Source organism: Rattus norvegicus, chromosome 3 (assembly GCF_021556685.1).
Source record: "Rattus norvegicus strain SHRSP/BbbUtx chromosome 3, alternate assembly SHRSP_T2T, whole genome shotgun sequence".
NCBI classification, from domain to species: domain Eukaryota; kingdom Metazoa; phylum Chordata; class Mammalia; order Rodentia; family Muridae; genus Rattus; species Rattus norvegicus.
The window spans coordinates 56,885,064-57,006,959 of NC_141536.1; the positions used below are offsets into that span (position 1 = coordinate 56,885,064).

The following is a 121,896-nucleotide window of genomic DNA, read 5'->3' on the forward strand; positions in this document are numbered from 1 at the left end:
TTCTCTTAAGCACAAATTCCAATTAACATTTAAAGAACACTCCAGCACAATCCTTCCTAAACCAAACCCGGAGAGACAGCCCAAAGCGGCAAGAGATATATACCCATTGCCGGTCCAAAAGGGATTAGAAACAAACTCGGGAAAAATCTCTGTGGTGACAGACTGCACCAGCGCTTCACCTTTAAGGCCCAGTGAGATACTCCTGGCTAAAAAAAAAAAAAAAAAATGGCTGTGTTGTAAGACGGACACCGTCTGAACGACAGTAAAACATCCCTCCCCCTTCTCCCTAAATGTCTCAAGGTACCACTTGTGCACACATAACCTCGATACCGGCCCCGGGTCTCAGGTTTAAGGATGCCTGATATTATCTTAGAACGCGTTTCTGCTCTGATATTCTGTGATGCTCGGGGACCTGCGGCGCATCTGCATAAATCAGCGGAGAAAGGATTCCATTACCGGCAACCGCCGCATCCCATTCAGTGATTGAAAACCCGCAACTATGTTTTCCAATCTGCTACCCGAGATGGAAGTGTCATCGTGTGGAATGAAATGGCCTGGATTACGGTCCTATATGCTTATGAGGCCCTGTTTGCGGCGAGTCCGACTCTGCCCTGATTTCTAAATTGGTTTTTCAACTCCTGGCTGTGAAACTGAAAGGTACAATGTATTCCTTCAAGGAGAGCGCCACAGAGGGGAAGCAGGTGACCCACAGACTCCGCCATAACTTTCCCCAAACTGCTGTTCATTAAGCAGGTTCCGTCTCATGAACCATGAATCATTTCAGTTTTAAGTACTCTTTTATTTCCTTTAAATTTATCTAAAACTTTATTAGATTCCCCAGCACAGTCCTGACAGACAGCCCGCACACATTTTAAACCTTCCCAGTGGAGAAGCATAAAACATTTAAAATCTATATTTGAACTGACAACAGCAGCCGCGTGTTTGAATTAGAAACAGATTAGACATAATTGAAGATAAAGAGCGGGTGCAAGCAGCACACCCACTTCGCTGAAGTGGGCTTTAAATTATCAGATTCACCCAGAGTACATTACCAAGAAACATTGAATTGTTATCTTTAGACAGCCTTTTCTAAGAATTTACAATTTCTCAGTTCAGTGAAGCCTAGCACCAGCTTGTTATCAGAACAAAAAACGAAAAATCACTCGGTTCAGGGCACAGAACCGACCTCACCTCAAAAAGTATACGTTTCCCTCTGATAACAGACACCTCATCGGACAGCCAGTGAGGGGGTCACTTCTTGGACAGCCATTTCAGGAGCTCCCTTGTTCCGGGTAATTCCCAGGCTGGCTACTGACTTGTATACCAATAAGGTTCCCTGCCAAGCCCCACCGCCATCGCTTAATTAAATACCACACACACACACACACACACACACACACACACACACACCCCACAGAGACGACGCGCACTCATATACCACGAGTGCAGCACGTGTGTGCATCTTTTCTGATTTGCCAGAGTCCTTCTCATTAGGAATGTAGCTGAAATCATTATGCAAAGCAAATTGACAAAATTTAATTAATGAAAGTTAAATAAATTAAGTTTGGATATAACAGCATATTGTGTTATTTTGTTTGGGCTTGTTTGTTTTTATACAAAAATATCAGACTTTTGAAAACACAGATTTTAACCCGACAGGAAAAATACTTCTTAAGAATCAAGCTACGGAGGGCTAGCAAGACGGCTCATTAGATTACTTGCCACCCAGCCTCACCTCCTGAAGTGGATACCATGAGGACCTACTCAGGAGGAAAAAGAAGGAACCCGTAATGCTGTCCTCTGACCTTCACACGCATGCACTGACACACGTGAGCACACACGTACAAATGTTTTTTTACATGAATGGCTTTTATTTTTTAAGTTACAGATAATCTCATGAAACATCAAATCTCCAACTTTCTGAATAAAAAGAAAAACAAGGAAAGACAAAGCTGAGGACCTGTCTGAGTAGAAAAGTGTTTATCTAGAACCAATAAAGCCCCAGGTTCTGTCTCAAGCACCAGCCATCTATCAAATAAAGGAAAATATTGGGAGTCCAGGTTGATCACAAAAACCTCAGAAATCTTTCATCTAAACCAAAGTTTGGATTACAGCTTTCAACCTAAAGGTTTGTAGTGTGGGAATGCAATGTTTACAAGCAGCTAATGATGCGTTGTTACTCCCCCTCCCTTCTCTCTCTCTCCTGTCTTTGTCTCTCTCTGTGTCTCTCTCTGTGTCTCTGTCTCTGTCTCTCTGTCTCTCTCTGTCTCTCTGTGTCTGTCTCTCTGTCTCTCTGTCTCTGTCTCTGTCTCTCTGTCTCTCTCTGTCTCTCTGTCTCTGTCTCTCTCTGTCTCTCTGTCTCTGTCTCTCTGTCTCTGTCTCTCTCTGTCTCTCTGTGTCTCTGTCTCTCTGTCTCTCTGTCTCTGTGTCTCTGTCTCTCTCTGTCTCTCTGTCTCTGTGTCTCTGTCTCTCTCTGTGTCTCTGTCTCTCTCTGTCTCTGTCTCTCTGTGTCTGTCTCTCTGTCTCTCTGTCTCTGTCTCTGTCTCTCTGTGTCTCTGTCTCTGTCTCTCTGTCTCTCTCTGTCTCTCTGTCTCTGTCTCTCTGTCTCTGTCTCTCTCTGTCTCTCTGTCTCTGTCTCTCTGTCTCTGTGTCTCTGTCTCTCTGTCTCTGACTCTCTCTCTCTCTCTTTCTCTCTCTCTCTCTCCCTCCTTCCCTCCCTCCCTCCCTCTCATCTTGCCAGAGTTAAGAGTAACCTAAGACATTTTGGAAAACTGTTTCTTGGCAAACATGAACCTAGCACACAGTAGGCATGTAAATGCTGGCATTGTGGACTAACCTGATGATTGCTGACTTTCTGGAACCTTCTCCCATTCCATGTTAATGTACCCAGCTCTTCGACTAATGGACATTTTATCTTGTTTTCTGTTTTGTTTTCAATTACTTTTGTTCTTTGACAGTATTTTTTTAAATTGGAAAAGGCTTTGGAATTAAGTAATAAGATTTAAATCTGGGAAGACCGTCAAGATGTAAAGACTAGGCAATAACTGTGCCATGGGCCACCTCATGTAAACAAGTCCTGTACATTGAGAGGAAAATGCTTTTTAATCCTGTAGTTTTGTTGTTTTTATTTTGCTCTTCAGGGACAAGTTTTTTTGTGTAGCACTAGCTGTCCTGCAACTCGACCTGTAGATCAGGCGGGCCTCCAACTCACAGCGAACTGTTGCCCCTTGTATTCTCATGCTAATTATGTTCCCCCAAAAACCTGTTTCGGTGTCCCACAGAGGGGACTGAGGGATCCTGCTCCCACTTGGTTCTAATTGGTAAATAAAGATGCCAACAGCCAATAGCTGGGCAGGGCAGACAGAGGCGGAACTTTTATGATTCCTGGGCAATGAACCCAGGGAGGAGAAAGGAAGGAGATCCACCATGGCGGGAGAAAGTGAAAAAGAAGAAAGACACCATGCCCGAGAAAGTGCAGGACAGAGAGCACAGCCGCCATGTAGGATTCAGGGAAAAGCTGCCCCAAGAGGGCCTCCCGACTGGGTCTAGGGCAGCAAAAATGGAATATAGATTTTAGTAAGTAGTAACAGGAATATCGGAAGGAGGATCAGTCACTTGGAACCATTCAATTGTTTTAGGCATATCACAATATAAAGGGTGTGTGTGTGTGTGTGTGTGTGTGTATGTGTGTGTGTGTTTGTGTTTCATTAGAGAACCCAGAATATTGGGGCAGGTAGCAAGGAATGCGCCACCACTGGAATCAATCTGAGTAGCTTAATTGAGGATTGCTTCAGAGATCCACCTACCTCTGCCTCCCAAGTGCTGGGGCCAAAGGCATGCCGCACTGCCATCACCACCACCACCCTGCCAATCATGTCATTCTTAGAAGGCAGCCTCTTAGGGTAAAAAAGAACACAAAATTTAGGAGCCAAAAAGACCTACGCTGAAATATTTTTTTTAATTTTTTTTTTTTGGCTCTTTTTTTTTTCGGAGCTGGGGACTGAACCCAGGGCCTTGCGCTTCCTAGGCAAGCGCTCTACCACTGAGCTAAATCCCCAACCCTGAGATATTTTATTATATTTCATTTTATATGCATGGATGGTTTACCTGTCTGTTTGTGCACTGCCAGGTTCCACAGAGGCCAGAAGAGGGCATCAGGTGCCCTGGAACTGGAGTTACAGACTGTTGTAAACCACTGTATGAGCGTGGGAATAGAACCCAGGTCCTTCAGAAGAGCAGCCACTGCTCTTCATCTCTGAACCATCTCTCCAGCCCCTTCACGAAAATATTACTGTTCAGCCTTTGACTAGCTGGAGGACCGACGGCAAATTATAGACTTCATAGTCTCCTGTCCTAGGAACTTGCCTCCTAGCAGAGCTGTCTTAAATGTTTAATCTATATATTTATTTAATGTGGATGAATGTATTGTCTGAATGCACATATATACCCTGTGTGTCTGGTGCCATAGAGGTTGGACGAGGGCATCAGCTCTACCTGATGCTAGAGTGGTTCTGAGCCACCATGCGAGTACTGGGAACCCAACCTGCATCCTCTACAAGAGTAGTTAGTGTCCCTAACCACTGAGCCATTGTCTCTCTCCGGTCCTTGAACCAAACATTTAAAGTAGGTCACTTACATTAAAATCTCAGCACTGTATAAACACAAACTGCCCAGATAGATCAGCTGCAAACCTTCATGAATTGACATCATTCAGACAAGTTAGGCTGTCCAAGGAGTGGCAGGAGAAACTTCCTGGGAAGCACTGTTCCTCACATGTATTTGACCAGCTTGACCAGAGGAGGCCACAGTGGACGTCAGGGGTCTAGGGATTATCAGGAAGGAATCACAGCTTTTCCTACAACCCAGGACCACACAGGACACAGGAGCAGCAGAGACTAGGGGTTTCCACTTGTTCTTCCTCCGCACAAGCGTCGGGGCCCTGCTAGTGCCAGAGGCATCTGAGACTATCACCTTTTAACTCAGTGCAGCTGTGCCAGCATTCGTCTGTAAATATTCTTCTGCTTTCTAATTTACTGTTATTTAATCTCCATCCTTGTGTGTGTGTGTGTGTGTGTGTGTGTGTGTGTTATGATGGTTTTGTTTGCTGTTGGTTTATGGATTAGGCCCCATGTATGTTTCTTCACCTAATCTACCACAAGGCATTGTTTCCAAACCCTTCACCTGTGTTTCATATATTCCCTCTCTCATTTCTATGCCTCTGTCTTTCATCCTTCTCCCCCTCCTCTTTCGACCTCTTCGCTATAACCTTCCATAGCTTTAACAATCTCTAAACTCCATAGACTCTAACACAATCCCCCCTCCCCTGCCCCACTACTTTACTCCCTTCAACTTTTTCTTTTTGAAGTTTATCTAATCCTTATCCATAACCCCCCCTATCTCCTCCCACCCCTGATCTTACTAAAATCTGAATATGCTCCATACTATCTGTATTTGATTATCTTCCAATAGTTATTGATGTCAAGGAGCCACTGTTGTTAATTGGCTACTGCGACATTTGCATAATGGGAATATCCAGCAGCTGTGGTTGTTCTCACACTTGATAGTCTACAGAGCGGCTCAAACAGAGTCCTCGTCAGTCGCCCTGAGTTCTCAAGAGTTATTTTCTGAACTACTCACCTCAACCCCACCACATCTAAGTCCCAGCTGACCACTGTAAATACTTCAACTGAAATAGTACAGTTGATAATAAAAAAAAAAAACCCTGAAGCAATGAATTCCCAACACAATACCATAAGAAACACGAAAAACCAAAGTACTGTAACTCCTGTAGGAATGACTAACCCAAATGAATGGCATTTACTGTGAGTGTATTAGATGAAACACAAGGCAGAGAACTCAAAAGAGCAATTATAAACATGCTTGAAGAACTGAGGGAGAAAATAAGTTCCTGAAAGAAATAGTAACAGCTGCTCCCCCTCCAAAAAAAAAAAAAAAAAAAAAAAAAAACCAGCCAGAAAGAGGAATTCCACAAAGAAATACTGAAAAAAAATTGAATGTAAATGTTGCTTCTATTTCCTCTGATGATGGAATGGGATGAGAGAGAGCCGTACCCAAGCTGTGCAAACACGCAGCTTCGGCCGAGCCCAGAGCTTCTAGCTACCAAACAATCAGTCTTCAAAGCAGACTGATTCAATCTGGCTTCTCTCCACTTCTGATTGAATTGTTCTGCTTGGCTTCATACTAACCTTGGCAATACATTCTACTCTTCTGGCTCTAACTGTCTTCACCTGTGTCTAGTTTGTTCCCTCTGCAACCTATCTCTGTAAAACTGTCCCAGTAAAACTCCTGTACACCCCCCCCATCTCTGTCTTTCAGTAACCTCTTTCCTGTGCTGTTCTCGTGTGAGTTGGGCGTATCCTATCTCAGACTCATTCTGTCAAATCTTTCTCTGATTCATCAATTTGTCTGCCCCTCAATCAGATGTCACTTTCAAATATGGCTGCTTCCTTCTACAAACTAACCTTATCTTCATTGCTAGGGACTAAAGGTGTATACTAAGGGTATGTCTGTATTCCAGCAAGACCATTCTGTAACCCAGTGGGTGTCTGTATTCCAACCAGATCATATCTTTGGATGTGACCCCTTTCAAAAGCAGCTATGTTACGTGTTTAAAATTCCTCTACATTTGAAATGCTGGAAATAAAAAATATAGTACCCCACGTTAAAAACCTTTACAGAAAGTCTCATTGGTCAAACAGATCAAAAACAGGACAGACTACTAGAGCTAAAAGACAAGATGGAGGAAGTAGAACGGCCCAACAGAAACAAAGAGAGAATTATAAGAAGGTACCAGTAGGCATTTCACGATACACATGACAGTCTGTAAACACTAAGTCTACGGGTTACAGAACTAAAGCAACAGGAAGAATCTCATTCTAAAAGCATAGAAAACATATCCAAATGAATGCTAACAGAAACTTATTTTCCCAGAGTCAGGAAGGTAAGTGCCAAACAAGATACAAGAGACATTTAGGACACCAACTAGACAAGACCAGAAGACAAACTCCCTTTGTCATGTAGAGCAAGGAAAGTATATGAAAATCAGCAAGAGAGGGACACCAAGTCACATGTAAAGCAGGCCCATAAGAGTAACTGCAGACACTTCCACTGACATTACAAGCCAAGGGGGCTTGGAATGATTTCTTCTTGCCAACCCAAACTACTAAACTGGTTGTTACATTAGGCACAAAGCAAGTTTCAACAGATAGAAGAAAGTGAAACAATTATGTGACTGTATCTGATCCCCATAGAAGAAGAGTACAGATCAACAAGAGACACCTTGGAAAACAGGTGTGATCCCCATAGAAGAGTACAGATCAACAAGAGACACCTTGGAAAACAGACAAACTCATGGAGATTAAGCACACACAACTGAAGGATGAATGAGTCCTTGAGTAAATCAAGAAGGAAGTCTTAGTTTATAGAATCAACAGAAAATGAAAACACAACATGCCAAAAACCTACAGGATATAATGAAAACTGTCTAAGAGAAACATTTTAGCTCTCTAAATGCCTACATTAAGAAATAAGAAAGACCTCAAATAACTTAATGATATGCCTTAGGGCCCCCCCCAAAAGGAGAAAAAGTCAAACTCTAAATCAGTACCTAGAAAGAAAGTATTAAGATTAGAACATAAAATAATAAAATAGAAACAGCTGTGATATACACATATATACACACGTGCACACACATACACATATACACATACACACACATACACATACTCACACACACATATACATGTTCACACACATAAACACACACATGCTCACACACACATACACATGCTCACACACATACACATACATATATAAAAGAATCAACAAAATGAAGTGTTGGTTCTTTGAAAAGATAAGATTGACAGAGTCTTAGCCAAATGAACTGAAAGAGAGAAAAATCCAAATTAATAAAATAAAGATAAAATGGGAGCTGTTATAACAGATACCAATGAAATGTAGAACATTTTACCTTGAAAAATATATTCCTATAATTTAGAAATATATTTTTAAAAAAAAGAATGGATTTCCAGGTACATATAGCCCACCAAAATTAAACTGAGACGAGATTTAAATAAATAAATCTATAACAAGTGGTGAGATTGAATCAGTAATTTAAAATCTTCCAACTTAAAGAAAATCCAGATTCAGGTTTCACTAGTGAATTTTAACAGACTTTCAAAGAAGAATTAACAGCAATGTTCCCTATTCTACTCATGAAAATAGCAAGGAAAGGGACATTTCAAACTTTCTTATGAGATTGGTATTACCTTGATACCAAAAGCAGATAAAAATACATGAAAGGAAAGAAAGAAGAAGCAGTCTCCATCTGAACCCAGAGCTAGGGGCTGTTTCACAGCCCTCAGACACAAAACCTGCCTGCAGAAAACTGGTCTGCCAGGAACGGCTCTCCCTCCTAAGTCCTCAGCCCACAGGTAGGACCCCATTTTCTCCCCACTGACTATCCAAGGAGATACATACCTACAGCACGCAGGGCTCAGGAGCCTCATGGTGGCCTAGGACAGGACCCTTTGAGTCTCCATCTGCCCCACAGTTATTGGAGCCAAAATCCTGCCATCAGAGAGCTGGTCTACCAAGACTACTTGGCATCATCAGAACACAGTTCTCCCGCCACAGCAAATACTGGATATCCCAACCTACCATAAGAGCAAGATTTGGATTTAAAAATCATATCTCATGATGATGATAGAGGACTTTAAGGACATAAATAACTCCCTTGAAGAAATACAGGAGAACACAGATAAACAAGTAGAAGCTCTTAAAGAGAAAACACAAAAATCCTTTAAAGAACATTTCATCCTAAAACAAAAGAACATACCTTCTTCTCAGCACCTCATGGTACCTTCTCAAAAACTGACCATATATTTGGTCACAAAACAGGCCTCAATAGATACGAGGAGATTGAAATAATGCCATGCATCCTATCAGATCATCATGGACTAAGGCTGGTCTTCAATAACAACAAAAACATCAGAAAACCCACATATGGAAGCTGAACAACACTCTACTCAATGATAACATGGTCAAGGAAGAAATAAAGAAAAGAATTAAAGATGTTTTAGAATTTAATGAAAATGAAGGCACAACAACAAATTTATGAGATACAATGAAAGCAGTGCTAAGAGGAAAACTCATAGCTCTGAGTGCCTCCAAAAAGAAATTGGAGAGAGCATACACTAATGGCTTGACAGCACACCTGAATGCTCTAGAACAAAAAGAAGAAAATTCACCAAAGAGGAGTAGAAGGCAGGAAATAAATTCAGAGCTGAAATCAACCAAGTAGAAACAAAAGGAACTATTCAAAGAATCAACAAAACCAGGAGCTGGTTCTTTGAAAAAATCAACAAGATAGATACACCCTTAGCCAGCCTAACCAGAGGGCAGAGAGAGAGTATCCAAATTTAAAAAAAAATAAATCTGAAATGAAAAGGGAGACAAAAGAACAGAAACTAAGGAAATTTTAAAAAATTATCAGATCCTATACTCAGCAAAACTGGAAAATCTGGAGGAATGAACAATTTTCTTGACAGATACCAGGTACCAAATTTAATCAGGATCAGATAAACCATCTAAACAGTCCCATAATGCCTAAAGAAATAGAAGCAGTTATTAAAAGTCTCCCAACCAAAACAAGCCCAGGACCAGATGGGTTTAGTGCAGAATTCTATCAGACCTGCAAAGAAGACCTAATACCAATACTGTTCAAACTATTCCACAAAAGAGAAACAGGAGGAACACTACCCAATTAGTTCTTTGAAGCCACAATTACACTTATACCTAAAACACAAAGACCCTACAAAGAAAGAGAACATCAGACCAATTTCCCTCATGAATATCTATGCAAAAATACTCAATAAAATTCTTGCAAACCGAATCCAAGAGCACATCAAATGGATCATTCACCATGATCAAGTAGACTTCAGCCCAGGAATACAAGGATGGTTCAATATATGGAAAGCCATCAATGTAATCCACTAAATAAACAAATTCAAGGAAAAAAAATCACATGATCATTTCATTAGATGCTGAGGAATCATTTAACAAGATTCAATACACCCTTTCATGATAAAAGTCTTGGAAAGATTAGAAATTCAAGGCCCATACCTAAACATAGTAAAAGCAATATACAGCAAACCAGTAGCCAGCATCAAACTAAATGGAGAGAAACTTGAAGCAATTTGACAAAAATGAGGAACTAGATAAGGCTGACCACTCTCTCCCTACCTATTTAATATAGTACTTGAAGTCCTAGCCAGAGTAATTAGACAACAAAAAGAGGTCAAAGGGATACAAATTGGATAGGAAGAAATTAAAATATCACTGTTTGCAGATGATATGATAGTATACCTAAGTGACCCAAAAATTCCACCAGTGAACTCCTATAGGTGATAAACAAGTTCAGCAAAGTGGCTGGATATAAAATTAACTCAAACAAATCAGTACCCTTCCTCTACTCAAACAATAAACAAGCTGAGAAAGAAATTAGGGAAATGACACTTTTCACAATAGTCACAAATAATAAAAGATCTTGGTGTGACTCTAACCTAGCAAGTGAAAGATTTGTATAAGAACTTCAAGTCTCTGAAAAAAAGAAATTAAAGATCTCAGAAGATGGAAAGACCTCTCATGCTTATGAATTGGCAAGATTAATATAGTAAAAATGGCTATCTTGCTGAAAGCAATCTATAGGTTCAATGCAATCCCCATCAAAATCCCAACTCAATTCTTCATAGAATTAGAAAGAGCAATTTACAAATTCATTTGGAAAAGAAAAAAACCCAGGATAGTGAAAACTATTCTCAAAAATAAAAGAACTTCTTGGGGAATCACCATCCTTAACCTCAAGCTGTACAACAGAGCACTCATGATTTAAAAAACAAGACAAAACAAAACTGCATGGTATTGGTACTGAGATTGGGAGGTAGACCATTGGAATAGAATTGGACACCCTGAAATGAACCCACTCACCTATGGTCACTTGATCTTTGACAAAGGAACTAAAACCATCCAGTGGGGGGAAAAACAGCATTTTCAACAAATGGTGCTGGTACAACTTAAGGTCAGCATATAGAAGAATGCAAATTGACCCATTCTTATCTCCTTATACAAAGCTTAAGTCCAGTAGATCAAAGACTTACACATAAAACCAGATACACTGAACTAATAGAAGAGAAAGTGAGGAAGAGCCTTAAACATAGGCACAGGGGAAATTTTCCTGAACAAAACACCAATGGCTTATGCTCTAAGATCAAGAATTGACAAATGGGACCTCACAGAATTACAAAGTTTCTGTAAGGCAAAGGACACTGTTAATAGGCCAAAATGGCAACCAACAGATTGGGAAAAGGTAGTTATCAATCCTACATCTGATAGAGGACTAATATCCAATATATACAAAGAACTCAATAGAATTTGACTCCAGAGAGTCAAATAATCCTATTAAAAAATGGGGTACAGAGCTAAACAAAGAAATCTCAACTGAAGAATACTGAATGGCTGAGAAGCACCTAAAGAAATGTTCAACATCTTTAGTCATCAGGGAAATGCAAATCAAAACAACCCTGAGACTCCACCTCACACCAGTCAGAATGGCTAAGATCAAAAACTCAGATTAGGGCTGGAGAGATGACTCAGCGGTTAAGAGCACTGACTGCTCTTCCAGAGGTCCTGAGTTCAATTCCCAGCAACCACATGGTGGTTCACAACCATCTGTAAAGAGATCTGATGCTCTCTTGTGGTGTGTCTGAAGACAGCTACAGTGTACTTATATATAATAAATGAATAAATCTTTTTTAAAAAAAAACTCAGATTAAAGTAGATGCTGGTGTGGATGTGAAGAAAGAGGAACACTCCTCCTTTGTTGGTGGGATTGCAAGCTGCTACAACCACTCAGGAAATCAGTCTGGCAGTTCCTCAGAAAATTGGACATAGTACTACCTGAGGACCCAGGTATCATGGACATACACCCAAATGATGCCCCAATATATCACAAGGACACATACTCCACTATGTTCATAGCTACCTTATTTATAATAGCCAGAATCTGGAAAGAACCCAGATGTCCTTCTACAGAGGAATAGATACTGAAAATGTGGTACATCTACACAATGGAGTGCTACTCAGCTATTAAAAACAATGACTACATGAAATTCTTAGGCAAATGGATGAAACTAGAAAATATCATACTGAGTGAGGTAACCCAATCACAAAAGAACACACATGATATGCATTCACTGATAAGTGGATATTAGCCCAAAAGCTTGGAATACAGATCACATGAAGCCCAAGAAGAATGAAGACTAAAATGTAGATGCTTTATTCCTTCTTAGAAGGGAGAACAAAATATGGGAGGAAATACAGGGACAAAGAGAGGAGCAGGGACTGAAGAAAAGGTCATCCAGAGACTTCCCTACCTGGGGATCAATCCCATATGCTGCCACCAAACCCTGTCATTTCTTGATGTCAAGAAGTTCTTGCTGGCAGGAGCCAGAAATGGGTATCTCCTGAAAGGCTCTGCCAGAGCCCTACTGATACAGATGAGGATGCTTGCAGCTAACCATTGGACTGAACAAAGGGACCCCAATGCAGAAGTTAGAGAAAAGACTGAAGGAGCTGAAGGGGCTTGCAACACCATAGGAAGAACAATAATATCAACAACAAAACCCCACCACAGCTCCCAGGGACTAAACCTCCAACCAATGAGTACACATGGAGGGACCCATGACTCTGGCCATATATGTAGCAGAGGATGGCATTGTCCTGCATCAATAGGAGGAAAAGTCCTTGGTCCTGTGAAGGCTTGTTTCCCCAGTGTAGGGTAATGCTAGTGTGCTTAGGTTAGAGTGGGTGGGTGGAGTGGGAGCAACCTCAGAGAAGCAAGGGGAAGGGAGATGGGAGATGGGAGAAAGGGGATGGCATTTGAAATGCAAATACATAAAATTTCCAAGAAAAATAAAATAGAAAGAAAGAAAAGAGAGGAAAGAAGGAAAGAAAGAAAGAAAGAAAGAAAGAAAGAAAGAAAGAAAGAAAGAAGGAAAGAAAGAAAGAAAGAAAGAGAGAAAGAAAAATTATAGGCCAAATTCCCCTAATGAATATGGATGAGAAAATTCTCAGCAAAATACTGCAACTGAGTACAAGAACACATCAAAACTATCATTCAGCATTATCAACTTAGGTTTATTCTGTAGAGACAGCAATGGTTCAATATACACAAATCAGTATTACAAATTTGATAAGTAGATTCAAGGACAGAAACCATATGGCCATCTTGATACATACAGAAAGGCTTCTGGAACACATTCCTCCATGTTAAAAGCCCTGATGAAGCTCACAATACATGAAATATAAATAAATATAATAGGGGAGAGAGAGAGAGAGAGAGAGAGAGAGAGAGAGAGAGAGAGAGAGAGAGAGGATAAATAGATGGATGGATAGATGGCAAACCTACAACTAACATTATCTTAAGGGGATAAAATCATGGAAGGAGGGGCAGAAAATTGTAGGAGCCAGAGGTTTAGGGAGCAGCACTGTGCTGCTGTCTTTAAGACATGACGTGGCCATTGCACTCCCATGAGCCCACAGCAGCTGTGGTCCCCTGCACAGAACTTTCAAGAGTTCAAGCCAGCCAGCATCCCATCGTGAATGGGAGAGGGGTAGGGAGCTCTTGACCTTGCTGAAGAGCTACTGACAACTGATGGCTACTGGGAAAGGAGAATCATGTTCTGGTGGTTGGTTCCACACCCATGGACATACAAGCAGCACTGAGTGAGGTGAGCTCACTGGGTTATATGAGAAAGGAGACATTTAGGGGAGAGGGGGACTTGCTGCAGGAGCATCTGAAGGAGTAGGTATAAACAAGATACATCATATATATATATATATATACATATATATGCATGTATATATGTATGTATACATGCATGTATGTATTATGATATTGGTCAAACATAAAAGTGTTTTAAAATGATTCATTTTTGCTATTTTTAATTGTGGTGTGTGTGTGTGTGTGTGTGTGTGTGTGTGTGTGTGTGTGTGTGTGTGCGCGCACATACATGAGTGCACATTTCTTCTGGCGGATGGAGACATCAGATGTCCTGGAACTGGAGTTTCAAGCAGTTGAGAAGCCCGACATGGCTTCTGGGTCTGAACTCAGGTCGTCTAGAATGTATTTGATTATGATGTATATGTTCCTAACCATGGGGCCATCTATCTCTCCAGTCAAAAATATCCTAGAGAAAGAGAGGGAGAGAGAGAGGGATAAGAGAGAGAGAGAGAGAGAGAGAGAGAGAGAGAGAGAGAGCGCAGAAAGGGCTCAGTAGTTAAAAGCACTGGCTGCCCTTCCAGAGGGCGCAGGTTTGATTCCTAGTACCCACACTTGCCTTACATCTATCTCTAACCCCAGTCCCCAGGAAGCCAATGCCCTCTTCTGACCTGTTCAGGCACGAGACATAAAGTTGGTACACGGATATAAACAGAGGCAAAACACCCATACGCATAAAATAAAAGGAAAAAATAAACCAGCCAAAGAAGTCTTCCCCAGGAGTTGGGGATTTAGCTCAGTGGTAGAGCGCTTGCCTAGGAAATGCAAGGCCCTGGGTTCAGTCCCCAGCTCCGAAAAAAAAAAAAAAAAAGAACCAAAAAAAAAAATTAAAAAAAAAAAAAAAGAAGTCTTCCCCAAAATAGGAAAAGAGAAATAAAACTCGTACTTTCACTCGAATCTTTCACTGTTCATAAAGACAGAAGTCGAGGTTATAGTCTCAGATTCCTTTGCATAACATCGAAGTGATTGTGAAACAAAGAGAAAGCATTGTGAAATAATTATTTATTATAATATAATATTAAAATATATTTTTTTACAATACAGTGATTTTGCAAACACTACATAAAATGTGGTGAAAGCTGACATATGCTACTCTCAGAAGCTTACTTCTCGGGGAGTTTTCCAGATAAACTGACCAGGTGGGCTTTGTACAGTGCAATCAGGTTGAAAACAGTGACCTTCTTCCACTCCTGGTAAGACTTTCAAGTGATCTAGTTTTGACTACACTGCTCTATGCTCCTGGCTGGTTGCACTCCCAGCCACCTGTTCAGGAGCTCTTTGGAGTCAAGAATGAAAGACAGACAGACAGACAGACAGACAGACAGACACACACACACACCAGCTCATTTTTGACATGCCATGACTACCTCAAAGGCTGGGCACGCCAAGATTTACAGTTTGCCCTCCCTGGGGTTTTTCTTTCAAATTCTAACAAAATTGTCATTAAGTTTTAAAACAATTTTTGCCTTCTATCATTAATGACTTAGATTTCAAAGAGGGAACCACAATTTGCACAGTTTCAACATGTGGCAACTCTGGTGAGACTCTCTAAAAATTTTAGTAATATTAGGAGACTGACTTAGGGTTTCTCTTGTAGAGATGAAACACAATGACCAAAAAGCAAATTGGGGAGAAAGGGTTTCTTTGGCTTACCCTTCTGTTATCACTGTTCATCACTGAAGGAAGTCAGGACAGGAACACAAGTCGGGCAGGAACCTGAAGGCAGGAGCTGATGCAGAGGCCATGGAGGGATGACCACTACCACAGATTTTTAGCCAAATTTGAAGCAAATTTTATTAAATACTGACACTGGCTACAGTCCATACCAGAGATTCCCAGAGTGAGGCCACAAATTACATTAATCTGGGGCTTGTAAAGGAAAAACCCACAAGACTATACACTTCTTGCCTTTGTCCTCTCAGGGTAAAGCATACATCCTCACGTACTTCCTGCTTACAGAGCTCCCACCTATGTGTGGGCAGTTGGGGCAACCAAGCTTGTTTACAGAAGTGAAAGCACGTGGCTTATTATCTTACATGAACAACAGACCCCAGCATTCCAGGAAGTTACCTGTCCTTGGGAACTTACTAGTTAGAGGCATTTTTGTTTCATAGATGTCTTAATCATAGTAATTTAAACTTAAAACATAACTTTAGTCAGCATACTATTTACTGGCTTGCTCACGTGGCTTACTCACCCTGCTTTCTTATAAAAGCCATCGCAGGGGTGGCACCACCCACAATGGTTTGAGCCTTCCCACATCCATCACTGATGAAGAAAACATCCTGTAGGCTTGTCTGAAGCCAGATCTTATGGAGGCATTTTCCCAATTGAGATTTCCATCTTTCAAATGACTACAGCCTATGTCAGATTGACATAAAACTAGCCAGCACAGACATTTTCTTTTGATGTAAACGAAGTGTATGGTTTTGTTTGTATGATTCCCAGAAAAAAAAATCACAGAAATTACATCTGAAAAGAAACAAGTACACATAGATCATATATATGGAGACCTTACACAGGGAATTTTTTAACGTTCTTATTGATAACATGGAGAAGCAGATAAAGGAGTTTGCTTGACTGTGACAGCGCCTTTCTCGCCTCAGGTGAGCAATATCAGGAGTAAGAGTGCTGATCAATGTGTCAATCAATGGCTACTAAAATCACTCCAACCAGTGACTTCTTCTTCGGTTATCTCATGACTGCATTTCATGGGCCACAGAAAGGGAAGCTTCAGGAAGCATTTTATTCCAAGTGAGCAGTTAAGAGAAATTCCCAAGGAGTTGTCACTCTAGGAGTTAAGCAGACGTCACTGGGTTGAGGCATGGGGTTGGGGAGCTAGTCGGTGAGTTCTCATGCACCTTGCATCATCATCAGGACCCGAGTTCCGGACACATCTTCCAGAGGTCTGATCATCCAGAGCTTCCAAGCAGCTGCTTGCTAATGCTGCTACGTAGAGTACCCAGGAACCCTCGGGGCAGAGTCGTCACCCGCATCCTTCGGAGCAGAACGAATATGGCGTCCACTACTCGCACTATCCAAAAGCTGCTGAACTGGGCGTCTGGGCAAGACCGGCAGGAGAAGTTGCAGCTGCGCTACCTGGAGATCACCAAGTGGACCCAGCCACCTCCGAAGCTTCCTGTGGGCCCCAGTCACAAGCTGCCCAACAATTACTACTGTACTCATGATGGCCGCCGGGAAGTTGTGCCTCCCTCTATCATCATGTCCTCACAAAATGCCCTAGTGTTGGGCAAGACAGCTGAGAGTTCTGCTGTAGCAGCCATTGAGAAGAGGGCAATGACACCTGCTCCTCCCATGGAGAGGTGGGAGCTGTCCAGGGACCAGCCATACCTGTGACCCTGACTTGACTACCTTCCTATGTTTCCAGGGCCACATGACTGCTTTTCCTCCTTGTATTCCCTTAGGAGAAAGTGTGAGCTCATTTATAACAAATACATAGAGTGTCACATTATTTTTTTTAAAAAAATGCTGCTATGTAAAGGAGAACGATAAAAACAAAAAACCAGAAGGCGAACCAGTGTCTCTTAATATTTTGGTCTAGCAGGCCTCCAGCCAGGACATAGTTGCCAACAGAACTGAGGACATATGTGGCTTCCAGCCAAGACAGGACTAGTTGTGAAAGAGAAGAAACAGAATTGCTAGTTTTCAAGGTCCCAGTCCCTGAACTCCCTCAGCTGTTCTTTCTCTGTTCATATAAGTTTGAAATGTCTCTCTATAACAGGGATAATGCCTCTATGCGGGCAAACTTCAGGGTGAATTTTCTAATTGTACTGTAAGTTTTGTCTCTCTGCCGCTCAGACCTCTGTCAGACTCCAGAGCAGAGTTTTCTTTCCCTCCCCATGTCCCCTTAGTTTTCCCTAACTTTCTGTCACCAGGATGCTTGAAGCTTCATAAAGTGCAGTTCCTAGAGGAACCAATAATGAAGACATATTATTTTAATGACTTCTCTCGACCCAGGAACAATGCATATGAACCCACTAACCACACTCTTTAGCTCTTCAGACAAGCAGGCTGTGTGTTTAACCACACACCATGCAAACAAGTTTTTGCACTTTTGCAGGCCATCCTGTCACATTTTCTTTGTATCGCGTAGATCCCTCCTAACTCCCTCCAAACATTTACCCATCTCAATGAATGGGAGGCAAAGGCAGCCACTTCAAATTCTAAGTGAGCGTCTTCACTTTCATAGCTGACTCCAAGTGACCGTAATAAGGAAAGACTCTGTCTTCTTCGTATCATATTTTCCCTTTTGAAATAACAAAACGGTTTCAAAATCTAAAGCGAAGAGTGTGTGCATATGTGTGTGTATGTGTGTGTGTGCATGTGCGTGGGCATGTGTGTTTAATGAGGGAATGGAGAAGGACAGGAGGAGAGGGGAAGAGGAATAAGGAGAACAAGGAGAGGGAGAGATCCACCCTTGAAGACAATCTGAGCCCCCAGAATCCCAAGGGCTGGCTGGTTAGCCAGTCTAGCATATCAATAAACTCCAGGCCAGTGGGAGAGTCTGTTTCAAAAAAAAATAGGGTGGAGAGCAATAGGATAGATACACAATGTCCACTTCTAGCCTCCAAAGTCACCCCTCCACACACAGACACACACACACACACACACACACACACACACACACACACAAAGTTTGTGAGCATGGTGGTACACACCTATATTCCCACAACCTGAAGGAGACAGAGGCAGGAGTTTGAGGCCAGTGTGGACTTCATAGGGAGATCCTGTCTCAAATGATTTAATGACTTTCCTAAAGAGCCAGTCTGGTTCCACTTTGGTTTTTGTCTATTAACTGTATTGCTTTAATACAATTTATTTGTATTGTATTGACCTGCAATAGGCAGCACTTGTTTAAACATGCAATTCACGTTTTTACGAATGTATATATCCAAGGCTCTGTCAACACAATCAAAGATACAGACAAGTCTACTGCCCCCTAAATTTCCTCATGCCTCTTTCTTTGACCGAATTTTAATCCAAGGAGAATGAATGAAGCAGCCAGCTCTTTGCTGCCTTCCCCTGCATCAGAAAGTCAAATTGCTGAGAAATCTATTTCTGAGCCTTATTGGGCTTTTATTTGGACAAGTTGAATAAACGTGTGTGATTTGTTGACAATGCATTCATAAATGAGGGCACGAGAAATTCGTCTTCAAATTGCATCTTCAAAGAAAATATTTCTATAGTAAACTGTCTTTGTCCCAGGAAGTATTAGACTACTTGGAAGATTGAAATTGGGAAGTAAGCAATCATACTTTGAAAGGTCCCTAGTTTTTCACCTCTTTCAGGTTTACAGATTTCTCTAAAGCTAAACAACAGATTCCCGACATAAATACCACAGCTTCTTGCCGTCTGCCAGCATGGGTGGTGTGAACAAAACCCTGATGTCACTTCTTCATCCCACCATATCTTAGAATCAGTCAGCAATTGAATCTTACTTAGGAATTGCTTCATGCCAATCTTGATGTTCTGGATAAAGCAATGTCAGTGGAGTTCCGAATACGTAGATCAGAGGCCTTCCATTCTGGAGGCCCTTAGCTGGAATCCTGGGGCTGTGGAGCTGCTGCTGACTTACCCTGAGCTACTCACACTCAGTATCCCCACTGAGAAAGTGGAATTCAGAAAAAGCGGACCCCCATGAAGATAGCAGTTGTCCCTTGGTGATAGCTGCCATTGTGACATGTGACTTGTTGCTTCTGGTCATGCCACAGGCTAGAAGCGAGAGAGAAAAGCTTTGATCTCGGTGATGCTGAAGGACGTCTCCAGCATGGCTGTCCAGTGAAGCTGGTCATCAATTTGGGATGTTTGGATATCACGGGTCAACAAACAGCTCTTGCCTCAGAAAAGAAGAAAGTGGTACTCACCTGCCAGCATCAGATGTTCCTTCAACAACTCGGCTTTCTAGGGCTGGTGACACAGTTCAGTTCATACATATTTAACATACATGAGGCCCTCGGTTCGATCCTCAGCACCACAGAGATGGGCTATGGTAACACATGCTCATAATCCCTGCATTTGGAAAATGGAGGACCTGAAATTCAAAGTCGGTGACTTACTGAGTTCAAGGCCAGGCTGGGATGCATGAGACTATGCCTTGAAAACAATGAATGCTCAGCTCCTTGAGGGTTTCAGAAGCCAACTGTAGCTGTGACCGCCTACCATAGGAGGCCCGTGCAGTCCTCCCACAAGCTAAGGAGCAGATACAGCCAAGTTTCCAGTGTTCCCAATGGAGTCTGGGACAGACAAGCCCAAGAAAACAGGTTTCCTTTGAAATAGCTCTCTTGAAATGCTCTTACCTTGTATAACTATAGGCCTAAAAAAACAAAGTGCCCACCTAGGTTTAGGGGGTTTATCCTAATGAAACCATCCAAAAGGCGATAGAAAACCAGCATATATGGGAAGGTAACTGCATCTTAACTACCCTCAGGGATTCACAGAGAGTCATCCAGAGGTCTCACTTCCGATAATACTGACTGTGGTCTCTTCTACTCTCGTCCCAATCCCTCACACCTAGCCCCCTGAAAAATATGTTTACGATCCTATCATTTTGTTAAATTGGGACATTGTCAGGTGGAAACCCTAACACCTGATTAACATGTTAACTGCATTCGTTGCATGCCTTCGATAAGGGATTTGATAACAGCACATGTCATAATTATATTGTGGAATGCAATAGCATGTTCCAGTGAGCTACACATAATTATATTAAAGCAGTATTTATGGCAATTATGTCATTTGTTGGATTGTTATAATTTCATTAAGTATAGGAGCCTGTAATGGATTAAATTCAGAGATGCTGAAGTTTTACAGTGGCTCCCTGTGAAAAGTATTGAAGAGATATGGGGCCCGTGTTGTTCTGCTGAGTCCCAATTAGGGACTAAACACAATAGGGAATTAGATCCCATTCTCTTTGCAAATTCTCTTGGATTCTTCTCTCGCCTCACTCCAACCCCTATCTCACCCCAAGCCCCACCTCCAACCCAACTCAGATTGAGAGCCTTTCCTTTTGACAAGCATGGCTCACTCACTCCCATCTCCCTGGGCCTGGACCCCCATCTCCCAAGCACCCTCACGGCCCCTCTGCTGTGATCGCCATTGAAAAGAATTCCATCTCACTCTCTCGGAGCCTGCTGGATTGAGCAGGAGGGTTTTGTTGTTGCTTTGCTTTGCTTTGTAAAGTTCCATGATTCTCTAAAGAATGATACCTCAGACTCAGTATGTAAAAGCAAAGAGTGTTTTATTCTGCAGAAGTCCAGCATGCTGGGGTCTCCCATTCCAAGATGGAGACCCCAACATGAGCTTACAGGCTCAATTTAAAGCACATTATGGGAATTCCAGAGAGAGGTAGGTGACCTCTATTGTTGGCTTTATCTCTAGGGACATTCCAGAACCATTGCTGGGGAGGTCTGGAAACTGTTGCCGAGGAAGTCTGGAAACTGCTGCTGACCCATTGTCCTTGTCTCAGGCCAGGTGGTAGGGCAGCTTCTGAAGCCTGAGCTTGCCTGGAATTGCTCAGTTCTTAGAACAGATTTAGGCCTAGTCTCCTGAACTGCCAATGTGAAGCCTGTCTCATTAGTTTGTCTGTTGTTATTGTTTGAGACAATGTCTTGCTATGTATCTCTAGCTGGCCTGGTACTAGATATGTGGCCCAGGCTAGCCCCAAACCCCTGGTGATCCTGTATGTCAGTGTCACATGTGCTGGGATTACAGGCGTGAGTCACTGTGTCCAGTATAAATTGTTCATTTTTTTTAAACATTTATTTATTATGTATACATCATACAGCTTTCTGCCTGCATGTATGCACCTGCAGGCCAGAAGAGGGCACCAGACCTGATTATAGATGGTTGTGAGCCACCATGTGGTTGCTGGGAATTGAACTCAGGACCTCTGGAAGAGCAGACAGTGCTCTTAACCTCTGAGCCATCTCTCCAGCCCAATTGTTCATTTTTTAATGTAGAATCTTAGAAGGGAATAGAAAGTTATGGCCCTTGAACAAGCAAGGGCCAGTACTAATCCATCCCCACTGCACACCTACTAAGCCAGAAGCTGCCTTTGAACCAGATCCTCAAGTGATTAAATGAAAGCTTCAGGTGAGTACCCATGGCAAGCAAGTTTGGGATGCCCAGAGGCCAACCTGGTCTCTACCCTGGCTTGTTTGTCTTCTGAAGAAACTAAACACCTAAGATTGCACACTGGTGGGTTAGCTCAGGGCAAAGTCAAGAAGCTTTCATTCCACTGCTAACTATTATGGTCAACCAAGAGCTATGATTAAACCCAAAACCGCTCTAACAGCCCACCTGTGCAGTTATAAAACAGCACAGCAATGCCTTTTAATTTGTGTATTTGTCTGGTTTTAAGCAAAGTCTCACTCTAATTCTGGCTAGCATGATACTCAAGGCATCCTCCTGCCTCAGTCTTCTGAATGCCGGCATTATAGATGTGCACCATTAGGCCCATCAGGAAACAAGCAGTCAGTACACATGATATGAAAGGGGGCAGGGGGCAGGGGACACTGGGGACTAGAGGTTGAGTAGCAGAAATGGGACTGAGAGGACAGAGGGGAAGATGGGCTGAGAGTGAGTTAGCCAAACTAAAGCCATGTGAGAAACATATACAGGAACTCACTACTTTTAAAGCTAATTGAAAACTGTAATTATTTCTAAAAGGAATTTGAACAGGGGTATCCCACATGGGTACACAATGTTCTCGAAGAAGACATGGGTTATTAACAAAAAAATCTCAGTGCGAGACAGTTGATACCCGAGTATAAGTCAGTGTCTTAGTTGGGGTTTTACTGCTGTGAACAGACACCATAACCAAGGCAAGTCTTATAAACAACAACATGTAATTGGGGCTGGCTTACAGGTTCAGAGACTCAGTCCATTATCCTCAAAGTGGGAGCACGGCAGCATCCAGGTAGACATGGTACAGGAGGAGCTGAGAGTTCTACATTTTCATCTGAAGAAAGCCAGGAACAGACTGGGCATCCTCAGGCAGCTAGGAGAAGGGTCTCCAAGCTCACCTCCACAGTGACACACTTCCTCCAACAAGGCCACACCTTCTAATAGTGCCACTTCCTTGGCTGAGGATATGTAAACCATCCCAGTCAGGGTGGCCCAAGAGTCCTCAGAACAACACAGACTACTGACTATTGGTCTTGTTTTCCCACTCGGATGCTAAGAGTTTTATGGTAAGGCCTTATGGCAGAAGGTGCAATATACTTAGGTTACAGGACAAAAAGAAACCAAGCTGAAACTGACCTGAAGACTTGCTCCCTGCTGGCTAGCTTTCATAGTGCTATAACAGGCTATGAAGGCACTAGAGGACAAAAGCCACCAACGGTATTAGCTGTCATCAAACCCTGAGATCTATAACTAACCTTCCAGGCGGGATGCGCCCATGGTGTGATTACTGTACAACCCTTACTGGAGTGACGAACTACTTTACGTGTCATAGGAAGGAATTCGTGCCTCCTGTGGTAAACCTGAGCAAAAGCACACGAGTCCTCATGGGGTGCATGATACTGGTATCTTACTAAGTGCACAGCTGTCAGACTGCCTCCTAGATAGTCAGGTTTATACCCTTAGATTAGTGTCGTTCTCAGCCCTGAACAGAGATGCTCCCGTCTGCAGTGGGCAACAGTTAATGCAGAAACTCTTGACTGGTTAAGTACTGAGGATTGATGACTACTGAATGTTCAGCCCTAAATTGGACAACTGTATCAACCGCGCATCTGTGAAATATGGGGCAGGAGAGTGTGAGGGATAGAGGCTGGGGAGGAGGGCATTGTGTCAGATCCCAGCTCTGAAGCCAAAGAAGGAGGGTTGTGATGGTCCAGGGATTTACATAAGGAATGGGGAGTACACGCAGATGGAAATACTTTATTCACTCCAGATAAAAGGTTGACGCAAGGATATATGTATGCAGAATCATGCAAAAGCAGCATTTTATCAGAGATGATTCTATAACAAATTACATCATAGTCATATTTATGGCTAACTCGTGGTTCCCCAAATATCCAGTAGCTGTGATCTTAGCTCTCTTGTTTTAGAAATCTACATCGGCACCATGTTGCCTCAACCTTTCTATGGCTTTTTGTTTAATAACCCACGTCTTCTGGGGTAACATTGTCTACATATGTTTGGGAATGTAGGGGAACCCTGAGATCCCCATGGAGTCCTGTAGAGGACACATAAGACATTCAGCTCACATCATTGGCCCCTCAAACTCCTGCCTTATTTTCCCATTTTATTTGTTGTCAACAACTGTCCCCATACATGATATTCAATTAAATATTTACTCAGAGAATGACCGAGTATGGGGCAGCGGGGAGAGTTGGTGGTAGACAGAGAATGCTGGAAGCTCATGGATTATTTAGGAACTTTTTCTGAATGTACCCTGTATTTTATTTAAAAAAAAATCTTTGTCACATTTATTTATCGAGCATACTTGTATGTACATGACACATGCCACAGCATACATGTAGCTCCCCTTCATCTCATGAGCCATCTCGCAGGTCCAAGGAACTTGATTCTTGAATATAAAAATTGATGGTAAAAGCTCAGTTTATTTTTCCTGTTATTATTCACATTTTCTTCTAAAGTAGATCTTTGCTTTCCCTCCGGAGTCCAAATGCTCTATGCCACAGCTCAGATGCGAATTTTTAAACTGTGCTCTTAGATTCTGCATTCTAATTGATCTTGAACATAAGGAAAGATTCTTCGTTGGGATGTGATTGCAGAAAGGAACCCACCACACAGATAAACCATGACATAGTCAAGCAGAGCGTTTAGAATCCTGGACACCCACAGCGTCTACTTAGTGGAGTTAAACATGATCTGTGTGGGACACACACACACAGTGAAGCTTTCTGGGGCAGAGTTGAGGCCATGTGGCAGGTCAGTGTGTTTACCATTGACCTGTCATGAGTAGTACCCACTGCTCCTCCCACAGCAGTTCTTCTCCAAAGAAACCCCGCTTCAGACAGCAAATCTCACCTATTCCAGTTGGGACTCAAATGTGTTTACTGTTCAAAAATCTGGGCTCAATCATATCCTATCTGTAATACTTCCCTGCAGCGGCTCTTGAACAGGCCCAGGTCCCTACCAGGTGAGACTTCCTCAAGCACAGCAGCCCTGGGAACTACTCATCTGCATGCATGAGAGTTGAGAGATCTTTAAATGTATCACCTACTGATCACTTCCAAAAGAAAGTTATGCATTTAGAAGGGAAGGGAGGTGGCTCAGAGTTTAAGAGCACTGACTGCTCTTCTAGAAGACCTGGGTTCATTTCCCAGAACCCACAAGGCTGCTCACAACTATCTGTAACTCCAGTCCCAGGGGATCTGACATCTTCTTCTGGCCTCCTGAGCACTACATGCACATGGTACACAAACATACATGCAGAAAAAAACACCCATACACATGAAAATTGAAACTACTACAATAACAGTAATAATAATAATAATTAATAATAATAGTTGGGATGGGGATGCAACTATTATCAGAAAGGAATGCCAACCAAATCATTTTCATTTAATTGCATTTACATTTTTTATTTTAAAGATTTATTTTTATTTTATATATGTGAGTACACTGTCGCTGTCTTCAGACACACCAGAAGAGGGCATCAGAATCCATTAGGGATGGTTGTGAGCCACCATGTGGTTGCTGGGAATTGAACTCAGGACCTCTGGAAGAGCAGTGAGTGCTCTTAACCACCATCTCTCCAACCCGCTTAAAATTTTTTGAACGACGTTTTATCTGGGACTGGTGGCACACATCTCTAATTTCGGCACTTAGAAGGCTGAGTCAAGAAGGTTATGAGTTCCAAGACCTGAACACATAATAAGAACCTAACTCAAAAAAAGGTTTTAAATGAAAAGTTTTTAAGGTCCATGAGCTTATCTCGTTGGATATACATATAAACCCTATCAGACAGGGAATGAGGATACACAAAGCAAATGCAAAGTGATTCTTTCCACTCGTTAATCCATAAAAACAAAAATAGGATTTCAAACATTTTGTTTAACTTGACAAGTTTTCTCTCTTTTACTGACTACTAGCCCTGTGCACTTATTTCTAACTTCTGATTTTTTTTTAAGCCTTGTAAGCATATCCTGATTGGCTGCAAAGACAGACTGCATAATTATTAGACTTAAGCCCTTTGAGGAAATACCCTCTGATTAATTCACTCATATCAGATGACAGGGACTAAGAAAAATAAGAAGCCATTTCCTTATTGTAGACCTTTCTACCACAACATCACTGACAGACCTTAAAAGTACACTGGAAATATCCAGACCACGTTTAAGTGCCCAAGAGTCTCTTTGCTTTATAGTTTGGGGACCAGTTACGAAGAGAGATGTCTATTGTTTCTTGTAGAAGAAACCTCTTTCTGAAGGAATATGACTGATGCCTGCATAAATCTCTTTGGACATTTTAGTTCAGTAGCTCAAGCAGCAGACGCAGAGGGCTCCTGCCTACAGCGTCCGGGCTCTCCATTCAGCCCACTTGAAACTGAACAGACCCCGCCCCCCTCGGAACCAAGTAAGCAGAAATCCCTCTTCCCTTCCTCTGTGTAACTTTTTCTGTGTAACTAACTAGCCCTGGCTGGCTGTCCTGATATGGGATGTGAGAACATGCCAACCGCTAATTAGGAACAAGCCTGTAAAAACTTGGGGGATGCTACACATTTCGATACATTAATGAACGCGCAAATGCAATCAAAGCAGAGGGGCGAGCATCGTGTCACGTTTGTACAGGGAGAGAATTGCATTCCACATGCATGAAAGCAACTCCCTGTTAGCTTACAGAATATGAGGCTAAAAATAAGCACACAAGAAATGCGTTAGAATACTTATTATTTGAGTTACACTAGAATTCTAGGAGGATGCTCTCATCAAACAATTTGTGTTATCCCAACCCTCCTTCATCAGATTCAAATTACTCTACCTATAGGCTACCTGGTTAATTTAAGCAAATGTTCCTTAAATATCAAACTCCACTTTTATTACATTTTTCTTTGTTTTTTTTTTTAAGATTTATTTATTATATATAAGTACACTGTAGCTGTCTTCAGACACACCAGAAGAGGGCATAAGCTCTCATAACAGATGGTTGTGAGCCACCATGTGGTTGCTGGGATTTGAACTCAAGACCTCTGGAAGGGCAATCAGTGCTCTTAACCACTGAGCCATCTCTCCAGCCCTTCTTTGTTTTTTAAAAAGGCCAACTAGAAGTTATCTACTAAATGTCTTCCCATTTTTAAAGTAGTCAATTCATTCACATGATATTTCATAGACAATGACTCTAGAAGAGGGGGGAAATATCTCCTAATGCAAGAGCTTTGTATCTCAAAATATTTTATAGTTTAACATCTGTCTGTCTAGTTGAAAACAATGGTGCCAGATTCAGCTAAAATCCAATACCTGTTCTTTAAAGTGTGCTAACTGTGGAGGGGAAGCCTGACACTCACAGCCAGCGTGCAATTCTGGGGCTTCAGCTCCGAGAAATCGCCCATGGAGAAGGCACTGCTTCATGAATTCAATTTTACCGTCCGTCCATAAGTGGCTGTATTTCTTCAAGTAGCTTTCATCCTTCCGAGCATTAATGGTGACTGATTGCGCCCTGCTTGGGATTTCCTGGTGCATTTCCTCCCGCACATTCATCCGAGCCGTCTTCTTTCCTAATGGGAAAATAAAATTGAGAGAAGTAAGCGGGGGCCAATGATTTCATTTAAACCCGCAAAGAAAAGGAGAAGAGGTGTACACCCGGCCTGTCCACTTGCTAAGAACAAGAGTGTGTAATGTGCAAAAGCCTTCAGATGCCACATATTAACTGAGTCTCCGCACAGAGGATAAACACACTGAGCACAGTATGGGTTCCTGTGAAGAGAACTATTTATAAATCAATTATTGGCAGAGAATTCTTTTGGGAGGATAAAATCAGAGCCGGATTGATCTGACACTTCTTGTTATTTGCCTGGTTTTTGTTTCTCTCTTTCTCTTGGCACTGAACCCTGTACATGAGCCATCACCGGAGAATTTTTCTTTCACATCGATACAGGAAAACCCTGAGTTCACTGGAACTTGGTTTTCTTGAGACTAGAACAACAGTGGATTTTCCCACCATGAGCATTCATGAGCTAGACACGTCAATCTAGGAAAAGTGCAGGTTTCCCTCCAGCTCTGCCCCATTCCCACTTAAAGAGCTCACCTTGGTGGAAGAACCCCAAAGCTGCCGTGCCCAAGGGTTTCTCTGTAAGCACTGCAGGCCTTCCTCAGACTCCGGAAGCCACACTCCTAAAGGCTGAGAGGACATCACCTCCAGTGACCCTGACTGTCTTTGTCTTACCAACTCTGCCCTCAGTGTTGGCTAGATAAACATGGAGCTGACAAGTGTCTCTCACCTTGTGTAGCTGCGTTTTCCATTTTCTTGCTTGATTCAACATCATATAATTATTATGCAAACTGAGAAAGGTGATAAGAGACAAACACGTTTGAGGAAAACATTCCGTTTGTTTTAGGCATTTTTTTTTTTTTTTTGTTTCTCTTTTTATCTCAATTGTATCAGTCAGGGCTCTCCTGAGATGGATAGGTGGATAGATAGATAGATAGATAGATAGATAGATAGATAGATAGATAGATAGATAGCCAGGGCTACATAGTGAGACCTTGTCTCAAAATAATTAATTACAGTTATCTGTCTATTTATTTATGTGTTCATGTGTCATGTTATGTGCCATAATATGTTTGAGTAGAACAGGAGACAATGTGTGAGAGTTGGTTCTCTCTTTCCACCACATGGGCCCTGGACATAGCTCTCAGAGCATCAACCTTGACTGTAGGCACCTGATTGACTTAGTACCTGCTAAGCCATCTTTATATATTTTTATATAATTATAAACTTATTTATATGTTATATAATATATAACATTATATATTATATTTATATATGGTTTGGGTTATATATTATTCATACACATTTATATATTTACATGTATTATATATGTTATATATTATGTATATATTTATATATAATACATTATATATAACATTGCATATTATATAATATGTTTATATTATATATTTAAATATGTAAATATTATATGTTTGAATATGTAAATATTATATATTGTATGTTTATATTATAATATTATATAATAAATATATGGATATAATTGTTTATACATAATATATTATATTAGTTATATTTATGTATACTTTTATATGTTTTGCTTATAATTTTCTTTTTCTTTTTTTTTTTTTTCGGAGCTGGGGACCGAACCCAGGGCCTTGCGCTTGCTAGGCAAGCGCTCTACCGCTGAGCTAAATCCCCAACCCCTTGCTTATAATTTTCTATGAATTACATATATAATTTATAAAATTTAATTATATAAATAAACATAATAATATAATTTATTAAATTAGCTTACGTTAAAGTAGTAACAATAGTTGTCTCAGATCTGAGAGGCTCAGTCCTCACGGCTAGGTGCCTCAGTCGTCCCGACCTGGCACCGAGAACCTGTGAGGTTCTTAGAGAGCTGCAGGTCTTTACGTCCAAGATTAAAGCCTGGCAACACTAGTTCTAACGTCAGCCAAAGAATCACAGCAGCAACAACAGGCTGAACCTACTCTGATGCAGGAAGCAAGCCACGTGGGCAAAGCAGACCGCCCTCCTTCCAGCAAGCCCACAGAAGGCACCGCCCACCGGGAGGCGGTCTTCCCACATGAAGGCAATCAGGACTCCTCTTCAGTTGGCTCCTTACTCGGGTGACTTTAGCTTATGACCATGTCGCCGATATATTAATCACATATTCCATTCTTGTATGCTGTACATGCATGGCTGTGCCAAGCTCTGTAGATCTAAGAGATGTATGAAGCAGGTTAGAGAGGTTCAAATAGCATAGGGGCATGTTGGAATAAAGACAGCTTTCGGCAACTTGCTACAAGAAGAGAGTACGGAGGAGGAATGCAAGAAAGCGTCAAGAAGTTACGCCTGGAAAGTGGTTGGGATTTGGCCATGGGGCATGAAAGAGCTGTTACAGTGCTGTGAGACGTCTCATTTTCTGAAAGGCTCACCACCATGAAGCCGCGAGTGGCTAGATGCTTTGAATTTCAAGTTTTTCTCGCACATGGTTGGCTTGGAGCCAGGATGAGTGCTCACTGGAAAAGGGGCGGTAGTGGAAGATCCTAGATTCAGGCCTGGTCACCAAATGCCACATCATCCTCCTGTCCTCTCATTACTGTATCAGCAGCGTGGTGCAAACACTCCAGCAGAGAGCTGAAGGTAAGCTCTGGGTAGTGCGGCTCCATACATGAAAGGTGTGCAAGAATCTCAGGCCCTGAGCCGGAGAGACTGCTCAGCGGTTAACAGCAGTTAATCCCTGCTAGTTTAGAACTGTCTGTAATTCTAATCCCAGGGGATCCAGTGATGCCCCCTGGCCTCTAAGGACACTGAGCAGACATACAGGCAGACAAAAAAACACCCACACATGTTTTGGTCTTGGGTTTTGTTATTTTTTTTTTTTTGAAGTAAAGAAATTTTTCCGGGTCAGGGCGGGGCGTGTTTCAAGACAGAGCCTCCCTGTATAACTCAGGCTGTCCTGGGTCACTTCTGCTCACGTTCCCACCTCCTGGAATTCCTTCCCTCTTTCCCATTCTATGTCTTTCAATAGCTACTAATCCACCAAAGCCTAGAGGAAGTCATCTCATTAGTTCACGTCCACGGCGCCCTCCTTATTGCAGTATGAAGTAGCAGAAATGGTGAATGGCCAAGACTAGAGAAGAATGCCATAGATTTGGGGCTTCCCTTTCACCATGCTAACCCTAACCAAATGTCCTAGACTTTCTGAACCACTCCCTCCTTTTCTAAGACGGTGTTAAGCAATACTGACCGCCATTATTTCACAGGACCACCGTGAAGGCAAGGTGAGATGATGAGGAAGGGTCCCTGAATAGTGAGATGTGAGGTGGACATTTGTCCCATCTTGTCAGTATCCCTTTGTAAAGGAATTACTCTTAATATAAACTATAAACCGTGAATTAATCAAGTGGATAGGCTGTATTTATTTACCTCATGCTAATCCCCAATAACTTCACAGAGAATCCAAGATTTATTTAAAACTGTACCTCAATAGCTGAGCAGTTAAATTTTGTATCTGAAACTTCTATGCTAATCTGGCTACCTCCCAGCCCCATTATTATTGACCTGGCTCTTCAGACCCTTCTTTTTTTTTTTTTTTTTTTTTTGGTTCTTTTTTTCGGAGCTGGGGACCGAACCCAGGGCCTTGTGCTTCCTAGGTAAGCGCTCTACCACTGAGCTAAATCCCCAGCCCCCAGACCCTTCTTTCATGGCTCTAATTCCTCCATCCTCCCATCTCATCCCCCTCTCCCTCTCTCCTTCCTCTCACTAGTGGACACCCCAACCTACTCGCTATTCTGTCCAGCCATTGAGTGATCAGCATTGGCAAGGCAGAGAATAAATGGTAAGAACTATTTACACATACTTGAGACAGGAGGTTCTTGGTAAAAACATTACAATACTGTGGCTTGTCTGAAACAAGACAAGAGGACAGAGAAATCGGCATTTGAATAACCCAAGGGCAAACTTTACTCGGCATACGAAACATTTTGCCCATATCCCTTCGTTATTCTTTTCACCCAATCTTCCTCAGGACTAAGAGCTGAAGGGAACAGGAAGGACTATGTTTTGTCTGCCTTATCATCGGTACCAATGCACACACTGGAGGAATGGAAAGTTAACTAATACTATGTTTGACCAAGACCAAACTAACCAAGACAACCTCGAGTCCTCAACATTCTTTCGCTCATATGAAAACACCCAGAAAACAGAATCCAGGACTGTGAAGGCAGTGCCCAGGGTCTGCCGTTCTTCTCTCTTGATGCATCCCAACCTAAGAACAGAGACCTCATTAATACAGGATAAGATGGAGGATTTGGGCCCTAGTCAGCATATTTATGCTCCAGGTACTATGAACAGAAGAAGTACCTAGAAGGTACTCCGTGGCTTCTATTTAAGCGGTGTGAGCATGTAACTTAGCTGTGTGACTCCACCCAGCTACATGGAAGCTAGACCATGTCTTTCATCTGTACTCACGGACACCAACTCAAGAAACAAAGTTTCCAAACTTGCAGGAGACAGTGTTTGATATTGAAGGGACCACTGCTTAACAGTATCCGCCATATATATCCCTATTGATTGATTCATGCGGTGATGCGGGGAGTGGAATCGAGGGATTGATATAGGCTGTGAATAACAGTTGGACTTGCTTCGTGTTTATTGCGTGTGCAGCCCAGCACTAACAAACTCTTCATCCGCATGGGCTCACTTGCCGCTTCAATGTCTCAGAGCAGAGTGAGAGTTCAGACCCTAACAAAACTACAGCTCTTCCCTGGAGGCTTAGGCACTGAAGGCAGTCACCAGTACACCTCGTAAGTTTTGAGTTAAAAATTGGAGTTGAGCTTGGCAGAATGAATCTTCTGACCATATAGTGATGGTACTTGGCTTTGGGGGGAGGGGTGCTTCCAGAGCATTCTAGATGGCTTTTTTCATGAGTCCAGTCTCTTTAGGGAATGGCTGTGTTCTTCTGGGGCTGTGGTACACGGTGGCTGCCCATAGCCTCACTCCAGCGTGGTGATCATCAGAGTTGACCTTCCCATACGGCATCCCAGACCTCCCACTCAGTGCCTTGTGAGAAAGGAGTAGAAGGCTTAGTTGTTTGAGGACCCTAAGTCAGCACAGCAACATTTAGTCTATTGATCAAGGCATTTCCCAAATCACTCTATATTCAAGAGCAGGGGCAAAGAGGCAGTGTCTCAGTGGAAAGAATATCAAAATATTTGAAGCCATTTTTAATCCTCTACAGGGCTTTGCGTTTCAGTGCCCAAGTAAATAGATTGGATTCAGTTTTATCCCATGAAAAATATCAGAATTGGAACCAATACGGAGTGAAGGAGTATAAACGTGAGTACCTAGAGTCCAGACCCGGCATCTGATTCCACAGGAGGAAAATCAAAGTGGTGATAAGCAGGGCATAGCTGTGCAAGCCTTTGACCCTAGCATTTGGGAAGCAGAGCCAAGCAGATCTCTGTGAGTTCAAGGCCAGCCTGGTGTATACAGTGAGTTTCAGGACACCCAGGGCTATGTAAAGAGATTCTGCCTAAACCAAAGAAGCAAGCAAGCAAAACAAAATAAAACAAGAAAAAAAAACCCTCCCTCCATTTTTGTTTTACTTTGTTGCAGACATTTTGTTTGGATTTGACAGTTTTTATTCTATAGGGTTTGGGGTGGGGGTTGGTTTTGGTTTTTGGGGTTTTGGGATTTTGGTTTTTTTTGCTTGTTTTGACTTTCTGTTTTTGTTTTGTTTTGTTTGTTTTGAGAGGGGGAGGGAGAGAGAGATAACATGAAGTTCAGTGGGTGGGTAAGGGGTAAGGAGGTAGGAGGGATCTAGGAGAACTAGAAAAGACGAAAACATGATCAAAATACATTGTATGAGAAAATAAATTTAAAAAGGTTTGGAAGAATACAGCAGTAAGTTAAAAGAAACATACGGTGCTTACGGTGTGTCAGCCATGCTGCAGGGGAGGGCCACATGTCCAGGAACATAAGGCCAGAAAAATTGGACTGGGAGAATGTGAGAGAAAAGAACACAAAGTTGGCAGGGTAAAGATGATTTGAGAGGAGTCGGGGGAGCCTCGAATCTGATCAAAACCCAATTGTACACAACTTCGCAAAGACCTGACTTTAAAATGAGCAGCTAATTAACTGAAATGACCAGTTTCCCTGAGTGCTTCGCTCAGTAACTCATCAGTTTCACGGCATTATGGGGACAAGCAGGACTCACATCGCATATGGTCATCTGGGGATTGTCGAGGCGATTACTTGTCTGTGCATGCTTGTCCATGATGCTTAGAACTCTATGAGGAAAAGGAGGCAGAAAGGATCTAAGAGCCAGAGGGGAAGGATGGCTCCAAGAAAACCGTCTTCCAGACACAACAGGAACAACATTGTGTCACGATCGCTGTCATAAGTGCAGCTGCCCACACTGCTTCCCTCTATTCATCCATCACCTCTGCCTCTTACAGTGTTGATGAAGGAAAAATGTGGCTATTTACACAGTGGAATAGTATTCAGCAGTTAAAAAAGATGAAATTAGGAAGCTCGCAGGTAAAGGGTACAGCTGAAGATATCATTCCGAGTTAAGTATCCCTGACAAACGACCCATGTTTTCTTTCATTTGTTAGCTTTGAATCCTCAGATATATACATTTCTTTTGGAATACCCACAGAGGTCAGGAAACCAGAAAGAGATGTGGGGGTGGGGCAGCCTTCAAGGGAGGAGAGATAGATAGCTACTTTGTTTTTAAAGAGAGGTTCCGTTTCCTTTCTCACTCTTTTTTACTTCAGTGGTTACAAGCAAGACTCTACTTAACCCAGCCAGGTAATCTTAATCCTGGGTACAGTTAGATGCCAGCAGTGTGGAGACTGATCCTTCCCTCACGTTTCACACACCTTCCCTTTGCTACCCTGCAAGTGCTTTAAAGACCATGAAAATCAAACACTAAACAAATCCAATCCAGTGGCCGGAATAAAAGCATGCTTAAAGGAATTCAGGCTGTGTGTGTAATAAAAATCAGTGGAGCCCTTTCCAGAAGTATGATAGATTGGATAATACTTCCACTGGCTTCACTCGAAACCTTAAGGGAAGTTTCTTTGGTGCATTCACTGAAGAAAAATCCATACTTAACGGCTTTTGCTTAGCAAGGAGGAAAAACACACCAAGTTGCCTATGCTTACAGGAAACAAGAGGTGCTGTGGGCAAATGTGGGAAGGCCCAATGCAAATTTAGCAGGCCAAATAATAACCGGGTAAGTCTGACTTTTACCAGCACAGCCTCGTGGTCTGAGGATGTGGCAGGCCCTGATTGGCTGACCTATGAATGACCTTCTTAGACTGTAAACAAGGTCAAAAGTGACTTCACTGGGCTGAATGAATGAGTCATTAAAAGTAGTTATCCCGCCCACACTTAGAATTGAACAACTTCTTAGGGGCAATTAAATCTCTCTCTCTCTGTCTCTCTATCTGTCTATCTGTCTCTCTGCCTGTCTCTCTGTCTCTCTCTGTCTCTCTCTCTCTTTCTGAGTTTCCTTGTTCTAACTCCTGTCACTGTGACAAGGACTTAGAATTTAAGAGACAATGACCTGAACCGGCTGAAAGCCACTTAATCTTAAAGAACCCAGACCAAGCCTTCTGACTCCAAGGCAAACAGGTACTGCCTTGAAGAAAATGGTAAAGCTTGAATGGCTTTGAACCACATCCAAGCTTACAATGGTTTTCTCTAGTGTCTAGCAAAACCTGAACAACAAAATCGGGCTGTGTGTAATAGCTCAACAGTTAAGGACATGGATTTGGCACTCACTTGCAGGAAGGTGGGCTCAGCTCTGCTACTCTCTGGTCTTGTAACTCAGGCAAGGTTTGTGTGCATCTTTCCTGTCTTGCTCCTACTCTGCCAAACAAGGCTATGGTAGTTTGAATGAGATTTACCTCTATAGGTTCATACATTTAAATACTTAGTCTGCATTGGTGGGCCTATTTGGGAAGGATTAGGAAGTTTAGTCCAGATTGAGGAGTTGTGTTACTGGGGACAGACTTCAAGGTTTCAAAACACAGCATTCCCAGAGTTCCCTCCCTGCCCCTTACTTGTGGATCAAGTCATGAACTTGCTCCCACGTCTTTACTCCATCATCATGGACTTTAACCTGTTGCAAGATATTTGATCACATTATGAACCCCAAGATTGTGTTATTTACTGAAAAAAAAAAAAAGCTGTTTCTTGTTGTGGTGTGGCTTAGCCTTAGCACACACCTTTAATCCCTCTGGCTGGAATAAAAACACACCCTTGGTACACCCCTTTAATGCCAAACAATGAAGGCTAAGTTAGTTTGTAGAAGGAAGTACCCATGTCTGAAAGTGATGTCTAATTGAGTGGCAGACAAATCAGCGAAAGATTTGACAGAGTAGGATATGCCGAACTCTCACAAAGAGAGGAAAGGGAGGCCACTTAAGAGAGCAGTGCATTTACCTGGATAGTTATAGAGATAGGTTGCAGAGAAATGAGCCGGAGAATGAGAAGGAACCAGAAGATTAGAACAGATTGCTAGAGTCGGTCTGAGGCCAAGCAGAGCAGTTCAGGAGAGGCCGGTAGAGAAAAGCCAGATGGAATCAGTCAGCTTGGAGAGGCGTTTGAGCCAGAAGGGCTCAGCTGACTTGCCAGTCACAGCTCAGAAAGAACTAGGAAAGCAGGAATGGGCGTATTCAGTAGCAAGTCTCAGAGGCTGAAACCATTCTAGGTCTAGATTCGATTGTACAGGGAGGGAGGATGGAAGCTTCCAGGACTAGGCCTAGGTTAGCAGACAGAGGCAGTTAAGTCTTCCAAGGCAACAATTTCATCTGAGGAAATAAATGTTACTTCTACACTAACCCTCTGGAACTGCAAGGGATCCTTTTATAAAGGTTGCTTTGGTCCTGGTGTTTTGTCTCAGCAATAGAAAAGTAAGACAAAGGAATATGAGAGTTATGCAGGTTAAGGTGAAGTAACATAGCATGTAAATTGTTACACTGAGTCTGCGTAGGACTAAGGCTCAGGAAATATGAGCCATCATCATCATTATTGTTTCAACTGCCAAATAGTAGTTTTCATTTAGATTTCTGAAATCTTTGGGACTGAGGGAATCTTGAATGTGAGCTGCTCCTCCACAGCCTAATTCAACTTAGTGACTTAATCCATACCCTGATGTTTAAAAATGTTTTTATGAATAATAGAATACACATTATTTTATTATTCATGTGTTTACTCACTGAAGTGGAAAGCCACTTCTCACACAAAGAACTTAGCTTTTTAAGTGAACACTAAACTCTAGTCATAGCATAGGGATGTAGGCTGTTGAGGGTATTTAGCGTGCATGGAACCTTGGGTTCTGCACCAGAGGTTGGAATGAAGTAGCTATAATCTGGTCACAGTTATAACCCATGCACGCTAAATACATATCTTCATACATAGTAAGGAAAAGAACAAAACCAAAGCCAGACAAAGTATACATCTGAGGCCGTGGCTATTATGATGATTAGTGTTAACTGTCAGTCTGAGGAGGCTTCTCTGTGAGGGGTTATTCATGCCTTCAAAGGATTAGGTTAACTGAGATAGAAAGACTGACACTAAAAGTGGACCATGCCATTCTCTGAGCTTGAGCTCAGATAGGGAAAAGCTGGCTGAACAGAGGTGTTCCAATCCCTCAACTTCCTGATTATGGATGCGAGGTAGCCAGCTGCTTCAAGTTCCTAACCTTGACTTGCTGACATAGCAGACCATGCCCTGGAGCTGTGAACTAAAATATACCCTCCTCCCTTAAGTCATTTTTGTCAAGGTATTTTATCACAACAACAGAAAAAGAAGCCAGGATGACCTCATAAGCCATGAATGGTATGTGTTTTCCATAGTCTGTGTCTGGAACAAGCAACTGAGGCCAGTTTCCATCCTGCTGGCAGACAATGAACCAGGTCTTAATTAATTTACACTCTTTGATTAGAACTTAGACATTGCTATAAAATTATAAAAAAGGCTGTCTTTTATTCCGCACTAGATCCGGCACCATAGTGCCCCAAGATGTCTGGTAGAAATCTTCATCTCAGTCAGCAAAGCCTCTCACTAACTTTGCTCCATCCCATATCACACTGTTGATGGCTACTCTCCGAGCCTGGCAACAATCTCTCTACCCGTCTAGTTCCCAAGGCAGGTTGCCACCATGCCAGACATACACATCCCAATTCCGTGGCAGGCTAGCATGTCTAGCCACTACATACTCTCTTGAACTTAAATTACCACATGAAACAACACACAACACAGTAACCTCTGATCCAATTGATAATATATAATTTGCTCATCTAGACATGCAAAGCCCTGTACACATCCATCCCTTAAGAATATTCATAACAACCTGTAAATGTGCAGAGAGGAATCCTAACATCTGCCTCCATGTCCTCTCGGTTGCTTCTCCTTCTCTTGTTCCAGTCTTCTCCCCTCTCTAAAACTTTTCTCCCGCCCATCCTTCCTTCTCATCCAATGACAGGCCTCGTTCTATCTTGTACCTGCCTTTACCTGTATAATGACATCATCCTACACTTAGACATAGTCCTGATTGCTCAGGCTTCTTTGACTCTCTCACAGCCTTCCATCCTCACCACATCTGTCAGAGAACATGGTCTGTATTCTCCTCCAGGAGGACTATCTCTTTTAGGACGTAGGCACGTCAAAACTTCGGGTATGTCAGAATCTTTCGAAAGCTGTAGGCATCGAACAGCTGGGGACTACCCACACCCACAGTCTGACTGCTTTCAACCCTTCACAGTAGGGAGGTCATGTCTCTGTAAATCAGGAGAGATTTCCACCCACTGCCTCACAGCCCATGAGAAATATTTCCCATCACATCAGCTGGCCTTTGAGCTGCTCTGTGCGCAGAATAAAGAGGGAAGCCAGGGGAACAGAAATTTAGCTGCCAACCTCTGTTGCAGACAAGATTTATCCCTTGGAAACTGTAGGCTATCGCTGCAGAGATCCACCTCTTAATGGTTTTCCGCTCAGCAGAAACTGTTGTCAGGGAGACTGAAGCTGTGCCTGTCTTGCAGAGCTATCTTGCTGCTTTCTCACTTAGACGCCAGAGAGACTTGTAGTAGGTGACTTGTTTCCACATCCTATTTACCCAGCTCTATGCCACTAATATGCCACCAAGCATAAAATGCTCTGATCTGATTCACTAATGGTAGATTCACATAGTGGACTGACTGACTCTCAAGGGGAAGGCAGACGCGGCTCCCTGGAAGCTGATTGTTGTCCAAAATGCTGAGCTGTATCACGGTCCTCTGCCTTCTTCTCTGAATCCACGTGGTACTCATTGTCCCCCCTGCCCCCTACTTAGTCGGCCCTGGATTATGGATGGCCTCATATTGTTCCCTAATTGTTCCTCCACCAGAGAAGTGATGGAGTTTCCTGAAGATGGAGTTCTTTTTCCTCACGTAACTTCTAGCATTGTAACCACTCCCCACAAAGCCTCTAGCTAGTAATTTCCCTTTCTTCATGGAGTGAACTTCAAATCAACTAGATAAAGAGTAAAAAAGAATTCCACCCTGCCCCCAGTGAAACACTAACAGAAAAAGAAATATCATCTGGACATGAAATTGAGCCTTGCCAGTTGGAGATTAGGAAAAGGTATCCCCAGAGCTGAGGGATTCCTTCAAACCCTTCACCAATCATCAAATGAGTCCTCACTCCGGAGGATCTCCTCTATTCTGTTCAACAGAAACAGGAAATCTTTGGTATACTAAAAACAAAAATGTTCTTTAATTCTTAAAGTCAGCATCAGGAAAATCCCAACTATAATGAAAACCAGTTGCTTGAAATAAAATCTAGACATCAGCTAGGACCATATTCTCCTCATCATAGTAAATAACCATCTTGAAATATTTACAGAAAGCCATATATGAAAAAGAAAAGAGGGAGAGGAAGAAAAAGGAGGAGGAGGAAAAGGAGAAGGAAGAGGAGGAAGATGAGGAAGAGGAGGAAGAGGAAGAGGAGCAGGAAAAGGAAAGAGGGAAAGAGGAAGGAAGGAAGGAAGGAAGGAAGGAAGGAAGGAAGGAAGGAAGGAAGGAAGGGAACAGCCAAACATTTTGAAAAGAGCAAAAGCTATCCCACCATGAATGTCTCCTCGAGCAAACTGTGTGAGCCCTTCTTCAGACAAGCTACATCCCCAACAGCCCTGACTTGATATTCCCTAAAGATGAAGACAACTCTGTGTCTCTTGTGACTATGTCAAGTTCTCACTGACAAGATTTTAATGTTCAGTGCACCCTTTGAAAATAGGGGGAAATGGTTTCTTTGGGAAACTTATGACAAACAGAAAAGACAAAATCTACCACCACATGAACATCCTGAGCCTCCTTTAAGTACTCTATGTTCACACAGGATTCATGGACAGACAGGCCACCAGGAATGCCACCCCTGGGCCTGCCTTCAGGTAGAACCAGGGTCAAGAGAGTGAGGTTCTGTACTATTTATTTTTAGTCTTCAGAGAAGAATTCTATCACCACCTCTTTGTTCATGTTTTATCAACGACTTCCTTACACAATTACTCTACCTACCGAATGATTTGTGCTTCAGCAAGCTAGGCCCCTATCATTCTGGCCCATTTCCCCTCACTTCTCAGGCAGGCCCTTGGCTGCTTGACTGGCCTGGGAAGACTATGGATCATCCGCCAGGCATGGCCATCCCATCATGGCCAGTGCAGTCCATTACATGACCCTATTCCGTTTCTTTACAGCATGCACTGTGCAGTTTTGTTGATTCATTTCCAATCTTTGAATGAGACTGTAAGCCCCATAGATCATGTCTCTCTTTCCCAGCATCCTGTCTACAGCGTCTGTGTGGACATATAGCCAGCAGCATTCAACTCAGCAAGAGAAGGCAGGAGTAAGAAGGGACAGATGGAAGAGAAAATGTGGAAAAAGCAGGAAGTCTCGAAGACAGAAGGAGGAGCCACCAAGAGTGCCCATCCTCAGTCTGTCCCTGCTCTTGGCTGCCTTCCTTCCCCTCTATATCCTTGGTTCCAGTCCCACCATGAGGCGCAGACTCACAGAACAACCTGGGAAAACATAGCTAACATAACTGACCTCTTGCTTTAATGCAGAGCTTCCTTTGCTTCTGCTAAAATCCTCAGTTAAATGAAGAAAGGGCCCTGTGTGGTCCCTTAGGAAAGAGGGAGACTTCACTCTGGGACTTGGATGGGGCCAGTGTCCTGCTTCAGCTCCATTCCCAGTTTTCCTCCAGCTAAAGCTCTGTTCATTGAGCAGGACTAAAATCTTCCTGATTGCTTCAACCTAGAACTTCAGCCCTGACTTTCCTCTGGACCCTGATTGTATCTCATGGTTCTTCGGGGGAAATCCCACAGGCAGCTTATTTGGGGTGTTCTTTGGTCCAAATTGAGTTGGTCCCCACCTTCTCCCTACACCAATTTACACAGGCCATATCTAGGAATTGGCTGCCCTTGTGTCAAGGCTCCTCTTGCTAAGGCTAGCATTATTTTGAGGAGAGGTGGATCAAGTCATGTGTCATACGAATTGACTTTTCATTGAATAACTCTGGTAGGAAGGCAGCTTAACATTCATTGTTACAAGCATAAAGTCCTGTAAGCTCGCCCAGTGGGGTGAGCACTGTTATTCCCATTCTGTGGGCATGTTACTTGTTTCCTTCTGCAGATGATAAGGATTAGAAGTTAGGCGTGGCTCCAACCACAAAATTCCTACTGGGAATTTGCCACCGAGACAGAGAGAAATCAAGTGGAAGGAACTCAAATGTTTATCATCCTGTCAAAAACAAGAACTGTTCCTCCATGAACAAATCACAAACTCTCCAGCCTACTAGTGAGTGTAGTAGGACCATTGTAGCAAGATTGGGTGGCTTAAACCCAGAGACAGTCTCACAGTTATGGAGGGTCAAAGTCCAAAATCAGTTTATCTGTGTTTAGGCTCCTTCTGAGAGCTGCAAGGGAAAGATTTACTTCAGACCTTTCTCCTTGGTTTATAGGTGACCATCTCCAAGGTCACATCATGCCTACTTGTCTATGTCTATACTTCCCTTTTTTTAACTAAAGGTCAGCATTTCCAGGAAAATTGAGCACTCCAGAGGCAGAGGCAGAGGAGACATTTTTCTGAGTTTGAGGCCAGCCTGGTCTATGTAATAAGTTCTAGGCCAGCCAAGCTTTCTTTTCCTTGTCAAAAGAAAGTTTGCTCAAGGACATTTTTAAGAGAGTTTAAAAGAAAAACCTCACGGCAGCTGTATGTCAGGTGCTGTCTAGAAAAGAGAGAAGAGAAAGAGAAAGGGCCAGCCCCATTTGAGTTAAGCTACTATAGAGGGCAGCCAACTGATTAGAAGAAAGAGAACTGAGAGAAAGAGTTCAGATAAAGTATTAGGAAACCATGCTTAGAACAAAGAAGAAGAAAGGGAAACATACTTTTCTGAGTAATTAAAACAGTAAGTAGACCTTGCTGCCTGAGGTAGGCAGGAGAGCTATCCCTGCCCCTCACCCGGGCAGCACAGTAGAGCTGACTGTTGTGGTGGGGTTGCAGGTGAGCTAGCGAAAGGGTATGAGCATGGGAGAGCTATGGCCCTCTCATCAGCCAAGATGTGGCACGGGTGAGGAAGAGATGCTCCCTCTCTCCTCACTGCCCTGGCAGTGTGAGAGCTGGCCATGCCCCCTGCCAGCTGCAGCACTGGGTGAGCTAGCCAGGGTGCTGCTGGAGAGCTCACCATGATGCTGTGGGCACAGAAAGCTGCTGGGCTGACCAACTCAGCTACCTCGCAGGCCTTTGGGCTTTGAGTTGGCCCACCTCAACATCTACCCCATCTGTGATCTCTTGGAGTGTGTGAAAGAGCTGGTAGATAAATGCTACAGGATCTCATGACACAGGGCAACAACAGGATACCTGAGAAGAGTCTCCATGAAGAGCCAGTATTGATAGAGTAGCAGAAACCAGAGGCCTCAAACCAGACCAATGGTGACTCATTGCAATGAACATTTGCAAGTAGGGATGCATGGACAAAAGGGTACACTGTGTGACACACCATAGCTTCCACAACAAGATTTTTTTTTTGTTGCTGTTTTATTTTTATTCTGGGGGAGATGAATGGGATTGGGGTACATGATGTAAAATTCACAAAGAATCAATAAAAAGTTTAAGAGAATTATGCACCTCATTCCATTTTTTTTCTTTTACGTTTTCCTAGTTTGGAAATATATATTCAGAAAAATACGTAGACTATACAACTAATATCTAGAAAGGAAAATCCAACATTCATACTTGAGTGGAGACGTGTGCACCTGTGCAGTTCCCCTCATAAACTTATCCTTCCCAGAATTCCATACTCCTGAATTAACACTTCATTGCCAGTATTTCTACTTGTAAAGAGTGTGAGTTGGCTTCATGTGACTATTGAAATCTGTGTCCTTGTGTTGAAAATCCCAAAGCTACCGAAAAGTAGCCTGGTGGTACAATGACCTTTTCCACACTCTTCGACTAGATTCCCAATTTTAGTGTTTTACTGTGTTTTCTTTGTGTCTTAATCTCTGCATATGTATATGTGAAATGTATGTACATGTACATATGTGTGCAAATGTTTGCTGAATTGTTGAAATAAATGTGAAGCCCTGGGGGGTGGGGGAGAAGAAGTGGGCAGACATATGAAGCCCCTGTTAAAGTTCCCTAAGTGACTGCTCTAGAGAGACAGGCGTCACCCCCAAAGATGTGAGAAGAAAGACCCCCAACCCAAATCATCATGGCCAATTTAATTGAAGCTAGCAATTAATTAGAGTAAGTTTTTTTTATTCATGTACAGGAGCTGTCTCTCCCTAAAATTGGGATTAAAGAGATCAGCACTGGATGTGAGGAAGACAAGGTTTTTATAGCTCAGGGATAGGGGACTTCCGAATGGGGGATTTGGCAGGCAAAATAGGCAGGGTTACAGGAGCAGACCATAAGCATAGCAAGAGAGTCCTAAAGACCTTCTGAAACATGGTTGCAAGGTTGTAACAAGGGAGTTGTAATTAAGTAGTTGTAAAAACCTTTTAAAACAAAGGAAGGATTGTAACATTCTTATGATGGTTGTAGTAATTTTTTTGAAACAAAGACATAGTTGCCTCTCCTGGTACAGGCAGTACAAAACCATTTGTAATTACAGTTACAGATGGGGCTTAGCCCAATTCCTGAGAACAGAGGTTTAATCATCAGTGGGACAGAGCCTAGGCTGTCTTTACTGTATGATGGCTTTTAAGCCCATGATGGAGGCAGGCTGGTTTATTATACAAACGGTGGGAAAGAAGAGCATCTTTCTCATTAAAGGGATAATTATTTCTCCTATCTCTGAAACCGGCTTAAGCAGATCTGACTACCTGAAGGGCCATTCTTTAGCCTAACTGAAATGTTAGGTCTCTCCTAGGCCATAAATTTCATTTTCTGACCAAAAGGAAATAGAGTTCCCTTGGCGGGCCTTTCCTGTGAGTTTGACATCAGTCAATGATAATTAAATTAAAGAGCAGTGAGAAGAGTTTAGCACTCACCCTCATCTTATCTGAACCCGATTACCTCTGAGTGAGCTCATATGACAGGTACTCAGTGTCAACATACCAGTCGTGTTCCGACACAGACGAACTCCAACTCTATGTCCAAGCTGCAGCAGTCCGCACATGGGTCCTCCTCAGTGCACCTCCTCACATTCTTAGACTCAGGGACAGAGAGTCAAGAAGCAAAAAGGTGTGGGAATCCACCCTCCCTGCTGCTTCCCTGGACTGGTTATAGGGTTCACAGAGAGGTCTGCTGCCTTCTACAGCACTGTGGGGGGTGGGGGTGGGGAGAGCTACTGTCCTCTCCCCTTTCCATCTCTCCACCAAGTTCTCCTGCCATCCAGTCACCCCTACCTCCTGCCTTACTGCCCCAGCCTGACCAGTCTTCACAGAGTAGCCTGCTGAAGGCAGAATCCTAGCGGCTGGGTCAGCCTCTTTATGCTGCTATGGAGCCTCCACATGCTTTCCTGTGCCCTGTTCTGCGAGCTAAACTTAAACATGGTTCAGGAAATCACTCCCCACCAGGTATGAACAGGAGGAATATCAACAAGGAGGCTACAGCATACCAATTAGGGGATCTTGATTTTTGATCTCTATAACTGATAAACAAATTTCAATACTTCGTCAAAGGCCTAATCTGCGACACAGAGAAAGATGGCTGATGCCAGCTTCCATAGTTATCATGTGTTTTACACTGTGAGTGGGTCAATGTCTTCTTCTATCACTGATTATATGCCTTTGTGGATAGAATTTTTAACCTCTCTGAACTTTAGCATCTTTGAATTTAAAATATTCAAAGTTACAGACACTCTCTCAATTCATAATTATGGTAATAGGCATTAAAAAGTAAGGTAATGATGGCCAGTATGGTAGCTCACACCTTTAGGCCCAGCACTTGAGAGACAGAAATCATAAGATTCCTGTGAGTTCCTGGACAACCAGGGATAGACCCTGTGTCAGAAAACAAATGCAAAAGGAAAAAAAAGAAGCAAGATGGTTAATAAAGTTATATGCAGAAGAAAACAATTAGCAAGCATTCCAAATGCCGTAGTTAAAAATACATTAAACAAAGCAGGTCGTTGCTGTCCTCACCATAACTTTCGCATGGAACTTACCAGAATAGCAAAGCTATCTCCTGCTGCTCGCTAACTTGCTCCAGTTGTGTTGAGAATAGCAATTATACTTTTTTGTTTACACATTTTGTTTGGAAATGTTTACATCCGTGCAGTGAAACTAACTTTTAGAGAAAAGGAGTGTCATTTGGTTTCGATGACACCATAAAGGGGAAGCATGGAAATCTGTTGATGAAATCTTCAGAATGTTAGCAGAATGGGCAGCTTCCGGTGATACCATCCCAACAGTGACTCCAGGCTATGTACTGTATAGAAATGCCACCTTCTCTGATTAGAAATGGCCCTTGTCCTAGACCCGTGTGTAGAGCCACTTCTTGTCTAGAGCTACATAGACGCCTCCGTGTGTGACAGAGGGCTTCTGTCTCTATCTTTTCCCTCACAGCAGATCCCACAGCTCCTCTTTGTTGATCACAATTCTCATCCTGCAGGCCCTCTCTGGGGTCCTGTTAGAAGTGAGGCTGGGATCCCAAAAAGGACCCCAGAATCCGGTGTCTTGGGCAAGAAAGTTTTATTTAATTCTGCAGAAGTTTTCAAAGCCCTAACAAGTTCTGGGAAGCAAGCACACCAGCGGGGAGTCCCTCAGAGGGTTACTCCCAACATGAGGGTTCTGGGCTTACTCTACTGGTCAAAATTTGGTCTCAGATTCTCATACAGTTGGCGAATTCACATGGAGAAATGTGGTCTGGTAATAATGTACTTACTGAGGTTTGGAGACGTTTGGTGTTTTGGAAGGACGTCAAAACTCGGGAGAATCAGATTTCATGTGACGGGAACTAGAAACTTATGTGGGGCAGTCACCAAACGGCATTTCCTCAAAGCAGAGTCATCCGGGCTCTGCTAATCTTTGTGTTTCTCCCAGGTCTTAGGCTCGTTAATAAAAGGATTTAGAAATGGATTCAGCAGAAAGCGCAAGAACAACTTTGTTAGAGTTTGCAAAACAACAGGGCACAGAAGCTGCCAGGAGTCGGGGCAGGAAGCTGGAGAGAGGAAGACGTGGAGCTGGAAGGGACAGGGGGCAACGGAGATCAGCGAAGCAGCCACATGACAGACAAACAGCAGCTGGGTGGGAATACGACTGGGGAATTTTCGAGTATCAGGGAAGGCCTACCCAGACTTTGGTCAGAGATAAGAGAAGAAAAAGTTATGTGTTACTGACTGAGAAGAGCAGACCAGCTCTGCGGTGTTACATTATGGAAGATCTGCCAGCAATTGCGTGGATTTGGGGGTAAGAGTAAACTCATCATCTCATTAGAGGATAATTACTCCTCCCCTCTCCTTAGCCTGTCTTCAGGAGAATTGGCCTTACTGGAGGAAAGGGGGTAGGGCTTGTCCCCACACCTGTGATTGACAGGCTCAGCTGGATTAATTCTCAAGGGAAGAGAGACACTAGTATGTAATGCTGTGATGTTTGGAGTAGGTCAGAATGCCATGTCTCCACCCAGGGCCAAAGGTAAACTGCTTCTTTGGATCAGGAAGAAGCACTTCTCCCCTGTTGGATTCAACAACGCCCTGGTAACTCCACCTTTGTACATGGGATTTAAAGGCCTAAGGTGGAGCAAAGCTAATGCTTACATTTCCAGGATTGCTAGGGGACTGGAGTGTGAGGTTCAAACCCTACTTTGAGGCAAAAGTCCATCCAAGTCTCTTGGATGTTTCTAGAAACATTGTGACCAAAAAACAAATTGGGGAGGAAAGGGTTTTCTGGGCTCACACTTCCACACCGTAGTCCATCACTGAAGGAAACTGGAACAGGAACTCAAACAGCACAGGAACCTGGAGGGAGGAGATGAGACAGAGGCCATGGCGGTGGGGGGAGGGAGAGGTGCTGCCTAACGACTTGCTCCCAATGGCTTGCTTGGCCTGCTTTCTTGTAGAGCCCCGGACTACAAACCCAGAGGTGGCACCACCTACAATGGGCTGGGCCCTCCCCCATCAGTCACTAATGAAGAAACTGCTCTACAAGGCTGGGCCACAGCTTGACCTTCAGAAGCATTTTCTCAGTTGAAAGTCCCTCCTTTCAGATAACTATAGTTTGTGTCAAGCCAATGTAAATCTAGCCTGCACACCTCCTTTGGTTACAGGTTTGGGGACACCATTCCTTTGAGCCAATATGCTGTCAAACAGCAGAAGAAATATTTCACATGGTTGTCCTGGCACGGCTCTCCCCCACTGTTTAGACTCACTGTCACCGTGCAGAAAATGAAAATGTCAACTAAATTGGAACCAGACATCCCATGGCTAGATTTATAAGTCAATAGATACTTGTGAGCATATTAAACAAAAAATAATACATTTATCAGCCTATTAAACAAAAACAATAATTCAGGTTTGGCAAGTAATTATTAAGTATCTACCATATACTTGGGATATTTTAAGATGTGTGTGTGTGTGTGTGTGTGTGTGTGTGTGTGTGTGTGTGTGTGTTGGGGATTTGAGGCTGTTGTTGTTGTTGTTGTTGTTGTTGTTGTTGTTGTTGGAGATAGTCTCATGTTGTAGGATTACAGACATAAGCCACCACACCCAGCAACAGTTCTTTTTCTATAAGTGAATAATATTTGTGTACATCTATGTGCATTCATATGTATATTTCTTTATACATTTAGCCATTGATGTATATTTAGGTTGTTTTTATACACTTACTGTACAAAAGGTTTCCACATTTACCGTGATGGTTTAAAAGAGAAAAGACCCATAGGCTCATATATTTGAATGCTCAGTCACCAGGAAGTGGAACGGTTTTGGGAAGGAGTAGGACGTGTGGCCTTGTTGGAAGAGGTGTGTTGCTGGGGGTGGGCTTCGAGGTTCCGAAAGGCCTTACCAGGCCCAGGCTCTGTCTGTCTCTCTGTTTCTTTCTGTCTTCCTCTGTCTCTCTGTCTCTATCTTTCTCTTGGTCACTCTGTCTGCTGCATATAAATCAAGATGGAAAGCTTTCAGCTACTTCCCCAGTGCCATGCCTGTCTTCTTCCTACCGTGATGATTATGGACCAATCCCCTAAAACTGTAAGCAATTTAATGCTTTCTTTTGCAAGTTGCATTGGTCATGGTATCTCTTCACAGTAACATTACCGTAAAAATAAGATGGTTGAGAAAATATCAGTGGTTATCATATGAAGTTTTAAGATACTAAAAGAATATCGCCCAAAGGATATTGGCACCTATTCTGAACTATATAGTGCACCTGCAGTTGTACATGGGATAGCTATGTCAAATTAGGCGTGATTATAACCTGGTTCATGTTTTCCTTTGAAAATTAAGTGTGATATGGAGATAGGATTATGTGTCAACTTGGCAAGGGGTGGTCTTGTGATGGCTATTCTTCCTTGTCAACTTGACTACATCTGGAATTAACTAAAAACCCAATATTGGGCTAACCTGTGAGGAATACTTAGTTAAATGGACTTTTCAGGTAGGAAGGCCACCTTAAACCCATCTTGCCTAAGGTTAGACTTACCTTTAATCTGGCCATGCCAGAGTAAGGAAACCTTCTAATAAAGGAAGACAAAAAAGCAAAAACAAAACTGATTTGAAAAACAAGGTTCTTTAAATATAGGAATTTCTGAAATTAAACATTTAAAATACCTTTTACATGCCTTTGATGCAAACCTGCAAATTCCTAAACCTTTAGAAACATCTGTTGTCTACTCTAAAATTCTTTTGAGCGTGGGTTTCAGCAAAATCTAGAGAGAAGATTCCTTCCACTTTGGGAGGAAAAGGAGCTTGAAAAGAGACATGGATCTAGGAAGGAGGTGACCCCCACACAAACAACTCAGTGGGCCAGAGATAACAAGGAGAGAAACCATTACCCAGAAGCCCAGAGACAGGGTCAGGGGAAGAGTGGGGCAAGCCAGTCAACCCAGTGCCACTGGAGTTTCAGAGGACAGGGATTCTCTGACATCTGTATTACCAAATAATTGGATAGTTTGAGGGAAAAGAAGGTACAAATATCTTTTTACTCCTCTTTGATGTGATTCACACATAGCTATGCTAGCATTTTAAGACTACATGCTTATTTTATTGTTATTTATGGAAAGTTTTCAGTTTGGTTGTTTAGTTTGTTTATTTATTTATTTACATCCCAAACACTGCCCCCTCTCCTGGTCCCCCTCACATAGTCACTCCCCCCATTCCCTCTCCCCTTTACCTCTAAAAGGATGGGGCCCCTTGGGTATCTACCCCAAACCCTGTCACATTGGCCAAGCATGGAATAAGTAATCGCAGAACAGAGTCACCGCTGCCTATACCCACAAAGGACCTTTCCTGGAAAGGCCAGGCCAGTGGTGACCAAGATAATCTTGAGCCATGCTCAAGGGACTACAAAAGCCTGCTCTGGGGGAAGAAATGGGGCTAGAAATACCAAGTCCCGTATTAAACCCTGGAAATGCTGTAGAAGCCTGAAACAAGGTGGAGAGGGGAGGGCAAATCAAAGAGCAGTGTAGGGGCAGAGTGAGTGTGGCACCGTGGTGATGGGGCGTGTGCCTGCTGTGCCAACAGACAAGACGACGACTCCAAAGCACTTCTGTACATCCATACGCAGAAAACAAGGCTGGCTTATGAGTGTTGGTGGGAATTGAGTAGGAAGAGGCAAAAAGGAACTTTCTGGACTGATGGTAAAATTCTGCCTCAATAGGGGTGTGGGTTACATCTGTCAAAAAGCAGCCAATGTGTACTTCAGATGTGCGTCTGGGTGAGGTAAATGTTGTATTCAGTGGGAAGAAAGTCATAAACAGATATTAAACTCTAGCTTATAATATGCATGTTGGAGTGCTTAAAGGGGAGTCTGCAAGATGTCTGCAACTTACTCTGAAATGCATTTTTCAAACCAGGAGGGCTGATGGATGGATGAACAGATGGGCGTCTGCACAACAAAGCAGTACAACCAACTGCGTGCACGGCTTCCAACTTGGCTGCAGGCTTCCAATTTCCCCTAATAAAATGTTAGAGGAAGGATTCTTATCTCTTAGGGATGCATATTGAAATACTTAATGGGTAAAAATGTACAATGATTGGAATCTTCTTCACAGTAATGTGGAGGGCACCGGCATGAGAAAAAAAAAAAGAACAGAAAAGATGACCAAGAGTTTACAGCTACTGAAGGCGGTGATGAGTCCACGGGGGTCCGTTTGACTATCCCGTCTCTGTGGACATGTTACATTCCCGTATCAAACCAAAGGCTGAGAATGAATTAGCAAAAGAAGTGTCACGAGTGGAAATAACACTGCGTTAGCTTTTTGAAAGGTCTTGCCCTGATTTCTGCTTGCAACTATGATTAGATACACTTGAAAGGTTGGTTTTTTGTTGGTGGTGGTGTTGTTTTTTAAGGAATAAACTCCAATTGTCCCCTTTTGCTCACTGTAGTAATGGCATCACATTTAGAAAGCTGACGTGGGAGAGACGACTGTAGGGGTTAAGAACACTCGCTGCTCTGCACAGGACTGGGGTTCAATTCCCAGCACCCACATGGTGGCTCGAAACCATGTGGAACTCCAGTTCCTGTAACCTCCTCAGGCACCAGACGGGCATACGTGTGTGTGTGTGTGTATTACATATATATATATGTATATATATATATATATATATATATATATGTATGTATGTATATATATATACATATATATATAAACATCCATTCATACACATAAATAAACAATACACATAAATAAAGCTAAAACAAAACATTGAAGTAGACAGGCATGGTAGCACTCACTCTCAGGAGGCTGAAGCAGGAAGATTGCTAGTTAGAGGCTAGCTTAGCCGCATGAGACCCTGTATCAAATGTAAGGGAAGGAAGGAAGGAAGGAAGGAAGGAAGGAAGGAAGGAAGGAAGGAAGGAAGGAAAGAAGGAAGGAAGGAAGGAAGGAAGGAAGGAAGGAAGCTGTTATCTTATCAAAAGTATTTCTCTAAAGCCATGACTAAAACAATGGTCTGGTTTCCACTCTGAAAATCTCTCGCAGTGGGAAGCATCCAGAGAGAACTACAGGTCATGCCCAGTACTGGCTTTTGACTAGGTGCTCTGAATCAAGGTACTATGAAGTCTACTGCCGTATATAGGGAGTATTTCCCCTGGCCCCTGCTCCCAGTTTGTTAAAATCCCTACATGGCTCAGAGATGTTCTCTGCCTATACCAAGCTGTCTGCATCCAAGACAAGACGCTGCTCCTGCTAGAACTCTTGAGTCAAAAGGAAAAGAGATAAGGGCCATCTAGGTGGTTTCCTGTGAGTGGAAGTACTCAGTGTGCGTGCCACAACGTGAGTGTGATGCCTGGAACCCACATAAAAGTGGAAGGAGAGAATGATTCTAACAAAGTTATCCTCTGACACGTGCCACACACGCACACACACACGCACACGCACACGCACACACACACGCACACGCACACACACACGCACACGCACACACGCACACACGCACGCACACACATGCACACACACGCACACACTTTTTAAAAAGAAAAGAAAAAAGGAGATAACACTTTCAAAATTCATAATAGAATGCCTCCTATATGTTTTCTGTGCAATAAAACTTAATTCAAAGAAACGCCCCCACATTTTGATGTTTAGCCAAACTGCCTTAGGCTTTACAATGGGCCAGAAATATGACAGCCCCGGCTCCTTTCCAAGAGCTTCATCTCCCCACTGGCTTCAAAAAGAAAGGCTCCCTCTGCACTATTCCTCCCTCACTGTTCTTGCCCCCCAACCCAGACTTTCTTGTGGTATTTCAAAAATATTTCCTTATGAACATCAGTTAAACCTGAACAATAGACACTGTGCAAAATGGAGTGTTGCTCTCGAACAATTCAAAGTCTAAAAATAAGTTAATGCCTGTGTGTTTGGGTTGTTTTGGAAGCAAGCCCAAATGACTTTCTTTATTCCCGTACCTTTGCCCATACCTGTAGAGGTCCCACCTTTTCCCTCTGCAGACATGGCGTTTATTGTTCTTCGAGTAGCAAGCTTTGCCGGTTTTATTGGTGAGCTCACCCTCCCCCCCAGGGCAAGACCTGTGCCTGGGTGATGGATCACTGAGAACAAAGGAAACAAAACTGATCAAGGACCTGATGGTTCATGGGCACTGGTTAGCTAGGGTGAGCGGCTGGGCACCAGCCTCTCTCCAAAGCCAAGAACACGTGAAAGGCAAGAACTGCCCAAGGGCCGTCAGGCTGTCAGTGACCCTGTGACTGCAGCATGGCCCATGGCGATGATGGAGTGGGCCAGCATCTGGCACTGCCCTTAGCCACTTTGGCTTGGCTTTGCAACTCAGCTCTGCTTTGCAGTGGGTTGGCCCTGGGTAAGGAAACTGACTTTTCTTGGCCTCAGTTTTACAGTCCTGTGGGTAAGCGCAGCTCACCTTAACCAAGAACTTTCCACAAGCCAGGCCCTGCTTTAATACTGTACCTGCTCTTCCTGTCAGCAGTGTGGAGTACTGCTGCCTCAGCAGGGTGGGGGTGGAGCTGAGTAAATGTCACTCTCCTGTGGTGGAACTGAGACACAGGCCAAGTAACAGGTCACACCCTGCTTATATGGCTGTTCTGCCCTTTGTGGGTTGAAACCCTGTGTGAGCCAGTAGGTGGGAAGCACAACTTATTCACTTAAAATTGAAACAGGCACGAACTAACCCGGAATTAAGTATCCAAGACCATTTTTGTTGTTGTTGTTGCTATAGTAGCTTTTCATTGGTAGTGGCTGGTTGGTTTCTTTTGTGTTTTGAGACAAGGGTCTCTTTATTATACTGTCCTGAAACTCACTATGCAGACTCAAACTCATAGAGATCCACCTGCCTCCACCTGCCGAATACTAAGATTAAAAGCAATCTGCAGCCATGACCAGCTAAGTTTTGTTTCTTATTTTTATGTTTTGAAAGAGGGTTACATCATGTAGCCCTAGCTGGCCTCAAACTTGCAGTAATCTCTCTGTCTCTGTCTTCTGAGGGCTGGGACTATGAAAATATACTATAATCCCTGATACAAAATTCCTTGCTGGTTAACTAAAGTGAGTTCTACAAGCTACATGTCCTAGTTGGATTCGGGACCTTGTTTTGTGGGATTGGACAGTGTCTTACTTAGGGTTTTACTGCTGTGAACAGACACCATGACCAAGACAACTCTTATAAGGACAATATTTAATTGGGGCTGGCTTACAGGTTCAGAGGTTCAGTCCATTATCAAGGCAAGAGCATGGCAGCATCCAGGCAGGCATGGTGCAGGAGGAGCTGAGAGTTCTACATCTTCATCTGAAGGCCACTAGGAGAATACTAGGTTCCCACATGGCTAGGAGGAGGGTCTCATTGCCTACCCACACGGTGACACACTTCCTCCAACAAGGCCACACCCCCTAATAGTGCCACTACCTGGGTCAAGCATAATTCAAACCATCACAGTTTCTCCAGGAAGATAGATTGGTTGGTTAGTTGGTTGGTTGGTTGGTTAGTTGGTTGGTTAGTTGGTTGGTTGGTTGGTTGGTTGGTTGGTTGGTTGGTTGGTTAGTTGGATGGATGGATGGATGGATGGATGGATGGATGGATGGATGGATGGATGGTTGGTTGGTTTCATCAGCTTGACACAATCTGGGAAGAAGATTCTCAACTGAGAAAATGCCTGCATTAAATTGCCTGTAGGCAAGTCTACATGGCATTTTCTTAATTAGTAATTACTGTGGGAAGGCCCAGCCCACTGCGGGCAGAGCCATCCCTATAAAGGTGACTCTGGCTTGTATAAAAAGCAAGCTGAGCAAGCTATGGGGGCAAGCCAGTAAGCACTACTCCTCTGTGGTCTCTGCTTCAGTTCCTGCCTCCAGGTTCCTGCCCTGATTTCCTTCCTTGACATCTTTCCACAGTACACCATAGGGTATGGAGAAATGGCTCAGGGATTAAGAACACCGACTGCTCTTCCAAAGGTGCTGAGCTCAATTCCCAGAAACCACGTGGTGACTCACAACCATCTGTAGTGGGATCTGATGCCCTCTTCTGGTGTGTCTGAAGAGACAGACAGTGTATACACATACAATAAATAAAAAAACAAACAAACAAACAAACAAATAATAAACTCACATAGTACACCATTAAGATGAAATAAACCCTTTCTTCCCCAAGTTACTTTTTGGTAATGGTGTTTTATCACAACAGTAGAAACCTAACCAGGACACCGCTCTGCCAAGTCAATTGAACCCTACAAACAGGTCTTAGAAATCTGATTTATTGCAGGTCAGTCCAGCTCATAATTCATTACTTGACTGGCATTTGAAAGGGAGGCAGTTTTAAGTACCGAGGCCTTGCCTAGTGGGATTGGACAGTTTCTCCTCCAGACAGATAGTGTCTGGCCTGAATTACATTAGAGGATATCCTGCTAATGTCTGATGGAGAATTCCTTAGAGTGAGGAAGACCACACACGTATGCTGCCCGCTATGTCCACTGTGTCTGGGAAGGAGCAGGATGGGTGAAATCACCCTTTTGTTTTGTTTGTTGTCTCTACTCTCCAGAAGTTCCCAATCCAGAAAGGCCTGCAAAGAGCAAACGCTACCGGAACAGCCAACATGCCACCTAGAAGAAGGGTTTAAAGCAATGATTCTCAACCTATGGGCCGTGACCCCTGCGAGGGTCACATATCAGATATCCTGCATATCATACATTTACATTCAGATTCATAACAGTGTCAAAACGAGTTTTACTTTATACTTGGCAATCACCACAATGCCATGAGCTGTGTTAAAGGGACTCAGTGTTGGGAAGGCTGAGAAGTTCTGGTTTAGAGAAAGAGGGGTTAAGAGAAGCCTATATTTACTTGCAAGTTGGGGTAAAATTCAGGACAGTATTAACTGCTATTTCTTTTTGTTGTTATTTTTGACTTTTTGAGACATAGCTTTATTATACAGCCCTGGGTGGCCTTGAACTCAAAGTCCTTCTCCTGGTTCACAGGTGTGCCCCACCATGTCTGGCTAAAGGGCTGGTTTTGATGTCCTTTTTCATATTTGCTACTTGTACTGTGGCCCTGGAAAGGTTAACACCACAAAGCCTTATAAAATGGAGAACATTTTGCTCTTTCTTTAATCAAAGCAAGAAAGCAGAGCCACTGTGAAGAAATGTGGCCTACTTTGAATACCATCCCAGAACCAAACCTGTCTTTAGAGAGACAGTGGGCCAAACCCCCTAGTGTGTAAGACAAGAAAGAAATCAGTGGGAGCTTGTCCGAGGCCCACTAAGGAGGAGTCAGAGGGAGGCCTATGTACTCTGACTCTCTGGGAAACTCCACAAGGACTGGGTGTGTCCAGATGTTCGGCCTAAAGAACACCCCCAGGCTGACCACACAAAGGTACTACTGGCCATGTGAAGGCCTCAACCAGTAGTCTTCTAATCATCCTCCAGTCCATGAAGGCCTCTGAAGAGCCGCCTTCCTCTTTCTCTGTTTCCTCTGAGGGAGACTAAAAGAAAAGGCGAGAACTTCTGGACTACTTTGAGACAAAGATGGTACAACTGGAGGCCATTAAGAGGAAAGGTTGAGCCTGGTAGAGCTTACCACGAAAGGCAAGAGTACACGGGGAATGGAACTCTAGTCGATGATTCGATCCAACCTCCCTCCCTTCAACACCTAGAACTCACTCCAAATGCCATCACATCAGTGAGCAGGAACTTGAGCAGTCCACACCCTTGGTCCCCTCAGCAGGCAGACTCAATGCCCAAGTTTGTTCAGGCTCATCTGTTAATCTTCATGGACATAACGGGGAAACTGTTAGCTCAAAGAAGGGCATGGGAGAGAGAGAAAAGGAGGGAGGGAGGGAGAGAGAAAGAGAGAGAGAGAGAGAAAGAGAGAGAGAGAGAGAGAGAGAGAGAGAGAGAGAGAGAGAGAGAGAGTCCTTGGGGGATAAAGGGAAACCAGTTCAAGACCTCTGTGATGATAGCCAGAGGTCTCCCTGGTACACTTAGCAGCAGGATGAGGACTTTGACAGTCTTGTCAGTGTGGAGCTATAAGACAAACTCACCTTTTGCTAAAGTTGATCATCATGTATAGCTGAGCTGCAGTACCAATCGTTAGAAGACTACTTCGACCAGGCCAGGAAGATTCCAGACAAAAGGGAAAAGGTACATCAGAAAAGTCTGTAAACTCATTAAAACGTTTTTGCTTTATGCTGAGGGGGTGGGTCAAAAATAGTGTTGTGCAAAGAATGGCAATTATACTCAATCAAAGGGGTACATTAGGCAGTTTCATGGCTGTGCAAACATTGTAGCAGCTTATGTTAGCCTAGATACTAGCCTACCATACACTTAGGCTGTGAGAAGTATATGTGTATGTGTGGCTGGGGTACACCAGTGTTAGAGAGGTTTGTGAAACTCATGTGGAAACCTACTGCTTTTTAAGATAACTAAAAAGATACACAACTAAAACATCAAAAGGATCTTGGACTGTGCATGGCTGGTTAACGTTCCCAGGTGTCATACTTTGTTTTTTATGTTTTGGTTGCTTTGGTTTTGGTTTTTTGAGACTGGGTTTCTCTATGTTGTCTTGGCTGTTCTGGAACTCATTCTGTAAACCAGGCTGGCCTCAAACTCACAGATCTGACTGCCTCTGTTGGGACTGAAGGCATGTGCCATCCCTGCCCAGTTTTTTTAATCCAAAACTCTAGTACCTTGTATGGGATGCCTGCCTCCTTATGAGTTGTTGAAGAGAGGACTCCCAGAAGTTTTGTAAAGAATATAGGCTATTGTTACAGATCTTGGTTGCTCACCAGAACTAGATGGTAAAGCCCAATTGTTTTTTGTTTAAAGATTGATTGATTGATTGATTGATTGATTATAAGTACACTGTAGCTGTCTTCAGACACACCATAAGAGGGCATTGGATCACACTACAGATGGTTGTTATCCACTATGTGGGTGCTGGGATTTGAACTCAGGACCTCTGGAAGAGCAGTCAGTCCTCTTAACCACTGAGACATCTCTCCAGCCCAAAACCCAATTATTAAAGACACTACACAAAAAGAAATCAAGCTGGAATGAGCTGTAATCTTCCTCCATGGTGGCTAGCTTTAATGGTGCCAGAAGATGCTATACAGACTGCTGGAGGAGAAAGGCCACTAGTAAATGTACCCACCTATAGATCTTAGCTGCTAGAGTCCAATTTTCCAGGCAAGGTGGGCCCACTGGTGCAATGATGGCCTGACTCTTCTGAGAGAGACCAACGGCTTTCTGATTGGATGGAGGAATACTCTGTGGAAAGAAGTACATGCCCAGTACCATAAACCTGACTAAAAGCCTATGAAGAGTGCAGAGCCTCTATAAGACATCTACTACTGATACTTGCTAAATTGATATATAACCAAACTCCCATCTAAATGTTTGTCATAGACTAGTCCAGGGCTTGGGCTTGGTCGGAGAAACCTCTTAGGCCAATAGATGTCAGCTAAAGCAGTAGCTTATAGTTGGTCAGTGTTCTGAGAGCAAGCAACTATTACATGCTCAACCCTGAGGGATGTGTATGTCACCCATGGAAGAGAGTAGACGCATGGGGGAGTGCTATAAAAGGCTGTCTGTCTGTTGGAAATGACTCAGCCCCTGCAAACAAGGACACACAGCACCTGTGACCACTGACACCAGACCTGTAATCCCCCAGAAAAGAGTGAGGAGACTGGTTGGAAAGAGGGGGATGGGCAGGAGGGAAGTGAAATAAGAGGGTGACAGGGTGATTACAAGCATAGTACATTCTGCACAAGTATGGAATCGTAGAAAATGAAATCATAAATCCCATTACATATCGAGAGCAGAGGAAAAAGAAGTGCCCCAGGGGTCGGCGTGAACAATGTCAGATCAAGCACAGGAGGAGATGACTTACTCTTGAGACTTTATAACAGAAAGCTCCGAGTCTTCTGCCCAGTAAGGCCCACATGGGATTTTTGTTGTCATTGCTGATTTCGGTTGTTTTGGGGGAGAGGGTGGTTGTGGGTTTTGTAGTGTTGGGGATCAAACCTGGAGCCTTGTGCATGCTGGGAAACTTTCTCCCGCTGAGTGGCCCAGCCAGCCAAGCACAGGTTTTTACCTCAGAATGTTGTTTTATAACTTGACAAACACTTTCGATAAAAATAAAAATACAGTGTGGTGATCCCGCAACCCATGTGCTGCTGTCAGTTATTACCAAAGACCGTGGACTGCACAGGATCAATGTCTTCCGAACCCCCTCGACTGGCACTCTAGGAGGTTTGCTGACAACAGTGTCACACAAACACAAGGGCCCTGCTTCGCTATGACCTCATGACAGACACCGTGTCACCAAGCAATAGTATTTTTCAGATCACTGTAATCCTGTGGGACCACTGTGCTACGCACAGTCTGCTACTGACTGGGATGCCATTCTTCCGGGAATGAACATACTCCAACTTCCGAAATGCAGATAGAGAAATGAGCTAAATTAGATGAAATACAAAACGTGTGCTTTCTGAGGTGCACATTTTATTTAACCAACACCAGCCATTTGAAACTGACTTGCCAGTGACTTTAAATAGTTTCACATTCGTAAAAAGTCTGAGGTGGGATGGAAACATAAAAGAAATCACTAATTTCTTTGTTAATAAAGACTTACTTTGGACCAACTTGTGAATCAAAACATTTTTGTGCTTTATTCTTTGTTGGTGTAGTGTGAGATGTGGGGAAGGTTATAGAGGTCAGAGAGCAACATCTACCTTAACATGGCCCCAGGGGTCAACTTCACTGTCAGTTTGCCAGGCTTTTGCAGCAACATTTTTACCTGCTGGGCCATCTCACAGGCCCTTTACCAAATACTGACAGAAGCACAAGTGTAGATTTAGGTGATAGTTTTATATGGTTTATTTTAGAAGCGAAGCAAAGATTGATCCGGGGAACTTAGTGTTCTTCCAGTCAGTGGTGGCACAGACTTTTAACTCCAGCACCCGAGAGGCAGAGGCAGGCAGATTGCTTGAGTTCAAGGCCAGCCTGATCTACATGGTGAGTTCCAGGACAGCTAGGGCTACACAGAGAAACCCTGCCTTTGAAAACAGAAGGAAGGGGTGAGGGGAAGGAAAGGAAGAAAAGGAAAAGAAAACCTAGTGGTCAAACATCAAGACGCATGCACAGGACAGCCAGGCAAAGCAAGCCCAACAAATATCGAATATTTGCTTGGCCTGAAGCACAAAGCATTGCCCATAGTAACCCCTGTGTTGAAGAAAAGGCTCTGTGTTAGCCCAGAAAATTCCCTTAATGACATGTATTTTCCCAACAGTTTCCACATTAAAACTGCAGTTCAAATGAACAAATTAATATAAAAATTTTACATGTCTAATTCTGGAGGGTTGACTGCGTTTTCTCCCGGAGATGAACAAAGTTCCATGACCACTCCTTCCTGAAAAGAATGGTGTATTATTTTCTAAGTAATAACGTAAGTTCTTAAGCTAAGCTGAAAACAAGCTGAACTCCATGGTAATCGAAGGGAATCTAACATAAAATGCAAAGTCCAGACTTTGATAGCCCTGCCTGCGCCTCCTATTCTCCCACACATGAGACCTTATCGATTTCTTTTTCCGGCAAAAGATTTCACCTCATAGAACGGCTATGAGATGCCAGAGACTTTCTCAGAGCTGGCGTTTCGAGATTTCCAGCGTGGACTTGTGTGATGGTTTGTACAGCGCAAGTTCCAGGACAGTCAAGCTGGAAAACAGAAAGCCGGTGATAATGTAATAGAAAGAGGGGGCCATGTTCCAGCCCCAGCAAGCTGCAGAATTCAGTAACTTTAGCCATGTGGCTCTGGCTTTAGAGTCCAGAATAGAAGGGATGACTGGGACAACTGATGCTGGTTATCCGGAGCTAAGGAATTAGTGGTGATTAAGAGGAGCCCAGCATCACTGAGGTGAAATCTTCTGGAAAGTGTTTTCTGAGAACACCAAGAAGCTGTGTTCCAGAGATAGTCAAGGTTGTACCTCGTGTGGCAGCTGGACTTGGTAATGTGTCATCGTTTTGAAGGCATGAAGCGGTCATGAAGAGAAGTTGACACTTGGCACTGTGAGAGGTCATGGAAAGCCATTGGTGAAGGTACAGCCCCAGGTGCAGTTGACAGCCCAGAACTGATGGGATCATGCAAAGGAGTTGAGGATTGGCACCATGAAGAGAGCCTATGAGAGGCTATTGGTGAAGCCTAGCTGTAGTGGAAGATCCCAGTGTTTTGGAGATGCCACTACCGTGGGATACCACCAAGAACAGCAGCAGCAGTGGAGTGGATCAACCTGAGCTTAGAGTGCTACAGAAGGCAGAGCTGGAGAAGTGACAACAGCCCTTTGGAGGAGCCTAGAAGATCATGGGTGGATCCTAGACATTGTAACAAGAAACTGTAACATCAAAGTTGCCTTGGAGACCCCAAGATGCCAGAGCTGTGGGCTGAGGAAAGCTGCTAACAGGGAGTGGAATCAGCCCAAGAGGAAAAAGTTTGTTGCAGTCAACAAAGATGAAAAAGGACTCGGAGATGTGAAAACTGCTTTGCCATCAGCCATGGAGATGCAGAGTTCAGAGTTTGCCCAGCTGGTTTCCAGTCTTGATTTGGGGATTGCAGTTAAGTGATTGGATGAATCCCAGAAGAGACTTTGAAGTTTGGACTGTTAACATTGTTGAGACTGCTATAGATTATAGGGGCTTTAGAAGTGGGACTAGGGGTTGGGGATTTAGCTCAGTGGTAGAGCGCTTGCCTAGGAAGCACAAGGCCCTGGGTTCGGTCCCCAGCTCCGAAAAAAAAGAACCAAAAAAAAAAAAAAAAGTGGGACTAAATGTACTTTGCAATTTTTTTGCATTTTTCTATGTGTGGCCCCCATAGAATCATATGCTTGAACAAGTTTATGGGAGCCAGGGAGTAGAATGTGATGGTTTGTATATGCTTGGCCCAGGGAGTGTCACTATTAGAAGGTGTGGCCCTGTTAGAGTAGGTATGGCCTTGTTGGAGTAGCTGCGTCACTGGATGTGGGCTTTAAGACCCTCATTCGAGCTGCCTGGAAGCCAGTATTCTGCTAGCAGCCTTCAGATGAAGATGTAGAACTCTCAGCCCCTCCTGCACCATGCCTGCCTGGATGATGCTCTGTTTCCACCTTGATGATAATGGACTGAACCTCTGAACCTAAAAGCCAGCCCCAATTAAATGTTGTCCTTATAAGAGTTTCCTTGGTCATGGTGTCTCTTCACAGCAGTAAGACCCTATGCATCAATTCACATTCACTTTCCCCTTCTAGAAGAAAGAAAGTCAACAGAAATTCAGGATGGGGGGAGGATGAGGAGAGACAAGAATGGAGGCAGTACGGACATACAGGGAGAGAAGTGGGTAGGAGAATGGTGAGCATGCAGAGGTAAGGTGGAGAGCGGGTGGCCTGGGGAAACACACTGGCTTACTTCTACAGAACCCAGGAAGACCTGGGACCAAAGCCTGGAGGGCCCGGAAGGTTCAGGGCAACACGAGAGAAAGGAATGCTAAGTGGAGGCCTGCGAGCCACCTCAGCTCCGAGCCCGTGTCCTGGGTCTCCTGCAGTACTTAAGACTGCACACTGCCAGTCTCAAAGCTGCTACCTGAAAAAAAACAAAAACACTACTTGTCAGAGGGAGAATAAGAGAGCAGGTCCATTCTGCAGGGCCTCAGCCAGTGTTTGCTCTGGCCTCTGCAGCCAGCCAGGGCTCCATCAATTCAAAGCTGAACAAATGGCTCATGAATTCTAATCCATTCTTCTAGTCTCAGCCTTCTTCTTCATGCTGGGAGGCCAAATTATAGTATTTTATTATTTTGTATCTTTACTGTGTATTTTATTTATCTCTGTTTGTGCAGCCTAGTTTTGGAGCATTTTTTTTCAAAAGCTCCACTAGTTCCGATCGCTATTTTTATTCATGGTGAAAACCACCAGTGGCTGTAACGCACCTCTCCCAACCTTCAGGATTTCTGGCGTATCCCTGCCATCCCACCAGCTTCGTTAAGCTGGAGCCGAATGCTGGAACGACACACAGTGAGTAGGTCTCAGTGCTCCCCCAAGCACATTAATCCTTTTCTAGAATCAGAGGATCTACTCCCGGTTGCTTCATGTAGTGCCCAGCAGTCAACTTCCAGGAACAAGAGAGCAGGTCAAATGGATAACGCACTTCTGATCTCCCTACTAGTGTGCTGCCACCCACCCTCTCTGTATGGAGTCTCTCAGACACAGCGTCCATGGCACCAGGACTACAATGCAGCACAGTGGTTGGCACATAGTAGGTGTTCAATAAATACTGAGTGAGTAAATGGGTTGCTCCAAGTGTGTATGTGTGTGTGTGTGTGCGTGCGTGCGTGCGTGCGTGCGTGCGTGCGTGCGTGCGTGTGTGTGTGTCTGTCTGTCTGGCTGTGGCTGTGGCTGTGGCTGTGGCTGTGGCTGTGGCTGTGGCAGGGTTTTACTCTGTAGCAGCCCAGGCTGGTCTTGAACTCTCAAGACATCCACCAGCCTCTGACTCAGCATCCCGGGCCATTGGTAGATGTTTGTCTACCGTATAAAGACACCTCTATTTTATGCTGATGTTAACTTGTGTTAGGAATTCCAGGCAGCACCTTCTACCTCATGGGATCCTAGAAAGGAAGAGAGGAAGCCCACGATGAATGTTATTAACGGTATCCTCTCCTGAGCCAGCTTGAGGACTCAGCAATTAGCAACACCTGTCACCCAGCCTGACAAAGGGCCCAGCTCAAGAAAGCCATACCTCCCCTCCATATCCTTCCTGGCCTGGCCCTGCCCCAGCACGGAGACACATCTTTCCCATTACACATTCTAAGAGCTTCTCGTTTATCTGTAAACCTCAAGCTTCAATGGCCAATGGGGCTGCCCTGATGGTAGGGCATGCTCTCTAACGACATGTGAGACACCATATTCCTCTCTCTTGTAACCCACCCCTGTATGGTGTCACGTTTGGTGCCTTTGTGCCTTCTCTTCCCAGACTTGCCACACATTCCTCGAGCAGAGGCTACGGCTCATGGTTCTTGTTTTTCTCTATCCCAGCTAAGGTACACAGAACGCTCTTTCTAAACTCATCCTCATCGAACCTCAAATCCCAATCTCTCCATCACTCCACTGAAAAAGATGGGAAGACAAGACAAGGCCAAGAACACGAGATGATAAAAGTAGAAAGTGCCCAGTCATGAGGGTTGAGTTCCTCTGAAATGCTGAATGACTGGAAAACACAGTAAGGCCGAGGGAAAGCAAAGGCTTGCACAACACGTTCACACACCAGGCTTCCTTTCTCACATCCTTCCACGACTGGCTAGCAGACTCCTTTCCACACAGCCCCCAACAGTTCTAACAGAACCTTGTGAGGCCGCAGCGTGGTTCCGTCCAATAGTTGAGGAATGCAGACACTTAACCACCTCCGTCTTGGAGCTGGGTTTTTCAAGGTCTGTGTTGGGGGCAGGGGTGGGGCTAAGAAATCAAGTTTAAGTTTTAATTCCCCAACCTAAAAGTCCATCATCTCCTTGCAAAATATGCATGAATCTGTGGAAGTAGCAAGAGCAACCTAGTCAAAGCTTGTGTCAACTTTTTTGGAAAGAGGATTTATAAGTTTGTCAGGGGCTTAAAGGGGTCATGCTGTCAAAATGTTACAGATCAGCACTGAATTAAGTCTTTGGTGCCACAGACCAAATAGCCTGACCCAGATGCTCAGGATGGGTGCCCAAGGAGACGCAGCCATTGGTAAGACAGCCTGGTATGACCCGTTTTCCCTGACTCCTGGCTGCCATCTTTCCTCCCACCCTTCCACCTCATTCCTTTTTTGTTAAAAAGAAATTTTCTTTGCGGCACCATTTGCTCCTCTGAGATTTGACCCGTGGCGGTTCTGATGTTTTGCTCCCTTACTTTTAAGCGCCTTCCATTTGCCTGCTTTCCTTCACCCTAATGATGCCCACAGAGATGTAATTTTCTCGCTTCTCTTTTTCTATTACCACCTCACCTGGCCTTTGCTCGCTCCCTTTTCTGCTACGCGTAGCGTGGCTCTGGGCACCCTTTTGTCCTCCGGTTCTGATTTTATGAGAAGTGTTTATTTCCATGTTTTCGGTATTTGGCTGGATGTATTCTTACCGAGCTGATGGTAAAGCCCTTCTCTCTCAGCAGGAAGCTGTTGTTCACAGCAATTACGCCCGCTGTCTTCCTTTTCATTTTCCTTCGACTCTTGATGAAATTGTGCTTCCAGAAACCCCATGAATTCTTTCTGAAACTCTTACGTAACTCAGCGTATTCGGCCATTTCTTTTCCATCCGTATATTTTTTTATGTTTGGTTGGGCATTTGGGCTCATTTTCCCTCCAAATAATTTGGTGGTGATTTGATCTAAAGTTTCTCTCAGACTGCTGATGATCTCTGACATCCCCGTGGGTGGCTTCCATGTCCGTCCAATCATCCGATACTTGTGTCATTTGCTGCAGAGAGACTCTGCCCTGCGGTTTGGTTCTTTGTGCATCCTTTTCGCTGATTTTGTTCGTTTGGGGGAAATTTTGGCTGCCATCGTGTACTTCTGAGAGGGAGGAGGGATGCAAACTGTTGGACCACTCTTTGGGCTGAGGTCTGAGCCCTTACATCCCTGGACTGCATCCTTGAATGTCAGGTTGAATCCACTCTATCCTTAAAGAGTACGAGACCTCACGTGTGCTGTGTTTCTGGGATTGACTCTAAAGGGTCAGACCGTCATCACCCAGCTTTCCATTAGAGCAAATACCTGGCATGAGACCTTGCATAAAAAGGATGGTTCCATTTCGTCTCACGGTCTGGCAGTCCATGAAGATGGACGGCTGCTGGTTGCCCCTGGGTCTGTGGCATCGAGGCAGTGAGCACTTGGTGGAGGAAATGGCTCGCCTCCCGAGAGTGGGAAATAAAAGAGAGGAGAAGGGTGTTCAGGGTCCAAATGGCCCCTTCAAGGACACGCCTCCATTATTGTGTCCCGCCCCTTGAGGGTTCTGTCACCTAATTGTGGGCTGGGAGCCAGGCTTTTAAAACATGGCACATTGAAGGTGACTAATCCAAGCCGTAGCAGGGAGAGCATTTCACTGGAACTGATATGGAGGTTTCAATATCTCCATCAGTAAGCCAGCACTTTGACCAGGCCGCTCCCTTCACCTACACAGTACCAGCCCTTTGCCCTGCTCTGTTATGGGCATTAGTGTTTCCTTACTAGAGAGGAGCATGGAAAAAACGAAGGCAGTAGTTGGGTCCTTACAATAGCAAGCTCAGAAAGGGCCCCGAAGTCGAGGGAAAGGACTGGGGATGCTCAGGTCCTGTCGCCCTTTCTTTGAACTGTGACCCGATAGTCAATGTGCCTCAGGAGTCAATGAGAGACTGATCAGTGGAAGCTGCGCCTTGGGAAATAGAAAGGACAAATTCATTCTAAAAGCTACTACAGAGAGAGGTAACACAGGCCTCTCACACTTCCTGGTCAGCTCAGCTACAAGGCAGGAAAGACACCACAGAGTTCATAAGGGAGTCCTTCGGAGGCAATGAGGCAAGGCCTGAGATCCACAAACCAGTCATTATGGCCTTGACCTGCACCCTTCCCATTTACCTCAGGGTGCGAATGCATTCTTGTGAACCTTGAACCCATTCAAAGTGCAGGCAGGGCAGATCCCGGATAGGCCTGGGGGTGTGGCTCAATAGTAGAGCACTTGCCTTGCAGGTGTGACAGCCTGTGGATTTCCCTGGAACAGGTCCAGATTCGCTATGCTAATGAGCTGTCGCTGTCCTCGTTTTTTTTCCCAGCACCCACACCTGGAGGTTCACCACTGTCTCTGAACTCCAGCCACAGGGGGGCACAACCCTTCCCCACCACAGGCACCTGCACACCTGTGTGTCTAGCACACTTGCGTTTACAGCACACCTGTGTGTATGCTCGCACAGATACACACAAACACATGCACATGTAAATAAAACAAGATAAGTCTTTAAAAAAAAAAAAGAAACACTTGCTGAGTGTAAGTGGAATATCCAGGAGAAATACCCACGATCATCCTTCTGTCTCAGTTGAGTATGTGGAGATGGATTTTTTTTTTCTAGATTCTTCACCCAAAATCTATCCCAGCTCCTCAGGTACAGAGGCAGACATGAGGATGCAGATCTGGTTGAACAACCTAAGCCATGAATGGTCAAACAATACTACTCTTTACACTGGTGTCATTCATAAAACTCTGAAACATGTTAATATGCTATGGCAAAGGGTTTATGGATATTTCTAGATAACATATCTAAATAAAATGGACTAACATTTATTATAAAATAATCTTTCCAAATTTTAATTTCTAACAGTAATGCTGAAGATATCGCTATCTATACTTATCTATCCACACATATATGGTTGTATCTGTGAAGATATTTCTAGACAAAATCTCTTTGGAGTTCACAACTTAAAAAATATTCACATGTGTGTGTGTGTGCAGATGTGTGTTCTTTTTTTAATATGTACACATGGAAAACACAAGAAAAGTATAAAGGCCACATGAAGGCTTCTGGTAATTTTAAAAGAATGTATAACTTTAATTTTTTTCAAACTTTATTTTTAATGCTGGTTCTTAGACACTTTAACCACCCGTGTAACCTATCACCCACCAGAGGCAGTGGAAAAGAAAGGATATGGGGGAAGTGGACCCGTTTAGAAAGCTTCTTTGGAGCAACTGCCATCTGTGTGTCTGGAAATCAGCAGTTCAGTTCACAGGTTAGCAGGTAGTGGCAGCTCGATCCACTCACAAACATCCACTCGCAAATACCTCGTGGATACACCCGCAGTCCAGTTCGGTAGAGTCCGGTTAGCAACAGCAGTGACATGACCTAGCAGACACCCAGACCTCAGCTTCTCCTCAAGTCAACAGGAGGGAGCAACAGGGACACCAGGAGAAGTTCTCAGCTGTGCTTCTCTCTCAGGGAAGGGAAGATCAGCAAAAAATGAGAGATTCACAGGCAGTGCACAGCTAGCTGTACCAGCAAGCCAAGCTCTGTCTCCATCATGCCTTGGAGTCCTATTTACACCCTCCAAACATCACGTGTCCTCCACGTGCCCTGCCTCAGCACAGGTCTTACCTCAGCACGTGCATCCAATCAGCCTGAGTCTGCAGAAACCACAAGAAACTGCAGGACACCACCACAAGTTTTTGGTGCATTTCTCTCTATGGAGTCCTGACAAATGCAGCTCAGCTACATAATGTAAGGCAGACAAATACATGCACATCATTCACAAAGAATCCTTCATCATGTGTCCCTCCATTGCTTGCTTTAGCAGAACGTCCTCTCTCCCGTGTCTGCCTCCTTCACGAGTGTGCCCTAGCCTTTCACCTGTGTCCACTTTAACAAAACACCATCCAACCAACTTTCCAAAGAGCCCTTAAGCTTCTACTTCAAGGATGCTAAGTTACATGAAGGGGAAATTAACAGTCAAAGCGACAGACACTGTCCTGTGACACGGTTCTTCCAGGATAGTATTTGACTTTGAGTCTGTTCTCCGGCAGGCTAAACCTGGGTGATCAGATGTTAACTGTATTTCTGGGAGGAGACATCCGAGTCAGATAAGGGAATTTCAGGGCAATCCTCTCCCGCTGCTTAGGAGAAGCTCAAGGGCCATGCTTTGAACAAGAGACCCACGTGCGAACAGTGGACAGTCCCTCAGTATGGGAAGGTGTCACAGCTCAGATATGGCTCTCACATCCCAAAGTCTACACACAGATGAGTTTAGGAAGACACTCAAGGGGTTGGGGATTTGGCTCAGTGGTAGAGCGCTTGCCTAGCAAGCGCAAGGCCCTGGGTTAGGTCCCCAGCTCTGAAAAAAAAGAAAAAGAAAAGAAAGGGAAAGGAAGACACTTAATAAGGAATGGGCTTGCAAGGGATCTGGACAAATAGGGACCATGACAGGTGACCTCCAGAATGGCCACATAGCTGTGAACAGTGATGTGCCAGAGAAGCCAGCTCTGGGCTCCTAGGCTCAGGGATTGCAGACCTTGGCAAAAAGCCATTGGAAGGAGCTAAGTGAGGATGACTTCAGACCCTGACCCTCCTAGGGCCGTCCAGTCTTTCCAGCATCCCCCATTGGCAGATCCCAGGGACCCCCTGAGAGAGCCCACCCAGGCAGCTTCCTGAAGCAGCTCATAAGTGAGACAACTTGAGGATGGCTCAGAAAATGACAAGCAGATAAGGAGGAGCTAAAGATTGATAAAATACCAACAGATAAGACTAGAAGCCCAGATCCAAAAATTAAGGAACCCAAGTCGTTCCAAAGCACACACAGGAAACATGTTCAAAATTCTGACCACCATTGTAAGCCAGTAGGTTTATGGACAAACCTTTGAAGCCTTAGTATCAAAAAATAACCTGGTGTCTGATCACAAAACAGTTCAGTGGTGCGAGACGGGATGTCAGTGGCAAAAAGGTAGGAAGAGAAAAATCCTACTTGGAAATTTTAGGAATAAACTTCTGAGGGGTGGGGTATAGTTCATTACAGCATGCTTATACACAAGGCACTGGAGTCAGTTCCCAACAGCACATCTCAAAAAGAGCAGACTTCTAATTACTCCAAAGGAAGAAAATCATATAAATCTACATGTCTGCACAGAGTGAAGACAATGAAAACCCAGCATCTCAAACTTCGCAGATGTAGCAAACACAGAGGGGCATACATCCTCCAGTGCCTAACCTCGGGGACCTCAAACCTCAGAATTCATAAGCTAAGCATCTCAACTGGACACTGAATGAAGAGCAACAGTGATCAAAGTGCAAAATTGAAAGAAAGAGAAAAGATAAAGTCAACCAAGCGTCGCATTGTCCTATGCTATGTCTAAAGTCAACTCCTTATGAGGTGATGGGAGAGAAGAGAGGGATTTAGATTTCATGGAGTCCACTCAAACATGTGGTCCACAGCCTCTCCCGCCCAGCCATTACTTTTGGGCTGTGGCCTCAGACGTGTGTGTGTGTGTGTGTGTGTGTGTGTGTGTGTGTGTGTGTGTGTGTATAAAAACAGCAGACGGGGGCTGAGTGTCTGGAGTACAGGAAGGCGCAAAGCTCCTGCAAAAATCCAGAACCTATACTGGGCTATTCATGAGGTGGGGAACCACCATTCAAGAGGGATTTAGGGTACTGAAGGCCTCTCCATGGCTACAGAAAATCTTTTCGTTGTGCTGTTTGGGGAATTTTTTTCCAAGTTTTTTGTATTTTCCATTTTTCTTCCTCTGCTTTATAATACCTTTTCTACAGGGACCACAAATCCCTTCACAGTGTTCAGTCAGCTTTGTAAAATGGAGACCCATTGACACGCACTACCTCTGAAAGAACCTAGCTTAGCAGCAGTAACGCCATTTTGTAAGGCTGTACTTAAGATGACTGGTTCAGAGAAAGGTTAGAACACTGAGTACACAGCGGCTGCCAAGCAGGATGTGTTTGGTTGAAGGCCTGGCAACAGGACGACTTCGGTTGAGCACCTGACAATGAAAAAAAGCCCCGGGAGAGGTCCCACACCCTGGTGGGGGGCCGAGTCAGTCGTTATGTTCCAAGAAGGTAGCTAAGAAACTTGCCCCCAGGCTGAACCCTTGGGGGGCCGAGTCAGCCGTTATGTTTCAGGAAGGTAGCTAGGAAACTTGCCCCCGGGCTAAACCCTTGCCATATTAGAATCCACCAATTATATCCCTGTAACCATGCATCTGCTTCTGTATGCTTGCTTCTGCTCCCCAAAATCCTATAAAAGCCCATCCTTGGTTCCGTGGGGTGCGCCAGTCCCCCGAGTGACTGAAGCGCCTGCAGGTGCCTGTGCCTGTGTATCCCGACAATAAACCAAATCCTCTTGCTGATTGCATCCTGTGGTGTCTCGGTCTGGTCTTTGGAGTTAGAGGGTCTCCATCCCGAGGGAAAGTTCTCCCTGAGAGCTTTTCACCTCAGGATGTGCGGACCAGAAAAAAAACACTCACCCAACTCATTCAAACCCCAGGGTGTTGTATTCATGCAACATCATGAGCAGTGAAAGGCACTGTGAACCAGGGGCAAAGAGTCGTTTCTAGTTTCATAATTACTGAAGGGAAACACATTTCAAAACCAGAGGTGTGGAACTAAGGCTTGCTTGTGACGGTGGTCCTACAAGACATACTAAATCACTGCCAACCACGCCACTCTCATGAATTATTACCCTCATAATATTACTCCAACTTTAGAATCCACCTATGTCTCTCTTGTGTATCACAAATCACAGGTAAGCCAACTTTTTTAGACGAAAATACTTTCTCTCACAGAAAGGAACTGAGAATCTTTTTGTTTAGATTTTTGTATTTTACGTATGAATGATTTGCTCGAATAGATTTCTGTAACATATGCATCCTGTAACTAAGGTTTGGACAGTTGTGACCCAACATGTGGGTGCTGGAGCCAGACCCAGGTCTTCTACAAGTACAAGAGCCCTTAACTGACGAGACACCTGTGCAGCCCGGGAAAGACGTCCTGATATAAACGATGCCGTCTGTGATGTTATAAACGATGCCGTCTGTGCAGTTGGAGGAAGTTATCTTTATTCCAGATTTTGGAGACTCAACTCAGCCTGCAACTTGAATCTACATGCTTCCTTCCCCAAACAATTTTTTCACTTCTTATTCTAACTAAAAATTAAAACAGTCTAAAATCCCAAGTTCTGTTACTTTACACACCACTGAAATAAAAATGCCTAAGTCTGAATGTCGTGGCATTCTCATGAAATCCCAGCAGTCTGGGGGGTAAAGGAAGAAGGACCTGGATTGGAGTTCAAGACCAGTGTGGGCTACATGGGGACCATGTCTGAAAAAGAAGAGAGACTAATATTATCCTTGTCGCAGTGATTTTTAAATTCTCACTCTATCTGTACTGACCGCAAGTGAAATGTATTTACAAAGGAAGAATTTCCTTATTCTCCAGTTATTTCTTTGACATATCAGAACTTTGTGTGTGTGTTTGGGGGGGTTATTTTGTTGGTTTTTGTTTTGTTTTGCTTTGCTTTGTTTGTTTCAGTTTCTCTGTGCAGCCCTGGATGCCCTGGAATTTGCTTTGTAAACCAAGCTGGTCTCAACTCAGGGCTCTGCCCGTTTCTGCTAGGATTAAAGGTGTGTTGCCACCACATCCAGTGAGAATGTCAATTTTAAAAAGAATTTTCCTATGCTTTAATATTTCGTTGTGATGAGATCTTCTAGGCTATTACTAGTCCTTTCTGGCTTTTTGTTTTGAGTCTTTGTCTTAAATTTGGGATATATATATGTATTTATATATATATATATATATATGTGTGTGTGTGTGTGTGTGTGTGTGTGTGTGTGTGTATGTGTGTATCACCAACTCTTATGTTTTAGCTCAATGACACATAAATCAGAAACAGTATTCATAGATAATCTCTGAAATTACTGAATAAAAAGGAAGTACAACGGCCTGATGGACAGCTCCAGGTTTGGTCTTCGCCTGACATTAGTGTTCTTACGACCAGAACTAAGACTGTTCTTGAAAACAGTGCACTGTGGTTCCATGATAAATCATACTGCACACGGTTTAGAGACGAGTGCACAGGCCCATCTGCACAGTGTAAGGAAGTCATTTAAATGGAAGCGGAACTCTTACGTAAGAGCCATTCCTAATTCCCACGCACAACTGCAGGAGCCCAGCATGTAAATGCACTGCTCCCTGAACAGGCACTACATGGACGTGTCCAGGGAGGATGGCCACAGTCTATCATTTCAATGGTCCTAGTCCAAAGATCTTGACTCACTTCGACACAGCAGACTGTGACAGTTCCATAGGCCCTGTTTTGGGTTACTGGGTCCATGCCCAGTAGAAGAGAGAGAGGAAAAGTGACCAGATGAGTCACTAGTGGCTGCGGCCCAAGCCCTTCGCCCCAGCTGGCACAGCAGTGGCTTTTCCACATCGGGTTCATCCACTGGACCCACACAAGGGAGGGTTTTATGTGGTTTGGCTTTAAGAGGCTAAAATTCAGCCCATGGGGAAAGACGCCAACCAGTTAACATGATGAACAAGTCTAAACCCTGGACAAAGCTCTGGGGTGTTCGCAGAACAGATAGCCACCACCCTGGAACATCGTGGAATAACAGTTTTTGGGGAATTATTCCTCCAAGCTTTACCTCATATTTGAAGGATAGGATGGCTGCTTAGTGGTTCACTTTTTTTCCCTGTAGGGATCAGGTGAAAAAGCATCCTATTTTGTACCAACCCAGCACTAATATCTATATATGCACCCCCCCTCCCAAGATCCTCATGGCATAGTCTAGTGTCAATAATAATTTGTTCATGGAGGAAAAGAGGAGCAATGCTGCTGTGGCAGAGACAGCTTGCCTGCCAAGCCTGGATGTTACTGGTGCTTGACTGATGTCATACAAGCCAATCTTGACATGATGTCATACAAGCCAATCTTGACATGATGTCATACAAGCCAATCTTGACATGATGTCATGCAAGCCAATCTTGGGCATTTCTTAGCTAGAGATTGGACCTGTACCATCCATCCTTAAACCTTCATCCTCTCTGGGAGACTGCACCTGCCAGAGGTGGGGGTGACTCCTACAACCCTGAGCAAACTTCATCACAGAATTATTTAGGAGAAATATGGCCGCGATTTGGCCTGACTAATATCATTCCTTCCTGATACCATTAAGCCATGGAAAATTTTACTTCCCAGCTATATCATTGAAAGGGTGTGTTTTAAATATAATGACAAGAATCTACAAATTAACATCAAATGATGTATTTCCAAGAAATAAGCATTCACATAGGCATAAGTACATAAGCGTTATGATTAAAGGCTTATATATTTATTTTCCAAGTAGCTTTCCAGTGAATCTTGATTTTTTGGTCCTTTTTTGGTAACATTTACTTTTAAATATCTGAGTAGCAATAATGTAACTTAACCTTATAACCTTAGACATGTGATGCTCTTGGGTCTGTTAATACACATAGAGTTACATGTTGCTGTTTCTTTGAAAGACATTAGTTCAGGGGAACTTGTTTTTCCTGCATCCTTGATTGCTTTAGGAAAGATGACCACTGTCCATGCTGTCATATGGGAGTTGGGATTCTCCAGAGGACCAGAACCAACAGAATCCACCCTAGTAAGCTGCAATTTGCCACACATGATCAGAAGCTGAGGAAGCGCCCACAATAACTCTCTGTAGGCTGGAGCAGAGCCAGAAAAAATGAGTGAGTGCTCAGTGGAAAAAGTCAGCAGGGCTGGAGAGATGGCTCAGTGGTTAAGAGCGTTGATTGCTCTTCCAGAGGTCCTGAGTTCAAATCCCAGGAACCACATGGTGGCTCACAACCGTCTGTAATGAGAGCTGAGGCCCTCTTCTGGTGTGTCTGAAGACAGCTACAGTGTACTCATAATAAATAAATAAATAAATAAATAAATAAATAAATAAATAAATAAATAAATAAATAAATAAATGTTAAAAAAAAAAGCCAGCAGCCCCAAACAAGAGGAGGCAAAGAAGTATGAGCCCAGCTGGAGGCTGGAGGTGGAGGACCCTGGTGAGCCACCTGTACAGCCTTGTGAGAGGCTGAAGAGCTTGGAGAGTTGTGTTTGTGCAACAGTAGCAGACCTGCACTCAGGTCCCTTCTCAGTCATCATTCTCTTCAGTCCCCCAACCCACTGGACGGTGCTACCCCATTCAGTGACCTCACTTCACTGCCTACATTCCCATTGTCCCAAGAAAACCCCTCTCTGATCCATCTAGGAAGATGCTCTACCCACTTTCTACAGTGTCCTTGGTCCTGTAGCATTGATAACCAAAACTAACCTCACAGCCTCTAACACTGTTTCCCCTCTCCTCCTAATTCCTAGTACGTCAGTGGAGCTTCTGCTTCTAAAGTGCTTGTTACAAGTAGACCTTGGTTCATTTCTTCATTCTACAAATATTTAATGAGCCCTTACTATATGCCTGTACTGTGCTGACAAGGGCACAGGCCCCTCTCTTATGGATGCTATGAGTGGATGGATTCGTCAACCAATGAATTACACAGAGTAATGGAACTACGCACCTGGGGGATGGGTATAGAGCAGTAAAGAACCCCGCCCTGATTGGAAAGGTCAAGGAAGACTTTCTCAAACAGTTAACGCATAAAGAGGGTGCAGGAAACATTTGGAGTAGAGAGCACACATGCAAAAGCCCTGTGTAGGAGAACAGGAAGCCCACAAGACAAGAAGGGCCCCATGTGGCTGAGACCCAGGCCTTTGGTCTCTAAGAGCCCAGGCAGAGAGCTGAGGGGTGAGTGGTTGGCAGGACAGGTGGCAATAAAGGTGCCTTTGGCAGGTGCTGACTTAGTTACAGAGTAGACAACAATCTGGAGCACAAGAACATCCATCCAGTGGTGGTGTGGTGGGGAGTGCAGAAAAGTGTGAGAACAGGGGGCAGCCTAGATCCCATGCTATCCTCAGGACAGTACTCGGCATGTAGTAAACAAAGCTCGTAAAATATTTGTAGACTGAGGCGTGGGGGTCACATAACTGAAATTGAAAGAAGCCGCAACAGTGAAACATTCCTGAGCATGTAGCAACCAAAAATTGACTGTATCAACCATGGAACGGATCTGGGTGTTTCTGTCAGCACTTAAGCCCGCTGCATCTTCACAGCAACCTTGGTTCTGAACACGACCTGAGCACTTCACACTGCACATGCTGTCTCCACACACTGCACCAAAAAAATAAAAAAATAAAAAAATAAAAAACAAAACAAAACCCTGCCCAAAACTTCTCAGCACCTACACTGTGCACTGCGAGCTTCCTTTCACTGAACACACACAGCCTTCTGCTCTTCTAAAATCACAGTGTTTCAATTACAGACAACAAAGATCTTTGCCACTTCCCACCTTTGTTCTTCAGCTCTGGTATCTTCCCATACCTTTGTTTTGGATTGTGTTAGACTGTTTAATTATAAAAGTTGAGATTTGAGTTCCTGACTTGAGGGTTGGGGATTTAGCTCAGTGGTAGAGCGCTTGCCTAGCAACCGCAAGGCCCTGGGTTCGGTCCCCAGCTCCGGAAAAAAAAAAAAAAAAAAGAAAAAAAAAAAGAGAGATGAATGAGTTCCTGACTTGAGTTTTGGGTTCTTTGTTTTTATTGCTGTTGTTAAGATTTATTTATTTTATACATGAGTACACTGTCCCTGTCTTTCAAACACACTAGAAGAAGGCATCAGATCCCATTAGAGATGGTTGTGAGCCACCATGTGGATGCTGGGAATTGAACTCAGGACCTCTGGAAGAGCAGTCAGTGCTCTTAACTGCTGAGCCATCTCTCCAGCCCAGGTTCTTTGCTCTACGTGCATTGGTATAGTTCTCTCTCTCGCTCGCTCGCTCTGTGTGTGTGTGTGTGTGTGTGTGTGTGTGTGTGTGTGTGTGTGTGTGTGTAAGGATGCCAGACCTGCTGGGACTGGAGTTACAGACAGTTGTGAGCTGCCAGGTAGGTGCTGGGACTTGAACGCCAGTCCTCTGGAATAACAGTGTTCTTAACCTCTGAGCCATCTTTCCAGTCGAAGGCTCTAGAGATTTGGAAATTTAAATAAATAAATATTTTTTTAATCTTTGAATTAATTTTTCTTAAGATTAACACAGACTTTCCATCAGTTTCTGAAAGGGGTCTAAACATACTTTTGCCATTTTGTATTTATTTGAAGTGGCTTCCTTAGCATTGACAATTATAAAGTCAAAATGGGTGAAAATGTAGAAGGCACTCAGCACGCTATAGTAACATTCAGCCAAGCTTCCTTCTGCACCAAAAAATAAGCAAGCATGTCATCTCCTCAGTGTACAGATTTCCTTTCATCTTTTATAAACGGTAAAATTATATCTACATAGCAAAGAATTGCTTTAAAATAAGTTTCCACATGATTTATTATCAGTTCATGTTTGATTTGTACTGTTTTACATACCAAGGTCACACAAAAATTTCCCAAGGGATAAAAGGCTGAAAATAGAAAACTTTAAGAAGCCCTGGCCTTGGCTGACACAGGTGTCACTTTCAGCCCCACAGAACTCTGAACTCCAGGGAGAAAAAGCCACACTCTCACTAACCTCTAATTGAAACTTAGTAACTCCTTCCACCAGGAATGCAGACAACAAACCACGGTGTATCGCAGCACCTGTGACCTTGCCACCAGGAGGAATCACAGATGTTCACAGACCAAACCAGTCGCTGTAGATCACTGAGCTCTCCTTCATATTCAGCTTCGAAACCTGCCCCTGCACCGTGTGCCCTGATGTGCCAATGACATTATTATTGGGAAAGTTGCAGGCTTGTACTCCCAACACCATTTCCAATCACAAATACATTTAACATTCACAAATAAAACCAAGAGCCCACAGGTGCCATTACCCTTGCCATACAACTGTTTCTGAGCAGATTCAGTCTCTCTTCCTACAGGACTTTCTGCTTCAATTAACAGCTTTGGTTAAAAAGCAAATACAGAGAGAAGCAGGTAGGGTAACTGCAGATCTCCACCTCTTGCTCCAAGGTCTCCAAGCCCAATACCCCAGTTCTGTTGCAGGCTACCTCCTCAGCCTCCACTTCTCTCTGTCCCATCTCGAATGGATCATCTCTAATAGTTCCCCTCCACCTGCCTTCCCCCCACTTACCACTTTATCCCAGTCCCCAACTCCAGCAGGCGTCCCCTGGGAATCTTTGGACTGCTCTGGCCAGGGAAGCACATAGCCTAACTGTGGGCCTTCGCTGCTCCCTTCTCTACCCCAAATCTCTACCCCTCCTCTCTGCCCCTATCTCCAGCAGATCCTCCAACCTGCCTGACAGCAAAGCAGGTAGGCAAGCGTCATCCCCAGCTCTGTAGCAAACAACCTGGTGTGACCTCTCCTCACTCTCTGCCCCATTCCCAGGGAACTAGACAGAACCTGGTATAACCCCCTGCTCTCTACCCTTCTACAGACTCCCTCGGCTCCTTCCTCTTCAGCCCCCTCCTCCTAAACCATCCCCATTTTTGTCAGCTCCCAATACCTAGATACACAGAACCCCCAGGGACCACACTTATCAGGATCCTAAAAGAATGTTCTACAAGGCAACACATAAGTACCATACCCTTCTGAAAACCAAGAAGGCAATGGAGACTCTAAAAGCCAAAAGAGCCTGGGCAGATGCCACAGACTATTATACTCAGCAAAACTTTGTACATGGAAAATAAGACATTCTGTGATAAAACCAAATTTAAGTAATGTCTCCCTACAGATCCAGCCCTACAGAAGGTGCTAAAAGGAAAACTCCAATTAAATGAAGTTAGCCACACCCTAGAAAATGTAAAGAATAAATAATCCCAGACCAATAAATCAAAAAAGAAACACACACACACACACACACACACACACACACACACACTATCACCACCACCACCACCACCACCACCACCACCACCACCAACAACAACAACAACAAAAACAAAACAGGAATCAACAACACTGCTCATTGATATCTCTCAACATCAATACTCTCAACTCCCCAATAAAAAAACTAACAGTATGAATACAAAACCAGGATCCATCATTCTGCTGCATCCAAGAAACACACCTCAACATCAAGGATAGGCATCACCTCAGGGTAAAGAGTTAGAAAAAGATCTTCCAAGCAAATGGAACGAATAGCAAGCTGGCACAGCCATTTTAATATGTGACAAAATAGGCTATCAACCAAAACTGATCAGAAGATATAGTGAAGGACACTACACATTCATCAAAGGAAAAATCCACCAAGAGAACACTGTAATTCTTAACACCTATATCCCAAACACAAGGGCACTAAAATTTGTAAAAAGAAACACTACTACAGCTTAAGTCACACACTGATGAGTGGGAGACCTCACTACCCTCACCAAAAGAAAGGCTCTACAGACAAAAACTAAACAGAGAAACGCTGGAGTTAACTGAAGTTATAAACCAAATGGATCTCACAGTTATTTAAAGACCATTTCACCCAAACGCAGAAGAATACACCCTCTTTTCAGCACCTCATGGAACTTTCTCCAAATTTGCTGGCATGCTCAGCCACAAAGCCATGGAGGAGTGCTACTTTCTGACTTGCTCCCCATAACTACTAATTCAGGCTACTTTCTTATAGAACCCAAGACCATCATCCCAGGGGTGGCCTCACCTACAGTGGGCCCTCCCCTGTCAATCACTAATTAAGAAAATGCACTTCCAGTTGGTTTTTGTACAGGCCAATCTTATGGAGGCATTTTCTTAACTGATATTCCCTCCTCTCAGATGACTTTAGCTTTTGTCAAGTTGACTAGCCAGCACACCATCCTCTACATAAACAGCAAATAGTCTGATAAAGTAACCTTGGAAACAATGCCTTTCACAATAGCCTCAAACCAAGCTAGTGAAAGATTTGTATGATGAAAACTTCCAGTCACTGAAGAAAGAAATCGAAGGTATCTGGAGATAGATCTCCTACAGTCATGGATCAGTGGATCAATATAGTAAATCTGGCCATCTTACCAAAAGTAATCTACAGAGTCAATGCAATCACCATCAAAACTCCAACACAATTCCTCACAGATCCTGAAAGGACAGTTTTCGTACGAAAAACTGATAGCCAAAAAAAAAAAAAAAAAAAAAAAATCTAAGATACCTAAAACAATCCTGAATCATGAAAGAATTGCATGATTTCAAGTTGTGCTACAGAGTTATAGTAATAAAAAGTATGGTATTGGCACAAAATCAGATATGTGGATCAATGGAATAGAATAGAAGACCCAGACCTAAGTCCACACACTTATGGATACCTAATTTTTTATTTTAAAAAAAGTCAAGAATACACAGTGGGACAAAAGACTACGTCTTCATGAACCGTACTTGTCAAACTGGATGCTGGCATGTAGAGAAATCCAGATAGATCCATACTTATCACACGACATAAAACTCAACTCCAAATGGACCAAGGACCTCAACATAAAACCAGATTCACTGAACCTGATAGAGGATAAAGTGGGGAATAAACTAGAACTCACTGGCACAGGACCAAGACTTTCTGAACAAAACATTGCTAGCAAAGGAACTAAAACCAAAGATTAATAAATGGAACCTCATGACACTGAGAAGTTTCTGTATCGTGAAGGACACTGTTATTCAGGCAAAACAGCAGCCTACGAAATGGAAAAATATTTTTACAAACTACACATTTGATAGAGGGCTAATATCCAAAATACGTTGAAAACAAAAACAATAACAGCAACGCAAACAGATATTAAAAAGACAAATTACCCAGTTAAAAATGTGATGCAGATCTAAACAGAGACGTTTCAAAAGAGGGAATTCAAGTGGGTGAGAAATAAAGAAATATTCAATATCCTTAGTCATCAGGGAAAAACAAATCAAAATTTTTCTGAGATTCTATCTCTTGCACCGGTTAAAATGGCTAAGATCAAAAACACAAGCTACAGCTCATGCTGGTGAGGACATGACATAAGGGGACCACTTCTCTATTGCTGGTGTAAACTGGTACAGTCACGATGGAATCAGAATGGAGGTTCCTCGGGAGGATGGGACTCGATCTACATCAAGATTCACCGTAGCAAACACTCAAAGGTACATGCCCAAGGGATGCTTCATCTTACCACACAGACACATGCTCAACCATGTTCAGTTGCTTCTACAGTCATAATGACCAGAGATGGGAACCAGCCTAGCTGTCCCTACAACAAAAGAACGGATTAAGAAAATGTGATGTAAGTATACACTGGAGTATTACTCAGCTGTTAGAAAACAAAATGAAATCATGAAATTTGCAGGTAAATGGATGGAACTAGAAAGAAATCATCCAAAGTGAGGTAAGCCAGACGCAGAAAGACAAATATGGCGCACATTTGCATATATGTGGATAATTAGCTGCTAAGTCTGTTATAACCAAACTACGATGCCTAGAACCACAGAGGTTAGGTAAGGAGTAAGGAACTGGATGGGAGACAGATCTCCCCAGAAAAGAGAAATAGTTAGGGATGGATGACACTGGAATGGGAGGATCATGGGGGAAGGGGAAGGGGATGGGAAAAGAAGGAACGAGGGAGGGAACATGGAGGGAAGATAGCTAAAGTTAAGGGATATTTGAGGGGCTGTCCCTTATGTATGTGGTATGGAAACCTAACAGAAACAAAACTGAACAAAAACCTCATCCCTATTCCTACCCAACAGCACCCGGCTATTTGCCAAACCAACGAAGCTTAATCCTGAGCTCTGTCAGTGACCTTGTCTGGTGCGTGTACCAACTATCCCAGCACACTGCTGGTTCTGGGAAGGCTGCACAGAGTTCAGAGTTGAACTATGTCCTCCTATCCTTTACCTTCGCATTTGACTCACTCTCCTAAACACACGTTCATTCCTGTTATAGTTTGAAATATCAGGGGTGTGGGGCTCAGTTCTTTGGTGCTGCTTCTCGCTGTTTTGAGGGTCAGTGCTGGGTTGCCCTGTTTCTCCTGGCTTTGGCCTCCTGTGTACTAGGATTACAGGTCTTGTGCCACAAAGTCTGTTCCAATTATTTTTGAGATTACAATATAATTACATTATTTCTACCCTAAAGACAACCTGGAATGAAGTTGGCACTGTTGGATATATGTCAAATACAATGCCACATTTGAATCTTTAAAATGTAACTCCTGGACCAGGGATGTGACACAGCTGGTAAAGAGGTGGCCTTGCAAGTGGAGGACCCTGAATTCAGAGAGCTCCAGGCCAGTGACAGACCCTGCCCTAAAAAATAATAATACAAACAGTACTTGAGGAATGATGCCTAAAATTATCTTCTGGCCTATCTGAACACCTGCACACATACACACACACACACACACACACACACACACACACACACACACAGATAAATACATACATATACACACATAACACATATATAATATGCATGCATATACACATATACATACACATACATATAAACATACATACATACACAAACATATATACATACACACATATACATACACATAAACATATATACATACATGCATATATACACATAGATATATACATACATATACATGCACATACATGCATGCATGCACCATATATACACATGCATACATACACCTACATGTATACATACACATACACACATATACATACATGCATATATACACACATACACACATACATACATAAAAACAACTCCATTTGCATCGCGTCTCAGCCAGCCACTCTCCAAACACAGCCTCAGAAAGGAGAATGCTTAGCAAACTAAGTGAGACATGTTTGTCCCATTTATACGAGTCATAACTTTGCAATGCTTACCAGGTAGGTGTTTTCCCTCCTTTGACATTTAAGATTCTAAACGTAGCCTAGATGACTCTGTGTCAAAGGCCTCCTCCCTCAAATAAAACAAGCACTGTATGAATCATTAACACAGCATGAAATCTAGATGTGGAAATGTAAATTCATAAATATCCAATGAAAAAGGCAAGGAAAAAGAAACCTGGATGTGAAGTTTCACGCCTGTAACCCAAGCATTTGGGAGGCAGAGGCAGGAGGACTGCAAGTTCACAAACAGTATGTGCTGTATACATAGCAAAGACCCTGTTCTCAAAAGACAAAAAGTAAACAAAGCACTATGAAAAGAAAGGATTATATGGTTACATTAGGTAACACCACCCCCCAACCCGCAGTAACTATATCTGGCTTCTTAAAAGCCCTTCTCAGCTCTTGATGAACATAACTTGGGGAGCTGGGGTACAGCTATGGTGAACAGTCACCTTAAGCCAGTGGCTTTCCAGTTCATTGTCTCATACTCAGTAATAATATGGAAACAGAGTTAGCAAGAGGAATAGGTTTTCAAAGGTAAAGTAGAAAAGACCTCCTGAGAGTGATACTGAGTTCAGTGGTTTTTGTAAGACTTACAGTGGGAAGTGGAGGGACACTTCGTGGCATAATCTTTATTGTGATTGGTCATCCTCAGCTCATCACGGGCCGAACACCATCAGGAGAGTGGTCACTTTATCTACTCTCTCTTCCAACTCACAATATTCATTTGGTAGCCTATTAACTGAATCATTTTCTATGCGACCAGCTCACAGTCCACCATGGGCCCTGCCCTTACTTCCTGCCTTATCAGGGCCCTGGCTGTGACCCAAAGAACAAACTGTCAGCCTCTCATTTTAGGGCCCTTGCCATTTTCTTTCCGAGCAGGGTTTCAGGGTGCACTGAATATGACCTTTGCCCTCCTTGTCCTGAGGCCAGGAAAACTTAAGGTTCATAGGGAGGCAGGTGTAAACAGAAGACCAAAGTGCACTGTTAATCGGGAACTGAGAGCACCAGTTAGGGAACCCAAGAGGAGGTGGATGTTCTTCCTGGCAATGACTTGAGAGAGTCTCAGATAATGATCTGCCAGAGGACACCTGCTCAGGACAAGTATAAACAGGTTGAGTTCCACAGCTCACCAAGACAGAAGCCAAGTTAGAAGGAAGAAAAACATCTGCACCAAAACAAAGAAACAAAAAAGAAAAAACAAAACCCAGGTGCGAAAGGAACCTAAAATGTCTCCAGAAAAAAAAGGAGAAACAGGGCAACAGGCTTGGAGAAAGAGGCTGAGACCATCCTGTTGACAGGGAATGAATGCAGCTGGAGGGAGCACAAGAGCAGGGCCGGCACAGGCCTGCTTTGTAAAGCTCTTTGTAAAGCTACCAGTGGGAGGGGAGCAGGGGAGAGCCTGAGAGTAGGGCCCTGGGCCACTGAAAAGCTTCTGTATAGCTTGAAGAGCCAAGAAGGGCCTGAGGTATCTTGGTTTTGAAGATAGAAAAGACTCACCAGGCAACATATAACCCACTGGTGACCTTGAGGATGTGGTCTCCAAGAAAAGAGGTCAAAATCTTTCTATAAAACATTGACAAGAGAAATAGATTACGCCGCAAGGTCATGGGGGCAACATTGATAGTTTCTTACTGAACTGAGGTATGAGGGAAGAGACCATTAAACACAATAGAACTTTTATGGGACTGGCCAGAGATCAAGAAGAATTCTAAATCTCTTTCCCATATTAATCCCTTATTCCCCACAATCTCATGAAGTAGACCCCATCCCACCCCACTTATCAAGGTATAAGGTGAAGCTTAGAGAGGTGAGCTGTCCCCATGATCAGCCAGCAGGGATGACCCCAGCAGGGATTACACAGCTTTACTTAGCTTTACTGTCACTCACCCTGAGGCATGCTGGATGGAGCCAAAGAGAAAGTTGGTTGACACAATGGTGAGCATCTTCCTCAGAGACCGTAGGAGATAGGGAAAGTTAAACAATGTGGAATGAGGAGAATGATCTTCTGTGAATTCCCATTGGTGTTCAGCTTCTACAGACACAGACAGGCAGAGTCTACCTGTCTACAATTTTACCAGCACGACCAGGAGGAGCGCCAGTCATCACCAAATAAGGCCAGGCTTGGATGGTGGGAGGACGAGAACTCACTGGTTCAATCTCAGACTTGCATCTACCTCTGTGGCTTGAATGTGTCCCTCAAATTTCATGCATTAACACTTAATGTCCAAATGCCTATGTTCATGGTAGTTAGAGATAATTGGGTTGAGTACCCTCCTCGTGCATGAATTAATATATCAGTGGAGTGATGGATTAATGTTATGGAAGGAGTGCTTTTCTTTCTTTTTTTCTTTCTTTTTTTTTTTTTTGTACAAAATCAAGCTTTCTCTGACATGCCTGTTCTATCTTCCCATGTCTGCCACAACATGATGTAGCAAGAAATTCCGTAGGAAACAAAAGCTAGGTGCCATGCTCTTAGGCTTCCCAGCTCCCAGAACAGTAAACTAAATTAAACTGTTTTGGTGAAGTACATAAGGTCTAGTGTTTGTTATAGCAATAAAAATAAACCAAGACGCTAACCTTTGTGAAATCTATTGAAAATTACAAGACTATCTCCTCTTAAGAAATAATAAAGCAAAAAGTAAATGTATCCCACCATTCTGGGACTCCCAACTTAATGGACAGCACACACCTTTAATCCCAACACTTGGAGGTAAAGACAGGTAGAGCTCTTTGAGTTCAAAGCCATCCTAATCTACATAGTGAATTTCAAGATAGCCAAGGCTACATGGAGAGACCCTGACTCAAAGGAAATCAATTTAATGGTTTCACAGATGGTGAAAAGGAGTGTATAGAGCTGGGGTTAGAGGTGGATCTAAAACAACCACCCAATATGGATTCTCCCCAGCCCCGTGGTGAAACTGTCTTCAGGCCACTTGTGAAACAAGTGTGCTAAGAGTGACAGCAGCCCTTCTGCTCTCACAGACTGGACATATTTTGAAGTGTGAGTGATTGATATCACATCTGATCAGGATTTGCCCTGACCTCTCTGGAAGCCCCCTAATGATGAGTGTACCTATGAGACTTGAGTGCAGCCTGGACCTCCAGGGCATGGCCTACAGTGGCCACACTTCACTGTCCCTCCTGCCTTGTGCCACTCAGTGTCAAGGCTGGTGTTCTCTACCTCCAGCTCTTCAAATGCCTGGCAACTTTCCTGTACCTTAGGGGAATTGGCAAGAAGCATCTTGGAACAAATGGGCTTCCATTTGGAGCCCAGAAAATATTTTCTGGAGGAAGAAGAGCATCCCCTCACTGGGCACCAGCCTTGCTATATCTTGGCCCATCATGAATGCTCCAGGTCAGTGAGAAGAAAGGGACGTTGCACCACCCTCACGCCTGGTACCTGAGGAGGCCAGTAGATAGCTGCAGTGATAGCTGGTTGTGAGCAGTCCTGTAGGGGAAGGGAATCATCCAGGTCCTCTGCAAGAGCAGCCAATGCTCTCAACCACTGAGCCATCTCTCCGGCTCCCACGTGCACAATATTTCCCTAATGACTCACAGAATAACCTCAAACAAAATGGTCAGAACTTTCATTCACTGCTTCTTTGGGCCTCAGATGAACAAGAAATCACAATGGTGACACCAACGAAGGTCTCTACCTGGTAAAACACAGCTGGGAATATGATGAGCTTAGTCATACCATGACACTATAGTATGCTGAGTTCTTCATTTCACTGAGAGTTATTTAGTAGAAGGCTCTGCTCTTATGTTCAGATTCTCTCTCTCTCTCTCTCTCTCTCTCTCTCTCTCTCTCTCTCTCTCTCTCTCTCTCTCTCTCTCTCTCTGGAAGAGGGACTTGGTACACAGGATGCCAGGTCTGACTTTATGTAAATATGCAACCCATACTCCATATTACTCAACCCCAGCTAACTTAGTTTTTCCTGAAAACAAGTCCTCATTGCTTGTACTCACTTACACATGCACACACAGGTATGGTGCCTATACATGGGCAAGTATCCTTCCTATACACTGTACACTCACTTCTCAAGCTTCCAGGCGTGTTCATCAAGACATTACCATAGGAATTGCTATCATGGACTCCTGACCCTTCCACAGACAAACACACCACTGATTCATCCCACTTCCCAGCTTCTGACCTGTCAGTGAACTCTTGGGATGGTTGTGTTATTTTAATAGTTACATTTATTTCTGTGGGGGTTTTAATCATTTTGTTTATTTTTTTATTTTAGTGATCTCATTTTTACTTAAGAGCTTTTGGAGTTCTGCAGTTGCCTCGGTGGTCATGAACTGCTCTAGAATAGATGTGGCCTCTTCCCATGCTGCAGTGGTAATGGTGTCCCCAACCCGGCAAACCTGCCTTTTGTGCTGAAGGAAACACTCATGGTGGGAATAATTTTGTTCATCTCACTGACTTTTCTCCCATTCAAACCAGAGCTTGTTCAGTTGGCCAGCAAATGACATTTAATGCTACAAAATCAACATCAGCAAAATGTGCTTCAATATCAAATATCTCTAATGAGTCAGTTATACAGGATACCACTTGCCAACAACTTCACTGGAAATGTTTGAACAAGAGCCGGCCAATTTGCCTTGGTATACACATTTCCTCTGAACTATTTTCATTGTGTCTGTCTGTCCGTCTGTCTGTCTACCCACCCATCTAGCTGTGTTTGTTGAAATCAGCTGTGTAACCTAAGCTGTCCTAGCATTTGCTATGTAGCCCAGACTGGCCTCAAATTCACAATTCTCTTTCAGATTCCAAAGGTTGGGATTACAGGAAGCAACCATCATGCTGGGCTCCTCTTATAACTAATGACTACACTCAATTTGAAGTGCAGTTCTTGACTATTTGTCCCTAGTTATACTGAGGTAACTTGGGGGTTAATATGAGGAAAACCTGAACCCAGCACTGCTGAGACCCAAGTCTTGACTGGAAATGTGAGTCTTTAAATTTTTGTAGAGCTATATAGATAGCTGAGGAAGATTTTCCTCTGCTTTTGAGACTATTTTCTCCTTCTTCTTGTACAGAAAAGGTCAGAGTTAGAGAAATATCTGTATGCTATCCATGAGAGATGGCAGACTCTCCCCAACTTCCACAGCAGCACAAGGAGTTCTGACCTGCAACTGTTGTGTAGAATAACCTGATGGATTCAGGACAGAGTTCTGTCACAGCTGCCCTGTGACACCTAGAGACAGATTTGTAGATATCCATTCTGTTGCTTCCCTATCCTGACATTTCTTCTTCATATAAGGATGTGCTCAACTCTCCTTTTCCCCCACCCCTCCAACACTGCTGCATGAGCCTGGTTGACTGACTCATACAGGAGACTGTGAAACTTAACCCTAGGAAGTTGGGCAAAGCCGTGCAATGCCTTCTGGTGTCTTCTGGTCAGTGAGCTGTGCAGGGAAGGGAGTCATTCCTAAGGGGAAGCACAAAAGAGCCCATGTGAAATCCAAGGTAATCAAAAGCCAGCTCACCTAGACTGTGAGGAAGCTGGATCAAGGGACCTCTTCAGAAATGTTCTTCCAAGTGACAGTGTGAAGCATATGTGCAACAGGACACAGGATCCGACAATGGCCATGTAAATGCACTGGGTTGGGGGCTTTTTGCTTTGGAGTTTCCCAGTGAACTAGGGACTTCATCTATTTCTGCATCTTAGCTACCTGAACCAGGCATTTCCATCAGAGCATCCTATGCACCAGCCTGCAAGCCTTTCCCAGGTTGGAGGTGGACACACATATCTAGTCAAACAGGTCAAAATTCCTCCAAGATGCCTGGTCCTATCAAGACAAGCCACCCCCAACCATCTCAGCAGCTCTCTCCTGCTCTTTCAAACACCTTCGTGGGCATCTTGGAAAACCCTTGCTGTTAAGCCTCAGTCCTCCAGGATGTGCTTCCAGGCCCTTCCTACAGGAAGCTCAAGGGCCAGCTCTCTCCAAATATTAACTGACAAAAAAATCCAAGACCTGCCTGGGGACACATCAGAGACACTACTTTCTCTACTGCTGTCCATAAGCAAATGCTGATATTTCTGTGTTTTCTTTCTCCCCTCCCATAGAACGCAGCCACTATCCACTGAGGTTAGGATCTCAAATTCACCCTGGGTTACAAGGATGAGCTCATGTGTTATACACCGGGTCCCAAGCAAAGCCCCCACCTAAAACGTACCCATGCCACATTCCCCAGGGTTTCTGTGTCTTCGGGTTAAGCTGGCCCTTCTGATATTTTTATATTTGAACTCATGCCTAGGAAAAGGAGTTTTTGCAAAGATGAAATAAAAAAAATTTAATTAAAAGCAGATGACAGAGACAACTGTCACTGAAAGTAACCAGAGCGTCTCCTCCTCCGACCATGATTCACTGAGAAGCAAGGGTTCTAACTAAGTTTCACTGCCTTTTCCAGAAGATATACTTTGTCTGAGCTGCCTAAGGGTTCCACTGGGAAGTCACGCTTGCTATTCTTGCTTTGCCATTCACCCTTGCAGAGTGAAGGTGGGGCAGGGCCAGAAGGGAATCTCTGTGTTGATCTTCACATTATCAGAGAGCCCGGTATGAGGGAAGGGGTTCAGGCCTAGGAGGTGACTGCTTGATGTTTTCTTTGAGATTGTTGTTGTTGTTGTTGTTGTTGTTTGGGTTTTTGTTTTGTTTCTTGTAAATTTATTTATTTTTATTTTATGTGTACGGGTGTTTTTTCCTGCATGTGTCTGTGCACCTCGTGTGTGCAGTGCCCAGGAAGGCCATAAGACAGCATCAGATTTCCTGGAACTGGAATTATAAAACAGTCATGAGCAGCCATAAGAGTTCTAGGAATCAGGCAGAAGCACATGGAGCCTGGCTGTTTGAGCTTGTAGAGTCATCTTCGTCGGTTGGTCCCAGTTCCCCCTCAGCGTTTTCAGGGCCAGCCTACCTCGCCCCCTTGCGCCATGACCACTACCACCACCTTCAAGGGTGTGGACCCTAACAGCAGCTCCCAGGTTTTGCGGCCTCCAGGTGGTGGGCCCAATTTTTCATTAGGATTTGATGAGCCTACAGAACATCCTGCGAGGAAGAACAAGATGGCTTCTAACATCTTTGGGACACCTGAAGAAAACCCCCCATCTTGGGCCAAGTCAGCAGGTGCCAAGTCTAGTGGTGGCAGGGAAGATTCGGAGTGGCCTAGAACACAGAGAACTCACTCTTCTGAAGCAAGCTCTGGAGATTTCTTAGACCTCAAGGGAGAAGGTGATATGCGTGAAAATGTGGACACAGACTTCCAAGCCAACCTGGCACGGACGGAAGAGAAGCGGTGCCCGCTGCTCCTGTGCCCAGCCCAGTGGCTCCAGCCCCAGCGCCATCCAGGAGGCACCCTCCCGGCGGCAAGTCCAGCCTGGTCTTGGGTTAGCCTCTTCTGTTGGAACTCTGTCCTGTTTGTTTTTTCCATGCTTGTGAGCTGCACAACGTGAGCCTGACTGTACATCTTTCGGATTTGTTTCATTAAAAAAGAAGCACTTTTTTTAAAAAAGAGTTCTAGGAATCAAACTTAGACCATAACTACTGAGCTGTTTCTCCACCCCCTGACCAAGCTTGATGAGAACCTAGTTTTACCTTCCAGCTGCTGAGTCCAGCGTCTCAGCTGCCCTGGTGTTTACATAAACTGAGAGCTGCTTCTGGTGAGCAGCTCCTGCCTTGTGTGTTCTGTGCCTCAGGACCTTGGGAACAGTAGGCATCACAGATACAGACAGAAATTCATGCTAACTGCTTTTCACTCCTTCCTCTACACAATCTTAATTGTGTAGTTTCCTCCTTCCCGAATATTTTATGCTTGGTTTTCTCTCTTAATCAAATCTAGCCTTTAGCATAGTCTTCTAACTAAGATAGTTTGTTGAAGATCATTTTGTTAACTCTGAAAGAAGGAAGGAAGGAAGGAGAGAGAGAGAGAGAGAGGAGGAAGGCAATGGGGAAAGGAAGAGAGGGAGGGAAAGAATTATAAATGTAAATATTTTTATTCCCTTAGATAAAGTGATGAGATGAGAGCCATCCCTAAGATTTACAAATACAAGGCTTGGGCTGAGCCCACAATGTTTCTAACTATCCCTAGTCTATGCTTGGACCTAGCCGAAATAGTCAACGGGAAAACCATGACTGGGTAAGTAAAGATGATTATAGGAAAGGCAAAAAGAAGAGGGGTTGGGGATTTAGCTCAGTGGTAGAGCGCTTGCCTAGCAAGCACAAGACCCTGGGTTCGGTCCCCAGCTCTGAAAAAAAGAAAAAAAAAAAAAGAAGAAGAAGAGGCAAAAGATAAGATATTGGAGGGCTGCTGGTGAGTACCTTTTCTCAGTATCTTTTAAAGGCAAGCAACAGAAAGTATGACCAATTCCCAGGAAGATAAACAATGACCATAAATGCTTCTGTACCAAGTTTATGCTACACTGTATCTATGTTTGACTAAGGTCATTTCCTTCAGGCTAGAACAGTCTCTCAAGAACTATGCATAAGTGAAGGAACTTGGCAGGGTATAATGCACATCTTAATTAAAAACAAAGACAGATGTTGGCAGACTCATTCATAATTAATCGCAAATAAGAAGTCAGTCAAAGTTAACTCCAAAGTGCTCCCAACATGTACCCTTTTTTAAATCTATACAAGTCAAAGCTGTATAGAAGCTTTGTGCCTTTCTTAGGTGTCCCCTCAAGAAGTATAGACCTGGGGACTAGAGAGATGGCTCAGTGGTTAAGAGCACTAATTGTTCTTCCAGAGGTCCTGAGATCAATTCCCAGCAACCATATGGTAGCTCAAAACCATCTGAAATTGGATCTGATGCCCTCTTCTGGTGTGTCTGAAGACAGCTACAATGTACTTATATAACTAAAATAAATAAATCTTTTTTTAAAAGAAAGAAAGGAAGGAAGGAAGGAAAGAAAGAAACTGAAGAATAGGGTTGGGGATTTAGCTCAGTGGTAGAGCGCTTGCCTAGCAAGCACAGGGTCCTGGGTTCGGTCCCCAGCTCCGAAAAAAAAAGAAAAAAAAAAAGAAAAAAGAAACTGAAGAATAGACCTTACCTGTCATTGGCATATGAATCCTAACATTCATGCCCTGTCTTTGGTTGATCTACATCTAAGAGAATATCAACATGCCTTTTTTTTTTTTTATATAAGAGGCACTTTACCCGTCATAGAGCAGAAAGTTGTGTCTGTCTTGGGTTGCTATCTGAAAACACAGCTCTTACCCATCATTGGCACGCAAATAATTTCTGGCCTGTCTTAGGTTGAGAAGATTTTCAATATGGTCTTACCCATCATTGATTACCAAGTTCTGCTAGGAAGATGTTGGAGACTGAATTTATGTAACTCTGCTTTGACATCTATAAAAACTTGAGGATTCCTCTCAAAAGAAAGGTAACAGATGTGCCATAAAAATTATCATAAAGGCTGGAGAAATGGCTCAGTGGTTAAGAGCACTGACTGCTCTTCCAGAGTTCCTGAGTTCAATTCCCAGCAACTGCATGGTAGCTCACAACCATCTGTAATAGGATGCTCTCTTCTGAAGTGTCTGAAGACAACTATAGTATATTCACATATAAATAAAATAAATAAAAAGAATCATAAAGCCAAGTCCTGGTACACCCAATAAAACAGATATAAATGAGGACCATGAAGGAAGAGTGGCCTATAACTTTTTCAGAATATCATTTGCAATGCTAGCAGCTTCAAAAGACAAAGTTCGCATTTCTTAAACTTACAATCTCCTTATGAAGAGCTAACAAAACTAAAGAAATATTAATATTATATGCCAAATACCCTGAAGGTGCCTTTTTACTCTGGTCCAGTTATGTTGGCTCTCATTATACATTTTTGGAATTATACAGGTCCAAACATATGTGGGTTGCCCTGATGCTGTTTGTATTCTGATGTTAATTCTGCTTCCTCAACAGAGGTTGCCCGAATGAGCAGTGGATCATGTATTCAGGTGATCTCATATGAACCTTCTCCCCATTCTAACTGGTCAATAAACGATAGAGCCTGTGATTAGGCAGTGAAGGGAAAATGTGGAACAAGAGGTTTTTGAGAAAAGAGGAAAAGAAGAAGGGAAGGAGGGAGGATGGAAGACGACGAGGAGGAAGCAAAGATGGGGGGGAAAGACATAGCCAAGAAGAACTACAAATAACAAATGGTCTCATAGTAGGGGAATAAGTTAGTATAGTGTTAGATCTGCCCAATCTAGACATGTAACTTATAAATATAATAACTAGATGGTCTATTTTTTTATACCCACTTATTGGAGCTGGAAATTACTACAACATTTGGCACCCAATATGGGACTTAAAACCCAACTAACCTAAGATAAAAATACACTCCCTCCCCGCGCGCGCACACACACACACACACACACACACACACACACACAATATAAACAGCTAGGGCTGTCCTCTAAAGTTGCAGCAGTGTGTACCTTAACTGCTGAGTGGGTCTAAGGGGTCTACAGAGAGCTACTGAGAAGCTCCCTCTCCAACTCCCAAGCAAATTGCAGCAATCTGAGACAGAACCCTACCTCAAGCTGGGACTTAGGCAATACCAGTGCCACAACACTGTTGGGGGTTTCCTGAGCCTAATGAAGAATGAAGGACCCTTGGGCACAACTGCCTGTGAAATAGCTTTCACTGCTGAAAAACCAGCAGTTAACTTTCCAACACCTTCTTGCAGGCACAGTAGGCTGATCCAGGCCTCTCTGCCCAAACAAGCCTTTCCATGCTCACTTTCCCATATCCCTCACATCTAAATAGGACACAGGACAGGCAGGCCTTTTCTACCAACTGCCAGCACTACAGGCTCCCTGAAATCAGCTGGCCACAACCCAAAGGCAGGAGGGCCCAGAAGCAAACTACAGTGTCCCAAGTCAAACAGCAGAAGAAGACACAGGTACAAGAAGCTCTGGATCAGGTAATAAGAATTATAAATTGATAATAAATAAGTGTGTGTGTGTGTGTGTGTGTGTGTATGTGTGTGTGTGTGTGTGTGTTTAGATACTAAAGATGAGAAACATAGTAATACCTTTTGGGGTTTGTGAGATGATATTTTGAATGGTTTGACAAGGATGGGCTTTAAGGAAATTGACACTTTGCCAGTTAGCATTAGTACAATGCTAAGTATCTTGGTTTACTACGTCTTCTCAAAAGACAGGACCCGAGATGAAAATCATGAGCCTTAGAAAAGGGGTTAGAGGAAATGCTGGAACTAAAGGTACAGGAATTTAGAGGTCAAGATAAGCAACACAGAGAGGAAAATGAAGGCTGGAGACAGGAGCTGGAGAGGCACTAGAACAAAGGATACAATAATTCACAGAACGGACTAGCATTATATACTGAGGATTGGAAGCAAAGCTTGAAGGAGAACCTTTTAATCAACCAAAATAAAATAGACAGCAGAATATCAGAATTACAATATGAAGAAAAAGTTTAAATGTGGAAGCAGAACCTTAAACAGAGAATACAGGAACTTATGAAACAGTAGGAACAACAAAAGGGAGAGATATGAAGCATGGACACAGACCTTGAGGGAGAAACTCAATTAGGGAAAATATTCAGGTAGGAATTGAAGATAAAACTAGAGCCAAACCAAAGGTTGTTAGAAAACAGACTTTAGTTTATCTGGTTAGTGAAAGATCCCACGCAGAGAGACCCTTTCTAAAGTCGTGGGAAATCGTGGACCCCAGACACAGAGAGACCATTTTGGATGTAATAAGCAAAGGCGAGGTTTATTACGGAGATCTATTACGGGGATCTCCAGGTCGACACGTATCCTGCGCAGGAGACAGAGGTGTCAACCCCGAAGCTCAAAAGTCAGGGGTTTATATAGGGAAGGCTAAGGGGTTTGGCACGGTTACACACAATTGGCTAATTTCTGGCGTGGCTATAAGTGATTGGCTCATTTAAACATGGCAGTGAGATTACAGCACAACAGGAGAGTATGTATTGACTGGAGCATACAGGATTTTAGGAGCTAGGGGCGTATCAGGGTTTGAAGGATATCTGGTTAAGGTGTGACTCTGAGTAAGCTGGGGTCCTGATAACTCAGGCTGATTCCTGCATTCCTTTTCTTTATCTTTATGGTCTGTTAGTCCTAGTGGCAGGGCAGGGCTGACTGGACTTGCTTTTCACAATGTTTAGCCCTGAGTCTGAATTTTGAAACTTATTCTTTCATATTTTTAAACCTTAAATCTGTATAATTTTCCTTTCATTCCCCTCTTCTTCTACTAAGCAATTCTAATCTTAGAATTTTGATATCAAGTCTCGTATTTGGTTTCACCAGTTGTCCTAACTGACTGGTACTGTTGTCTCAGAACCATCAACCTCACAGCACCCACTCGATTTTTAACAAAAGCAATTAACCTGTTTGTCACGCAGAGTCCAAAAACCAAAACCAAGAAAATTATTAGTAATGGCCCAGCCTTATAGCAGAGAGTAGGATAGTCATCCAGGGAGACCAAGTGAACCAAGACTCAAACCAACCTTGTTGAGCATCTCTATCTTTTTGTAGGAGTCAAACCTATTAATTAGTTTCTTTAACACACATGGACCTATAATCATAAGCAGAAGCAAAACTAAGAAGGGTCCCATAAGGGAAGATATCAAAGTAGTCATCCAAGGAGATCTACTAAACCAGCTCTCGAACCATCCCTGATGCGCTTCTCTGTCTGTCTTTTGTCTAACATTTCTCTAAGTTTATTCATGGAGTCTTTAATTACTCCTGAATGGTCTGCATAGAAGAAACATTCTTCTTTCAGTGTAGCACACAGACTCCTTCTTTAAGGAATATCAGGTCTAATCTTTTCCTATTTTGAAGGACTACCTCTGAGAGGGAGGTTAGGTATTCTTGGAGGTCAGCTAAAGTCTTTCACTCTTTTTATATCTGAGTCAATGGCAGTTCTGAATTCTCTATAAGCCTTGCATTGCAAGGCAAGGGCATATGTCCTTGTGCTGCCCTTGCAGCACCTAGATAGCCTTAAGTAATTCTCAACTCTTTTTTTTTCTTACTAAGTCTTTAGCATCAGGATTCCAATCTGGACACTATCTAAACCTACACACCAAGGTCATGACTAGCTTTTAGAACTTCTAAACTTATACAGATTGTGATCCCTGAGGCACAGTCCCAAGAAGTGTTAGGAGTACTAAGGTATGCAATGTTACATCATTTGTAATAGAAATCAAGCCTATCCCCACACCTATCTCGATAGAACCCAGGGCAAACATGAAATTAAGTCTAGGGAGCTTTTTGACGATCTGAGTTTCCCTCTAGGTCCCAGCTCTCAGCCCCAACAGGTAGTAAACGGCTGGCGAGGGCTGAGAATTGACGGCTGTCAGGGTGGTCAGCACCAGGTACGGTCCTTTCCAGTGAGGCTCGAGTATCTGGGTTCGGTGCCATCATATGTAGCCGAGTCTCTGACCTGGAACTGATGAGATGTCTCGGGGGACCCCAGGGCATAGGCTGCTGCCAGCTCTGAGCAGATTTCTTTCTGTATCACCTGTAGGTCTTTTAGCCTGGCATACAAATCATTATTACTATGACATGTTGGTTCAGTAACATCATCTAATACAGTCAGAGGAGTTGAGGCCCCACATAAGATCTCAAAGGGGGTAAGGCTGAATCTGGAAGGGGTATTTCTTGCTCTGAAGAGAGCAAGAGGGAAGGAGTGCCACCCAGTCTGTGCCAGTCTCCATGGTCAATTTGGTCAGGATCTCTTTTAGAGTTTTATTTATTTACTCTACCTGTCCTGAACTTTGAGGTCTGTAAATACAATGTAATTTCCAATCGACCTCTAAATACTTGGCCACACCCTGGCTTACCTTGGCAACGAAAGTAGGGCCGTCGTCTGACCAGGTTACCTTGGCCACTCCAGACCTGGAGAAGATTTCTTCCAGTATCTTCTTGATGACTACCGAGGCCATCTCTTGCTTGGTGAGGAAAGCTTCTATCAATTCCTGAAAAAGTATCTACAAGCACTAGGAGATACTTGTGATCATATTTTCCTGGTTTTATCTCAGTGAAGTTCACTTCGACTTTTCACTAAACTCTCTAGGTCTCTTTGCCCTGTTTGCTTGCTAAGCATTCACTTATTGACATACCTTATACTTTTTACTGCCTCTCTGGCTAAAATCTTAAAGTCTATTACATACACTTAACTACTTGGACAAAATTTTTATCTCCTAAATGAGTCCATTTCTGTATTTGGCAAAGTGAGTCTTTTCTTTGTTCTCTGGGGAGTATAGCTTTCCCCTCAAGTGTGCCATTGTCCTTTATCTTTTAAGCAATTTGGGCCTTTTCTAAGTGAGGTCATCCCTTAGTCCGATCCTAGTTCTCAGTGGCTGTCTCTTGCAGGCCTGCAACCAGGATAGGCTCCTGCATAGCCATTTTTCCAGCCACTTGATCTGCTTCGTTATTGCCCCATGCCACTGAATCTCTTCCCTCCTGATATCCTGAGCAATGAATAGTACTCACAGTTGTTGGCTTCACCATGGCATCCAATAGATGGCAAAGGCATCTGCGGCACTGATGTGCTGGGGGGTTGAGGTTCAGCCATCCCAGATGACATTGTGTTGTCCACCATGGCAGCACCCACTTATCTCTGACCTTCATGAAGAGAACTGTTCCTGTCTGTAGACAAGGTAGCCTCGGCTTTCAGCAGGAGTCAATTAGCCAGTCGCAGAGGTCTTTCCTCCACCCATGGGCTTCTGCCAGTGCTTGACACTCATGTTGCAGTGGCTCCAGGTCAGGATTGGGCAGCAAGGTGACCAGATTGTCCCCAACCAGTGGAGAATCTAGTCCATGGCAGCTGACCAGTGGTCCCATCTTTTGGGACATTCTATTCAAAGGCAAAACATCAGCCACTCTATCACAGTTTAAGTCCTGGATTGGGTGATAATTGTCAGTGCCCGGCTGGCAGGAACGGTGTGTTCCAGGCAGAACGGCACTAAGCCACACATCTCCCAGCATCAGGTACTGGTGTACTGAGACAAGTCTTAAGCCCCACGTACACAGTCTGCAGATATGCATCTCATGAGCAAGGGATAGGGGCAGTCAGGGATGACCATGAGCTAGTGGGTCACCCGGCCCACACCAAGGTCCACTGTTCTTCAGGCAGTCCATAAGTATTGTTTGTTGCCAGTAGGCCCCTGTACCCAAGGTCTTTGGATACTGGCCCACTGGAGCATAGGAGCACAGAGCATTGGGTCCCTGTATCCACAAAACAACTGGGCGGGCTTCCCTTCTATCTCTGTGCATAGCCAGCACTCTAGGACCAAGAGGTTCTCCAGTGGCCCCTCTTGTTCTTTCTTGGGCAGTCCCTGACCCAGTGTCCTTTTTCTTTGCATTAGGCACACTGATCTTTAGCCAGGAATTCTCTTCTGTTGCCAGGTACTATCTTCCTAGGCTCCCTAACTACTGTGGCCAGTATATGTTCCTCTCTTGTCTTTTATCTCTCTTTAGCTCTCTAGCTTCCTCTTCTTTTTGTCTCTTTTAGCTTCCTGCTTTTTTTTTAACCTTCTTTCTTTTTTCAGTCTCTCTGTCTGCATCTTCTTCTATAGCTATTAGGTGCTGTCCACTTTTGTGCAGACCCTGAACCACACATCAACTTATTTTCTCTGCAACTTACAATAACTCTCTCAGTGACTTAGCTTAACCCTTCAAATTTCTGTAACTTTCTCTTCATATCTTTTCCTTGTCTTAGCCAGATTGGTGGGACATTTTCCAGCCCCTAGGAGACCTACCCTTGGAGCCTGGGGGCAGACCCGGAGCACTCCCTACCTTCAAGGGTATTGAAGTCAACAGGAGTGAGGGCCTTCCATCCATGTCTGGAACATTCTTTCTGGCCTCTAGTAGGATTCTGTCTTTCCTCAGTGGTAAAGAAGACCTGTAACAGTTACTAACAAGCATCTCAAATGGGATGGTGAGAAAACAAGAGAATCTTGAGAATAGAGTTCTACTGAAGAGGGCAAACAGCATTTAGTCACACAGCTAAGCAAGCCATGAGGCTTTCTTGGACAAAAAAGGCCATTGTACAAATAAGCACAAGCTTTGTCTATGAAACAGAAAGGCGAGCAGAGAGGCAACCGATCTGTTATCGACTATCTCTCTAGACTTAGATTTTCCCTCAAGGAGTATCTCTTCAGTGTCAGCTCCGTGGCTTTGCCTCTCAAGAGAACCAGCCTCCAAATGACACTAGGCTTCTAGTAACAACTAATAACAAAAGGATGGAGAGATGGTTAGAACCTGGGTGCTAGATGCCAGGTGGCTGACAAAAGAATTGTAACCAGTCACCTGGGCTATCAGGACCTCAGTAGCAGCCCTTTATCAAACTGTCTCACTGGGTTAAAGGCCCATGGAAAAGAAAACATTAATCCTGACCTTGGCCACCGCCAAAGCCTGAATTCTAAATCTTGACTGGCAAAACAAAACAAAGTTCTTTGCAGTTTGTTGTAGATTCTTTTAAACTATTTTAGGGGCTCTTTTTGTCCCCCAACCTGGGGCATTTTGAACACAGGGGCAGGAACTGGCTGCTGTGGGGATAGGATCAAAGGCACTCTCCATGTTAATGATGACCAACGAGAAAAGTAATTTAATGCTGGAGACTGACTCCTCCCTTGGAATAAGGCCAGCAGATAAGGCAGGCTTCCTTAAAGAACTTCTCTTAATGAACGCTCTCCTTCTGTGAGCAAATGTCAGAAATTCCTTTCTTGTTCTTGTTTTCCTTAGAGTCCTCTCCCACCTCGCTCTCAGCCTTTTCAGATAGTTCCTCCTGTAGCATTTCTAATGTAGCCTGTCCCTTTAAGGTTCTTTGCTCCCAAGCAAAATTTAAATCTTTCCCAGCTCATCACAGCTGGCTGCGAGCACAAGCACAGATAAAATACTATGTTTTAAAAATTAACTTTGGCTATCAACCAACACACCGCCACTAGAGCGGGGTCCACAAAATTAAGTTTCTTACTCACTAAGCACTAAGGGGACCAAGTAAAACTCTTCGACGAAAAGCAGTTTCATGATTTTAAACACAGTCGTCAATCCAAGATTTCAAACGCAGTCGTCAGTCCAAATTCAAAAACGAAACAAAAACCAAAAAGACACTCGACAATACCACAGAAAACAAACCAGACAAGCAAGACTAAAACAAAGCACCCTTGCCCAAACTGCAGCTTAACCTTAGCTGCTTCTGGGGTGAGACAGACCATCTGATTCTACCTCCCAACAAGATTCCATAGTGTCCTTTTGCCCTAACGTCTGTCCGATGGTCCACCAAAGACAAAGGGGTTATCACAGTCTGCCCCATGGCAAAGAAAAAGAACACCAAACACAGAAACAGAATACAGACAACAGACACTAACAAGTCCAAGCACACTTGTCCGCGCCTATACTTAAATAGGCAGCCGAACTCGATCTCCGACGGAGTGGGATTTTTCGTCCGCTCCCGCCTAGGTAAAAGGAGCACTCAGTCTCCTTTGTTCCAGAAAACCACAGTCAGGTCCTCCTGACTGCCCACAGCCGGGCTCTCCCGGCTGTTCTCCGCCCGTGGAACGTCTTCCAGGGGCTGCAGCTTGCGGGCTCTGGGCGTCCCCCCTTCCACAGCCAGAGGATCCTTACTATTCGCAAAGTGCACAGAGTGGGATTCCACATCCACTCTCCTCTCCTACAAAGTGGGATTCCACATCCACTCTTAGGAGGCAACACTGAGTGGGATTCCACATCCACTCTCTTAACACTGACCGGTACTAAGACACACATATATACACACACGGCGGAACCAAAGCAGAGATATACAGACTGACAAATGCGGCGCCGCTCACACAGAAACACTCAGACAAACATCCAACTCACCTCCAAGGGGGTCTTCGGAGTCTGGGGTGGTCGAGAAGATCCCGGACGAGCCCCCAAAATGAACGATCCCACGCAGAGAGACCCTTTCTAAAGTCGCGGGAAATCGCGGACCCCAGACACAGAGAGACCATTTTGGATGTAATAAGCAAGGCGAGGTTTATTACGGAGATCTATTACGGGGATCTCCGGGTCAACACGTATCCTGCGCAGGATACAGAGGTGTCGATCCCGAAGCTCAAAAGTCAGGGGTTTATATAGGGAAGGAGACCACGTATTGACTGGAGCGTACAGGATTTTAGGAGCTAGGGACGTATCAGGGTTTGAAGGACATCTGGTTAAGGTGTGACTCTGAGTAAGCTGGGGGAGGTGCCTTTCTGCCAGATGGTTTGGGTCAGTCCTGATAACTCGGGCTGGTTCCTGCATTCCTTTTCTTTATCTTTATGGTCTGTTAGTCCTAGTGGCAGGGCGAGGCTGCCTGGACTTGCTTTTCACAATGTTTAGCCCTGAGTCTGAATTTTGAAACTTATTCCTTCAACTTCATATTTTTAAACCTTAAATCTGTATAATTTTCCTTTTAGTTAGTATATGACAAAGACCTCCAGATGATGATCATCCACAGGGTTATCAGGAATTCAAATGGCAACCCACAGATGTGTTATAACTGAGAAAACTTAAGGAAAGCATCACTTATTTTGAAATGCGTTCGCTGTTTGTAAAACAAATCCTGGCTTCTTGGGCTATTAAAAATAGAATAAGGGGTTGGGGATTTGGCTCAGTGGTAGAGCGCTTGTCTAGGAAACGCAAGGTCCTGGGTTCGATCCCCAGCCCCGAAAAAAGAAAAAAAAAATAGAATAATCCCCCAATACTAGAAGGATATGGCAAAAGCAGTATTAGAAGCTGAGTCACATTTACAATAGTTCTCATGGTGGAGAGAAGATGTGGAGATAGCACAACAAAATAGAACCAGGGGTAGAGAGATTTCTAAAGATTAGCTACTTGGTGATGGTTGTTTTAGTGAGGTAGAGGTACAGGCTATATATGATAAAGAAGCCTTGATATTGTATATCTTTGCAGCCTTAAATGCCTGGAACAAAGTCACAGAAACAAGGAAAAGATTTAATCATTTTCTCAAGTCATGCAAGATCCAAAGGAAACGTTCTGTGACTTTTCGCAAAGGTTGACTTCCACTGAAGAAAGAAGTCTATCAGATCCATCAACAAGAAAAGCACCAGTGGGGGTTGGGGATTTGGCTCAGTGGTAGAGCACTTGCCTAGGAAGCGCAAGGCCCTGGGTTCGATCCCTAGCCCCGGAAAAGAAAAGAAAAGAAAAAAAAAAAAAGAAAAGCACCAGTGGAGTCTTTAGCTTTTGAATATGTGAATGCTGAATGCAAGGAAGTAATCAGACCATTGAGGGCAAGGGCAGCATCCATGGATGAATGGATTAGACATACAGCTGACGTTAGACCTCCTTCACCTGATATGACCTTAATAGGAGAAGCTGCCATTAGAGGCCTTAAGACAGCCCCAGATTTCAAATGTCTTAATTGTGGTGATCAGGGTCACTTCAGAAAAAAACTGCAGGGGAAACCAAATTAATCCCAAGAGAGAGCCTATGCCTTCTAGAATATGTAAAAAAAGTGACAAACACCGATATTGGACTAGGAAATGTAAAGCAACAACAGACAAATGGGGCAACACCTTACCAAAAAAACCTGTGGGGGTGCTCTTGCAGGCCCCAATGCCAGACAAGAAGAGTTCTCTCTTCCTCAAGACAATTAAACACCATTGCTCTGAAAACAGACACTGTGAGACTAGGTATAAAGGTCAAGGCAAATTCTGTAGACAATTCAAAAAGCCTATAAAGGGGCCAAAACAGAATACTTTGGCAAACTTCTATAGAGGACCAAAGGTTCAAGATTAGAATTCTAGTAAACAGTATTGAAATTGAAAGACTGATCAACACTGGAGTACATGACACCATTATCTCTCCAAAATCTTGGCCTGCAGGTTGGCCACTTCAAGAAACAAACATCCAGTTTCAAGGAGTTGGGAGTTTATCCCAAATAAAGCAAAGCACCAGACGGCTTAAATGTATAGGGCCTAAAATTAGATCAGAAAATTATGGCTGGATTGAGGATTTAGCTCAGTGGTACAGTGCTTGCCTAGCAAGCGCAAGGCCCTGGGTTCCGTCCTCAGCTCCGGAAAAAAAGAAAAGAAAATTATGGCTGATATAGCCATAAACTTATGGGGGAGATCTGCTACAACAGTGGAAACCAGTATCCCTTTAGTTTTGGAGACTGGCCACAAAACTGGTCAAAAAATCAAATTAGTTAAGGAACGTTATCAAAAGTGTCAATGACCGCACCAACATGGCATGGAGAACCCAGCATAAGCCTGTAGGATTAAAAAACACACACTAGGGTCATTTGTATAATAAGAATGCCAATTCTGTAGCTTTATTCACCGAATATATACCCCAAGTTAACTGAGTGGAAAATTACAGGGAGCACAGTGGGAAAACCTAGCTTAAGGCTTCAGTAACAAAAGACCAAATATGTGCCCCAAATTTACTGGGGAGAAATCCTCGAAGACCAGCCTAAGTCCCAGGAACAAAGACTGAGAACAAAAGGGAGGAACGAATGGACCATCGCCCAGGTGTACACCCAGGTGTGTCACTACCAGGCCAGGGCGTTCCTTTGTTAGGAACAAAAGGCTTCTACTTGCATCAGCAGGGCTCAACAGTGGTCAAACACTGCAGGGGACCCAGAAGGGTCGGACAAGGGGATCAAACACTGCAGGGGACCCAGGAGGGTCCGACACAAAGGCAGTTGCAGATGTCCAAACTGTCCATAAAAAAGATACAGCAGGGGCTGACAACTCAGCTTTACATCAGGGAGCCACTGTTGACAAGACACCAACAGCCTTGCCACTAAGGTGGATGACTGACCAACCCATTTGGATTGATCAGTGGTCTATGACAAAAGAAAAACTACAGGTTCTAGAACAGCTAGTCCAGGAGCAGCTGGAGGCTCAGCATATAGAAGAGTCCGCAAGTCCTTGGAATTCTCTAGTATTTGTCATTTTAAAAAAAGTCTGGCAAATGGAGGATGTTGACAGATCTCAAAATAATAAGATTATTCAGCCAATGGATTCTCTACAGCCTAGAATACCATTACTTCCTTGTTGCCTAAGGAATGGGCTATCCTAGTGGTTGCTCTAAGAGATTGTTTTTTCACAATTCACATGAACACAATAGGGAAAGGTTTGCTTTCTCAGTACCTACCTTTAATAGAAGTTGTCCAATAAAAAGATATCATTAGAAAGTTCTAACACAAGGAATGTTAAATAGCCCTACCTTGTGTCAATATTTTGTACAACAGCTATTGGAGATGATTCATAAACAATCTCCTCAATCCATTACTTATCATTATATGGATGATATCCTATTGGCTGACTCAGATTATAAATATTCTAGGAAGAGTGTTTGATGAAGTAAATAAAAACCTTCCTTTGTTGGGCATTGCAGATCACCTCTGAAAAACTACAAAGAGGGGATTCTATTAATTATCTGGGATATAGAATAAGTCTACAAAAGGTTAGGCCACAAAAGGTACAAATCAAAAGAAACCAGTTAAGGACACTTAATGATTTTCAAACGCTATTATATGTTAACTGACTTTGGCCTATAATTTGCTTGACTACTAAGGAGCTAAACAATTTATTTCAAACCTTACAAGGTGATAAAGATTTAAATAGCATAAGGAAATTATCATACAAGGTGAAAAGAGAGTTGGCTCTGGTAGAAAGGAAATTTCAAGATACACATCTAGATCGTATTTATCCAAAAAATGGCCTCCATCTTAATCATCTTACCTTCTACTCATTCCCCTACAGAAATTCTCATGCAGAGGGAGGATTTTATCCTAGAATGGAGATTTTTAACACATAAACAGAGTAAAAAGTCAAAAACCTAAATAGAAAAAAATTCTGGGACTGGAGACATAGCTCAGTGGTTAAGAGCACTGGCTGCTCTTCCAAAAGTTTTGAGTTCAATTCCCAGCAACCACATGGTGGCTCACAACCATCTGTAATGGGATCTGATGCCCTCCTCTGGTGTGTCTGAAGACAGCTACAGTGTACTCATATACATTAATAAATAAATCTTTTTTTAAAAGGTTTCTGAATTGATACAAAAAGAAAAAATGAGACTGACAATTAGCTGGAATGGGTCCAGCTAAAATTATGGAACCTTTTACTTGTGCAGAATTGCCTTGTAATTTCTTGAGTGAGACCAGCAACAAATACCCTAAAAACAAGTGACTTTAGTTCATAAAAAGAACTAATTGGATTCTCCCTCATATGATTAAAAAAAATTCCAATTTATTACACTAGTGCTAATAAATCAAGAAAGGTGGGATGTAAGTCAAAAGATATAAGTCTAGTGGTTGAGAGTTCCTACAAATCAGTTCCCAAATCTAAATTATATACAATACTTATGATGTTATCAGACAACATTTACTTGGGGCTGCTTACAGGTTCAGAAATTCAGTCCATTATCATCAAGACTGGAGCATGGCAGAGTCCAGGCAAGCATGGTGTTGGAGGAGTTGAGAGTTCTATATCTTGTTACAAAGACAAACAAGAGAAGACTGACTTCTAGGCAGCTAGGATGAGGGTCTTTAAGCCCATGATGACACACATCTCCCAGCAAAGCTACACATATTCCAACAAGGTCACAACTCCTAATAGTGCCACTCCCTGAGCCAACTATATTCAAACCATCACAGCTATTATGGAAATACCCATGCAAATTAAAATGAACAATAGTCTGACATATGTCTCTAATAAGGTAAAACAGATTTTTTTTTTACAAATTATAGCATAAAACATGTTACAGACATATCACATAATCCTACAGGATAAACAATTGTGAAGATACTCTAAAAGAGATGCTTAATAGACAAAAGGGGACAACAAAGACCCCAGAGATAGATTACATAGTGTTTTATTAACCTTAACTTTTTAAAAACACTAATAACAAAAAACTATAGCTGCTAAAAGACATTAGATTATTAAAAAAAAAAAACTGCTGAACTAGGCCAGCCTATAAAAGGATGTTCTAATATCAGACTATGTTTAAGTATAATTTTAAAAAGTAGCAGAAATGGTTCCCACAAGTTCTCACTCCATGTGGATCCAGGAAAGTCAAGTTCTTGAACTGTTTTTCTGTCAGCTGCTTTCGCACATTGTCCCCTTGGGGATTGTTACCATGCCTGACACACACATTGTATTCCACGGGCTGTGCTAGCATGGTGGCCCCATGCCATGCTAGCCCCAAGCATTCTATAGCCTAGCACGGCTTCCTGTCATGGACTCTCCTCACACTCCCAACAACTTAGTAACCCAATAATCAGATTTATGTGTTAAATTCTCAATCCACAATACATCTACAGAAAAACTTATAACCAACTGATAAGGATTTAAACTGCCCACCTAGATAAAATAAATTTGCCTACAGAAATCCCTCCCAGCTACTTTGACAATTCAGGAACACCAAAATCTGGGTCATCCTTCTCGGTCTCCATCTTGATTCTCTCTCCTTCTCCTTCTCTCCCTCCCTACAAAAACTTTGTCCCCACCTTATTCTTTTACTGTCCAACCATGACCTTGATATAACTTGTGCCAGCACTCACCTACATAATGACATCAACCTACAAGACGGGAAAACAGGAAATGTGTTATGCTGTGGAGAGATTATGCCTATATTTCCACAGAAAAAGAAGAGTTATGGGTTTATTCCAAGTAGATAAAAATCAGACATGAAGGAGGAGACCCCCCCCCAAAGACCTTGACTACAGACAAGAAGAGATTAACAAGATCAACAAGATAGGTGATATATATGCAGTGATATGTATATCTCTGTACACAGAGACAACTCTGGGACTGGCTGAGACTTAAATGTCTATATAAAGCCAATAACTCTTATTGAGTACAAAATTCTCATGACTTATTATTACATACCATCCTTTACAGTGGAAGAAATAAAAATTCATATTGTAGTTTGATTATGTGACCAAACTAACCTCTAAGAAAGGCAGTTGTCTTTTTTTTTTTTCAATATATAAGTCTTTTATTGTTCCCATAGAGCCCAAATTGTACTTGTGATCATGATATTGTTTCTGAAGCTAGAAAACTGAGGTCTCATTCATCAGGCTACTGCACGGTTCCCTTCTCAGAAACATAGATGCCATCCATAAAACTTCCTGATATCCTTGTTTTTAACTGTTGTGGCTTGCTGAATCAGAGCCACTGAATTTGAAACAAGTTCTATATCATTTCCTTCAAGGATTAGTTCCTCCTTCTGGGCTTGAGAGACAGAACAAGCAACACCTGTCCTCATCTGAACCCTCTGGATATATTTTTCACCCAAGAAATTTCGGATTTCAACCAAAGACCCATTCTCCTGAATAACCACATTGATAGGGAAGTGAGCATACGCAGACCTCATCTTGTCACACCCTTCATCATGTTCTGAACATGACTGCAAATGGTTCTGAGGGTGGCCAGTTCCTTTCTGTTACCCCACCACTTGTCAACACGGAGCCTCTTCTTTTTCTTTCCTAGAAGATTCAGCTCTACACTGATGTGATTGAAGTCCCTCCGCAGAGTTCCCCTGGGGCCCTTCACAATGACTGTGCACCTTTTCATTTTCTAGGATGTCGACAGTCTGATTGCTGAGAATGGTCTTCATTCTCGCAGTAGATGGGGCAAAGAGAGCAGCAGTTGTCTTTTTTTATTAATCTTTCTTAACTGATCTGTTCACCCTATATAGTCCATATGAATGTCTTTACAGAGCTATCTACTGCTTGTACTACAAATAACAAAGGGTCTCATAGCAGTGGAATAGTGCTAGATCAAGTGTGTGTTTTTATACTGGCTTATTGAGGGGTGGTTTTGTATTGGGGTTGGAAATTACTACAACACAGACATATTGAGTATAACATGCCAAATGGCTTCTGATTTTCATTCCTTGTACCTCATATCTCCCATGATCTGCACTACATCATATAATGTGTCAATTCTTTGTTCTATCTATCCATTCACATCTTCTTGTATGCTCAGGGCATTGGTTACATTTTCTACAAGATGATTAACAGAACTAGCTGTTTGTACCTCTGTGCTAAAGCTGATGCAGAGGTAGCAGCCCTGGTTTAAGAGTTTTATGAAAGAAATGATACCAGCAATAATCAGCCCAGGCATGTGTTTGCTCCTTGCCTGAGTGTGATCTAATTCTCCCAACATGTGTAAGCCTTTTTCAGAATACCAGGGTTCAGATTAATTTATAGGAATCTTAATAAAAGTTGGTTGATGTACTACCATTACATGTTGAACATCACACAGTGCAGAAACACAATTTTAAAAAAAGACAATTAAAACAAAAAACATTGAACTCATTATCAGAGCCAATAACAAGGTACTATTCCCAATTAATAAAGGATTAGGTGGGGTAATATAGGATGTCACGGTTACCTTAACCCCAGAACCCACTCCATTTTATCCACAGCAAACATAACATCATACAAGGCAGCTGCCAGTTTTCAAATATGTTTCTGAAAATGTCCAGCACTAGCCCTCCAAATGTCCACTGTCACTTCCTTTTGTCCAATACTGGATTGATTTTTAGACCAGTCCATGGATGAGTTGGATAACTGGTCACATTAAAGGAAAGAGAAGGGTCACTATTACAACTCCTTCATTTGATTAATTTTTGGAAGGCAGGTTCCACAGTCTCCATGTTTCCTGCCCTGAGGCAGGGCAGCCTGTACAGTCTGAGATAATGGCATTCCAATCCTAATGTTTGCACTACAGTCTTAGAGATATTCTTCTTCCAAGTCTTAGGGTGCAGAGAAACATATCCAGCACTGGTACTATTTCTGGTAAAACAAATAGTTAAGCCCTGACCCATAGCAGTGTAATTCACTGATTTGAAATACTTTTTACCCTTATAACAAGGGAATCCTAACTGGCCTTGACCATACAGACAGATGTAGCAAAGGTGGGTCAGGAACATATGCCCAATACAGCTTCCCTGTTGTCATTGTCAGGGCACTAAGCAAAATCTTAGTGAGCATCATTCTTTGTCCCAGCATCACCACTGACCAAGCCAGCTCAGTCAGTTGAAAGAGCCAGAGTTGGGGTCAATCTAAGACCAGTGGAAAATTCCACCACAAACCTCTGAGCACTAAGACCCCTCCCTTCCTGGAAAAACTACAAGCCAACTGTCAGACAAAGCCACCCGTGACCCCCAACCAACCCTTTTTGGAAAGTCCTGAACAGTCCACTGACCATGAATCAGTTTAAAGGTCGCTTCACTCCACCAATAGTACCTTGCCAAGTTCCCGTTGCCTAAATTCTGCCCTTATCAAATGTATATAATCCCATTAGAGACTGCTCAGGGTCGTCACCCTCTTGAAGTAGGGTGGCCCCAACCTGCTGGAGCAATAAAACTCCTATTTTTGCATCAATCACTGTCTCCCTCTCATTCAAGTGATCCTGGTAGAGGTCTAACCCAAACCTCACATCAGTCAACAGGTTCTCCAGGGCAGAGCGGGGATTAAAAAGACAATTAGATAACACTGTAGCATGACCCCAGCCAGTTCTGAGGCTGAGGTAGGTTTATTTTTTCCCAATCTGCTTATATACCAACTTAATTACATGCAAGCAATAGGTCAGTTCTAGTTTAAGCAACAAGCAAGACAATAAACACAAATAATCAAAGAACAAGCAAGGCAATAAACAAAGTACCATTATCACTGTTTCTAAGGGCTTATCAGGACGACCAAGATATCTGAGCCTACTTCCCTGTCCTAGGCCAAAGTCATATTCTTGCCTGAAACCTACTTCCTTGGCCTTGCCCAATGTCAAATTACTACCAAGTTTCTAGAATCGGCACCAAAATCGGCATCCACACAGCACGTCTCACCATCACTCTGGCAGTCACCTGGCTCCTTCAGCATCCTGTAGAAAAAACACAAACATGCCCTCTTCCCCATATTAATACAGGATCAGGACCGTGCCATACACCAATAAGTGGAGTCTTTCATTTCACCTAACCATAAGTATGCTGAGTTGATGGGGGCTGTAGACACTCAGCAGCAGAGAGTCCCTTGGAATCCAAGGTCAAAAATTAAAATTTTGTGGTGAAGGAGTATACAACTCCCTCTTTTATTTTTTTAAATTGATTTTTTCTTTTAGAGCTCCATGGGCTCATTTCATAATTTCTTGTCCTTGAGTATATGTGAAATTATGTATTTTACATAGATTACATTATATAGATTGTAACTTATATTTTATATTTAACTCATTTAATTTATATTTTATCATATATAATAATATTTAATGTTGTGGTTTGCCCTAGAGTTATCTGTATTTTGATGCTAATTCCATTGCCCCAAGGATGGCTGCTTAGTCACATACTCAGGACTCAGGTGACTTCCTCAGAACCTTCTCCCCATTTAATTTGTAGAATACAGGTGAGGATCGGTACAGGATAGAATGAGGCCTGTCATTGGATGAGAAGGAAGGATGGGGGGTTGGGGATTTGGCTCAATGGTAGAGCGCTTGCTTAGGAAGCGCAAGGTCCTGAGTTCGGTCCCCAGTCCCGGGGGAAAAAAAAAAAAAAAGAGAAGGAAGGATGGGCAGAAGAAAAGTTTGAAGGAAGAGGAGGAGACAGGAACGGAAGAGAGGAGGAGACTGCAGAGTAGCCACGGGACAATGTGGAAGCTGACGTTAAGATTCTGTACCTTTACAGGTTGTTGTAAATGTTCTTGAGGGATGGATGTATATAGGAATTTGTATGTTACGTGGGCAATTATATCTTATGAATTGGATCAAATTGTGTTGTGTGTTCTTTCTTGTAGCGATTTAAGTGTAAGAGAGTGTGTGGTGGCTAGAGACACTGGCCGCCACAGAATTGGGATGTGTTTCTGCCAAGATAGCTAGCAGATATCTTGGGGCACTGTGGTGCCAGACCTAGTGGGGAATAAAAGACAGCATTTTATTTTTTATATATATTTTTTTTTCGGAGCTGAGGACCGAACCCAGGGCCTTGCGCTTACTAGGCAAGCGCTATACCACTGAGCTAAATCCCCAACCCCTATTTTTTATATTTTTACAACAACAATTTAATGTATAATATTCATTTAAAGCATATAATTAATATTTAATTCATATGATTTGTATTTACTGTAAATTTGTTGTTTAAATGTATATAAATCATATTCAATGTATATAATTTATATTTAACTTGTACAATTTATATTTAATGTATACTTAACATGGATTATTTATATATACACATGCATGTAATTATTATATATATGCTTCAATGTATTGTAATTTCTAATTTGTATGATATATGTTAGCTTATATAATTTATATTTGGAGCTACCTGCTGGTATCAAAATAGGCAGGTGTACTTATTTGGAGTCCATTTGGTCTGTGACAGGCAGGTCCAATCTTAGGACTCTTGAGTGTACTCATATACATAAAATAGATAAGTCTTTTAAAAAAAGAAAAAGAAAAATGTAGTTAACAGGTGTCTGTTAGACAACAGGAGTAGACTTATGCCTTTGAAACCTAATAAAAGCTATAGGTTTGGGTTAAAAGGCACGGAAACCTCTATAACTTATACTTATATACCTTAAAACATCTTCTTAGACCCTCCAGCATTTATAACTTGCATTTACTAACTTGAAACATCTTTTATCTGAAGTATCTAAGTTCTTTTATAGCCTCTAACCTTCATCATTTGCTTTTATCAATCTCAAATATTTTTCATAAACATCTTTAACCTTAACCTGCTGGATTGGATCATAACTCACCTATGCCAGTCCAAGAAGGGAGGGGCAGGAGCAAGCTCCAGCTTCTAGCTGCCAGCTGCTGGCTGCTTGGGACTCAGCATCCCGCTCTGTGCTGGCTCCTCTATCCATTACCCTCCTGCTCTCCATCTCTGTGCTGTGGTGGTGAGCGCAGAGCAGAGGGGCCTGGAATGGGGTTCGCAGGGGACCAATCACTGTTGCCCTACTTTACTAAAGCATATTCTTAAGCATTGGTACAGAAGGCACACCACGGTTTCCATTTGCCATTTTTCTTTCTATTTCTTTTTCTTTCTTTTATCTTGTTTTTTGTCTGTATGAGTGTCTTTTATTTTTTCTGAACTCCCTTATCTGTATTGCCTGTGACTTTTACTCCTTACTACTGCCAACACTCTCACTTTTTCCAAGTGCTCTACTTCCAAAGACCTTCATTACATATCCCATAGTAGAACCTCATGAGCCTCACATTGGGCTCCACTCTCCTGGAGTCAGCTGGTACAGTCATGGAAAAACAGGACTGAGGGAATGAGGATGATCATAGGAAAGGCAGAAAGATGATGCCAGAGACAGAATATGGGAGGACTGCTGGTGAATACCATGCCAGCAAGCAAGTATATTTTCCCAGTGTCTTTTAAAGGCAAGCAACACAAAGCATGACCAATTCCAGGAAGATAAACAATGACCACAAATGCTTATGTAGTGAGTTTTTGGTACACAGTATCTATGAATGACTTAGGCCATTTCCTTCAGGCTAGGAGTCTCTCAAAGACATTTGTGTAAGCAGAGGAACTTGGCAGGGTATAATGTTAATTAAAAAACAAATACAGATGTTGGCAGACTCATTCATAATTAATCACAAGCAAGAAGTTACTCAGAGTTAACACTATAAGTGCTCCCTACATCCATACCATCTAATCTTTTGCAAGCTTGGACCTTGAAGGCTTCAGCTTCTAGCCTCCGTGTGCTAACCTAGACCTAGCCTGTTTCAGCCTCTGAGACTTATTGCTGAATAAATGTACACTTTCTAGCATTTTCTGGTTGACTGTCTCAAATCAGCTGTCCTGGATCAAACTCTTTTTCAAGCTGCCTGATTCAAACTGGCTTCTCCAGCTTCTGGCTTAATTGCTCTGCCTAGAATAACAGCCTCTGAACCCCATGAACTGAACGGCTCTGAACTGAACCGAACACCACTGACTTCCCCTCTCTCCCCTCACTGCTCTTAAGTAGCCTCTCTTTCCTGTCCTAGTGAGAGCTGGTTGTATCCTATCACTGACTCATTTATTCAAATCTTTCTTTTCTCTGATTCATCACTTTGTTTGCCCTTCAATTAAACTTCATTGTTTGGAGTTAAAGTTGTATATTAAAGGTGTGTCTGTATTCCAGCCAGAAGGATTGAAGGCGTGTAAAGGAGGGAAGGAAGGAAGGGAGGGAGGGAGGAAGGAAGGAAGGAAGGAAGAGATTTTAATTCCACATTTTGTTACAATACTTCATTTAGATTCAGTCTTTAAATCATCAATGCATTTATACTTGGTTGTTCTCCAGTCATATATAAGAAGTCCAAGTTAAAGTTTTCTACACCCAGGTAACACGATGAACAGAAGAGAGAAACCACTATCTTGAAGTCCCTTCTGTGCTGTCAGATGCTTGGCTCTCTTCCCTGTCATCTCAAATGTAGGAAGAAGGCAAGAGCGCCCACATGCACTGACTAGGATTACCAACCAGGATCAGTGGAGGACAAATCTCAGTGCTGTACAGCATCCCGAGAAAGCACGTGTTCTTGATGCTCTGTCTACTCTCTAGAAAACCAGGGTTCTTGATTACAAGACAGAAATCCAAACAAATCTAGCTTGTGATAAAAGTGAAGAACCCCTCACAACCCATTGGGAAGAGCATAAGACCACTGGACATCAGAGACTCAAACTCTCACCATGTGTTTACCTCTTCCCACCTGTTTCTTTCTCTCCTCCCAGCCTCTTTTGCCTTCTCCATTCTCCTTCCTCTTCATCTCTCCACGATTTTCTTTTATTTCTCACTTCATCCACAAAGAAACCATGAGCTTGTCTCTGTTCTCCAATGTACCAAGGAGAGATTCATTCCCCCACCCCCAGGTCCTGTTGAAGATTCCCTAAGCAATGACTCAATTAGCCTGACAAGAGTCAAATGTCTACTTATGGAGTACCCATGGGGAAGTCACAGAGGCCCCCCACAGTTGGCTTGGTTCATGTCTATCACATGTACTGATGGTCAAGTAACTACCTTACCAGCTTGGTTTTCACTGTAAAAGAAGATAGTGGGTGGGAGCTAAAATAATCCCTCCTTCAAAGAGCTCTTATTTTCCGTAGATAAAGTCAAAAGCTGATGTAGTATCCGCCATACATGAAGCCTCAATAAATGTTCATTTTTCTTCCAAGGTGAATCTTAAAGTCAAGGAAGAAGTCAGTGCATAAAAATTGGGAGGAAAATTACTTGAAGTGTGGAGAGCTGGATGGGCAATGCTGTACAATTCAGAGTAAGACACTACAGGGGGTGTTAAAAGGAAGGTAATTGAGCCTTAAATCATTCCTACCTATAAATCACCTACAAGACTTGCGTTCTAGAAATTGGGGGGAGGGTGTCTATCAACTATTAGAAACCATGAATGTCAAGTTGGTCAATCCATCTGTAGATAGTGAGATGTTCTTTAATACCGAGGGGAAGATAATTTCAGTCAAGTAACATTTTAAGGCCAATATAAAAAGAATTGAAAAAGATTTGGATTCTGATGAACTCTGAGGTACAAAGGCCGAATTTGCTATCTCTTCCTATGTAATGTTTTGGAGTCAGGCCAATGAGTGTACCCAGCTGTGCAGTTAACCTGAATTTACTACCATTTCTTTAAAACTCTTCCTTGTGTCGTCTTCCTTCATACACTTCATGCTTAAGTTTTATGAGAGGAAAAGAAGACTTCATATTATGCGTTTCTTAAGCAAGATTACTATACCCATGGAACACACAAAAAAAAAGCCATAGGCAATAAAATTGCCACTTTCCTTGACTCTTTAAGACATCAGTACATTTAAGTAAGACATAGTGTTTTTATATCAAATCAATTTGATTCACATCAACATCTGTTCTTGATAACTAATGTGAAATGTAAGATCTTAATGGCAGCACAGAATCAAACTCGACCGTTCCACTTATTCTGTGTCCTTTTCTTTTGCATTCTCCAAGTGTCCATTCCTCCAGCTTGTAAAAGACCACAACATCCAAAAAGACACTAGAATTTTCTATTTCCTTCAGTTCATGGCAATGGACACACTTCTCAGCACTACAGCATGTGGGACTTACATAGCTGAACATATGACTTTTTCAGGTTCTGTCCATTCTCAGAGCTTTTTTCCTCAGCCTAAGCTCTGGCCCCAAGACCCTTGCCATCCACGAAGCCTCTATTCTAACACGGCCACCTTATGTTCTGGTTCTCAGTTATAACATCAGTACTTTCACTGACTACCTGACATTGCGATTTGATTCCAAAATGCCTGTGAGATTATCTGTCCAACAGTACCCAGCATTAAGCTGGATACAGGTTGACATTCTCAGTGATTGGGAAAGTAAGTTCTTTGTCAGACTTGAATGTAAAACTAGCAGATTTTGGCTCAACCTTGTCAGTTACTTTTATATCAAATTGTCTTGTGGATCCAGAAAAACTGAGCTCAATATATACAGCAATACTGATCCAGGGTGTATTAACACACTGTGCTGTGTTGAACATAGGAATAAGGGTAGGACCTGGAGATAGCTGAGGACCCCAAACTTGATCCAAGAACTACATTGTATCTTTATCATTCAAGAACTACACTGTATCTCTGTCATTCAAGAACTGTATTGTATCTCTATCATCAAAGAACTGTATTATATCTCTATCATTCAAGAACTACATTGTATCTCTATCATTCAAGAACTGCATTGTATCCCTATCATACATCAAAAAGCAGAATGTGTTCTATTATAAGTAAGATATTCTTTCTGAACCCAGGGAAATCCAGACATCTCCCAGTACCTACAAGTCCTCCCTCTATGTCAGCAGAACGAATTCCTACAGGACTCAGATGCATCTGTCTCATGTTCTAAGTGAATCCACTGGCAGCCTACTATAAAACTTGCTACTTCCTGAGAAAAAGTCTTGTAGTTCCAAGAAAAGAGGGTAATTACAAGATGGGCAGGGCCATCAAGACGATTGGCACGTGACCCTCGGAATTGAAATCATGCATATTTCCTCTCCCAATTTCCTTAGTTAGGGTTTCTATTGCTGTGAGTAAACACCATGACCAAAAGCAAGTAGGGGAGGAAAGGGTTTGTTTGGCTTTCACTTGTATATCATACTCCATCATCAAAGAAAGTCAGGACAGGAACTCAAACAGGGCAGAAATCTAGAAACAGGAGCTGATGCAGAGATCATGAAGGGTTGCCTCTTACTGACTTGCTCTCCATGGCTTGCTCAGCTTGCTTTCTTATAGAACCCATGACCACCAGCCCAGGGATGGCACCACCCACAATGGGCTGAGCCCTCCCACATCAATAACTAATTAAGAAAATGCCCAATGTAGAGAGCTTTTGGGGCCTGCCTTCTAGGAATTTGGCAAGAATTTGACATTGGGCCAGGACAAGGAAGTAGGCTCAGGCAAGAATTTGACTTTGGGCTAGGACAAGGAAGTAGGCTCAAGTTCTTGATATCTTAAAAGATAGATTTATTTATTTATTTATTTATTTATTTATTTATTTATTTATTTAATGTGTATGAGTACACTATAGCTATCTTCAAACACACCAGAAGAAGGTATCAGATCAGATGGCTGTGAGCCACCATGTGGTTGCTGGGAATTGTACTCATGACCTCTGGAAGTGCAGTCAGTGCTCTTAACCAAAGCCATCTCTCCAGCCCAGTTCTTGATCATCTTGACAAGTCCCTGAATACCACAGGACTTTGTTTATTGTCTTGTTTCTTGACTGTTTGTGTTTATTGCCTTGTTTTTGTTCCTTGATCTAGAACTGACCTTATTCTTCGCATGTACATAGAATGGCATAAAAAGCAGACAGAAAAAAATAAATAAAATAAACCTGCTTCAGCCTCAGCACTGGCTGAAGTCATGTTACAATATTGTCTAACTGTCTTTCTCTTTTCTTTTTTTTTTTTTTTTTTTTTCTTTTTTTTTCGGAGCTGGGAACCGAACCCAGGGCCTTGTGCTTGCTAGGCAAGCGCTCTACCACTGAGCTAAATCCCCAACCCCTGTCTTTCTCTTTTCAATCTTCATTCCCTCCCTCAAGACCTGGTTGACTGAGCTGTCTTGGTCAGCCCAACATGCTTGCCTACTGCCTGATCTTATGGAAGCATTTTCTCAACTGAAGTTCCCTTCTCTCAGATGATTTGACACTAACCATCCCTCTACAGAAGAAATCAACCTGGTTGGAGAAAGGAGTAAGAAATAAATCCCATAGTTGGAACATTGATCAATAAGAGCGTGCACTATTTTAAACTGGAATATACTGAGGTGTCTGTATTTAGCTTTTCAATTTTAAATTCTTCTCCAGGTCCCAAATAATCTATTTAATAGGGCTAGAAATTAGATGAGATCATTTACATATTTTAAAAGAGCAAGCTCAAAAGTACTGGTTTGTTAATCAGTTCAGGAGCCGCTGTTTAAGACTGAGCACTGTGTACTAGAGTTCAATAGACCAGACTAAAAGTCAAAATGGAGTCACTCATGCCAAGGTTTCACATTATCAGACCAACCAACCATAACTGAGCTGTTAAGTGGCCTTAAGGAAAAGCAAGAGAGAGGGAAGAAAAGAGGGGGAAGGAAGGAAGGGGGAAAAGGGAAATGACCAATCCATTTTGTACTGTTAATTTCTGCTTTGCTCAACCCTGCTTATCTTACTCAGTTTATGGAATGAGCATGTTGTTCAATTCTAGAGCCTGAAACAAAGCCCACTAAGAGGTTTAAACTTTCACTTCTCATTATCTAAGCAAGAAGCCAGCATTAATGTCCTAAAGGCTAATTTGGGTTGAAAAAAGAGAGGAATGTCCTGTGTAATGAAAAAAGAACAATTTTCAGTCAAAAGAACACTTTTCAGTCTTCGTTCACACCCTCCCCCCAACTACCAGCTGAACCATTAACAATTCTGAACTAAAGTATTTGTTACTTTAAGGCAAGCTGTGGGGCTGTTTTCACTTGTATTATTCTGAGATCCTTTCCAAATGCCCCTGAGGATAAGAATCATCCAGCTGATGAGGCTGTGTCCAGGTTCCTCCCCTAGAAGGGTTGACTCAGCAGGGAACTTAAGGTGAACTCAAGTAGTATTCAAGACTTTTAGTTTCTAACAAGCGAGGCTGTGAGGAGATGTGTGGAGGAGTTGGGGGGAGAGTAGAAAGTAGCAATGTTTAAGGCAGTGCCTCTCAGCTCGAGGGCCTTGGACCACCAGCAGCAATGTCCTTCCTGTATGATGAAAAATCTCAGGCTCTGCCGTGCCCTCTGAGCCAGAAAGCCCAGAGGTTGGGCAGCTGCTGTGTTTTCAGTGGGAGAAAGGCTAGTGAGCTGAAGGAAAAAGTTTGCAGTCCAGTAACGCTGGACCACCAGACTCACAGCCCTTTATAAGTCACACACACACACACACACACACACACACACACACACACACACACACACACACAGAATGTTGTTTGCTAACCAGGCAATCCCAGCACTCATGTGACAGAGGCAAGTTGATCTCTGAGTTCAAGGCCAGCCTGATCTACAGAATGAATTCTAGGACAGCTATAGATACACAGAGAAACCCTGTCTCAAAAAAAAAAAAAAAAAAGTAGTGTGTGTGTGTGTGTGTGTGTGTGTGTGTGTGTTTGATATGTAACCCCAGGTAAGGAAGAGTTTCCAGTCTTTCCTTCCTGTTACCTGGCTTCTTTCCCTCCCCCACCTCTCTCTAGCCACATTATCTTTGATGGCATCTTGTATCATCTTTTTGCAAAGGTTATATAATTCAATATATTTCTTTTTTTTTTTTTTTTTTTTTTCCGGAGCTGGGGACCGAACCCAGGGCCTTGCGCTTCCTAGGTAAGCGCTCTACCGCTGAGCTAAATCCCCAGCCCCTTCAATATATTTCAATTATATATTTCAACTCCCTAGAGGCAGTGTATGGGAGAGGATAGGGAGAGAAGAGAAAACTGAGGAGATGATAAGGGTTGACCATCGACAGAGGTTTGCACATGCTTACCTTGGTTATTTCCTTGTTTAACTTTATACATCAACCCTATTTTGCAGTGGGTGATCCAGGCTAAGGGTGAGTTAACTGACCCCAGAATCTCACCAGTGTGTGACAGATAAATACTTATCAGTTCAGGATTCAAAACCTCCAGGTAGGTCAAGGATACCAGAGGTGCAGAAGATAGACTCCAGGAGACAGAACTAAAAGAGGCTTGAGGACCCACAGCAGGGTGGCACACGTCAATCATCAACTTTGCCATCCAGACTAATGTAGGTGCCACTCTTCGGGTGGTGAAAGAAAGAAAGGTGTTCCCACAGAGTCCAGAGAACAGGGACCGAACATATACAGTAAGGAATTTCGGACGGTGGCCATGCCCGGAGAGCACATACAGATTTCCTCATTCAGACAGCTAGTACCATCATTTTAGTGCACAGCTGGGCAGCATGGTTTAACCTGCTGTGCCTACAGAGCATAAAGTTTTTGTGATTTAGGATTTAAATGTTTTCAAACGCACCTTCCTTAACCTATCCTTAATGAGGTTCCAGAAGCCTCTATCAGACCACAGGTACAAGCCCAACTAACTGATCCCTGAAGACACAGCTCCCCTTTCCTCCACCAGAGCCCATCATGGGCCCTGAGTGGAGACTGGTGCATCCCCCCTTCCCAGGAAGTACAGTGGCACCGAGTAGTAGGGGGAGAAATTCCTAAACTATTATTGATTTCATCTCAAATTTCCCATATGTGGAAAAACTTGCCCAAAATCCAACCAACAGGAGTAAATAAGTGCCAGGCAAGAAAGTCTTAGTTTCCACTGCTTTGGGACAAAGGCCACCAAGTGGGGAAGATGGAGGGGGGGAGGAAGTGGGGGATGCTCACAAGAAGGTGAGAGGACTAGACCAACTAGGAATGGCAGGAGGATGCAGCAAAGGCAAATCAGAAATCTGCCACTTGCATGGCCTAAATCAATAGACTGATCATGGTGGTGTAGGGCTGGGATCCTAACACTTGAGAGGCAGAAGCAGGAAGATCTTAAGTTCAGGGCTACCCTGAGCTAAATAACAAACCTCGATATCCAAAACAGAAAAAAAAAAAAAGCTGAAATTTAGAAGTTATAAGGACATCTATGGACTGATATTTTTATGCAATATTACATAACAATTTGCCATGGATTTGGAGAAACTACAGCAGAGGGAAAGGACAGGATGCGGTGACAATGTCTATGCCAGGCAGAAGGACAAGGGACCCTGGTTGGAATTTGAAGCCAAGTCCGTCACATCTGTCACTCACTACGGTGTAACAGTGAGAACTCAGCCATGTGGATGTAAATTTACCTCAAAACAAAGATGCTAATGATCAGCAAGGCCCTTAGAGTAATGGCGGCCCACACTGGCCGGCTCCCCAGCAGTCACCCCCAACTCCCACAGTACAGCCACTGAGAAAAGCCAGGGACATGGCCCCATCCAATGCCCTGGTCCCATAATTTCCTTTTTCCTTTCATAAGACAAGTTTTCCTTTTCTTGAAAACACAGTAAGTTCATAATTTCTGAACATGAGAGTTGAGTCTTTCAAATCGGTTTTCCTCCCTCCTTCCCTCCCTCCCTTTCATGTTTTAAAAACCTGTTTGGAGGGGTTAATAAGAGAGCTCAATTGGTAAGGACACTTGCCACCAAGGCTGATGACCTGAGTTCCATCCTTAGGACCCAGATGGTGGGAAGAAAATTAAGTCCTAACATCATTCTCTAACTCCATACTCCATCCCCATAACCCACTCTCTCTCTCCCTCCCTCCCTCCCTCCCTCTTCCCCACACACACACTCATACACAAACTCACACAGAGACAAACACACTCACATACACACAAAATCTAAGTCCCTCCCTTTCATGTTTAAAAACTGTGTAGAGGGACTGGCAAGATGTCAGACACACAAATACATGCACATACACACAAAAACACAGACACATAAATACAAAGAGACATATGGACACACACACAGTCACAAACACATACACACACTAAATTTTTGAAATGTAATTTTAAAAACGCTTAACTATTAGGAGTCCAGAAGTCAAACTCGGAATTTAAATTTATGTCTTTATATTCTTACCAGGGGCCTCGAAACTTTAAAAGAAAAAAATTTTTTCACCACTTTAAGAACACTCCCCTAGAGAATTACAATGTTTCATTTATTAATTGTATTTGCGTTCCTCAACTATCACTTGTTAAATATAACCCACAGAGGCCAAGGTTCAGTCTTAACCCATAAAGGTACATACAAGACCCTGTTTCAAAGTATCTCCTAGTAATTTCTCATAGTCACGTAGACAGAATTAGATTATACCCTCGTGTTTATCTCATAATTTTGTGGGGGTTTTGGGTATACGTTACTGTTGCTAACTTTTTGGCACTAGAGATACAACTCGGGGGCCTTACAAATATCCAGCAAGTAGGCCACTGCTGAACCACAGCTCAGACCTTTACCTACTGAGATCGCTGCCTGAAGCTAATCTTTACATCATCAAAATAAACGCGGAAAACCAGGAAACCAGGTAGAGGTGTAAACAGACACAGTACAGGGTCCCTCTGAGTAGGACCGGCTTCACCGTTGGCTTTGCCCGAAGACAATGGCTTACTGGGAGGAGGAAAACCAGCAACCTCTTGGCAAGAGTGTTGCTCAGCTGCTAACCCGCCTTTCCTGAGGATGTGCTTAAACTGAAGGATCAGAGCCAGAGATCCACATAACTGGAGCCACATGGAATGTATGATACCTGAAAAGCAGCCAGAGCAGCTGGAGTACACTGCGGGCCTCTGTGGTGTGGAGCGCCTGTCCTGCGCTGGGACCTTGTGGCTTCTACAAGTGTGGTAGCCAGCAGTGTGAGACACGTAGCTATACGCGTGTTGATTATGACGTCGCTCTAACGCTGCTCACTGGAAAAAATGACTCTACACATCACAATGGAAGTCTGAATACCGATGCCTGTGTCTTCTCACACACCCCATTTCTTACTATACACACTGCTCTGGGAGTCACCTTCCTGTACTGTGTCTGTTCGCATCTCTGCCCGGACCTTCTGACTCGTGGTTCCCCCCACACTCACATTTGATCCGATGAACACGTATAAGCTTTCGGCTGAGGTCTCAGTAAAGCCCGGAATGAAGTCCCCGCTTGCTGTGAGCAGGGATGGGGAGCAGAGCCCAGCATCCATCTTTCTCTAGCCATCATGTTACCTTAGCCAATCACTAATTTAAGACTCTGTGAACTTAGGGGTCCTTCCAGGCACCCGTATTGCCCAACTCTTAAAGATCACATTCAGAAGAACACATGTGAGCTAACCTTGGTCATCAAGCAAAACCGAAACATTTAGATTTTTACAAGACATTAAACATCTACCCAGTCAGAGTTAAGATTAGTGATGAGCAAGGGACTCAAGACACTGTCTTTGAAAGGACTGGTTAGAACCAGCACAAGGCACCCCAAAACCAAGGTCTCATCACAAAAATTTATTTGCCCCAGAGGGATAAAGGGCAAGGACTCAGAGACAAAGACAGGAGATAGATGAGGGAGAAGGGGAAGGGAACAAGGGAGAGGAAGGAAGTGAGAAAGACAAATGACTGCCTCTGGATAGGGGAGAGACAGATGTGGCCCATAGGAAAGTGGCAGTTTGTAAAGGGAAAAGGGAGAACCCCATGTTAGAATGAGTTGGTTTGGGCACGTTATTAAGTAGATGAGCAAAAGAGGCCTTTCAGTTGCTAGATTTCAGTATTTTGATAGCTGGACCTTGTCAGTCAGTCTCAGGAGGGAGGAAGTGGCCAAAGGAGGGAACAGACTTTGTGGCTAGCTTTAGGACCGTAACCTGAAGAGTTTTTAGCAAGGCAGAGGAAACAGGGGAAGGACCAGGCCTGCCAAAGCCACATCTGTCATGCTTGGGTGGGCTACAGTCCCCTCAGCTTTCTTGTATAGACATGAGATAAAGAGGAAGGTTCTGCTCTGGAAGCTCCATGAAATTACCTGAGACAGAGGCCTCCTCCAGCCACTCCTAGAATGTGACCCTCAGCCCTGTGACCTCACACTGGGGAGGGAAAGGGATTGAACCTTAGAGAGTCCCACCCCTCCTCCATAGGCACGGTCCATACCACAACTGCTCCCCATTCAGGTAGATGGAAAACTCAGGTACTAAAAACCGTGAGCAGTCGTTATAGTAAGTCATCTCCACCACCTCAGCTTTAACTAGTGAGGTTTTGGCCAAGTTCGGGACCCAATACCAGAAATGTATCAATAAATTCTAATTCTAGCTGGCTTTGATAGGTGTGTGTGTGTGTGTGTGTGTGTGTGTGTGTGTGTGTGTGTGTGTGTGTGTTGTTACCTGTTCATTTGTGTTCATGTGGAGGGGGGCTACTTGAATGTGTGTGTACATGGATGTTGGAGATTGATGTCAGTTATCTTCTGCAACTGCATACCACCTCAAATTATTTATAAATTTATT

General features: G+C 43.3%; 1 protein-coding gene, 2 long non-coding RNA genes and 2 pseudogenes across 10 annotated transcripts; 3 read left to right on the plus strand and 2 right to left on the minus strand.

Annotated features, from left to right (window-relative positions):
• The first annotated feature begins 16,771 nt into the window (after positions 1-16,771).
• LOC120101567 (NADH dehydrogenase [ubiquinone] 1 alpha subcomplex subunit 7-like) lies at positions 16,772-17,393 on the plus strand (annotated as a pseudogene). The gene has a single exon (XR_015683583.1). The product of XR_015683583.1 is annotated as an NADH dehydrogenase [ubiquinone] 1 alpha subcomplex subunit 7-like (transcript).
• Positions 17,394-25,407: 8,014 nt separating this feature from the next.
• LOC102555817 (dynein heavy chain 17, axonemal-like) lies at positions 25,408-33,106 on the minus strand. Of its 4 annotated transcripts, XM_087654926.1 has the most exons (4): positions 31,224-33,106; positions 29,962-31,105; positions 27,310-27,566; positions 25,408-25,715 (listed from the first exon to the last, which is right to left on the minus strand). In XM_087654926.1, exons 2-4 carry the CDS (start codon positions 30,014-30,016, stop codon positions 25,665-25,667), a joined length of 363 nt encoding a protein of 120 aa, XP_087511052.1. In that variant the 5' UTR covers positions 30,017-31,105; positions 31,224-33,106; the 3' UTR covers positions 25,408-25,664. The 4 variants fall into 4 exon arrangements, 2 of the variants coding, with proteins under 2 accessions (XP_087511052.1, XP_087511051.1); XR_015683584.1 differs by lacking the exon at positions 31,224-33,106 and having other exon boundaries at positions 29,316-30,271; XM_087654925.1 differs by lacking the exon at positions 31,224-33,106 and having other exon boundaries at positions 30,047-30,220.
• A 12,899-nt stretch (positions 33,107-46,005) lies between these two features.
• On the plus strand, positions 46,006-47,524 carry LOC103691818 (uncharacterized). Its single transcript, XR_015683586.1, has 2 exons — positions 46,006-46,424; positions 47,074-47,524. It is a non-coding gene; the product is annotated as an uncharacterized LOC103691818 (long non-coding RNA).
• A 6,849-nt stretch (positions 47,525-54,373) lies between these two features.
• Positions 54,374-120,305, minus strand: LOC108350397 (uncharacterized). Of its 4 annotated transcripts, none has more exons than XR_015683587.1 (5): positions 120,181-120,305; positions 57,274-57,389; positions 56,165-56,221; positions 55,785-55,889; positions 54,374-54,728 (listed from the first exon to the last, which is right to left on the minus strand). It is a non-coding gene; the product is annotated as an uncharacterized LOC108350397 (long non-coding RNA). The 4 variants fall into 4 exon arrangements; XR_015683588.1 differs by having other exon boundaries at positions 55,785-55,911; XR_015683590.1 differs by lacking the exon at positions 120,181-120,305 and adding an exon at positions 61,557-61,730.
• Positions 88,307-88,861, plus strand: LOC147995512 (jupiter microtubule associated homolog 1 pseudogene; annotated as a pseudogene).
• Positions 120,306-121,896: the final 1,591 nt, after the last annotated feature.

What these genes read in the sequence shown, in the direction of transcription:
- LOC102555817 (XM_087654925.1), bottom strand. Translation starts at nt 30,107, where the DNA reads ATGATGTGGCATTTGGTGACCAGGCCTGAATCTAGGATCTTCCACTAC. An exon ending in CCACTACCGCCCCTTTTCCA is followed by an intron (nt 27,567 to 30,046) that starts GTGAGCACTCAT and finishes TTTTCCCATTAG; the next exon opens with GAAAGAAGACGGCTCGGATG. An exon ending in TAGCACACTTTAAAGAACAG is followed by an intron (nt 25,716 to 27,309) that starts GTATTGGATTTT and finishes TTATGTGTTCAG; the next exon opens with GTCTTGGAACTCATAACCTT.